Here is a 144,179-nt window from a genome sequence, read left to right on the forward strand (position 1 = left end):
TCTCACCTATCTAGTCTATGGACTCACTTTATGTTACTGGCAGTAAAAACACTTGATGAATTAAAGTAAATGATGTAATGAGTTTAGACTGGTAATTCTTGTGAATTTCTCATATGTATAACTGTAGTGAAATGTGAAGTAAATGCCCTATGCCAGTCTGTGATAAAACCAGATAACTATTCCAAGTGTGAAATGTTGACTGTTTTCAAAAGAATTAGGATATTTGTTATTTTCTTACAAAGATGTAGTTGTAACAAATGATGAACTAAGGATAGATACAGATATGAACATGAATAGCTGAAGCCCAACAAATTCATGTCTAGAGTTGCTAGCTCTTTGGCCAAAAATGTGTGCTAAAACTTTGTGTCATGCCTCACTATTTATTTTCTCTTAGTGTGGACCTCTCAGAAGTCTTACCTGTTCCTTTAATTGGAATTGATACTGAAGAGTGAGTATAAAACCAATATGACAACAAACATGTATATATATTAAATACATATGTGTTTCTAGACAGTTGAATAAAATATAAGATGAAATATACATAGCAGACAGAAATCTCAAACAAAAGAAACTACATTTTAGATATTTTTCCATTAGAAAATATCAGGTTTTCTGTTTTTGAGTCCATAGTGAATTGAAACAATGGAGAGAATCCTGTTTACATAAATGAAAAAGGAACAGAGGATAATGAGCAGCAGAACCATGGGCATAAAAGACCAATATTGTACTTGTGTCCCTTATAATGCAGAACCCTGTCACTATATGAAGCTAGTGTCCAAAATGTCATTATGTCTATCTGTGGCACTATGCAAGCTGGTTCTCATCCCAAGTCTGTAACACACTGAAAAGAGACCCTATGTCAGGGCTGACTATGTGTTAGAGAAAAATAGGTACTTTTTGTTTGTTTCTTTCTGTTTTTCACGTTTTCTTTTTTAAAATTTCCATATGATTTTTAAAATAAGGTAGATACTTATGATGCTGATCATGAGTGGGCACAAGAACCAGAGAATGAGGAACTTAAATAGGGTAGAAGGGATTTGTAATTAGAAAAAACAGTGCATTTATGGGGAAAACACAAAAAGCTAACACTCTACTTTTGTTTAATAGCAAACACAGAACATAAATGTTTAGTAGTTTTATATTTGCCAGCTCAAATATGTCTTTGCCAACCTATAACACCCATTTCTATGGGAAAATGGTTCACGAGTTTCAGAATAACTGTTTTATCTGGGAATAAAAAGACACTAGGGGGGCTGGGAAGGTGGCTCAGTGGTAGAGTGCTTGCCTTGCATGCCTGAGGCCCTGGGTTCGATTCCCCAGCACCACATAAGCAATAAGAAAAATGCAGGAAGTGGTGCTATGGCTCAAGTGGTAGAGCGCTAGCCTTGAGCTGAGGAGCTGAGGGACAACACCCAGGCCCCATGACCCAACCCCCCCCCAAAAAAAAACACTAGGGAGTGGGAGCACTTGCATGGCCCCTTGCTCCAACAGTCACTCTGAAGATTTTCTCAGTGCATGAATGGAGGACACTGCAGTGGTCCTCCATGATGAATGAGTCTCTAGTTACTTGTACTCTGCTATCAACAATGATTTTGGAAACTTGGAGGTTTTGATTTGCTGTGATGAAGATCATGAATGGTTGACCAGCATTCCTTTCACTAAGTGAGTTGAAGGCCAGACCCTTTGGTGGCTCACTGAGTAATGTGGTTCTCTTCCCCTTTGGAGAGTATCTTGCACCCTTCCTCTTGTCCAACCCACTGAACTGGAAATCCACTCATTCCTGGATTCAGGTGATGCTTAATGTCAGTATTTTATGCCTAAGTGTGTTACTTTTTATTAAGTGTGTTTCTTTAATGATCTAAAACTGTAGTGCTCTTTTTTTCCAAATAAAGTATGAGAAGAGAATAGAAGATATAGTAAAAAAATAAAAAAGTTAAAGTCCATTTTATTTAAAATTAATATTTAAAAATTATATTTATGATCTTCAGAATAATTTAAACCAGAATGTGAATCTAGGAAGTCACATGATATCTGACTATATGTATTTTTAATTCCTATAGGGATCGCCCATATGAATTGTGTGAAAGAAGGTAAGATAGAAATTAACCCTTTATAAATATGGATAGGGGTTCCAGCTGCCCATTGACCCGCACTCCGCCCTGCAGCAGGGCCGGGACCCTAGTGGCTAATGTCAGAAGAAAGTGACTCTCTGAGAACCAGCCCGTCTGTGGCACGGTTCTCCAAGAATGAGCTGCCGCCACCGGCTGAGCCTCCTGGCTACGTATGCTCACTGACTGAAGAGCTGGTCCTCAAAGCTCTGGAGGAGCTGCAGGAGAAGCCTGAGTGGAGACTCTGGGATGTCCAGGCCCTTCACAACATGGTGCGAAAGGAGTACCCCAACCTGAGCACATCCCTGGATGACACTTTCCTCTGGGCCTGCAGCTCTGCAGCTGCTGGTCAAAGACCACAGCTGCAGGCGAAGCTGGCCTGAGATCTTCAGTAACCTGAGGCTGTTGGCCCTCAAAGATGTCCTCGGCTCTGGGTTCCTCACGGTGCTGCCCCTCACGGACCCCAGGGGCTGCCACTCCTCTGAGGCCAAGGCCTTAGTCTTGCTCTCTGTAATTAATTGGCAGCATGGAAGAACCATAGGAGAGTACCCTAGGCGAGCCCATCCTGGTGGTTGAGCCTTTGGTCACGTGATTATTTCAGGGGAAGACATGGAAAGTGTTCCCATCGATTCCCAAACTCTCAGCTTGCAATTATTGATCTGGAAGCTGTCTCTGCTTCTCATGTAGCTCAGAAACAAGGAAAGTGGGGACCAAAGTGACTGGTCTTCCCAGGAGAAAAACCACCAGATTGGCCAGTCAGCATTATTCTTATGCAACCATTTGGCCAAATCCACAATGTGGCCAAATGTGAGGCACTGGGATTTTGTCTTTCCCGTGAACCTTAGCTGCAGACTTGTGTTGCTTGAGATCCAGGCCCCAGTTGGCCATCACTAGGCCTGGAAAGCGCCTTCACTGAGTGGGAACACCAGAACCCAAGCAGCACTTCCTAGCCAGATTTGGAAAGCCAGAGACTTCAAAGCACTCTGGGCGTTCCTTTTTTTGGATCTTGCATAGAAACTCCCATCCGCTGGGCGCTGGTGGCTCATGCCTATAATCATAGCCACTCAGGAGGCTGGGATCTGAGGATCATGGTTCAAAGCCAGCCCGGGCAGGAAAGTCCATGAAACTCTTATCTCCAATAAAAACCACAAGAAAACCAGAAGTGGTGCTGTAGCTCAAGTAGTAGAACACTAGCCTTGAGCTGAAGAGCTAAGGGACAGCACTCAGGCCCAGAGTTCAAGCCCCACGGCCGACCAAAAGAAAAAAAGAAACGCCCACCCCCACCTCATCACCAAATCCGTAAAGCCTTAGCCTTGGTTCTCAATGGAATCATACAGGATCCTAGAAGTGTATGATTTTGTTCCATGCAATAGACTGATTCTAGGCCTATAGAATTGGGATCTAGGAATCAGAGACCTGCACCTCAGGTGTGAGACTGTGGACAATTCATGAGCTTCTTTTGGCAGCTAAAGTTCTGGTATTGGTGTTAAGCTATCGTTAGGTTTTCTGCCTAGAGAGATGTCTAGATAAAGTGTCTAGGTCCTGATATTTTGTGATATATACACAGGCCTTTCCATGAAGAAGTGTCACTACTTGGTCTTGCTCTTAAAGAAACTGATGTGTATATTCCTGGGGGGTAAAATATGGATAGGTAAATATATAGGTAGAAGTTTATGCCTATTATAGACACACATATGTATATATGTATGTATTGTTACGTATTTATGTATAGTCACATGGACACATACGTATTCACCCACATGTGCCTGAAACTGAACGCTTGGACATAATGCCACAAATAGCAAGCAATGACTGGTGGTATGTGTGATGCAGTGTGTCAGAACATGAAAGACCTTGAGTTCAAACAGCAGTACCACTAGTAAAATTAAGGATATGTCTATCAGGAAGGTTCTGCTTGTCACACGTGTCTTTAATGCCAGCTGTGTGGGAATTGGACACTGGGGGTAATCTCAGCCATCCTGCAAACAGTTACTGAGACCCTCATCTGAACCAGTAAGGCTGACATATGAACTCACTGGTACATTACCTCTCCGACCCCTCTTCTAGCATCATAAGAATCAGATTGTTGTTTGAAGTCACTTCCCAGCCTAAAAGGAAGACCTTATCTGAAAACATATCTAAAGCACTCAAGGACTTTGGACCATAGCTCAGGTGGTACAGCGCTTGTCTAGCAAGCAGGCAGGATGTCTTGTCATCTGAATGCAGTGCCAGCTAATGGAAAAGTGTGGAACAGGATTGGAATTTGAACAACTTTGGGATTACAGTGAATGTTTGAAAGTCTTTTTAGATGTTTTCTCTAAGATCTTTGGATGTTTTCTGAATTTTGATCAAATGGAGTACGGAAGGAAATTATTAAGAGGCTATCCCTTAGGACATACCAGGATTTCTATTGGAGAGTTATTTCTATTTGATTGGACCAAAATAGGGGATCCTGTTGGGATCATAGAGGAGGAACTGGCAGATATGGAGCAGTACAACCTGAGTATCACATACTAGAGATGATGCACGTGTCCCTTGTTATCCAGGGCTATGTCATTATGTGAGACTGGTGTCTCAAACCCTTATTAATATCAAACTCTGCCAAGGGAAACCCTACACACTTCATCCAGAGTGCCTGCTTCACTCCTATAATTGTTTCATTTTGTGACAGACTTTTAGGATTGTAAATGTAAAAAGTGTATGCATAGACTTATGCAACAGGGAACCTACTTAGATGTAGAAGGGATTTTTACGTAGGCAGTAGAGTTGAACTGAAACTAAAACTATAACAATGATACTCTTCTTTAATATATTTGTGAAATATAGAATAACAAGTTTGAGGGCTGGGAATGTAGCTTAATGGTAGAGTGGTCCTGGGTTCAATTCCTTGGTACCACATAAACAAAAAATAAGCTAAGCAAAAAAATGTTTTTAAAAATTGCTTTTTAAAAACAAGCTTGAATTATAATATTTCCCAAGAATAATATGTGCTACAAAAACTAAACTCTGTTTAAAAATAGTAAACTTTCAAAAAGGTGAATTCCACTAGTGTATATAAGCAGCAGAACAACTGGAAACAGAATGTGAAGCATAGCAATCATGTGATGTCTGACTGTATTTACTTTTAAATCCCATAGTTCATCATCTGAATGGGCATTTGAGCGCTCAGCACTGAGCAAAAGGTGAGAGATAAATGAGTCCATAAAATAGACATGCAGTGAAACAGATGGATGGATAGATTTCCAAAATACCAATGTACTATGTGGGTATATATAGGCACATAAACATACACTTATAAAACATATCTATGAAATCTGGCTCAAAAAACAACACACTGAGAATGGTGAAGATAAACATGGGAAGTGGATGGTGAGATGAATTGCAGTACAGAATGTCCTTGTGTTTTTAATGCTCCCCTTGTGGCCTCTGGTTGTACCATTGTATCATTTTGCTCCATTTGTGTAGATATATAACATGTTATATGATTTTGGTTTAGCTTTTTGAAATGTATTTTCCTTTTAGGTGACATGCAGTAAGCGCCCATAAGAGTTTAACACATTGAGTATACTAAGTGTGGTGATCAAACTGCATAATTGGCATTTCTATGACCTTAGTTTTGTATTATTGCTTTGGGACAGAATGTTCTATATTATTTTCATTTGCTATTTTGAAATTTTTGTAATTATGATTTCTAATGTAGATATCCTTCTTTGCTTTTGGAGGTTATTCCTTCTGTTCAGAAACACATCTCTCTCTACTAACCTCCCTCTCCATTCTCTTCACACACCCTGGTCATGCCGTGACTGTTATTCCATATTGAATTTCTTTGAGATAAAGATAAACATGTGTGTGCGGCTGGAAAGGTGGCTCAGAGGTAAAGCACTTGTCTTGAATGCATGATTCCTCAGCACCACATAAGTGGAAAAAATGTGTGTGTGCTTGTGAAACTATATTTTCATTGGTTTGAAATAGTTTGTAATTTTTTAAATTAATTCTTGTGGGGTTTTTTGCCAGTCCTAGGGCTTGAACTCAAGGCCTGAGCACTGTCCCTGAGATTCCTTTGCTCAAAGCCAGCACTCTACCACTTGAGCCACAGTGCCACTTCTGGCTTTTTGTGTGTATATGTGGTACTGGGGAATTGAACCCAGGGCTTCATGCATGCTAGGCAAGCACTCTATCACTAAGCCACATTCCCAGCCCTCCCTCTTTATTAATTCTTTATCAGTCCTTTGGTTGATCAAGTGAGTAGTATGTACCTTGTATGTCCTTGTGTAATTTCTAAAGTGTTTTTTCCTACTTTTATTTTATTGGTGAATAAGATACGGAGAATAATTTCAACTTTTAGAACTTTATTTGAAACTGATTTGTAGTATAAAATACCCTCTATTCTGGTGAATGCTCCAATACAAAGAGGAAGGCATGTTCTAAAGTGCTATACCAATGATTTACTATTCAACCAATCAGATTATGGAGGTCTTCCCTTTAGGTGAAATGTTTTAAGTGGCTCTTAGACCAATTTAGTTTGGAGTATACTCTTATGTTTTGTGATTGACTTATTGTCTGATCCTTCCTGGTTAACAATGGATATTGATTCTCCCAACTTTGATTGCATTTGAGTCTATATCCCCTTTTACATTGAACAATGTTGGTTTTACGTAATAGCATTGTCCTGCAGTGAATACCTGTATATTTACAATTGTTATTATTTCCCATTGACAGTTTTTGGATAATGTGCTGTCTTTCTTTGTGTCATTATCCAGATTTTATATAGAATCTATTTTTTTTCTCATATTGCAAGGTAACTCTGATTGCTTCTGACTTGCTTTTGCAGAGAAAATACTCTTTCCTTGCTTCAATTTCAGTCTTTCTAAGTCTTTAGTGGCCAAGTGAGTGTCTACTAGGAAGTATATCATTGGGCCAAGGGTTTTTTAAATTTAATCCACTAGACAGTCTCCAGTTGAAATAAGATTAGGTCCTGAGTATTCAGGAAAGACATACTTCTTACATTGTTGTAAGTTTTTTTCCTCTGTTTTTGTTTTTGTTTTTGTTTTTTTTTTGTCAGTGGTGGGTCTTGAACTCTAGGCCTGGGAGCTGTCCCTTGAGCTCCTTAGCTCAAGGCTGGCACTCTACTACTTGAGCCACAGCCCTGCTTCCTCCTCTGTTTTTTTTAATGTGTCTTTGTCCCATTTACTTGTTTGTCTTTATGGTTTTATTATTGTGTGCATTGATTAGATCTGAATCTTTTTTTTTTTTTGTTTTTCTGGTTTATATACTCACCCTAAAAGACTGGCAGCAATAATACTTGAATGAAAGTCAATGATGGAGTGATCTTAGAATTGATCATACCTGTGAAGTTTTTTATATGTATAACTGCAGTGAAATGTGAAATAAACGCTCATACCAGTCAATGGTAATACTATAAAACTATTCCAAGTGTGAATTGTTTACTGATTTTCTAAGGTATCAGGATATATGTTATTATAAGGATCCAACTGTAATAAATGAACTAAGTATAGATGCAGATATGAACATGAGTAGACAAATCCCAAATGGTCATGCCTAGAGTCACTAGTTCTTTGGCATATAACGTATGCTAAAACTCTATGTTGTGTCTCACTATTTTCTCTTAGTGTGGACCTCTCAGAAGTCTTACCTGTTCCTCTCCTCGGAATTGTCGATGATGAGTGAGTACATAACCAATATAACAAATAAACATATATTCAATGCATACATGTTTCTAGACAGATAGAATATGAGATGGAACATACATACATAAAACAAACCAGACAAATCTCAAACAAAAGGAACTGTGGCTGAGTGCTGATGGCTCATGCCTGTAATTTTAGCTGTAGGGAGGCTGAGATCTGAGGATCATGATTCAGCCTGGGCAGGAAAGTCCATGAGAATCTTATCTCCAATTAATCTCCAGAAAACTGGAAGTGCAGCCATGGCTCAAAGTGGAATAACACTAGCCTTGAGCAAAAGAGCTCAGGGACAGCACCCAGGCCCTAAGATCTAGCCCCTCAATCACCACCACTGCCACCAACAACAAAAAGAAACTGTGGTGCAGGCCTAAGATCTCAGCTGCTAGGAACATGATTAGGAAGATCATGGTCTAGTGCCAGAACTATCTGAACAGGTAACCCTATGGAAAACATCCGTAGACCAGCACCAAAAAATTGGGCCATTATGTTATGGTAGAGCAGCTGTCTGGAAGACAAGGAACCTATATTTTAACTACAGTAAGCCCCACCCCCCAAAGATGATGAAAGAATGAGAGTAAGGGATGAAAAGGAGGGAGGTAGGAAGGAAGGAATGAGATAAAAAATGAAAGGAGGGAGAAAGAGAAAACCAACTCAGACTACAGCAAAAGGAAAAAGAGTTTGAGATTTATTAAATGATCCTCAGAAGTCCCTTGATAATACACAGTATCTTTGACAATATGTCTAAATGTATTCACTGAGATATTTGTGACTTTCTGTTATCTTAAAATATACATCATAAGTATGCTTCTTTTACAACAGTCATTTTAGTAACATATTCCTTTGGAAACTAGCATTTTTTTACTTTTGGGTTGTTGTGCATTGGACCAAAGGAGAGAAAATTCTGCTTACAGAAAAGAAAAAGTAACAGATATAGAGGATAGTGAGCCACAGAACCATGTCCATAAAAGATCAAGATCAGAGCTGGGAAGGTGGCTCAGTGGTAGAGTGCTTGCCTTGCATGCATGAGGCCCTGGATTTGATTCCTCAGCACCACATAAGCAGAAAAAGCCAGAAATGGTGCTGTGGCTCAAGTGGTAGAACGCTAGCCTTGAGCCAAAGAGCTGAGGGAAGGCGCCCAGACCCAGAGTTCAGGCCCACAACTGACAAAAAAGGAAAAAAAATCAAGATCGTGCATTTGTCCCTGTCACTATGTGACACAGAACCCTGTCACTATATGAAGCTAGTGTCTAAAATGTTATTATTGACACTGTGCAAGGCTGGTTTTTATCACAAATCTGAAAAGAGTCCCTACATCAGGCCTGACTATGTGTTAGGGCAGGATAGATATTTATAATGTTGGACATAAGAAGTGGGCACAAGGACTGGAGAATAAGGAACTTAAATAGGGTAGAAGGTATTTGTAATTAGAACACACAGTGAACTTATGGGGAAAACACAAAAAGTTAACACTAGTTTTATTTAGGAGCAAACACAGAACATAAATGTTTAGTAGTTTTGTATTTTCCCAGACCAAATATGTCCATCCCCAAGCTATAACATTCATTTCTATTGGATGGTGGTTCACAAGTTTTAGAATAACTGATTTTCTGGGAAATAAAAATGCACTAGTGAGTGGGAGCACATGAAAGCCTCCTTGCTCCAACAGTCACTCTGAAGAATTTCCCAACGCATGAATGATGGACACTACAGTTGTCTTTCAGATAAATGAATAAATATCTAGTTACTCACACTCTTTTATCTACAATGACTTTGAAAAGTTGGGGGTTTGCTAAGAGGAAGATCATGGTTGATCAGCATTCCTGTCCCTAAGTGAGTTGAAGCTCGAACCCTTTGGTGGCTCGCTGAATACTGTTGTTCTCATTGCCTTTGGAGATTATCTTGTATTTGTCCTCTTGTCCAACCCACTGAGCTGGAAATCCACTCAGACCTAGATTCAGGTGATGCTTATTGGCAGTGTTTTATGGCTAAGTGTGTTTCTTTAATGATCTAAAAATGTAGTGGCATCTTTATTCCAAATAATGGCTGAAAAGAAAATGAAAGGTTTGGGTAAAAAACAAAATTAAAGTCCACTTGTGCATGATCTTCAGAGTAATTAAGACTGGAATGTGAATTCTAGGAAGTCATATGATATTTAATGATACGTATTTTTAATTCCCATAGACCTTGTCCATATGAATTGTGTTCAGTACCAGATTCTGAAAGGTGAGATACAAATAAGCCCATAAAATTCATGTATAGACAAGTTTATATGTAGAAGTTTATGCCAATTATATCTTTGTATATATTTGAATATGTGTATATGTACAGACACATGAATACATGTGCTTATACATTGTGCCTAGAACTGAACAGTCAAACACAAAAGAAATAGTAAGCAAGGACTGTGGCATGTGTGTTGCAGAGTGTATCAAAACATGAAAGACCCTGTGTTCAAATAGCAGTACCACTAGTAAAATTAAGGACATGTAGCTGGGCACCAGTGGCTCACGCCTGTAATCCTAGCTACTCAAGAGGGTGAGATCTGAGGATCATGGTTCAAAGCCAGCATGGGCAGGGAAGTCCATGAAACTCTTATCTCCAATAACCACTACAAAACCAGAAGTGGTGGTATGGCTCAAGCGGTAGAGTGCTTGCCTTGAGCTGAAGAGCACAGGGAAAAAGCCCAGGCCCAGAGTTCAAGCCCCAAGGCAGACAAAAAAAAGGGGGGGGGGACATGTCTTATCAGGAAGGTTTTGTTGTCACACATACCTTTAATGCCAGCTGTGTGGGAATTGGCACCTGAGAGTTATCTCATTTACAAGCTATCCTGCAAGCAATTATCGAAACCCTCATCTGAAACAGTGAGTCTGACATATGAGCTCACTGGTATATTACCCTCCCTTCTAGCATCATAGGAATCAGATTGTTGTTTGAAGTCACTTTCCAGCCTAAGAGGAAGACCTTTTCTGAAAACATATCTAGAGTGCTTATATATAAGCAAGCAGGCAGGAAGCCCTGTCATCCAACTGCAGTACCAGCTAATGGAAAAAGGGAAGACTGAAATTTGTAAAGTTATCCTCTGGAGAACCTTGGGATTACACTGAGTCTTTGGAGGTTTATTTAGATGTCCCCACTGAGAGATTTTTGATAATTTCTATATTTTGATCAAGTGACGTCTGACAGGAAAATGCCTTTAGAAGTAATCTGTTGTAGTCAGTCCTTTTTGTTACTCTTAATAATAGGCAGTCCTTTAGGAAATAACCAGGTTCTCTATTTGAGAGTCTCTAACGGATTGGACCATAGGACTCAATCCTGTTTGGATCAGAGATTAGGAGGTGGTAGATATGAAGCAATACACCCTGAGCATCATATACCAGAAATGATGTATGTGTTCCCTCATTATTTAAAACTCTTGTCAGTATGTAAGGCTGATGTCCCAAACCCTTGTTAATGTAGAGTTCTGCCAATTGGGAGGGTGGCTCTCATCTCAAACCCAGCAAAAATTTGTCAGAGCCTTTACTTCAGGCTTATTGTTTCTTAACCTGATGTTAAGAAAAGGACAGACTTAATGATGATGAATGTAAGAAGCTGCTATAAAAACCTGAATCAGAATATTAGATAAAGTAGAAAGGATTTATACCTAAACAAATAAAATAAAAACAAAAGCTTATACTAGACTTTTGTTTGTAAACTCCTGAACACAAAATTTATTTGCTTAATAGATTACCAGACCAAATGTGTTCATTCCAAATCTAATTTTTATGGGAAGAATGAATCACAGAATTTTCAACAGTAGTGATTTATGTAGTAGGTTAATTTAAACCATAATGTGAAGTCTAGCAGTCACATGATGGTCTGACAATATGGTTTTTTAAAAATCATATAACATTATTCCAGATGAATTTTCCATATTGCCAATAAAAGGTGAACTGTAAATGAGACCATAATAGACATTGACAAAAATGTGTCTATTGATATAAATTTATGGTATAAACATGTATGGCACATATGCACAGATAAATACACATACATTTGTGTTAGGTTATTTCTATATAAACATGTGGAATCTTGCACACTCATAATCTCACACACCAAGAAAAGTGGAGATCAGATTTGAGATAATTGCAATATAGAACGTCATTGTTGTTTCAGCATACTTGTTGGTATACCTTTGCACCTTTTGAGTCTAGTTTGAAATAACTGCAGTATAGAATGTCATTGTTGTTTCAGCATACTTGTAACATGAGGTATACCTTTGCACCTTTTAAGTCTACTTGAATAGAAATGTAGCACACTAAAGTGGAAAAGTTCTCTGGTGTAATTTTACAGAATGTTTTCTTTTTAATCCAGACATTAAGTAGATTTATTTATGCATGTAGGTAGTATGCATTTATGGTAGTAGGGCTTGAACTCTGGGCCTATAACTTTTTTGCTCAAGGCTAGTGCTCTACTACTTGAGCCACAACTCCATTTCTGGCTTTTTGGAGTATACTTAAAGACCAGAGTCTCAAGGACTTTCCTACCTGGGCTGCCTTTGAACTGTAATCCTTAGATCTCAGCCTGCTGAGGAGCTAGGATTTATTATAGGCATGAGCCACAAGTGTCATGAAAGTGGATAAATTTATAGGATATATTGTGATTGGTTTAACATGTGCATACTAATTGTTATGATCAGACAGGCATTTCTCTAAGATCTTTGTTATACATAGGTGGTTTGTGGTAGAAACATTCAAAGTAATCTTCACTTGTTATTTGGAAACATTCAGTTACTCTCCAACAAGTTCTAATACTATGCTCTATAGAACATTAGAGTTACTCTTGTGTGACCTCTGGTCTCTACTTATTTATCCATCCCCACTCTACTTCCCTATACATAACCCCTAACCTGTCACTGCTCTTCTCTCTTGTAGTTTTTGGAGATCAACTTGAGCTACCACATCAAAATCAGTGTATTTTCCAACATTATATTGAAACTTTGAATTTCCTTATTGATTTTTTTTGGTCAGTTATGGGGCTTGAACTCTGGGCCTGGGCAATGTCCCTGTATTTGTCAGCTCAAGATGAATACTCTACCACTTGGAGCCACAGCACTACTTCTGGCTTTTTTCCGGTTTTCTAATGATTAATTGGAGCTAAGAGTCTCACAGACTTTCCATTCCCGGACTGGCTTTGAACTGCAAAACTCAGACCTCAGCCTCCTGAGTAGCTAGAATTACAGGCCTGAGCCATGGGCACCTGGCCTTTATTGATTTCTTTATCAATCCTCTGATTTTCAAATGACTGTTAGCTAATTTGCATGGTTTTTTAAAAATAATTTTGAATGCTCTTTTTTTGTCGGTCGTGGGGCTTGAACTCTGGGCCTGGGTGCTGTCCCTGTGCTCTTCAGCTCAAGGCGAGCACTCTACCGCTTGAGCCATAGCACCACTTCTGGTTTTCTAGTGGTTTATTGGAGATGAGTCTCACAGACTTTCCTGCCCAGGCTGGCTTTGAACCGTAATCCTCAGATCTCAGCCTCCTGAGTAGCTAGGATTACAGGCATGAGCCACCAGCACCTGGCTTGAATAATCTTTCTTTGGTAGGAACAGATAATGATGCTTCTAACTTCTTGTGGTCAAGACTATATCTCCTTGTAGGTTTAATGATATTGCCTTGTAGGTTTAATGATGTTGGTTTAATAGAAGCACATTGTCCTGTATTATGTAACTGTATCTTTACAAATATTATTTTTCTTTATTTCACATATTCTCATAATTTTCTGTCCTTCTCTATGTTTTTTCCAGTGTTTGCTGCAGTCTAATTTTTCTTACATTAAAAGCTGCTCAACCTTGTTTTGTTTTATTGTTTGCCAGAAATATATTCTTACATTCCTCTCTTCCATACTAGTTTTATAAATCAGTCCTTACTATTGAAATAAATATTTAATAGGCAGCATATCATTGGGTCAGGGTTTTTTTAATTTAATCGTTTAAGGCAATTGAGCAGGCTAATCCAATATACCATAAGGTTCTGATTGATCAGGAAAAAAAAAACATATTGCTCACAGTCTCTTCTCTTTCTTTCATTTATCCTTGTTCCTTTCTTCTTGTTTATTTTTGTGATCTGCTGGCTGCCACTATAGATCAAGAATGATTCTCTTGTCTTTTGTATCCCTGGTCTACAAACTTACCCTATATGACTGGTAGTAAAGACACAATGAGTGACAGTAAGGAAGTGATTGAAAGACTTGATAATCATTTGTATCTGTGTAATTCCAGTACCTACAACCTAAATTTCAACTTGAAATAAAGGTCCCCATGTAAAGGTTCAATTCTAATAAACCAATGAATGAACTTCATCTTTACCTGTCCTCTGATTTTAACTACTCCTATGTAAAGCATCTTAGGAAATGACAGTTTCATGTGGGTTTTTTAAATTAACCTGTTCAGATTTAAAAGTTGTGCTGGTTATGTGTTATGCCTGAGTATATATTCTGATCATTCCTTATCCTGAAAGAATTGGCAGTAGCACCTACTGTGGGATCTAGTATTGAAATATGGGTTAAAATCCAAGAATATTCTAAGTATACCTGTAAATACTTACATATATATATATATACATATCCTCACATACATATTTCTAAAGACATAATGAGAAAAATACCCACCTACACACATACACATATAGCAAAATGTTAAACAAGAGTGGTGGAGCAGTGTAGCACAAACATGAGACCCTGGCTAATAGGAGATATGGGTAGGAATATCATGGACTGATACCCATACCTGGTCAAAACAAGAAGCCCTATCCAAAATATATCTAAGCACAAAAGGAGTGAAGTTTTGCCTCAAACCTAAAAACTGTGCTAGAAAGGGGACAGCCATTGTTCACACTCCGATACTGACACTAGAAATAAATAAATAAATAAAAGAAAAACAAAAAAAGAGAAAAAGAAAAACAAGTAGAGAGAGGGGGAAAATGGAGATGTGTGTTGTCTCTTGGAAATTTCTCGGGCCTTTGACACCACATCTAATTTTTTGCTCTGAGAAATCTGTGATTAACTTTCTTCCTCCTATAGAACAAATAGAGTAAGAGAGAAACAGGTCTAGGGAGTATGTTGGTTACTCTTTGTAGCAACCTTTTACAAATGGAGTTAACTAAAGAATAGAATCCTTTTGGGAGCAAAGAAATAATATTGGATAAAGAGTAGTAGAGCCCTAAACACAAAAGGTCAAAGATCACACATAAAGAATCCTTTATTCAGGACTATGTCATCTTGTGAAACTGGGTAGCCTAAGCCTTGTTTATGAGGAGTTCTGCTACCACAAGAGGCTGGTTCTCAAATCAAACACATTTTCCATTTTTAGAATTCTTTTTTTTTTTTTTTTTTGTCGGTCGTGGGTCTTGAACTCTGGGCCTGGGCGCTGTCCCTCAGCTCTTTAGCTCAAGGCGAGCGCTCTACCACTTGAGCTACAGCGCCACTTCTGGTTTTCTGGTGGTTTATTGGAGATAGGAGTCTCACGGTCTCTCCTGCCCGGGCTGGCTTTGAACCGCAATCCTCAGATCTCAGCCTCCTGAGTAGCTAGGATTACAGGCATGAGCCACCATTGCCCGGCCCATTTTTAGAATTCCTGAGTCAGGCCTTTAGTGCCTTGATCTTGTGGGATGGCATAAAGACTCTTAGGATGGTGATCTTCAGGAGCTGTTGCTTAAAAATAATTCAAAAGGGATTTGTACTTAGACAACACATTCAAATTGAGGAAATAAATCACAGAAGACTAGCATTATTTTCATTTAGCTGTAAAAGACTTTAAAAGATTTTTTTCCTAGACAGAATAAATCCATTAGAAATCTATAAAATTTGACATCTGTAAAAGAAATGATGAATAAACTTTTAAATAACTGATTTACGTGAGAATAAAGTTTCGTTTTTAATTAATTTCATTGTCAAAGTACATATACAGAGGGTTACACTTACATATGCAAGGTAGTGAGTGCATTTCTTGTCAAACTTGTTACCCCTCCCTCACTTTTTTCCTACTTTTCCCTCCCTTCAGAATCCCCCCCCCCTCAGTTGTACAGTTCATTTCCAACATATTGTCTTGTGAGTAGTGCTGTTGCATTGGTTCACCCTTTGTCCTTTGTCTCACCATTTTGTTATTCCCCTTCCCTTCCCTAATTCAGATAAACTCATATACAATACCCAGAGTACCAAAATCAAATACAGTGACAGCAGGAGATAAACCACAGAGAAAAAAACACAAAAGAAAAAGGAAATAACATAGTACATTAAAAACAAGAAGAAGACAAACCTCTTGTTGCCATATCTTAGAATTTATTCACTTAGCATCATCTTATTGGTCTTATGTACATAGCTATTGAGCCTATTAAAGCTTCTATATTTTATAAGCTGCAGAATAATTTGACCTAGAATATTAAGTATTAAAAGTCCCATGATATCTGACTACATGTATGCTTACATTCTATAGGGTGATTTCATGTGACTATTTATCAGTATACGAAGAAGAAATCAATGATGGAAGGTGAGATAAAATGAGTCTATGATGTATATAATTATATAGATATGTATTTATGTTCATAGATACAATGTAAAGTTAGAATTGAAACTTTATATACAAATAGTCCATATACTTGTGTCTGTAAAAATAGTAATGGTTCACATTCAGAAACAGTAATAGACCTGCATAGGGGCATTTATTAAAAATTTATTTTCAAGTACCATGGCAATACAGGATCTTTGACACTGTGCTTAAATCCAAAAAGATCTGAATATAACTTCTTTCTGAATATCACTTCTTCTGAATATTTCTTCTTTAGATTAAATCAAGTAAGAAAGGAACAGGTCATGAGACATATGTTTCTTCTATATTTAGTAACAATCCTAAGAAAATACAAACTTTCCTTTTAATGAGTCTGTTATAGAAAGGACCAGAGGACAAAAGTGTTTGGTTTGGAGCAAAACATGTAGATATGGAGCAAACAGAGGATCAACCATTAGATATTATGCATGTGTTCTTCATTACCCAGAGTTTTGTCACTATGTGAAGCTGGTACCCAAATCCTCAGTATGCAGAGGTCTGCCACCATGAAAGGCTGGCTTTCAACCCACACCTGCTACACATTTTTCAGGGCCCCTGCCCCAGGTCTGGAGTCTGTTTAAATTGTATAAGAGAAGGAAAGGTATTTATGATGTTGGACATAAGGAATAACAGGTTCTGGAACTTAACTATCCAGAACTTAGATAGTATAGATGTGTACCTGTACAATACAATGGAATTGAGGGAAGCAACACAGTAAGTGTAGACTCTGCTTTAATTTGGATGTAAACACCTGAATAGAAAGGTAGAGTTATTAAGAAGTTAGCTGACCAAATGTGTCCATTCCAAATCCCTACAACTCACTTCTGTGAAAATGGTTGACAAGTTTCAGAGTAATTGATTTGTATGAAACAAAGGTTCCAATAGTTTCTATGCTATATAATCATTTGAATCAGAGTTTGCAGTCTAGGAAGTCATGTGATATCTTACTATGTGCATTTAAAAATCCTACGCCCTTCTACCTATGCATTTTCAACAATACCTGGTGATGGGTCTACCAGTGGAATGTGAGCTATAAATAAGCCCACATTCTATATGGAAAGCTGAGAAGTTGAGATGGGGTGGAATGCAATTGGGCAGTCCAGATAGAAAAGTTCACTAGATCCATTCTCAATGAATGCACTGCAGTATGTGTTTGTTGTACAAGCTTTAAAATTATAAGCTTTAAAATGATAAACTACTATGTAGAATATACTTTTGTCTTTTGAATCGTGGTGGAAAGAACAAGCCGTGGAGGAAGTCTTCTTGCTCCTGATGATTGTTAGTTGAATAGTAATTATAACTAATTGGAACCCAAACTGACATGGTTTCTTTCTATATTCCTTCTAATCCTTTAGCAAGCTATCAACAAAAGCCAAGGAAATTCATCCAAGCGAAGCAACAATTAAAACATAAGATAGAAATTAAAAATGCTGTGTGTGTCTGTGTGAGTGTGTGTGTGTGTGTGTGTGTGTGTGCACGTGCAAGTAGACAATCAAATCACTGCAGTGGCATCCATGTAAACAGATTTCCCTTGATAATATTCTTAATATCTTCTCATGATGTACTCTTGTACTTTGATGTCTTTTAATTTAAAATATGTAGCATGAGCAAGCTTCTGGGTCCAATCAAAACCACAAAGAAGGAGAAGGGAAAAGGGAAAAGAAAAGCGAAGATAGGAAGGAAGGAAGAAAAGGTAGAAGGTGTGGAGGAAGGAGAAGCAGGAAGAAGAGAAGAAGGGGGAAGGATGAAAGAGGGAAAGCATTATTATTGAGGGAGTCTTCTTATTCCTAGAGTTTGTCACTCTTAGTTACTGGATGTGGTCTTTCCTGGAGATACCAAGGGGGATTTTTTTTTAATTTAAAAAATTGTCCTTAGTTAGCTATACAAAGGAGTCTCAATTTAGTTAGTTTATTTGGAGCCAGTAGGGTATAGAAGAAAACAGGAAACAAAGCCTTTAACAGAAAACAATGAAGCTAAGAATCCTAGAAGTCTTCCTTCCCCAGCCTCAGTGCTGGAACCATGTGAAGTGGGTGCCCCAAGTCTAATCCCTTCAGCAGACTGGATGGAGTTCCTGGCTCACAACTGTGGTCTCTTGAACCGATGAGGGCAGAAAGGACAGTACTCAAGGTGAAGGCGAGAAAGGTGAGGGATTTAAGAATCAGGAATCTGGATGGATCAGGGGAACTGTACCTACAAACCGCAGCTGATTGAAAAGACAAATCAAAATCTTGCCACTAGGCCAGGCGCTGGTGGCTCACGCCTGTAATCCTAGCTACTCAGGAGGCTGAGATCTGAGGATGGCGGTTTAAAGCCAGCCCGGGCAGGAGAGACTGTGAGACTCCTATCTCCAATAAACCACCAGAAAACCGGAAGTGGCGCTGTAGCTCAAGTGGTAGAGCGCTCTCCTTGAGCTGAAGAGCTGAGGGACAGCGCCCAGGCCCAGAGTTCAAGCCCCACGACCGACAAAAAAAAAAAAAAAATCTTGCCACTGTCCTTTGATTCCATTGTGAGCAGTGCAGCATAAGGATTTACAGTTAATTCTTTTCATTAAAAATAAAAAGATTTAAGCCAGGTGCTGAAGGCTCCTGCCTATAATCCAAGCTATTCAGGAGGCTGAGATGTGAGGACTGCAGTTCAAAGTCAGCCCTGGTTGGAAAGTCCATGAGATTCTTATCTCAAATTAACTAGCAAAATGCCAGAAGTGGAGTGGTAGAGTTCAGGCCTTGATCTAAAAACTCAGGGACAGTGACCAGTTACTGAACTCAAGCACGAGAACTAGTAATGAGTGAAATAAATGAATGAATGAATTTTCATCTCTGTGAGGAACAAAGCTACAGCCATTCCAGTTACTGATGCTTATTAGCTGTACATAAATTGTATCTAATTTTAACCTTAAAGTTAAGAATAAATCTTGTAGTATCTGACTTTATGTTTTTGAAATTTTTTAGAACTTCTTCTTAGGAGTTCATATCAGTGTCTGATGGTGCAGCTGCCAGCACAGATAAGACAAACATAAAGGACTATCAATTTTGAATTATAGACATACTTATTTATTATTTATGTACATATTCACATAAACATAGCACAATGAATTGGCCCCTACATGTTCATACAGATTTCTCTTTCTGTCACTGTTTTTCTCCTTCTGTGTCTCACTCACAATTTAGTGGTGCTCAGTTTGAATTTGGGGTGGTAGGTAAGAGGTCTACCATTGAGCCATGCCTTCAGCATATTTTACTTTAGGGATAAGGTCTTTTTTTTGCATGTACCACTAGGCCTGCCTTATTGGATAAGATGGGATCTCAGAGACTGTTTGCCCTGTCTGGCTATAAATCATAATCTTTCTGCCTCCTGAGTAACTCTAAACATGGATTTGAGCCTGAATTTGAGCATGAATTTGAGCCTCCTTCCTTTTTTTTTTTTGAGACAGATTATCACCATGTAGTCATGCTGCTCTGTCAAACCTCCAACCCCAGTCTTCTGAATCCAAGGATTATAGACATCCCAGCTTTTACTCATTACATTTTGACAAGATTAAAATGACTATTCTAGAATATATGATATGCTGGTGTCCAAATGACAGGGTTACATATCGAGTTTTAAATATCATTCCGTTTTGAGGATAGAAAGAGTATTTAAAAGATGTACTTCACTCATAACCTGACATATGGACTTGAATCTTCTTGGTACACTACTTAACAAAAAAGATCAATTGACTTATAATAAGAATAGTTATAAATTACAAAGTCACATGGCTAAAAAAATTTATATCTGGAAACTGAAGTTAAATTTGAAATGTCAAATGAAAATACTGACACTGCTTTTAAATTCACTGGTAAAAGTCATGAAACTTTTATAGAAGCTAATCTTCATTAAAACATACAAGCTAAACAACTGATTTTGATATAAGTTAAGGCCAACATGCACATGAGCTGTGCAGAAATTGTAGCTCATTTGAATAGAATTTGATTAGTCTTATGGTGTCTGAGTATGTTTTTAAATGCTTTAAATGCTTTTTAATGTTTTTTAAAAAGTATTTTTAAATGCCTTCCTTATATGAATATTTATGTAGCAGTACCCTGTGACAGACTCCTTGACCAGACATGATACAAGTGTTTTATATATACACACATGTGACATGTGTATACAAATACCCACATACATACCTCAGTGTATGAGCCTATATACATATTCACAGATAAAAGAGACTAAAATGTAGAAATTTCTAAAATGTAGAAAGTTACCCAAAAAGGGCAAAACATGTTTGACCATTGTTTCTAGGTGGACATTATATGGGATAAGAATGACATGTGCCAACAAACTGAAGTTGAACTTTAATAAACTTCAATAGAGAATAGAGAGAGAGGGGGGAAGGGGAAGAAACAAGAGAGAAAAGAAAGTATAACTTTCTAGCAAAGACAAAACACACTAAAAGTGAAAAGATAGAAAAAGGTTTTCTAAGAAATGGAAATTAACCAGATGTAAATGTACTCATATCTGGCAAAGAAAATTTCAAAAATTATGAGATAACAGTCATTTCATATTGACAAAGGATACCATCAAGAGGATATAAAAAAGATCAGTGCACCCAATTTCATACAATGAGCACTACTGTATATAGAAGCATGGATAGACCTCTTAATTATCTCGACCCCTGCAAAAAAATCAACAAGGAAACTTCATAATTAACTGACAACATGGAGCAAATGGAAGCAGACATCTGCAGTTACAGATTAAATATCAACCCAAGAAGCTTTCTCCAAAGTAAATAATATTTTAGGGCACAGAGGCAGTATTACTTTCTTTTTTCTTTCTTTTCTTCTCTCTATTACTGTATGGTAACTATATAAAGGAAGGCTTAACACATATAAGCAAAGGTTATATTCCTGTTTGTATCATGCCAGAATGGAACTAAACTAGAAATAGGCATCAAGATAAACTACAGAAAATGTTGAAATGCATGGAGATTGACCAAAATATTTTTGATTGATTTGTGGGTTATTGAAGAATTAAGATTCATCTATAAAATATGGTTACCCTTTACATTTAGGTTCAGTAGGAAAGAACTGAACTCTAGTCATTGTTTAATGACATGTTAAATTTCTTATTTTAAATTCAATTTTTAAAGGTCAACAAATTTCTAAGATAAAGTATAGCTAATTAGAACTAAAAATGAAGTCTATAAAATCATACAGTTTCTGACTATATGCTTTGTTTCTATCTTTCAGCATACTCTCATCTGATTCCACAATGGAATCTATGGAAGAAGACAGAAGTAAATGGTGAGTAAATATACATGTGCTTTCACACACACACACACACACACACACACACACAGGTGCATTTATATGTATATGTACATATATGTGTTTAAATATATACATATTTACACATGCATGAAAGCATATTTACAGAAAAAACAGATTGAGAATTCATTAGCAGTATTGGTGACAATGATACTATTTTTCTAAGGTCCTTTTGTTGTAATATCCATAGGTACCTTTCTATCTTAGTTGTCTGGAGAAAAAAAATTTCATAAGAATGCTTTTTACTCCTAAACTGTGATAGTAGCCAAAAATTCTAAGAGAGTATGGTAATATCTGTATGAGGCAAGAGAGGAGGGAATTGTGTGTAACACCTGTGGGCAGGAAAAGTAGCACCCTCAGCAGAAATAATGGAGTTAATAGACCTGGCATCTGTCTCTCACCCACCAAAGCTCTGCCACCATGTGAGGCTGGTATCCCAAATGCAAACCCAGTATAATGGTGAATAGAGTCCCAGTCCTCCCCGCCATCCCCCCATCCAAGGCAGGGAAAAGACACCCATGAAGTGTGGAAAGTACAGGGTGGTGGAAGGACTTGTGAATGAGGAAATTCAAGAGGGAAAGGCTGATGGATACCTATACACTCAAGTTGAATTTCAAAATAAATTTAATCCAAAATGCTGTTACACATATTAGCCAGCTGCAGCAATAAAAAGTTGAACTTCAATTTTGATTCTTGATGCTGTTACAGTAGCACTTCAGAGGAGGCTTAAGATTATCTACACATCATAGGAGACTTAATTGTAGATAAAAGTTGTATACTACTTTGTAAATAGCTACTCAATGTACAAGTTTTTAGAGTTCAACCCCTTAGAAAATATAGAGTAATTGTATGTATTTTAAACAAAACATCTCTAAGTATTGTTATTTTTTATCCTAAACACTGACCTGAACAAAATGACCTCAGTAGTCTTTAACTCCTATGAGAGATTGGTGTATCTCATCTGGCAAAGAGTATATTATCAGAGACTACTGACTGATACATGTAAACACACACACACACACACACACATATATATATATATATATATATATATATAGTATATAAATTAATACTTATGACATATAAAGTTTATGTATATGTACATATAGAGAGAGAAAGAGAAAGTGATTTTCACAATTAAGTCTTGGAAATAACCATGGGAAAAGGAGTTTTCTGGATAAAGAGTCTAAAATTCTTTCTTAAAAATTTTATACTTCAGATTTAAGGAATTTTTATTGTTCAGATCATTTCTCATGTCACTCTTCCATGTAACAAACTTCTAATGATATATTTTTGCCCTTGTTGGCAACTAAACAGTCCAAAATAGATGCTGCCACACACACACACACACACACTCTCTCTCTCTCTCTCTCTCTCTCTCTCTCTCTCTCTCTCTCTCTCTCTCTCTCTCTCTCTCTCTCTCTCTCTCTCTCTCTCTCTCTGAGTAAATCAGTCTGATGTTGGAGGAAGAGAAGGAGCCATTGATGGATCGCTTGTCTTAGAAAAACAGGGCCATTACTGAGGCAAAAAGCAGAACTATGGAAAGATACCAAACGTATGGAGGTTATATACACCAGTGACTAATTGTACAAACCAGTACAACAAATCTACTCACAAATAGTTTTTGTAATTTAAAATTTGAAAAACATCATAGACAGTAATTTTAATACAAAAATTTTAATAGAAAAATTAGAATGTTATTCTCAATAGTAGCCTTTCCTCATTTTTCCTAGACATCTTTGGATTCAGTTCTGTGAATTTTTGTTTGTGAGCAATTTTTACTTTCTTTTAAGTAATCTTATCTGGGAAACTTCCTAGTGCACTGATTCGATAGTTTTGTATGTGAACACTAACTAGCATGTGAACACTAACTATATTCTGAAAAATCACTAAACTGCAGATAGGCTGAAGAGACTTTTGCTTCTCACTACATTGGTTATTTAACCACTTACCAACTTGTGTCAGTGTTATAGAGAAGGTTTGTACAGTATTGGAGAATAGAAAAAGCTATTAATTATATGCATTGCTTTTGAATCCTGCTACTTTGCTGAAAGTCTTTATCACATCTAAGAAGTTTTTCTTGCTGGAATCTTTCTGGTCTTTTAGATATTGGATTCCAACATCTGTATAGGAATAATTAGATTTCCTCTATTCTGTTGGTATCCCTTCTTTTCTTTATCTTCCCTTACTACACTGGATAAGATAAGGAGCATTATTGTAAATGAGGACGGAAATAGGGACACCTCTGCCTCATTCCTGACAGTAGAAGAAATGGTTTCATTTTTTTCCGATTTCATACAATGTTAGCTACAGGCTTTTCACAGATAGTCTTTATTGTTTTGAGATGTATTCTTTCTATTCCTAGTTCTTTCAGGACTTCTATCATAAAAGTGATGTTAATTTTTGAGAAAAGCATTTTCTGCATCTGTTGAGATGGTTATGCGATTTTTGTCCATTCTCTTTATATTAACTTATTTGCATAATTTGAGCCATCTTTACATCGCTGAAATGAAAAAGTCAATGATCATAGTAGTGTATGACAATTTTATGTTGTTGAATTTGGTTTGTAAGTATTTTATTGAGAATATATGTGGCTACACTCATCAGGGACATTGGCCTGTAACTTTTTTCTTGTGTCTTTACTTAGTTTTGGTATCTGATGATATTGTCTCATAGAATGAGCTTGGTAGCATTCTTTCCCTTTCTAGATAGTTTAAGAAACATTAAAATTAGTTCTTTAAAGCTCTGAGAAAACTCAGTAGTGAATCTGTTTGGTCCTGGACTGTCTTTCTTGTCAGACTCTGTTACAGTTTTAATTTCATAGCTTATTACAGATCTGTTTAGGTGTTTTGTATCCTATTGATTTTAATAGGCCATATGCATTTACAATTTACCTGGGTTCTTTTTTTTTTGCAGATTTTTCAGTTTATTAGAATATAGAGAATATAGATTCTTATGTTTTCTCTGAAGCTTATTTTTGGTGGTTGTTAGGCTTGACTAACGTTGCCAATCCTGTTTATGTTTAAATGACCCTACTGTTCATTTTATTGAGTCTTTATATTGTTCTTTTGGTGTTAATTTTATTAATTCTTTCCTGATACTTATTATTTCTTTCCACCTATTTTGTTTGGTATCCCATCTTGAATTTCAAGAGCTTGAGATGCATCATTAAGTTATTTTTTGAGATTTCTCTTGAGTTTTTTCAATGTAACTATTCAAAACTGTGAACTTCCTTTTTAGCACTGTCTTTGCTCTACCCTAAAGGTTGTAGTAAACTTTGTTCACTTTTATTTGATTTAAGAAATGTTGTGGGCTGGGAAGAGCGCAGGTACATGGCTCAAATGCTTTGAGTTGCTACATGTTGAAGTAGCTGTCTGTTGCTTCCAAATAGGAACATAACTTTTTCTGTCTACAAGGCTAATAAGTCACAATCTTTATCCTGTAAACTGTACAGACAGCTTTATATAGGCGCTCTTTAACAATAACCAGAAGAGAGACTGGAGGGGCCAGAGCTACCTCCAAGTCTCTCCTCTGTGCCTCCATGAGCCTGTCACATATGGTTCTGTATTGTCACCCTGTTCATATTTATTATAACACTTCTTTGTTTCCCAGAGACTCAACTGGTGTGTGCGATCAGAGAGGGCTTATAGTGAGGGACTAGAATTCCTGGGGGAGATAATTCACCTCTTGGGCCACCTTGGTCCCTGATCCATCACCTTAGCATGCGAAGCCAGGATAACGATAGTAGGAAATAGGCAGTAGGCAGTAGGAGAGAGGAGATGTAGGGGAAGTAGGCAGTAGAGAGAAGATGTAGGGAAGATTAGAATTGGAAATTCCCTGTATCTCAAGTTAACAGTATTCTTCCATGAGCAGCTTTGCCACTGCCTCTGTTCTTCTCATTTCACAGTCTTGGGCACAGGCTATAAGGGCATTGTCTTGGAGTTTGTTCCACTCGGAGTGGAATTTTGATCCCTTGTTGGAAGCCTCAGCAGGGTAATGGTGCATTGTTTCCAGCTATGTGATAAAATAGTCATTACTTCCCAGTCATTATACAGGCTCTCCCTCTTTGGATTAATGGGAAAAGCCCAGTCTTTAGGGTGTTTTGATTTGAAATAGGTTTTACTAGAACATCTTACCTGTAAGGTTCACTTGCAACCCTAAGTGGAAACCTTTACATACTAGACATCGGTCTCAAGAGATGACGATTAAAAGACAAAGACCCATTGACTGCCCATGTCCATCTCTGATGTCTCTGATTTCATTGCTGTGGGGAACAGGTCTGGCTAAGGTATGATGACAATTTGTTCATGGAAGAACTGACATCTGAAAGCAGCTCCCTTCTACCACATGTACACTAGTTGAGGCTTCAAGTCTAATTCTACCATAGTGTCAGAGTTAGAACTGTATGCCCAAGGGAAATATTATTGTTTTCTACATATATTTTGGCTATGAAAGTGAAAACACATGAAAAAGCAATGTTAAGATTTCAGGTATTAGTAAAAACATCATTTTGTTATAAAACTGCTCAAGAATTTCCTTTTAAATGGATAATTACATCTAAATTGATTCTTATAGAGGCCTTTGCTTTTCAGTTAAACTCATCTGTGTTAGAGAAACAATATGTGATTGATTTCATTTTTATTAATTTTTACAACAGTGATCCCAAGAAGATTTTACGTTTCATTATGACATCCCTACCTTTTCGGTATGTGAGATTCTAGAAATACAAGCAATGAAATAATGTGTATGTCATTTAGTATCAATATTTGTAATGGCAATGCATCTGAAAAAGTCAAAATGGAACAAAAAGAATTTTCACTGTCAAGGTGTTGCAAAATACTCCATTTGTTTCTTCTTAATAGAATCTTATTTTGAAAAATTGGCTTAAGGTAGACATTTAAACTTGCAAAATAGTGACATTTGTCTAAGTAATAGTATATTGACACACATTTTCTATTTATGCAAATAAAAATAATAAAGTAGGCATTAAAGGTTTTGAAAGCATGGAGTGCATTCTATCAAGCACCTTATACACGTAAATTACTCAATTCTGGAGACGTGTTACTTAGGCTACTTCTCTACATGAGAGAATGGTTTATACTATGACTCATAGTAAACTTTAATAATATTTTTTTTTTTGGTCAGTCGTGGGGCTTGAACTCTGGGCCTGGGCGCTGTCCCTCAGCTCTTCAGCTCAAGGCGAGCGCTCTACCACTTGAGCTACAGCGCCACTTCCGCTTTTCTGGTGGTTTATTGGAGATAGGAGTCTCAAGGTCTTTCCTGCCCGGGCTGGCTTTGAACTGGGATCCTCAGATCTCAGCCTCCTGAGTAGCTAGGATTACAGGCGTGAGCCACCAGCGCCCGGCTTTAATAATATTTTGAGTTACAATGTAACAAAATACTTCAAAATCTATTCAATTTATCTTTATAAAAGAAAAATCTTTCCAGTCAAAGTGGACCTGGTGTTTTAGTAGTATTGGGGCCCTTGTGCTTGCTGCGCAGGCACACCCAGCTTGTGTTCTGATGTACCTACATAATTGGTTTGGTGGGAATGTCATTCACTTCTGTTGGATAAAAATGGAGTCATATTTTGAGATTCTACTACACTATAATTTTTCCTACCACTGACATTTTCATATCTGATGAAAGGCTTTAATGAATGTTTTACTAAGAAGAAAAACCCTCATTGTCTTTATTTCAGAATTCTTGGAATTTTGCTGTTTTTAATTGACCTAGTTTTCACGGTTGTAGATATTTTAGTTCCTCAGAGCGAAGATTATATTCCATTCCAATACAGAGTGACATCATTAGGAATTAGCCTATTTTTCCTTATTGAAGTTCTCCTTCAAATATACGTAGACGGGTAAGTTTTATTCTTTTTTTGAGCCTAAGTCCACATTGTGCTGTTATGAGAAGTGTGCTAAGCTCCTGAGCCAACTAGCTCAAGCCCTTTTTTTCTTTAATCATGTACATTAAACTCCTCTTAAACTCTCTATTAAACAACTTGCTTTACCTCTACAAAAAAAGGGGGGAGCCTAAGATAATGAGCATGTCAACACAACCAGATGTGTAACTCTTCATCAAAATAATTCTTGAAGCCAGGCACGGGTGGCTCATGCCTGTAAACCTAGGACTCAGGAGGCTGAGATCTGAGATTCACAGTTCAAAGCCAGCCCAGGCAGAAAACCAATAAATCACTAGAAAACCAAAGTGCTTCTGTGGCTCAAGCAGTAGAGTGCTCACCTTGAGCTGAAGAGTGCAGGGACAGCACTCAAGCCCAGAGTTCAAGCCCCATCACCTACCAATAATAATAATAATAATTCTTGAAGTTATGGGCCACAGATAAAGGTCAGTCCAAACCCAATTTTTCATTGACTGGCTTAAATTACTTTTATATTACAGCTGACACTCCCACAATGTATTCTTAGAATACATCCACTGCTTACAGGGATTTCAGAAAAGGGCTTGGCAGAGTATGGGAAGGGATGGGAAGGGGAAACAAAGAGGCGGCAACAATGCTTGAAAAGAAAAGTACTCATTATCTTGCTCATATAATTGTAACTCCTCTGTACAATAATATATATAATAAAATATATATATATAATAAAAAATATATATATAATAAAATATATATGTAATAAAAAAAGAAGTAAAAAATAGAAAAGGGCTAGGCAATTAATGTGTTGACATATATGCTAAGAAGAGGAACATGTATGTGAAGTCTAAATATTAGTACTTTGATTATGACTTGAATCTCAACTAAGATTTGATGGTATGGGCTGGGAAGGTGGCTCAGTGGTAGAGCACTTGCCTTGCATACATGAGACCCTGGGTTTGATTCCTCAGCACCACATAAGCAAAAAAGAAAAAAGCCAGAAGTGGCGCTGTGGCTCAAGTGGTAGAGCACTAGCCTTGAGCTGAAGAGCCGAGGGACAGCGCCCAGGCCCAGAGTTCAAGCCCCACAACTGGACCCCCCCCCAAAAAAAAAAAAGATTGGTGGTATATGAAATACTAGATACTAGCTCATAAATAGTCATTCTTTCAAATGGTCATTCAAACAAAAAGTTTTGATGAGGTCTGGAGGTGATGTGAGGAATGCTTATCTCATTAGTGAAATGTGGTAGGAAGAAAGTGATATTTTTTCCTTTTCATCTTGCTGGTTTTCTGAGAAGGTGGGTGGGTCAGACAAGCCTTTCAGCTGGGCTGCTATGGGAGTCAGGGACTGGATCTCCTGGCCTCCCTTTCTCCAGAGCACTTCAGGCAGTTTGTGTTCTTTCCTGAACACTTTTTATCCTCCTTCTTTTGAGCTTAGGAGAGTTTACTGCTAGGTTAGTGAGAGCCTGAAAAAGGTTTTCCTTTCCCAAAAGCCTAGTCCTCACCTCTGCAGAAGCCAATGTTGGAAAGGAGCATGTGGTGGATAGAAGTCTGTCTTTGTCCCAGGAAGGAATCAGCAGCCCCTTGGGATTCCAGTGTGGGTTCAAAATAGCACTTCCTACCCCTGTCATAAGCTCCTCGTACATTCTTAGTCCATTTCTCTAAGGATGTGACCTACTGAGCTGCTTGTTTAAGAGCTATACACTACCACTTTTCTTCTCCCATCTACATTGGAGAAGGCAGTGCATGCCTCTTGCCAAGCAGTTTGGTTATATCTCTTATTTACTAAGTTTAAATTGCTGTCTTAATCTGCAAATATGTAATTTTGCACATGTGATAGATACAAATATTAAATAGTAAAGTTAATAAAATTTGTTTAAATTAGTTCTAAAGTTAATTTAATATATAGTAAGTGTAAATTTACTACTTGAGAACTTTCCTTAATACTGTATTTTCCCCTAGTCTAGTCTAGACAATGCATTTTAAATAATCCATTAAAGTACAATTTCAAATAACTTGTGCTCCTCTTGAAGGTAATCATTTTTATTATCTTTTACAGGAAAAAGCATTATTTTCTGATACGTTTAACATCTTAGACACACTGATCGTTGGTGTCACTTTCTGCACTGATATTACATATATGTTTCTGGATTTAAAAATTTTTAAAGACATGTCACGGTATGAAATATGACCTATCTGTAGTTTTCTTTTATCCATTCTTTTATTTTTTTCATATTCTATGGCTTGAATCTTGTATAGTGAACTGATGCTGTTTAGTTTATGTACCAAATAAGCTTTTCGAAGATAAAATATTTAGGAATGGTGACATGGGTTGATTAATAAAGTGCTTATTTAGCAAGTACAAAGACCTAAGTTCAAATCCCAGTACCACAAAAAAAGAAGAAAGAAAAAATGAAAATATTGTTACATTCTCATATCTTGAACACTACAAAATGATGGCCTTTAAGGCCAGTAAAAAGTATATATATTTACATACCCTTACTTGGATACAGGAAATGGAACATCTAATGAAGAAATTTTAATTTTGTAATATTTTGAACTTCTCCCTAAATCTCCATTTGAAGTCCTACCAATCTAGGTTTTTTCCTATAATCATAACAGTATTGAGCCTGTGTAAAGTCTGAGTGACTCCAGTCATAATTCTCTAAAAAAAACCAGCAAATAGAAACCAAGAAAGTGACATGCACTACAACCCAGTGGAAAAATTTTGCAATGTCATTTTGGTTGAAATGGAGAATGTTAAGGCAAAGTTAAAGCAGTAAAGGATTAGAAAGTATAATGTGTTTGAAGGCTTTGTGTCTCTCTATCTCTGTCTATATCTCTATCTCCAAATGAATGTAGATGCTAGGGGCTTTTAGGTGCATTTATTAGAAGTCAAATAAGTAGATTCTTCCTTACCTTCATTTCCCAGGGCTTCAGTTTGGTTCCCAAGTAAATGTATAATGTGGTAGACTTTTGGAGCTTGAAAATCACCCTAGTCAATATAGTCCTCCAATAGGCAATCTTACCCTCACTTGAGAACTTGCTATCATGCAAGAAAACACCTCAGGCTCCCCCTAGACTTGCAACTTGTGTTTAACAACTTCGTCCAGATGACTTGTTTTTACATATCTACACCAGCAGTTCTCTGCTATGGTGTTTCTGATGGGAGGAGAATCACTAGCCAGTAAGTTTGGGAGGTAGTCTAGTCTGTTGCCTGCCTGATAAGCCCATAGTGGATATAGTGAACCTCTGTTACCAAAAAGAGTAACACCCATGGACAAAACCCTGTTCATTTGGGGAGCAAATGAAAAGTACTGCCCTGAAACCAAAATGTTTAGTCTACCGATTCTAATAAACTTATATTTCTCAACCTTATCATTATTGACATTTTAGATTAGATAATTATTTACTGGGGCAAGGTGGAAGGAAGGAACATTCTAAAATTCTCTCAGAATACCCATTCTTTGTGGGGTGTCTAGAAGCATTTCTAGTCTCCATCACTAGATCTGACTGTGACATCCAAAAGTATATCCACATGTTACCAAATACCTTCTGGGGTTAGGGGTATAGCTGACAGATAGAACATTAGTGCAGCATGCACAAGGCCCTGGGGTTGAAGATTTAGTATACCCACTATACATTTTAATATCCACACTGATAAATTATTTTATTTTTGAACCAAAAAGGATATTTTCAAATTTATCTCAAATTTATCTATAAATTTAGAGTGATAGCAATCTTGCGACCTCTGCAGCTCATCACGCTTTTAAGACTGCTTCATCTAGTAAATCAGAGGAGACACCTTGAAGAAGATACTAGAAGAAGGCTGGTAAGTGGATAAAGCATGTTTTATCGTACCATGAAATACTTGCAGGAGTTGTAGATAGCAATATAAATTCTTTGTGTTTGATTTATATTTATAATATTTATTTATTTACTATATATATTTTCTTTTTTCAACTCCCAGATCTCAGGAGATACAGAAAGATACAGCAAGGATAGACTTACCCTAAACTTGACCTACATTACTGGTTTGTGAAACTTAACTGTTGATTTACTATATTAATTACAGTTCTGGGTTTTGACACTAACCTTAATTTCACATTTTCCTGGTGGGTAATATTCTTTTTGGTTTTTCCAAACCAAAGTATGTGTATCTAAGTCACATTGATTTGTTTTTGTTTTGTTTCTTTTTTGTGGTACTGGGAATGAACTCAGACCCTCGTGCTTGTTAGGGACGTGCTCTACCATTTGAGCCACACCACTAGCCCCTTTTTGTTGGCTATTTTCAAGATAGGATCTTGCTTTACGCCCCAGCTGTCCTGGGCTACAGTTCTGCTACTTGTGCTTACCCACGTCACTGGGGATGATGGGGGTATACCACTGCATTAAGCCATGAATTGAGATGAAGTCTTGCCATGGTCCCCTAACCTATGCCACCTAGGTTCCCTAGGTTCCCTAGCTAGGTTCCCAAGGTTGAGCTACCATGCCCAGCTTTTCTTTTTCTCTTTCTACTTATCTATCTTATTTGCTTTCTTCCTTTTTAATTATTTCTCCTTACTACCTCCCCTTCTTTCTTTTCTTCTTTCCTCCTCCTCCCTTCCTTCTCTTTCCTCTGTCCCTCCATCCTACTTCTGCTTTTTATCTCCCTTTCTCTCTCTCTGTCTTGCTTGCTTGCTTGCTTGCTTTTTCCTTGCTTTCTTGCTTACTCTCCCACCATAATCTTTGAAAGTACTCTATCTGTGATGGCATATGCTGTATGTTAGGTTAACATATGGATAGATTACCTTTGGTAATCTCATATTTCAAATGAAGACTTGTTGGCTGGGATGGATTTTTCAGGTGGCTCCATTGGAATTTCATTTAGACTTAATTTGGTTTGGGTAAATATCTCAAGGATCCAAGAAAGACCTTTTATCTTCCTAAAACCTAGAGAATGAGGTCACTACTCTGTAGGTTTCAAGTTTTCTGAGCCAAGAGGACTAGAAAGCACTAAGCACCAATTAAACCCTAAAGAACACCATGCCAGTTTAACTAGTATTCCGTTGCATAATTATTATTATTTTTTTGTCTGTTGTGGGTCTTGAACTTGGCCCTAAGCTCTTCAGCTCAAAGCTAGCTCTCTAACACTTGAGCCACAGTGCCACTTCCAGCTTTTTCTGCTTATGTGGTGCTGATGAATTGAACCTAGGGCCTCATGCCTACAAGGTAAACACTCTACCACTGAGCCATCTTCTCAGCCATTCTATTGCATAATTTAATATATTATCTTGGTTATCCTAGCAATGTATCACTATTCCTGTCAGTTTCTATATCTAGTTCTGTTCTCTTTCTGAAAAAAATTTGGTTATATGTAGAATACTTTTTATATATTTCCCATCTGTGATGACAGTTATAACATAATCATTTTGACTTTCAGAGCGTATTATGTCCATATAATTTCCTGCGTCTCTACAACAGTCACTCTATAGGAACTCCATAGAGGTAAGCATATTCATATAACCAGCAATAATTTGTCACTGCACACTGTAGACTCAAGCTTCAGATTGACCTAGAGAGGCAGTATTCACAGATTTATTCTTTCAGGTGAAAAATCTTAATAGCATGGTACCAACTTGCTTGTGTTTGTGACAGACTACTCCAAAAGTTACTTGATTTGTAACAGCTACCATTTATTTAGCTCAAGATGCTGTGGTTTGTAAATTTGGGTTGGGGTTAATGGAGTGGGCCAAATGATTAGTACAGGATTCGCTACCTTATTGGGGCTCATCTGGGCATCTCTGAGCAGCTACTGGGTCATCTGAGGAATAGAAACTGCCCATCTGGTGACAGAGTGTGACCATTGTAGATTCTTGGTAGAGTTGAACTTGTTCTACATGCTTTAAATCCCCTTTCTTTGTTGTTGTTTTTTAATGTACTATGTGATTTTTTTTGTTTCCTTTATATGTTCTTCTGCCTATGGTGTATCCCCTGTTGTCTCTGTACTTGATTTTGGTACCCTGCATCTTGTATATACATTTGTGTAATTTGGGGGGAGGGGAAAGGGAATAACAAAACACTGAAATAAGGACACGGGATGACCCATTGCAATAATAATACCCACAAGACAGGATATTGGAAATAAACTTTACCAGTAAATCTGGGGGGGGGGGGCTGAGTGTGGAGTGAGGGAGATGGGAGAAGGAAGGGATGGTGGGAAAACAACAAGGGAGTGGGTAACAATGCTCAACAAGAAATGTACTGGGGCTGGAAAGGTGGCTCAGTGGTAGAGTGCTCGCCTTGCATGCCTGAGGCCCTGGGTTCGATTCCTCAGCACCACATAAACAGAAAAAAAGCTGAAAGTAGCAGTGCGGATCAAGTGGTAGAGTGCTAGCCTTGAGCTGAAGAGCTGAGGGACAGCACCCAGGCTCAGATTTCAGGCCCCACGACTTAACCCCCCCCCCAAAAAAAAGAAATGTACTCATTGCCTTACTCATGTAACTCTAACCACTTCGTACAGCATCTTTACAATAAAAAAATAAATCCCCTTTCAGCTAATTTAGATGAGAAGTATTTGAAATGTTCAAAAAATATAGCAGTGAAACATATACAATTGAACAAAAGCAGAAAAATCAAATCCTTAATGTCATTGTTTATGGACATTAAGAGAAATGTAAAAGTGATTTTTTTCTTTAAAAAAAAAAAATCCCTGAGGGAGGCACCAGCAGCTCACCCCTGTAATCTCCGGAGGATGAGAACTAAAGATCACGGTTCAAAGCCGGCCTGGGCAGAAAAGTCTGAGAGACTCTTTCTTTTTTTTTAATTTTTTATTGTGAAAATACCATACAGACGGATACAATTACATGGACAAGGTAATGAGTACATTTCTTATCAAGCATTGTTGCCTCCTCCTTTGTTTCCCCTTCCCATCCCTTCCCATCTCCCACCACCCCCCCAAGTTGTAAAGTTCCTTTTTCGACATAATGACTTGTACATCTCATTGTTGCAATGGATCCACCTGTATCCCTATTTAAATGATTTTATTGTTCTTATGAAGGTGATAAACAGAGGAAAATACAGTTACATAAGTGAGATAAAGAGTACATTTCTTTTTAAGAATGTCACCCCTTCTTTCACTTTCTCTCCCAGTTTTTCCTTTCCATCCCTACCCACAAGTTGTACAGTTCATTTTCAACATAGTGTTTGATGTTCTGCTACATTTGTTCACTCTTTGTCCTTCCATTTCTGTGCTCTCCCTGCCCTTCCAAAGACAAATGAACAAAGAAACAAGACAAAAAAATAAATAATGCAATAACGAAGAAAAAAACCTCATCAATTTCCTGGAGTTCATTTTGATAAATACTATTTTATTGATCAGAGGCACATAAGCATTTCACCCCCAAGAGTATCCTCCATTGGTCGCATTGTGTGTAACTGCCTGGAGTACTCCCAGTGTATTTTAGATCTAGCTTCTACATATGAGAGAAAAAAATATGCTGTTTGTCTCTTTGGCTTGATGTACCTAACTTAACATGATTGTTCTTGGTCCATCCATTTCCCTACAAAGGACATATTATTCTTTCTAATAGCTATGTAAAATTCCATTGTGCTTAGTTACCACATTTTTTTGATCCACTCATTTATTGTAGGGGCCGTTTCCATAACTTGGCTATTATGAATAGTGCTACAATGAACATTGATGTGCAAATGTTTTTATGATATCCTGGTTTGTGATGTTCTGGGTCACTTAAATTTCTTATTTGTGAATTTTGATCTTAGCTTTCTAAATCCATCTTAGTTCTATTTTGTTCAAGTTATCCCTTGAAACTTGGATGCATATTTATTTTTCTTGCCTCCTGTTCTGTGCAGTGTTCAGCTTTTTGACTTATTACTCTTTCCCTTGAGCACTTGATGCTTTAGTTTTCTTCTTCTTAATTTCAAGCCAGCAAACACGCTCTCGTGCTAGGAAACCAATATCTTAATTTTATGACAGTCACTTTCCTATTATACCAAGGTGTGTGTGTATGTATTTTACTGGATAAGTTGGCTCAAAATTCTGTTAGCTTAGAACAGTTTTAAATACTAATTATTGTTTCCTATTTTTAAAGTTATGGTTATGTATATATAAGCATACATATACCCATATATATGTATATATATTCATTTCTAAACAAGGAAACATAGGTCAGCTAAAAAGTCTCCATATTACTATTAGCGATTTAAAATGTTATCTTTTTCTATGTTGCATGACACAATTATATTTTTTATACTTGTTTATCTACATAGAGCATAGGGGAACTAATAGTCAAATAACTGTTTTAAAAACACCTATTCTGATATACCCACCATATGTTCCTTACTGTTAATTATTTACTTCAAAAAGACTTACTTAAGGTAGTTGACCAATTAATTTCTTTCTTAGATAACCATAAACAATGTATATTTACAGCACTAAGCATGTGGATTTATATGTAGTAAATTTATAGTGTTTAAAAAAATTAAACAATGTGTATTTTGGAGGCTATTTAAAAACTATCAGGAGGTTCCATTTCCTGCATGTTCCCTAGAAGGGACCAGAAAGAGACAAGTAAATAAAAATGAATAGCATTTTAGATTACTCCTACTAACTCCAGGGTTGTTCATGTGTTATGTTGGATATGTAAGATGTGTGTCTGTCTTTTTTAGGAGGTCATACGCTTCCTGGACACCAAACACTCTGATCATTATTTAGTGTGCAACCTTTGCAGTATGTATATGACTTAATATTTTTGCTACTGTAGATAGAAAATGTATATGAAAGTGATCCTCTTTTTTTTTTTTTTTTTTTTTTTTGTCGGTCATGGGGCCTGAACTCTGGGCCTGGGCGCTGTCCCTCAGCTCCTTAGCTCAAGACTAGTGCTCTGCCACTTGAGCCACAGCACCACTTCCAGCTTTTTCTGTTTATGTGGTGCCAGGGAATTGAACCCAGGGCCTCATGCATGCTAAGCAAGCACTCTACCACTGAGCCACAGTCCCAGCCCTAAATGATCCCTTTTTATGCTTCATTTAATTGTAAATATTTAGTGATGGGAAGTTAGATCAGAAATCCTTATTTCATGCTGGTCCTGTTTGGTAGGAAAAGTTAGCTCTGTAGCACAAAGCTCCCTATGAGGGAGGTAGGCCAGTGAGACCAGAGAGGCAGAGTTATCAAGGCAGGGTTCAGGGAAGGTCTGCTTGTGCTCTTAGGCTCAGAGAAGTTGGTCTTTCATGCCAGATTGTACTGAAGACAAGTCAGCAGGTATGTTCTCTGACCCACGGGAAGAACAAAAAGAAACCTGTAGAAAACAGTTTCCCATTGTGTCGTTCTTGATTTTGTTTTCTCTTGTCTATACATTAAATGACCATTTCCCAGGGACTGAGCATTTTAGACCTCTGCTCCATGGTACACATGTGTGATGATAGGATGAGTAGTCTGCTAGCAGGTTAAAAGTGGGGTGTAGGAAACAACAAATTGATTTTAGATTACCAGAGGTGAACAAACCACTTATCCTAGAATCCTTCCCTAAAATCCTTCACCTCTCCATTGCCTCTCTGGTCCACTGACATGCCTGCTTCCCTCTTACGTGGAGCTTGAACTCTGGGCCTGGGCGCTGTCCCTCAGCTCTTCAACTTAAGGCAAGCACTTCTGCCACTTGAGCCACAGCACCACTTTCAGTTTCTGGTGGTCAATTGGAGATAAGAGTCTTGCAGGTGTTTCTGCCTGGAGCTGGCTTTGAACTGCGATCCTCAGATCTCAGCCTCCTGAGTTTCTAGGATTACAGGCGTGAGCACCAGTGCCCTGCCCTCTTGGGAAACTTTGTGCTGTTGATCTTAAGAATAGTTTTAAAGCAACAGAAGCTTCCCAGAAAGCTCCTTTTGCAGAAAAATGGGAATTACCAACAGAAAATTTCAGCTTTATTGGGCGTAGAGATATGACATGTATATTATTTCTTGTAGGCGAGGAGTCTTTTGACCTGCAGCACACTCATGACCGAATGCGCTGGATTAAGATCGAAGATCCCTTTGTCCCTACCCTTGAGTAAGTTTTGTGCCACACTGTCAGAAGAGTACTAAATTCATTGGGCTTGAATATTTGGAACTATTTTTTAATCAACTATACTTCTATGTGAAATCAGGGAGATGATTTTGTTATCCAAAGAAGTCAATGACTGGTTGGCCATGGATGCTCAGAATGTCATTGTGATTCACTGTAAAGGAGGCAAAGGTAATAATGCTTTTCTTTCTGTTCCCTTTTTCCAAAGCTGATCAAAAATAAATATCAAAGGACTAGCAGAGGATTCATGCTGCTATTCAGCAGTACTAATGTTGCTAACATTTTAAATATTGGTTTTAAGGCTTAAGGAAAGAAGGAGAAAAAGGAAATAGAGAAGGGAAAGGATGAAGAAAGGGAAAAAATCATGAAGGAACGAGCTAACGAAGGTTGAGCGTATCTTTCTCCAATTACTGATGATTTAGGTTTCTTCATTTTTGATTTTCCAGTTTATGTGTCAAAATGTAAAGGGTATTTAACTTCAGAATGTTAGAGCACTTTTCTTTTATTTCAGGATATTTTTTCCTTTTTAACTGATAAAAATGTACATATTTATATAATATACAACATGATAGTTTTATATTGGTATACATTGGTGGAATAGCTAAATCAAGTTACTTAAAAAGTACATTACCTTACCAACTTGTACTTTCTCATGTGCTTTTAACTTGCTCTTCCCTAATGACTAGTGACATTGAGCATTGTTTCATGGCCATTGTTTATTGTCCACTTGCACATTGTCTTTTGAGAAATGTCTTTCCAAGTCCTTTGTCCCACCCTTAACCCTTTTTGATCCTTGGGGATTTTGAGGTGAATTTTGTTTGTTTTGTTGGCATTACTATAGTTTGAGCCCAGAGCCTCACACTTCCTAGTGCCCTCTACCACTTGAGCCACACATACTACTTTTCCTCTTTTTGCTTTAGTATAATAACTATACACATTAGTATAATAACTATACACTATATAATAATTATCACATAGGGACTCACTTTTCTGGTTACCTATAGGCAGGCCTATACTGTGATCTTCCTACTTTATATTTTTCCACATACATGGGATAATGAACACACACTGCGGTGCTCAACTTTTTACTTGAGATGAAGTCTTGCCACATTCTTCCTCATTGCTAGTTTGCTAGTTCCTGAACAGCTAGGATTACAGTGTGAGACACCATGCTTGGCTTTCTGATTTGTTTTGTTTTTTGAGATAGTCTTCCTAGGTAGCCCAGGCTAGTCTCAAACTTGTGATCCTCCTGCCTCAGCTTCCCGGGTGCTGCAATTATAGACATGGCAACCCCACATATCTCTTTGCCCATTTTTAGAAAAGGTGAATTTATTTTCTTGCTATTGTGTTAAGTTTCCTAAATCTTTTTGGATATTCTGTAGGTCATGTTTTTACTCCGTTGATTATAAACTTCCTTATGCAGGAGCATTTTGCTTTTATCCCATGTGTTTATTTTTTGCTTTTATTGCCTCTCCTTTTCAATGTATGTGCAAAAACAAATTGACTCAGACCAGTATTACAAAGTACAGTTTCACAGTATTTTCTTCTAGTAGCTTTGGAGTTGCAAGTCTAATGTTTAAGTCTCTAATCATTTGGAGTTGTTGTGTATTTGGTGATTAAGATATGGTCCAATTTCATATTTGTGCTCATGTATTTTCACTTGTTCCAGTATCATTTATTTCTCATTATGTGGTTTTGACACCTTTCTCCAAGATCAGTTAATCCAAGATTTATGAATTTATTTCCTGGCTGTCATTGGTCTACATTTCTTTTTGTTCCAGTAGAATTTAAGAGTATTCTTAAACTTTGTGATAAACTTTTAAGGATGGAACCCAGCAGAGATTTTTTTTAAATTACACTGGAATCTTTAGAGCATGAAGAAATGAAGTTGATTTGGCAAGGAGTAAATAATTGTATTCTACTTATTATTTGTTAATTGGTAATATTTTAAATTAAGCCAATTTAAGGGCCTATAGATTTTCTTTCATTTAGCTTTGGGCTTGGAATGATTGTCTCCTGCATATTTTACAACTTTTGATAAAAATAAACAATTACATTTTGGTGGGCTATAAACCAGACTTTCTCATTGGATTTTAAATGTAACAGTAAAAATGGTCATATACTTCAGTAGAGTCAAGTTATTGCCCATTAGTTAACAAGCAGGTTTGAGTTCATAGGTAGAAATATTTTGAATCTGGCAATTTACAAGCCCATGGCAAATGAAACTAATGCTATGGCTTGGATCTTTTTTTTTTTTTTTTTTTTTGTCAGCCATGGGGCTTGAACTCAGGGATTGGGCACTATCCCTCAGCTCTTCAGCTCAAGATGAGCACTCTACCGCTTGAGCCACAGCACCATTTCCAGTTTTCTAGTGCTTTATTGGGAGATAAGAGTCTCATAGACTTTCCTGCCCGGGCTGGTTTTGAACCACGATCCTCAGATCTCAGCCTCCTGAGTAGCTAGGATTACAGGTGTGAGCCACCACTGGCTTGGATCTTGAATGTCTCTAAAAGGCTTGTGCATTAAAGTTTGGCCCTCAGCCCATGGAACTGATGGAATTTTTAGAAGATGGGGCCTAAAAGAATAAAAATTGTTTTAGATATTTTTAAAAACATGAATGGATTTTGACTTCTATGAGAATCTTTACCTGAGTCTTTGAGATGATAATCTTATTTTCCATTTTATTAGTGTAATTAGTTGCATTAATTACCAAGTGATAAAGCAACTTGTCTTTCTAAACACAGTATCATTATACTATATTAACTTGATCAATTGCTGGATTCCTGTTGTTTAGGATTTTTTAATCCAAGGCATAAGTAAGATTGGCTATAATTTTTCCTTTCTAATAATAATCTTTTTCAGTTCCAACTTCATAAAAGCACATCAGTTACTTTTACTTTTTATATTCTAGGTGAATCTGCATAAATTAGCATTACTCTTTCCCTAACTATGTGAAAATTCACTAGTGAAGTTATCTTGTAATTTGAAGTTAAACTTGTAAGAGTTACAAAGTAGATCTATGTTTAGTTTTGTTTTGTTTTGTCGGTCGTGGGGCTTGAACTCTGGGCCTGGGGGCTGTTCCTCAGCTCTTCAGCTCAAGGCGAGCGCTCTACCACTTGAGCTACAGCGCCACTTCCGGTTTTCTGGTGGTTTATTGGAGATAGGAGTCTCACAGTCTTTCCTGCCCGGGCTGGCTTTGAACCGCGATTCTCAGATGTCAGCCTCCTGAGTAGCTAGGATTACAGGCATGAGCCACCGGCGCCCAGCTATGTTTAGTTTTTTGAAGAAGGTCCATATTGATTTCCATAGTGGATGTCCTACTTTATACCCCACCAACACTATATGAGGGTTCCTTCTCACCCCTCTCTTGCATCCTTGTCAGCCTTTGTGTTGTTTTCTTTTTTCTTTTCTTTTTTATATATTTTTTATTGTAAAGATACTACATAGGGGTTATAGTTACATGAGTAAGATAATGAGTACATTTCCTATTGAGCAGTTACCCCCCCACACTTTGTTTTTACCCCGACCATCCCTTTGTGTTGTTTTCTTATGATTGCCAATCTGCTTTGGTGTGGTGCAATTTTGTGTACATTTTATTTGTATTTTCTTTATTGCTAAGGAAGTTGAACATTTCTTCATATATCTATTAGCCATTTGTATTTCTTGTTTTGAGAACAGTTTGAGTCTGTCAACATGACAGACATCTCACTTGGCATCAAGATTTTTTTTTATTTGACTGTGGAAGTCTCAGCCAGACACTGGTGACTCATAATTATAATTGTTGCTAATCTGGAAGCTGACAATTGATGATCATGTTCAGCAGCTGTCCAGTCCAGAGATTCTTGTATGTACCCAACAAAAAGCTGGAAGTAGAGATATGGCTCAAGTGGTAAAGTACCCTCTAAAAGCAGAAGAAGCCAAGAGAGATCTTGAGTTCTAACCCCAGTACACACACACACACACACACACACACACACACACACACACACACACACACACACACACAATCTCTTAAACTTGTAGAAACTCAGTTTTTTATTCCTAATGCTAAGGTATCTTTCTCACAAGCATGTAAAGATTCATTATGAGTCAATAAATAAATGTTAGTTTCTATCTTGTGTCTATTTATCTTTGTTATGTCAAATGACCAAATATTATATAAATCTGAAAATGTCAAGCTGAACAGAATTTTAATTTTTCTGAAGACTAAGTTGAGTGTTTCAGGAAGATTCCATCTATTATGCAGCTAAATTCAATTCAAGCAAGACCACTATAAAATATTGGAGGAAAGCTCCTAGTAAGAAAAATCTAGGGCTGGGAAGGTGGCTCAGTGGTAGAGCGCTTGCCTTGCATGCCTGAGGCCCAGGGTTCGATTCCTCAGCACCACATAAGCAAAAAGAAAAAAGCCGGAAGTGGCACTGTGGCTCAAGTGGTAGAGCCCTAGCCTTAAGCTGAAGAGCTGAGGGACAGCACCCAGGCCCAGAGTTCAGGCCCACTACCGGACCCCCCCCAAAAAAAGAAAAAGAAAAATCTAGATTTCTCTGACCAATTGGAAATGACAGGTTGTTAATGATACAGCAGGCATTTCCAGCTGGGTGAACTCATCATTGTCTGAGAGGTTTAGTGATGATTGCACTTGCCAAATGATTGCATTTGCCAAATGATTATGCTTCCCTTCAGCACTCAGTTCCAGTGTGCTATGGATCAGGCTAAGGAGGAGATGGTCTTGGTGTCATCGATTGAAAGTCATCGTGTGGATGAGTCACACATAACTGTGTGTCAAGAGGCAGTAATAATGGAGAGTCTGATTTTCTAAACTGTGCATTGAATGCCTAAGTCACAAAGCCCCTTTGGCGCTAGGCCTTCCACCAGTAAGAATGGTTTCTTTGAGGAAAGAGGTTTCCATTGCCAGCTTTCAGATAAAATGCCGCAAAATAAGGGCTGCAAGGAGGTTTTTTTTTTAAGCTGGGTTTTTGTTCCTCAAATCCTTCCAATGAAGCCCTGGTTCTCAGTTCTCTTCCCCTTCCCCCCCCCTCCCCCGTGGCCCCGATCAAGATGGAAGCCCATGGGAGAAGGGTCCGCGTATGGCGGCCCTCCCCCGGCCCAGACCTGAATTGGGACGGGGGGGGGGGGGAGGGGGGGAGACGGGGGGGAGGGCTGAGCGGAAGGCACTGTGAGGCAGTGTGAGAGATTGGCATGGAGAGCAGATCGGCGTGGAGAGCAGGCGCGGGCGGGCATCGCCTTTGCCCAGGCCTGCTTCACACACCTGGATCCAGGGTGGTTCGCAGCTTGGGAAGGAGGGAGGCCCTTGTGCGCTGGGCATGTGGAGTCGCAGGGCCAGTGGAGCCAGGCCGCTCGCTGTCTATCTTTTTACTTGAACCCAGAGGCTTAGTGAAGGGATAGGCATGCTGTGTGGCTTTGGGACAGCCGGACGCCGGGTTAGACAGAGCCATGCCCAGCCCCTCTCCTGGCTTGCACTGTTGGTGGATCAGGCTGGGGGGGAAGAAATGTTTTTCTTAACGGTCTCTTTTGTTTGGATATTTTTTTTCTTTTTCTTTTGGTGGTTCAACTGCTGTTTGTGTGTTAGGACCAAACAGTTGCCAAAAAACCTCACAAGCAAGCAAAAAAATAAATATTAACAGTCAACAACAGCAACAAAAAAGAGTTTGTGATAAAATGTTACATTGTAGTTATTAATGTCCTTAGCTTTGATCTCATGTATAAAGTAAAACTAAAACATATAAATATATATTGGCTGTCAAAAAAGGTCTCTTGAAATAACTTGCATTCTTTTTTTAATTCTTCCATTTATTTATTTATTATGCTTTTGTTTTTGAATATTTTTATTATCTTTAAGTAGCTGTACAAAGGAATTGCCATTCAACAAAGCAGTTTATAAATACAGTGCTTCTTGATGATTGTCATCTCTTTCAATATTCTTACCCACCCCTCCCAACCTTCCCCTTCCCTCACTTTTCTTAGGTTTTAGGTTATGTGTTGAATTTTTCCCCCCATTTAATAAAACACTAACTTCTTTTCTAGGGAGAACAGAGACAATGATTTACACTTGCCTTATTGCAACTGGAATGTTTTTAACCACGAAGGTAAGAAAGTTGTTACTATCTCTGTTGAATTTTTTGGTTCTGAAACATTCCTTGTAGAAAGTTCTTAGATCATGGTGCTTAAGTGAAAAATCTGGATTTGTGCTGCCTTGTTTAATATGCAGTTAGTAACTGGCCTGTGTCCTTGTTCTGAGCCAGGACTATGGTGAGAGCAATGAGGCACAAATTGAAGGGAATACCAAAATTCACAAAATCTAAGATATACAGTGGTGGTGGTGGTCATGGGGCTTGAACTCTGGGCCTGGGCACTGACCCTGAGCTGAGCTCTTCAGCTCAAGGCAAGTGCTCTACCACTTGAGCCACAGTGCCACTTTTAGTTTTCTGGTAGTTTAGAGATGAGTTTCACTGACTTTACTGCCTGGAATGGCTTTGAACTGCAATCCTCACATCGCAGCCTCCTGAGTAGCTAGGATTACAGGCGTGAGCTACCAGCACCCGCATTTTTAAAGTACATGTTTATTATCCCCAAGTAGTTGTACAAAAGAGTTTTCAATCAACAAAGCAGTTTATGACCACAAAGCATCTTGATCAGTATCACCCTTTCACCATTATCCTCATCCTTCCCAACCCCCCTTTCTCTCAATTTACTTAATTTTGTAAGATATGCATTGAGTTTTTAACTGTATAATACAATACTTAAAAAATAGGAATCAAGGAAAAGGTGAGCATTGGTGACTCACTGTAATCTTAGCTATTTGGGAGTCTGAGAAGAGGAGGGTTGTGGCTTGGACAAAATAGGTCATGAGACCAGTTCTCAAGTCACAGTGGGTACAGTGGCATGCACCTTTTTTCACCCATGCTATGTGAGAAGTTGAGAATGAGAGGATCACATATCCAAGCCAGCCTGGGCAGAAAAATCCACAAGACTCCAGCTCCACAGAGGGAAGCCAGACATGATGGTGAAGACCTGTCATCTCATGATGATGGAGAAACCTGTAGTAGGCAGATTATGGCTCAGGTGCATGCCTGAATGGAAAGCAAGCACTGATCCTAAATTGACCAGCAAAAAGAAAGGGTTGAGAGCATGATTTAGCAGAATCATAGCAGCCTAGCAAGCATGAGAGTTCAAAACCCAGCATTAGAGTCCAATTTCTTGTGTGTGTGTGTGTGTGTGTGTGTGTGTGTGTGTGTGTGTGTGTGTGTGTGTGTGTGTGTGTGTGTGTGTGTGTGTGTAGTGGGGTTTGAACTCAGGACTTCTGCTTGCTAGGCAGGGGCGCTCTCACTGAGCCATATCTCCAGCTCCAGCCCTTTTCTACACTGGCTGTTTTGAGACAGGGTCTCACTAACCGCTGGCCAAGTTCTTGGCCATGCTTATTTTAGGCTTTCTGTCCTAGCTGAGACAACAGGTATGTGCCACTATGTCCTGCCACCATGCCTAGCTTCTTTTGAGTTAGGAGTCTAGAAGACATTTTTCTAAGGCTGGCCTCAAGCCATGATCCTCCAGTCTTTAGCCTTCTAAGCAGGAGGATTGCAGGTGTGGGCACTAGCATGTAGCAGATGTCCATAGGGGCAGAATGAAGGTAAAGCCAGTGAAGCAAAGTTATACAAAAGCAAAATAACCTTGGTTGGGTGTGGTAGTGCAGGCTGTGATCCCAACACTGAAGAGGCAGAGACAGGAAAGAATCAGGAGTAGAGTTCAGGCTGGTCTACACAAAAAGAAAACAAAACCCTCAGTAATCAGATGCTTTTTGTAACCTCCCCAATACTGTGACTTCTTCTTTCCTCAGAATAAGATCAAAGTTAGGCAAGTTTTCCAAAGGACTTTAACTATCCTTTGAATTGCTAAATCAATAAAAGTTACTGCTTTCCAACTCAGAACAAAGTTGGTCCTCTATTTTTTTTTATTATCCCTGATAGCCAATTTCTGGGGGATGTGTGGCCTTGGGAAATTTCTGCAGAGACACAGTGGGTAGCTGTACCTTATAAAGTAGCACACAGTCTTATGACATGATCTTGCCAGGAAGTTTCCACCTGCAGGATATACCCCGAACCCAGCTCCACTGACTTCTGGGCCTACAGTCTAGAGAAGAGAAGGCTTAGGTTTTGCACCATGTCCAGTTCTGTAGTCCCACCCTTCTGCTTTCCTAACTTGAGTGTCACAGGTTTGTTTCCCATGGTCCCTGGGGACGGTGGGCAACACCATATCTGCCCACAGGCAGGGCTGATTGGACCAATACCTGGAGCAAGGGCCTGAGATAAGAAAAAAGAAAATGAGTGCTCTAGGACAATGCTTTCCAAACTGTAGCCAGTGAGTTATAAAATCAACTTACTAGATTGTGACCCACATTTTTAATAGGAATGAATGGAGCAGCATAGAAAATATGAAAAGGGAATTATTGGGTTTCTTTGGCTTATTTGTGGTGTGTATGTGTGTGTGTGTGTGTGTGTGTGTGTGTGTGTGTGTGTGTGTGTGTCCTAGGTTTAGTACTGTGGATCATAGTTCCAAAAACACGATGTCTGCCCAATGCTGCAGGCTGTGTTCCCCATGGCTGCTGTACTGCAGGTCACTTGGTTGTCTTTTGACTTTTCTTCTCATTTGTAACATGGAAGGTAAGAAGAAGTGTTGGATCAGGTGATTTCTAATGGCATTCCAGCTCTAAAGTCCCATGTCTGTGAGCCTTAAACAAGACAAGTGGTTTTGTTCGTCTTGTTTTGAGTAGCTCTGCCCAAAGACTGCTGATGTGAAGGTAAACTGTGGTTGTATTTTCCCTTTTCTGTAGGAAACTATTGATCCATCTGGAGAACAAAGATTTGATATGACTTACAGGAATGTCTTTCAAAAGATTGCAATTCCATCACAAGTAAGTGTTCTCTTTTGAAAGGGGGTTTTTTGTTTGGTTTTGTTTTTGTGGGAAGTGGTTAGTTGCACCATTAATTTGGTTGCATTTGAAACCCTTCTCTAACACTCAGGTGGCAGCACTTGTGCCTTGTAGCAGTTTCCTGATCCCTTCCAACTCCCAAACCCTTGACTCTGGGCTGCCTGGGTTGGCTTCTCCCGAGAGAATCCCACTTTCCATTTGACATCTCCTCTCCCTAGCAGGAAGGCCAATGCCTAAGGTTTTCCTGGCTCCTGGAGATTCTCTCAAATTGACTGGCTGTTGATTTCTCTGGAAAGAGGAATTGCTCTTTCACAAACTGCTGCTAAGACAATGAGCAACCCTCCTCCCCCCCTATCAAAGTTGTAAAGTTCATTTTCAACATACGACTTGTACGTCTCATTGTTGCAGTGGGTCCACCTGTATCCCTATTTAAAGGATTTGTTTTTTCCCTTCCCCTCCACAAATTATAACAACATCAAATACAATGAAAGCAGGGGTTATACCATGGGGGAGGGACATACAAAGCAACAAAGAAATAATCTTATAAATGTGTTAGAAACAATCGCATGAAAGAAAAAACATTTGAATACATATCTTAGGGTCCATTTCCCTAACATCAACTTAACTGACCTTTTCTGCATGACTCAGACATATACTAGTTATTGCAAATAAGGGAAACCATGGGACCTATGTTTCTTTGGGCCTGGCTTACTTCACTTAATATAATTTTTTCCAAGTCTTTCCATTTCCTAACAAATGGGGCAATGTCATTCTTTCTGATGGAGGTATAGAATTCCACTGTGTATATATACCACATTTTCTTTTTTTTCTTTTTTTGGGGGGGGGTCTGTTCGTGGGGCCTGAACTCTGGGCCTGGGCACTGTCCCTCAGCTCTTCAGCTCAAGGCTAGCATTCTACAACTTGAGCCACAACACCACTTCCGGCTTTTTTCTTTTTGCTTATGTGGTGCTGAGGAATCGAACCCAGGGCCTCATGCATGCAAGGCAAGCGCTCTACCATTGAGCCACCTTCCCAGCATTTACTTGATCCATTCATCTACTGAGAGGCATCTGGGTTGGTTCCATATCTTAGCTATGGTTAAAAAAAAAAAAAAAAAGGCTGCAATAAACATAGTCGTGCTGGTAGCTTTAGTGTGGTCTTGTTTGTGAACATTTGGGTAAATGCCCAAAAGTTGGATTGCTGGGTCATAGGGGAGCTCTATGTGGAGTCCTTTGAGGAACCTCCATACTACTTTCCAAAGTGGTTGAACAAGTTTACACTCCCACCAGCAATGCAGTAAGGTTCCCTTCTATCCACATCCCCTCCAGCATCTGTTGTTTAGAGTTCTTGATTATAGCCATTCTAACTGGTGGTATCTCAATGTTTGAGGGAGAGTTTTACTTCATCTTTCCCTATTTGGATCCCTTTTATGTTTGCATCTTGTCTTATTGCTGTAGCTAGCCATTCTAATACTAGATTGAAGAGAAGTGAAGAGAGTGGACATCCTTGTCTCGTTCCTGAGGTAGAGGAAATGGCTTTAGTTTTTCACCATTAAGTATAATGCTGGCTGTAGGTTTGTCATATACAGCTTTTATTGTATTGAAGAATGTTCCATGGATTCCTAATTTTTCCAGGACCTCATCATAAAGGGGTGTTGGATCTTGTCAAATGCTTTTTCTGCATCTATTGAGATAACCATGTGGTTCTTATCCTTGCTCCTGTTGATGTAATGAATTATATTGATTTGTGTATATTGACCAGCTTTACATCCCTGAAATGAATCCTGTTTGATCGTGGTCTATGATTTTTTTGGATGAATTGTTGAAGTTGATTGACCAGAATTTTGTTGAGAAGTTTTGCATCTATGTTCATCAAAGAAATGGGTCTATAGTTCTCTTTCTTTGATGAGTCTGCCTGGTTTTGGGATGAGGGTTATGATGGCTTCATAGAATGAGTTTGGTAGTCAACTTTTTCTTTCAACTTCATTGAAGTGTTGGAGGAGTATTGGTGTAAGCTCTGCTTTGAAGGCCTTGTAGAATTCCACTGTAAATCATCTGGTCCTGGGCTTTTCTTAGATGGGAGGTCTCTTATTGCTGTTTCTATTTCAATGCTTGATATGGGCCTGTTAAGATAGTTTAACTCATCTTGGTTTAGTTTTGGCATGTCAGTATTTGCTAGGAAAAGGTCCATTTCTGCCAAGTTCTCAAACATACTAGCGTAAAGTTTTGAGAAGTATTCCCTTATAATGTTCTGAATCTTGGTTGTTTCTGTGGTGATGTTTCCATTCTCATCTCTGAGTTTATTTATTTGGGTGTGTTCTCTTCTTTTTCTGATAAGATTTGCTAAGGGTCTGTCAATTTTGTTAATTTTTTCAAAGAACCAACTCTTTGTTTTGTTGATTCTTTCTATGTTTTTTTTTGGATTCTAATTCATTTAATTCTGATTTAATTTTAATTATTTCTTTCCTTCTACTGGATTGGGGTTTATCTTGCTGCTCTTTTTCAAGGAGGCTCAGATGTCTCATTAAATTGTTGATTTCAGATCTCTCCAATTTGTTGATGTAGGAACTCAGAGCTATCAACTTGCCCCTGAGTACTGCCTTTGCTGTATCCTAGAGGAGCTGGTAATTTGTGTGTTCATTTTTGTTAAATATCATGAACATTTGAATTTCCTTTCTAATCTCTTCCATGATCCACTGGTGATTCAGCAGTGTGTTGTTAAGCCTCCATGTGTTACAGGATTTTTTTTGGTGGCTTTTGGTGTTGAGTTCTAATTTTATTCCCTTGTGGTCTGTGAGAATGCAAGATACAACTTCAATGTTTCTGAATTTGGACAAGTTTGCTGTGTGGCCTAAAACACACATGAGTCTTTTAAGAGCACATTTCATATCCAAACCCAAGCATACAAAGATGGAATCATCTAGTATATTCCTCAGTCTTCATCTCAACCCATACATAATCATTCTTTCCCTCCCCACTCCCCTCAAACCCTGGATGCCCTTTCCTACTCTTTCTTTCCTAAGCCAGGATTGCTTTGAAAGGAATTCCAGTCATCAGATTCTTCTATCTCATTAGTATTTTGGGATGACACCCAACATGTGCACTCTTAAAAAAAAAGAAAGAAAGAAAGAAAAAGAAAAAGAAGAACATCTATCCAAGCCCTGGGAGCTCACATCTGTAATCATAGATAGTCAGAAGGCTGAGACCAGAGGATTGGGGTTTGAAGCCAGACAGGGCAAGTCTGTGAGACTCTTATCTCCAATTAAGCACCAAACATCTGGGATTGGAACTGTGACTCAATTGGTAGAGCACTAGCCTTGAGCAAAAAGAAAACAAAACAACTGCTGGTTGCCAGTGGCAGTAATCCTAGCTACTCAGGAGGGTAAGACTTGAGGATTACATATAAGAGCCAGCCCAGGCAGGAAATTCTGTGACACTTTTATCTCCAATTAAACACCAAAAACCAATATGTGGAGCTGTGTATCAAATGGTACTATTGACCACAAGAGCTCAAAGACAGTTCCCGGGGCCAGCATTACCCCCCACCAAAAAACTCCACCAAAAATCCCCACCTGATATTATTGACTATACCCCAAAATATTATATTTCAATAATATTAGTTTCTAATTAGTGTGTAATTTCCCATAATTGTCTAAAATCTCCTTTTACTTTAGTTCTTTTCAATCAAGTACTAAAGACTATATATTTCAGTCATTACCACAACTCTTCAGTTAAAGTTCATTGGTTTCTCACTTCTTTTCTTATTTCTCATAATTTTTACTGAAGAAACCAAAGTGTTTATCTCAGAGAGTTTATATTCCAAATTTGGGTAGATCATCTAAGGGCTTCCTATTCCTTATCTTGCTTAATCTTGTCAACAACTCTGAATGGGCACTTTGTGTAAATCGGGAAGTTGAAGTTTAGAGAAATTAATGTTTTGAAACAAGCACCCAAATCCAGATGTGTTGGCATCCCAGCCCATCACTTCCTATGCATGCAGTGCCTTGTCTGTGTTTCTCTTCAGACTGTGTGGCAGCCAGTGGGGGATTCCTAGCTGTGGACGTGGCTGTGAAAGCCAAGTTTTCTTTCAGAGAAATACTGGAGTTGAAGAGCAGCTCGGCCTTATAGCACAAGACTGTATAACTACTGGTCTCCAGATTGAACAGCTTTATCCACAGATAGGTTTTCCCTTTGTCCACTGTTTGTCACCACACCCACACCCACACACAAATTAGGTACTCGTAGAAGGCTAAACATAACACATGAACTTAGCAAAGTCCATTTCTAATCATGCCATTTCCATGCTCACATCCACAATGCCTTCCTGCTGTAACCAACTAAATGCTCTAAGCTGAACCCCTGAGGTCTTCTACAATGTGATGTTTCCAGTCCTTTCTCCCACTCTGCGCATTTATACATCCTATACTTGACCACATTTAAGAGGTTTGCTGTTTCCCAGCATGTCAACACTTCATACTCCCCAAGTCTTTGTTCACATGGGCCCCTCCCCAGCCCGAAGTAGTGTCCCACCATTTCAGACCTTACAGCCCTTTGAGGGTTTGTTAGGAACTATGACATTTATTCTGTGGCTATTTCAAGTGCAATGTATGAGGATGTGGTGGCAGGAGCCAAGGGGGATGTTCCCTGGGTCTCCTGTGGAGGTCTGCAGACATCTCCCCTTCCTCACTCCTGCAGTCTTGCGGTTTCCCTGACTTCAGTCCATACCTGGCATACCATGGATGATGACAGCTCTGCTGATTTGTTGGGAAAACAAGGCAGGGCAGAGAGGCTGCAGGACCCAGTCACCTCTGCTAGGTCCTTCTTACACACTGCCACATTCTGCCCTTCTTTGTGGCCCTTCCTCTTGCCACCTGAGACTTAAGAACTTTCAGGTGCCTTCCTCACTACTGCCCTTCCCTTTTTGCCCATACTGGACTTGAACTCAAGGACCTGGTGCTCAGTAGGCTTTCCCTGCTTAAAACTGACACTCTACCAGTTGAGCCAAACCTCTAGCCCAACTTTTTGCTGATTCATTGGAGATAGATTCTCCAGACTTTTCAGTCCCACTGGCTCAGCCTCTGCCTCAGCCTCCTGAGTAGCTAGGATTACAGATATGGGCCACAGGTACCCAGCACACTGCTTGTACTAATTGGAGATGTGATAGTTAATGTTGTCAGCCCTTCCCATTTGGCTCAGTGCCAGAACTCTTCAGTTCTTCAGAGAGAGGTCCCAGGAAAGCCCCTGTGAGCAACTTTCCCTAGAGAAGGAATGTGAGACTTAGAGAATTCCAGGGTTTCCTTACAAAAACAAATTTGGGAAAAGGACAGATGAAGAAACTCTAGCTCTTAGAGACAGCCAGAAATGACATATAATTATCTACTGCACCTAGTGGAGGTCTCTTTCTCCCCTGATGAAGAACCATCCATTAAACCACAGTCCTTCCTTTAACTCATTACAGCAGCTTCTGCCATAGCAGTATTAGCCCCTGAGTTGTCCTTAGTTGTCATTAGCAAGCCATAGGCAGGACTTACTTCTTCCATGTTCCTCCCTGCAGGTCTGAGGTCAGTGCTTTTTCCCATGGTAGATAATTAGTCATGAGGTAAATACATAAGAATATTAAAGAATAGTAATTATATAATGGAACACAATAAACGTTTGCTTAATTTCTTCCTGCTCTTAAGCTGAAAAAGAGAGATTAGGATACTGACTCTAAACTTTGCATTCTCACTAAAATTGGGACTTCTGTTGCTTTACAGCATCGTTATGTGGAATATTTCAAAATTGTAAAAAATGTGTTTCACGGGAATTTACCACCAAAGAGAAAGATTAAAATTGAAAGAATTGTAGTCCATTCGCTTTACGGTAAGTGCTTTGGAATTGAAGGATGGGACCTGAGGACGAGTGCTCCCATTCTTTGAGAGGGTTTTGCTCGCGGTTATGTATATAGATCATCATAACTCCTAGCTGTCTTAAGTTTCCCCACACATGAACTCCTCTCTGGAGCTACCCACTGGGCAGGCGATTCATAGCCATGATAGCAAGTCTTAGATGTCTCTGTCTTCCTTTGCCCATCTCTACTTGAGGGGAGAGCTCCCTCCTCTTGCCTTCTGTTCTCATGGCTACCAATCTCAGCTCAGGGTAGGCCTTTCAGGGTTGGAGCCTTTAGAGGTGAACCATGAACCATTGACACTGCTTCTTTCCCAGACCCATTTCTCCTTCATGCTCCTCTCAGCAGCAGTGTCCCTGTATCACTTTCTCATCTAGTCCTTTTTTCCTCATCTCACCAATCTTTCTTTTCCCTCTTCCCTCCTCCTCTAAGCATCACATCCCCAGCACCTGCCTTAAATACCTGATCACAAATGCTTTAGTTACTGCCAAACAACCAAGCATCCTGACCAGGGCAGGCCTTTGCCAGTATTCAGCATGGGTAGTCAGCAAAAGAGAGAAGTAGCAAACAAAAAAAAAAAAATGAAGCTGGGTGTTGGTAAGGCTCACACCTAAAATGCTAGCTACTCTTGAGGATGTGCTCTAGAGAATCAGTTTGAAGCCAGCCCAGGCAGAGACTCACAGAGTCTCCATCTGCAACATAACCAGAGAATATAGGGTTGGAGTTCAAACTATTGTGCCAGGAAAGAAAAAAGCTGAACACAGTTTTGAAACATAGAAATAGGTATTTCAGGGACTGGGAAGGTGGCTCAGTAGTAGAGCACTTGCCTTGCATGCATGAGGCCCTGGGTTCGATTCCTCAGCACCACATAAGCAAAAAGAAAAAAGCCGCAAGTGGCACTGTGGCTCAAGTGGTTGAGCGCTAGCCTTGAGCTGAAGAGCTGAGGGACAGCACCCAGGCCCAGAGTTCAGGCCCCAGGACTGGACCAAAAAAAAAAAAAAAGAAAGAAAGAAAAAAAAAAAGGAAATAGGTATTACAGAGAAGCTTCCTAAAAGGCAGCTCAACCCTCCCCCCCGCCCCCCCCCCCCCGGCCACACACACACATGAATCTCCATGAAGATGGAAGGGTAGGAGAAAGTCATGTTTTACCAGAGTCCCTTATCTACTACCAAGATGCTGCCTACTTCCAAAGAAATGAGACTGTCTGTGTTAGGCTTCTTATCCTTGCTGGGATGATAGGCACATATGATCATGTCCACAGTTTTCCCTCTGGGCTAGCTCATACTGTGGTCCTCTCAATCTCAACCTCCCAAGCAGCCAGGACTATAGGCATAAGCTGCCAGTACCTAGCTACTCTAGTTGTTTTTGAGGTAGGGTCCTGCTTTTTGCCAAACTGGCCTAGAAAACTGGTAAGAGAGGTTATTTCTTTGGGGCAGAAGATCTACACAGGTAGAAGAAAAAGAGTGAGACAAAAAAATTTCACTTTATTTTTCTTTCTTATTTTTAAATGATGAAATACATTTATATGACTTGAAGTTGTTTAAATGTGAGAAAAATCAAGGGCTTAAGCCAACAAAAGTTCTCATCATGTAATAGGAATTTTAGTTCTACTTTTAATTAACTGTCAGTAGGCATCAGTAGAGCGAAGCTGTGCAACTGGAATGGCACAGAGGGAAGTGCAGCACGAAGCCGTGCTTCCTTATCAGAATTATTCTCATAGTGGTGGATAAACAGAACTAACAGAAATCAAAGGAAAACAAAACAAGAAGAGTGATCAAGCATGGTTCAGTGACTTTTTTGTTATGGTAAAATAGGCAAGGTGAAAGGAAAGCAGTTAATTATGGGCTCTGAAACCAGGTCTTTGAGGAAATGCTAAGGGCAGTGGGGCCATTTGAAGGGAGAAAAAGGCATAGGTCACACACTGATGGCTCACGCTGGTCATCTTAGTTACCTAGGAGGCCGAGATCTGAGGATTGTGGTTCGAAGCCTTCAAAGTCCTTGAGACCCTTATCCACAATTAACCAGCAAACAGTCAGAAGTGAAAGTGTGGCTCAAGTGATATTTAGTGCCAGCTTTGAGTCAAAAAGCCAAGAGAAAGCATAAGGCCCTGAACTTAAGCCCATTTAAGTAAGTCAGGTCTACAAACAATGCAAGCATATTTTCTCTTATTCATAAATAGACAAGTTATATGCAAGTACAGACAAACATATTAACTGATGTAAGGCATTTTTGTGGGAGAATTCAAATGGCATAATTTCTTAGAAAAACAAATTCACAGTCCAACAGGATGAATACCAGGAAACTGGTACTTGGAAAGTATGAAGGAGGAAGGCAGACAAATGAAAAGAGGTGGAGCAGAGGAGTGTCATCATAATACTTATGACATATCCTGTGAAACTAGGAAAATTGAAGGGAGGGTGGCTTGGGAAGGATGGGGAGAATGATGAAAAGGGTGCATCTTCCATGAAGATGCATTGCACTGGTTAAATGGTACAATGACTTAAAGATAATAAAATATGATTTAAAAAAGAAAGAATAGGGCATTAGACCATTTGCCTGAAATGTACAAACAAGAATGTTTGGGTATGGCTATCCTATATTTTCATAGAGATTGATTTAGGAATTGAATTTAAAGTAGGGCAAGAGGAATTTAGACTGTTATCATTGAAGTCTAAAGAAAGCATCGCATTAGCAAGAAGCTTTGGTCACCATTTGTTTTCTTTTTTTCTGGAAAGATGAAGCTGTAAGAATTAGTCTTGAAGAAGCTAAATGTATTACATATAGGTTTGTTCTCTTGCTCTCTGATCTTATAAACTCTGCTTTAGGCGACAGAAGCTGGTTTTCAAGGACAAAATCCATGCAGAATGAAATGATGAAATATTGCGATTGTTAGCTGGCACTGTTTTCTCTTTTTAGTCTCTCATGATAACTGGCAAGACATTTTGCTCTGTGCTCTAACATATGTGTCTTTTTACTTTTATTGAGGGGTCGGACGAGGAGATGCAACAGATCTAAAAATAGACATCATAATGCAGTGTAAGACTGTGTTTACTTGCACATCAGAAACCTGCATGGTGAGTAAAAGCATTTGAAGTGAGACTTCTGGTACTTGTTTCTAGTTCACAGTCCAGCTGGCATGTTGCCCTCCCCAAACCATCACTCACCACACAGGCGTGTGTTGCCCTCTGGTGGCCAGCGTGGTGCTTGCTTAGTTCACATGCAAATCAAAGCTAGGTTCCAAAGAGTCCTTGTAAGACATTTCCCCAAGTATGCTACAGTTCACTGTTCCTTTGTGTTCACTTGCCCACACATGCTAAGAATGTTCCCAGGAATCAATGGAGGTTTCAAATTTCCATATCTGGTCAGTATTTGCTATATTATTTTCATCTTGGTCTTGTTTTTTGGTCATCTGTTGTATAACACTGATCTTGGAGTTTAGTGTTCTTGACCAAGATCACCTTGGCACTTGTGAAGTGTAGAATTCAGGAAATGTGGAATTGGCACTGAAGCTGTCCACTCCACAGTGCCCTCAGTGACACTAACTCAGATGTTCCATGGGGAGCAGCTGTAAGGGGAGACAATATTGAACTGTAATAAAGAAATGCTGAAGACTGTAGACCTTTTCTGGAAAAGAAAATAAGCAAGTTGCCTTTATGATCAAAAGTAAACTTTTAAAATTCCTTCCCAGGTTCTTAGAAGTTACACACACACACACACACACACACACACACACACACACACACACACACACACACACACACACACACACACACACACACACACACACAATTCCTTCCCAGGTTCTTAGAAGTTACACACACACACGCACGCACGCACACATACACACACACACACACAATCCAAGCCTCCTGAGTAGCTAGGATTACAGGCATGGGCCTTTGGTGCCCAGCTTCATAGATACTTTTTAAAATTTTTATTCCTTTGTGTTTGGATTCACTTTGCTGAGAGCATTCACCCAAACCCCATCCTTGATTTTTTTGTTCTTATCTATGAGAAGACTCTGGTTTGGGTCACGTTCACCATTGCCCTTCTGTAAAGTAGCATGGGTTCTTTCAGTGAGTGAACAGATATTCAGGAGCCCTTGCTGTGTGGACAATGTCAGAGCTGCCACATGGGCATTTCCCACACCCACTGTCTAAACACATTTAATCAATCCTGATTTATCAAATAAGCTTTTCCTATGCTGCTTAAATGCAACCAGTGTTCTCCAAGTCAGACTTTACCATTTGAAATTGTTTTTAATTCTTTTTTGTCTTAGCCTCTAAATCACATTAATCACCAGCTCCTATGGAAGATGCTTTGAAGTTTCACTTCACTTTTCATGTTCCCACTACTGCTACCTAGTCCAGGACCTTATTTGCTCATTTCTAGATTTGTACAATAGTCTGCTTCCTTTGTATTTCTCTGTATAAAATTCAACATATGGATGTGTGCAGAATGTACCCTGAAATAGTGCTCTCATTGTGAGCAGAAGACACAGTGTGCCTGGCCAGAGCCAGTACCCATCTTTGGCTCAAATTCTTATCTATAAAATAGACCACTTCTCAAGTGTTGTGAGATTAAGGTAATACATCTGAAGTTACTCTATAAACTGTAAATTACTAAATCAGTGTTACAGGTGATAATTATCCAACCACATTGTTACATAGGACATGCCCCCAGCGATTCTTAGCAACATTTTCATTCTTGTTTTCCTGGCTCTTAAGATCTCAAGACACAACAACCCTAGCAAAGCTGAGCTATTCCCATCAATAACTTGACCTAGAGACTCCCAATAAAGGAGGACGTGTCACCTCCCTGGCTCTAGGAACACAAGTCTAATTTCTATTCATGTTTCTGCAGGTCTCTCACACCTGTACTACTCCAATGACCAACTCAAGTTCTACTTCCTTGGGGAAGTTTTCCTATTCAACCTCTCTACTAGAAACTCCCCACTCCAAACACACACTACATAATTGGACACTCAATCTTGTTTGTGCAACTTGAAAATAATATATTATTGTCCTATTGTTCTTTATATAAAAATTCCTGAAGTCATTGAAAAAAATGTGAGGGTTTTTTTTCTTTTGCCCGTGATGCCTATCATTCCTCATTATAGTATGAAGGTGAATCAATACCAAAGAAATACTTAGACTCATTTCAAAGTTGTTAATCCCCCAAACTAGAACTATTTTTTATCGCTCCATTCACTGGAATAGGGCATCGATCTCACCAGCAACATAAGATTTTTTGACAAACATAATTAGTTATTCATTGCTTTTTGAATGCCAATGTAAACTTTAAAATTGAGTTTTATAATGCATTTTAAAGAAAAAAAATCAGATGATTCACATTGAACTGTAGTGTTTATTGGTTTAAACTCCAGTAGAAAAACAATTACTTTGCTTCTCAACAGTGCCCTATTGTAACCCTCAAATATGTAGAGGTCATGTAAAGAATAGTAAATACAACTTCAGAAAACAATACTATATTGTCCCATGGCATTTGTAGGGGACTGATTCCAGAACACCTTCCATAGATGCTCAAGTCCATATATAAAATAGCAGTTATTAACACATCCTGTGTACTTTAAAACATCTCTAGATTACTTACCATCCCTAAACAAACATGAGTATTACATAACAGCTGTTTACTGTATTCTGTAGGGAATAATGCTAAGAAAATTAATATACATGTTCAGTACAAGCACAATATTTTGTATATACTTAATCTGCAATTCCTTGAATCCACTGATTAAAAGAACTCAGGAAACAAGGAATACTATTCTAATTTGGTAAAGAGAAATTACTAAGTTACTGGAATTAAAATAATAAAACAGAGGCATAAAGTGTTCCCTTTTAACTAGACACTGTTTACCATTATCCAACAAGTGTTTGGAATAACACTTATATATGTATTGACTATACAACAGCAATGTATTTTAAAGATATTCAAAGAATTTGCAACTTATGGGAGCTTTGAAAACCAGAATTTATTAGTCCATGAAAATAATATAATAAAAAGTTTCCTACCTTCTTATAAAACAAAATAGTACTATTATATATGAAATGACTGGGCTATGAAACTGGATGCCTAGGTGCAGGAAAATGAATACTTACCACCAGCTACATTCATAGTTCCTAATTCCATGTGTTTATTTCACAGTTATTGCATGATCTCAAAAGGAATATGGCCATATTTCTTCTGTCAGATTGCCCAGAATTGTGTGATGATATAAAAATCAAGTTTTTTTCACCTGTGAGTAATCAAGAACCCTGTGTGATTGCTCTTGTCTACCCTGTATGATTGCTCTTGTCTTTTGACTGATTTGGGGTCAAGATTTCCTTTGCTGCAGTTCCCAGCAAGAGAAAGGCTAGATAGCAATTCATGTCCAGGGAAAGGGAGGAAAACACTTATCAAAACTATCACAAATTTTTACACATTCAAAATGTTTTGGCTTACTTGTTCCCCTAAATTCTATGCAATTTACATATGTTAGTTTTCAAGTAAGAAAACTAATAAAACAAGGATGCTAAAAAGGTTTATTTTACACTGTTGAGCAGTATTGACAATTTTGAATCTTCTAAACACATTGCCATCAATGTGTTTACACATTTTCAATAACTGAGGAGATTTTACTTTCCTCTGAGTTGATACAAGCTATAATTATCTATTAACTTAGGATCATTACTGTTACAGTCATGAATGTATAATTTCTATTGATCAGTTGTACAGTGAATTTCAGTGGCTCAGTAGTTGTATTTTTCTATTAACTCATCCATCACCACTACCAACAAGAAACTTTAATTTCATTCTCTGTGCCTTCCTTCATCACCTGCTTACTCACTGCTGAAGAAGTATCTATGAGCTATTGAGATGGTTAATGTTGAAGCAAATGACCTGGGCAATCGTTATATTGGAAGTTTGCCCTTGAATAACGGATCTACTCTTGAATTCTTGCTCAGCAAGTGGTCTGTAAGCAGAAACAGTGGTTTCTGAACTGGCTCCAGGGACCTTGGTATTAGCTGCTTTTAGTGATGATTATCAAGAATCTAGAGTGAAGGTATATTTTTTTTAATTCAGGAAATTCTTTGCTTACCAGTTTTCATTTGGGGGCAGTACTGGGGTTTGAAGTCAGGGCCTCATGTTTTGTTTGGTTTGCTTGCTTGTCTGGATCTCTACCAATTGAGCTACACCTCCAGTCCTGATTTTTGCTGGTCATTTTGGAAATGGAATCTGACTTTTCTGCCCAAGCTGTTTTTGGTCCTCCAGAGCTCAGCCTCCTGAGTAGCTCTAGTCATCACCAATATGGGTTGATAATTATTCAAAATAGATATGTTATATTTCTTAAAGCTTGGTCTCAAGGACCATCTCTGGGGAGCGACTGTAAATTCTAGCTTTCCTCTGATGGGGCTCCAAGTGAGATGACTGTGGATGCCATACAGTGTATCTTTCACAGGATGATTGTTTACCCTGACATGCAGCCTAATGCCTCAGTGCCCCACTGGTGACAGGTGTCCTTCTCAGAGGAAACCTGTTTTTACTGGCAGATGCCTGGAGGCTCTTGTCTGACTTGTTATTTTTAGTTTCTTCCTACCAACGTAGATACTGCAGGAAAGCCCTGAGAGCAGACACAGGCTTGTGCACGCTGCTCAGATCAGGTACCAACCAGGCAGCACAACAAAACACAGAGATTAAGAGAAGCAGGTTATAACAGAGAGAGGCGAGGGCAGCACCAGCCTCAGCTAGTGGAAAGAGGGGAGTCATTTAGGAGAAACTGATGCCCAACCAGTGTCACAGACACAGGGAGACCTGAGGAGCAAGTAGCCTTTGCGCTGGGCCCAGGGTGTTACCTGAGCAGGTTTCCCATGGGGGGCTCCATTGTGGTCCCAGGAGTTGTGCTGTAACCCAGGTAGTCACAGTGACTTACCTACACAGGTCCCCTGGAACATGGGGTGCATGGGGTAAGGGGATGGTATCTGCTGTCACATAGGAAGAGGGGTGCATGAAACAGATACCTAGATCAGGCCACTGAGGAACTGGGAAGGGACAGAGACTGGAAACTGGAGTGGCTGTGCCCTGCTCCTGTTATGCCAGTCTAATGTACACTCAAAATGAATGCAGAGGCTACCGCAATGAGTAAGAACTCATCACCGTATGTTTGGGTGCAAAGAGGCTAGGTCTTTAGTTAATTTAGTTGATTTAGTTGCAAATAAGATCAAAAGATCAGTATCTATATTTATCATGGACTAAACATTTTTCAAGTGGAATTGATGTCATATAGTAATTCTATGTTTTGGGCTTTTTTGTTTTTTTGTTTTTGTTTTCATTTTTTGATGGTCATGCGTTTGAACTCTAGGCCTGGGCACTGTCCCTCTGCTCTTCAGCTCAAGTCTAGCACTCTACCATTTGAGCCACAGCACCACTTCCCATTTTCTGAGTGGTTTATTGGACATAAGAGTCTCACGGACTTTGCTGCCTGGGTTGGCTTTGAACAGCAGATCTCAGCCTCCTGAGTAGCTAGCATTACAGGTGTGAGCCACCGACTCCTAGCTAATTCCCAGCTAATTAATTAATTAATTTAAATTAATTAATTTAATTAATTTAAATTCTTTGTTTTAATGTAAATTACCAAATCCTTTTCCACCGTGGCTTCACCATTTTACATTTGCACCAACAAGGCCTGAGGGACTCTGGTGGACTGTGGTTTGCTGATTTCTGATGGCGATCCTACTGGATGTGACATCAGGACTCAGTCTTCATGTGTGCTTTGTGCTTGTAGGCCTTTTCGATACATTCTCTGGAGAAATGTTTGTTTTATCTGCTTTTTTCAGGTTTTTGTTTTTGTTTTTGTTTTTGTTTGTCCGGTAGTGGGGCTTGAACTCTGGGCCTGGGCGCTGTCCCTCAGCTCTTCAGCTCAAGGCTAGCGTTCTACCACTCGAGCCACAGAGCCACTTCCGGCTTTTTTCTTTTTGCTTATGTGGTGCTGAGGAATCGAACCCAGGGCCTCAGGCATGCAGGCAAGCGCTCTACCACTGAGCCACCTTCCCAGCCCAGGCTTTTGTTTCTTAATTGAAAGAGGTCTTCTGGATACAACACCGTCATCAGATACATGATTTGCATATATTTTCCTTCATTCTGTGGCTTAGTTTTTCACTTTGTTGCTACGCTTTTTTGTTGGTGGTGGTGGTAGTCATGGAACTAGAACTCAGGGCCAGGGTCTATCCCTGAGCAATTGTGATCAAGTTAGTGCTCTACCACTTTGAGCCACAGTGCCACTTCTGGTTTTCTGGTGGTTTAATTGGAGATAAATGTCTCATAAACTTTCCTGCCCAGGCTGGCTTTGAACTCCAATCCTCAGACCTCAGCCTCGTGAGTAGCTAGGATTACAGGCATAAACCACCAGCACTTGGCTGCTAATGCTCTTTTATGAAATCCAATTTAACAGATTTTTCTATTTTACTGCACTAAGCTTGACCCTTTGCAGTTTAATTGAAACAGTGTTCTCCTAAAGTCCTTGAGTACTTTGTATAGAAGGCTGCAGCTGATAAATACATAAAGAAATAAGGGAGTAATTTTAATCTCTTGGGATCATTAGTTCTTGGTATCCATTTTATTATGAAAATAACCTTTTTCTTTAACCCTATGTTTTTAGAACCTGCCGAAATGGTACCAGCGCTGTGCTTTCTTTTTATGCTTCCACACCTCCTTGGTCAAGAATAATCGGTAAGGATATGATGTAATCCAATAGAAACAGCTTCATCTTCCATGTCTGTGTATAAACTACAGTGGCAGGTCTTTTTGCCCACTGTCCTAAGTACATTTACCACAAATACAAAGAACCCCTTGAGCAACCATTTCAAAACCCCAGTCATGGGATGGTGTGTAAGTTAAAATGCAGTTACTCAGATCTTAGTAATGACCAGTTCCTCCCAGGGAAGTTATATTTGCTCAGTTCCTGGAATATGGCTGGTCCTGAGGGGGTGTGGATGTACTGTGGTAATACTGAAGGAAGGTGTGATCCATCCAGGGAGGCTTTAGCTGACCTCAAACTTACATTGGCCCATTTACATCTAGGACAGAAATGGCAAGGCCCGATAAGTATTAATTAGTCTGAAAACCATTAATTTTATAGACTCCCATTTTAAAAAGTTTTTCTAAGAACTGAGCTTCTAAAAACAAGTTCATTGTTCTTAAGAACCTACTACCATATCTAGAAACACATTCCTGATCCTACAAGTTCTCCACTTTTTAGGAGTATTTTTCCTGAGGGTGAAAACTACTCAAGACCAGAGTTGAAGAGATTGTCTTTGTGTCATTGTGTGCGTGCGTGTGTGTGTGTGTGTGTGTGTGTGTGTGTGTGTGTGTGTGTGTGTGTGTGTGTGTGTGTGTGTGTGTATTTGTTATATCCAATGTTAATCTTCTCTTCAAGTCTGAACTGAGCTTAATACCTCCAGTCTAGTAAGACAGCACCAAGAAAACACCAGTTCTACACACTTGTGATTCACACACAATTTGGTTTGGGAAAGAGTAAACTATTTAATGACAAAATGTTCACCAAGTTTTCTAGATGTATATAAACAAACTTTGACTCATGAGCAAAATTCTTAACAAAGGCATGGCTTGGGGCAAGGAGCCTTTACTCATTGCTCCTTCTCCAAGTGGTTGTTGTAAAGCACAGCTTTGTCCTTTATGTCATCAGGGTCACATGAGAGATGGTGGGGATGCTTTATCCTCATTTCATAGACATTTCTGTAGGAATTGGTATCGTTTCATGCCTTGCTTTTGTAAAGCTCCTTTAAGAGTTATGAGGTTGTTATTTAGACAAATACACAGCTTTGTCACTTGAGAGAGATATAGACAGAATTAGATCTAAAATACACTGGGATATGGTAAGTTATCAGGATTCTAGATACTTACACACAGTGAGACCAAAAGAAGATACTCCTAGGATAGAAATACAAAGACACAATGCCTACATGCCTCTTCATATTTATATAAAACTGTATGTGTGTGTGTGTGTGTGTGAGAGAGAGAGAGAGAGAGAGAGAGAGAGCGCTAGCACTTCAGGATATAGAAATAAGAGCTCTCTTTTTTAAAAAAATTAATTTTTGATGATTCTTTCTTGGTTTTGTATGGTGTATTCACATCTATACCTCAAGGAGGGAGTGGGAAGAGTATAGAACTTGAGGGATAAAGGGTGAAAAAGGGCAGCAGTGGAGCTCACTGGACACAGATGAAGGTGAATTATACAACTTGTGGGTGGAGAGAGAGGAAGGGACTGGGAGAGAATGAGGGAACAGAGACATTGTACCAAAAGGAAATGTAATCATTACCTGATTCCTGTAATTGTAATCCTTCTGTACATTACCTTTATAATAACAATAAAGTAAATTAATGTAAAAAAAAACAAAAGAAATAAGAGATACAGACAGGCACTGGTGTCTCACTGGCCTCTGATCCTAGCTACATAGGAGGCTGAGATCTGAGGATCCCAGTTTGAAGCCAGCCCAGGCAGAAAAGTCTGTGAGACTCTTCAATTAGCCAGTGAAATAGCCTGATGTGATAGATTTAGCTTAGCAGAAAAGGCTAAGTGATATCACAAGACCCTTATTGACACAAAAGAAACAAAACAGTATTTTATTACTGAGTTTTGTTACATACCTAATATATTTATGGGTAATTTCTGCCAATTATAGACATTTTCATAGTTTGTTCAAACTGGATGTAACTAATTCCCTTGGAAGCATGTTGGGACCAATGTGTTTGCATCTGAAAATTAAGGTATCTATGTCACCTCCAAGAGGTGGAATTAGCCAAGTAAGGAAAGCAAATGGAGCTTACTTTCTGGTTGCAGGAACAAGTCTCTTTCTAAACAAGAGTGTTGTATTGTATGACTTTTCTGTTAGCCCTAAAATAAAAGGTAATGGCTTTTCTTCCTATCCTTAGGCTTTACCTAACACGTAATGAACTGGATAATCTTCAAAAACAAAGAATATGTAGGTTTTATCCCACTGATTTTGCTGTAGAGATCTACTTTGAAGAGTAGTTACATAAAATATTCTATTTTGTGTCATGTCAAAACCAGCTTTACAATGTCGGTGTGGGGGGGGAGGGGGGTATAATTGGGTGGGGGGAGGGGGGAGGCGGGGAAGGGAGGTGAAGTGTAAACAAAGGAGGAGGCTGCAATGCTTGGTAAGAAATGTATGCATTATCCTGCCCATGTAATTGTAGCCCCTCTGTACAGTATGTTCTCAAATAAAATAAAATAAAATTTAAAAAAAATATATTCTATTTTGGCACACTATCTGAGGCACCACACCACCCATGTCTAAATTCATGATACTTTATATTTCTGTATATATTAACCAAAAACCCATTAAAAAAAATAAAAAAAATAAATTTTATATAAAAGTATCATTAATGATTTTGTTTTGTTTTGTTTTGGTGTGGTATGCTAGCATTAGGGCTTGATCTCTGCATCTTACTCCTGGCTGATGCTCTACCACTTGAACCATACTTCTACTTCCAGATTTCTGATGGTTAATTGGAATAAGAGGCTTGTGGATTTGTCTGCCCTGGATGGCATTGAACTCAATCATCTAGATCTTAGCCTCCTGAGTGGCTAGGATTATAGGTGTGAGTCAGCAAGGCCCAGCTTCACTGATGTCTTCTTGAAAGCATATACTTCACATAGTCTCCCTCTTGTATTTAATTTGAGAACACAGAATACAGAAGAGCAGTGGGGATCACATGAAAGAACTCTGACATAGCTTAAAGATATCTAAAAATTGTAATCCTACCAATACCTATGGACTCGCATGTTTTTACACAAGTGGTTTAACATTTGCCATTTCTGATATCAGAAAACAAATTGCTTGATTCACAAACTATTCCTATGTCAGACTGTCAGGAAAGTTTTAAAGCTAAAGGGGAGAGATGTTTTACAACTTACCCCTCACCTCAATACCACACATGACACAAGAGGCTTATATAACAAACCATCTTTGATTACAGACACACAGACGAGAGAGGACAAAAGGACTTTGAGAAACAATTATAAATCTCATTAACTTCTGCTTTTGTGTAACATCAAAAATGAATACTCTAGAGTTCTTAATTGAAAATTCACTACCTTTGCTCATAACCAACTTCACCTAAGCCTTGGTAACACTGAGAAGGGAAAGACATCTTTCCAAACACTGGCTAACCCCATGAACACACAGTCATCATTACTTTCTCGTTAGTACAGATTGGTACTTTAAGTACCTTACTTACTGCCACACTATTTTAAGGCCATGATTGCCTTCAAAAAGAATTCTATTTTAACATGACTGGAATGATGTCCTTACTTGAATGGTTTTGCTTTTATTAGCATTGCTTCACAGGGCCACCTTCTAAGAACCAAGTCACTAGGTGATTACAATCATTGTGCAAATATCAGGATGTGTTTCCACAAATGGCCACAGCTATGGTGTCACTAGGCAATAAAATCTCACAGGACCACCATCATGCATGGTTTTTCACTGACAGAAACATCATGCAGGCAAGGCTGACTCAATTCTCAAGCCCCTACAATGCAGAAAACACACTCTACAAAGAATTCATAAAGATAAGGGAAGTATTTGGGGCAGACCATTCCAATTTAGCAACCTTATAATCAGCACATTGACCACTTGGAGCACAATGGTCAGAGAAGTCTGCCAATTGCCAATGTGGACTTTTGTAATGGAAATATGGATGCCAAAGTGACACAGACAGGAGCTCAGAGCCCTGTGGGATGGAAGATGGGCACGAACCAGCAGCCTGAAAATACATCAGGCAGCCTACATCTCTCTGTCCCTTGGTCTCCCCACCACCAATATCCAGAAAAAGGGTTCCAGCAGCCAGTAGAGCAACCACATAAAGGCTTTTCCTTCCTCGCCCTGAATCTGACTCCTCTAAAGGAGAATGCTCTCAAGACCCTTCCACTGTATTACTCCCTTTAATCCCAGTAACAGAATTGTGCTGTGGCTCAACATTTAAAATTCGAGCAGCAGTAATCCAGTCAGACAACGAGGCAAGCTTAAGCAACCAGGCAGTAGAATAGCTGGTTTAGTAAAGTCTTTTTCAATACTAGTGATAAGGGAAGCAATCTCTCATTTTTAAAAACCTTTTAGAAATAAGTTGAGGTTTCTCTCCATGTCAAGACTCATCCAAATTTCTGACAGTTACAAGTTGCCGCATTTTTTTTTCTGGTTTGCACACTTAAACAAAACTTTTGTTTGTTTGTGGATTGGCAGAAAGCCATGGAAATAGCCATACCACAAAGAGCACTGGGGAGGCTCAGGCTGACAGGTCTGGATTGGCTTTCTGCTGGAACTCCATAGAGCAATCAGAATAAGCAATGGACAATGGTCTGCTGTTCGTGGATCCTCTGCTTTACAAGATCTGCCAGGGCTTGGTTGGGTGGCTGGGCCGAAGGCCTGGACTTGGTCAGTGTTCCATATCTGTTGGTGCTTACCTACCCAGGCTGTGTGAAGCATGCAATGAGTAAAAAGGCACTTTAAGCACTAATGCCAGAGTGAAGGATTTTCCTGGTGGCCCTGCTGAAGTTTTTCCATGGCCTTGGTTTATGCCCTACCCAGCCCAGAGAGCCCCAGTGTTCTAGAAACATTGAGACGGGTCAAGTAGGATTGTAAAGTGGCAATACTTCCCAATGTGGGATCAACTGAAACATGAAACAATAAAAACATGATAGAACATGAGTTAAAATCCAAGAACATTCTAAATATGTAAGTATGATATATATTACATATATGTAGCATATATATAATATATACATCACATATCACATACCATATCATACATATATCATTATATATATACATATATCCATATTTATAAAGGCAGAATGAAAGAAATACCCCAGCCCTGCACAAACATACAGTAAAATGTTAAAAGAAGTAAAGCAATGTGGCACAGACATGAGATCCCAGCTACTAGGAGATATGCCAGACCTGGTCAACACAGGAAACTCTATCCAAAATATATCTAAGCACTAAAGAAATGAGGTTTTGTCTCAAAACTAAGAAACTTGCTAGAAGCAGTCCAACCACTGCTCAAAAACCAATACTGTCACAAGAAAGAGAAAAAAAGAAAAAGAGATGCAGATGTGTGATGGCCCTCAGGAGTTCCTTGAGCCTTTGACATTGTATCTAAATTTTTTCACTGAAAGATCTGTGATAACTTCCTTCTTTCCATTGAACAGAGTAAGAGAAGAACAGGTTAGGAGCAGTATGCTTTTTCTAGGCAGAATGCTGGTTACTCTTCATGACAACTTTGTATAAATGGAGTCAAAGAATAGAATTCTTTTTGAAGCAAGGAAGTAATATATAAAGAATAGTAGAGCTCCCGTATTCTCACAATAAAAAAAATTAAAAAAAAACAAAAGAATAGTAGAGCTCTAAACACAAAAGATCAAAGCACATGAGTTTGTTGTTTTTTTAACCAGTACTGGGGCTTGAATTCAGGGCCTGTCCATGAGCTTCTTTTCCTCAAGGCTACTATCTACCACTTGGCTATAGCACCATTTCCAGCTTAACATATGTCATAGGTTCAGATATATGGTTTTTTGAAGATAAGCGTCTCACTGACATTCCTACCCCAGCTAGCTTTGGACCATGATCCTCAGATCTCAGCTGCCTGAGTAGCTAGGATTATAGGTGTGAGCCACCAACACCTGATTATGAGTTCTTTATCCAGAGCTATGTCACGTCATCTTTTGAGGCTAGTGGCTTGTTATATGGAGCTCTGCTAGTTCTCAACTCAAACCCATCATCTATTGTTTAGAGCCTGAGTCAGGCCTGTAGTTTCTAAACTTGTGGGATGATGAGCTTCAGGAGCAGTTGCTGAAAAATAGTGTAGAATGGATTTGTACTTAATACAATTGAATTGGGGGGAAAAAAACACAAAAAGCTAGCATTGTTTTTGTTTAAATACCTAAAAAGAAAGACGGGGTGATTAAACTTTTTCCCAGACAAAGTAAGTCTATTATAAATCTATAAAACTGACATCTATTAAAAGTGATGCATAAACTTTCAAATAACTGATTTACATGAGAATAAAGTTTCTACAGTTTATAAGCTGCAGAGTATTTTGAACTAGAATACCGTGTGAAGTATTTCAAGTCCTGTGATGTCTGACCACATGCATAAATTCTATAGTGTGATTCCATGTAAATTTTCATCAGTATACAAAGAGCTGATGAAAAGTAAATAAAATGATTCCATGATATATAGATAGATAGATAGATAGATAGATAGATAGATAGATAGATAGATAGATAGATAGATAGATGTTTATCATGAAGATGATGGAGAGTTTGAGGCTAGCCTGAGCTAGCCTGTGTAAAAAAATATTAGAAATTAATTAATTTGTAGTACTGGAGATGGAAATCTGTGCCTTGTGCCTCCTACACAATGTTCAACCACTGAGCTACAAAGTATTATTAGCATTTTAGAAAGTATAGTCTTAAAATGGAGACCAAGTCTGCCAACTTTATGAGTTAATCCTAAGTAGGCAAATTCTGTTGACTGGAAAGAGTAGGTGGGAATATGATCTATTGCCATAGATTCTTAAAAGAAGACTGGATTGTTAGAGAAGCGTACTGTCACTCTTGAAAATAAGTCTTCTCAAAAGATGACTGTTCCTGGTTGAGGGGTGACTTTCTGTGAGCGAATACCCTTTTCAAATCAGCTGTAGAAAATCAAGAAAAATTAATCCATGCTGGTGATCACATTGGTGTCATAAAATTATTAAGTACATATATTACTTATATTCTGGGAATACACAAATTGAAAATAAAAGTATGGGGGGGTGAGAAATGGGAAGGGGAAACAAAGGAGGAGGCAACAATGCTTGATGATAAATGTACTCATTATCTTGCCCATGTAATTGTAACCCCTCTGTACAGTATTTTCACATTAAAAAAAGTATTCTCATTACTGCTTCTCATTGCCAAATAATAAAGTAACTTCCTTCAAAACAAAACAAAACAACTCTGGGATTACTCTTTTGTCAAGAGCCGTTGGAAGCGTGGTAAGTTTCCCAGGCAGTCACTGCAGAGCAGCTTGGCCTTCTGAGTAGATTTCCAGGCATAACTTCTTGCTGGGGTGTCACTCTTCCTTCCCAGGCCTGGGTCTCAACACACCATCCAGCATGCAAGAACAACTTCATGTCAGGAAACGCCACTTCAGACACAGGGGGACTCATTTCAGCCACTCAGGCTGGAATCGCAAAACAGTGCTTAAGGTAAAGAAACATGCACTTTATTTTCCTTCAAATTCTCAACCATTTCAAATAGCCCAAACACAAATTTTCAACCTATATTGATTCTAAATAATTCTTAGGAGCCCAGTGTGGTGGTACATGCTTGTAATCCCAGCACTAGGAGGGCCACGGCCAGAGGATAAAGATTTGGAGGTTAGCCTGAGCAGCACAGCAAGACTTTATCTCTAAAAAAAAAGAAAGAAAAGTATGAGGTAACTTTGGAATAAAGTATCAATAACCCTTTAAAACCTAGATTCACTCAGTGGAGGGCTGATGGCTCCTGCCTGTAATCCTGGCTGCTCAAGAAGCTGAAACATGAGGACCTGGATAGTAAATCTGAATCCTCAATATCTCTGCCCCACAGGTCCATCTCTCCTCTCTATGGACGATAAGTAGGGGCACTTTGTCTCTTCTAGCCTAATTATAATGACACCCAGCCCACCAAATTTGCACACATTATTTGCTGTATACCGTTGAGTGGATGAGAGAATCCAGTCTTACTTGTTTGTCTGTGTTTTTGATGCCAGTACTGGGACTTGACCATAAGGGCCTCAAGCAACATCATTGGCTTATTCAAGGCTTGGGCTCTAATACTTGAGCCATACTTCCACTTTCAGCTTTTTACTTGTTAATGGAAAAATGTCATATTTGTTTTCCTAGGCTGGCTTTGAACCTCAGTCCTCATATCTCAGCTTCCTGAAAGTCTGTGAGACTCTTCTCTCTAATTAACCACCAAAAGGCTAGAGGTGGAGCTGTGGGTCAAATGGTAGAGCACTAGCCTTAAGAAAGAAAAAAAAAGAGTGACATTGCAATGAGCCGACTATCTTTTCTACAAGATGAATTTCTCTAGGGCTTATACTTGGGAGCCCAATTTCTGGGTCATGCATGAACAAGGTCATACCCAAATTCAGCTTTACAATGGTAGTCTCTAACTCAAATGTTCAGCCCCACCAGACAAATACAAAGATTCCTCAAACTCCACATCCTCACTAGCACTTGGCACTGGCATATTTTAGTTGTGTAAAAAGTGATTTTAAGGGCTGGGAAGGTAGCTCAGTGGTAGAGCGCTTGCCTTGCATGCCTGAGGCCCTGGGTTTGATTCCTTAGCACCACGTAACAAAAAGAAAAAAGCCGGAAGTGGCACTGTGGCTCAAGTGGTTGAGCTCTAGCCTTGAGCTGAAGAGCTGAGGGATAGTGCCCAGGCCCAGAGTTGAGGCCCACGACTGGACCCCCCCCCAAAAAAGTGATTTTAATGTGTATTTCTCTATTAGTAGGATTATCTTTCCCTGTGTCTATCAAACTCGGACATTTGAATTTCTGATGCTGTGAAATGCCAGTGACTACTATTCTCCAGTAACTGTTTTCCTTATTAGCCTGTAGGACTTCTTACATGTTCTGGAGCTAAGTTACTTCACTGCTGTGTGCAGAAAATCTGCCCTTCCTGTATGGTGCTGGTCTTTTCATTGGCTTTATACTTTCTCTTGTAGAAGAGAAGTCCTTAACAGGAATGTATTCTAATTTCTTAGTTTTTTTCTTTTATAGCCAGCAGATAGCCAGCAGAAATTTCTGTCATTAACTTAATCTGTATTTTCTTTCAATACTTGAAAATTTTTTCTTTCTATACTTAATTCATATGAGACTGATTTTTTAAATATCATGAGAAGTAAGAATTGGTTATTATCAGGCATACTCCAGTTTCCAGCACTACATAGTCAATAGTCTTGTCTGTTTCAGCCTCATGTACTGTGCTTGACCCTCTCTAGTGGGGATGCTATGCATCCTATAACTCATGATCTAGGCCTCATATTAAAGACTGGACTAGCAACACTGGCTTTATTCATTCCATGATGTTTTCTTTTGTGTTGAGATAGAGTCTCATGATGGAGCCTAGGCTAAACTCTCAATCAACCTGCCTCTGCCTCCTGAGTTCTGGAATTACAAGCATGAACTGCTGGGCTTGGCCTCATTTTCTCAAAAGCATCTTGTCCTTAGACATTTTATACTTCACGACTCTTGAACAGGAAGTCCTGTTTGATGGCTCTCTTTACTCTTACTCATGACTTTTGGTTTTTGTTGTTGTTTTATTGACTTTTCAATTATAAACTCAGACCTTACACTTGTCTTTTCCTCCTGATAAAATATCCCTTTACTTCTTTGAGTGGGAGTCTTCTAGCTTCCTCCAAGGACCCCAGTTTCATGGAGGAGTCTCAAGTTCAGTTTACCTACCTTTCAGCAGCCCCCACACTTACTTTCAAAGTCCCAGATTCTAGGGGATTTTGTCCTCAAGCTAACTCTGGCTTAGTGTTTTTGTACTGCTACTAGTCTGATGTTAACAAAATGTCTCCTTTTTTTTCTGAGTATGGATGCCTGGATATTTCTATTTTCTTGAAGCTCCAGTGGCTCTGAAAAGAATGTTCCCCCAGGACAGTTGGTCTTCATCTCTTCATTTTGTTCTTGCTACCAGCACTGAGAGGAAAGGAGGCAGCAATTCCCTAACAAGCTGGAGAGAAAGGTGTGGCCAAAAGCTGTCCTCACTCTAGCAGTAAAGCTGGGGTTCAGCCTTCACCTATTTGATTCTCTGTCTACTTCTCAGCAGAATAAAACCACATCTTGGTTGAGTATATGTAGGTGAAATGAGCAGACCAGACAAATCCATAGAAAATAAGATTAGAGGTTACCTGGGGCTGGGGTAGATGCAATAGAGAATGACTAAAATGGGTATGAGGCTTCTTTGTGAGATAATGAAAACATTCTAAATTAGGTTGGGGTAATGCTTTTAGAGATCTGGAGAGGCTAATAGCCAATGAATTCTGTACTTTAAACAGTTGATTTAAGCTAGGTGCTGGTGGCTCCTGCCCGCAATCCTAGCTGCTCCAGAAGCTGAGGATGGTGGTTTGAAGCCAGCCTAGCCAGGAAAGTCTGTGAGACTCTTTATCTCCAATTAATCACAAAAAAGGCAGAAGTGGAACGGTGGTTTAAGTGGTAGAGCCCAGCACCCAGGCCTTGAGTTTAAGACTCAGGACAGGCGAACCCACATACAAAAAGGTTAATTTATTATACATGAATTATACTTCAATAAAGCTGTTTACTTGAAAAGGAGATAAGTATATTATTTGATATAAAACTCTTGTTCAAAAATGCATTAAAAACACAAACTTAGCTTAGTGAACTGTCACAAAGCAAACATACACTCACCCCCTCTACATCAACAAATGAAACATGGTCAGCAAAGCAGCAGCTGTCCTCTGATGCCTTCCTTGGAGTCTCAGAACTTTAACCCAGGCATGGCTTCCTGTCTTTCCTTAGAGAGCTAGGAAGGATCAAGGCTGAGTGCATGCCCTCTGTTGACTGTAAGTGGACAAATGTCTTCTATTCCACGGTTCTCCAAATGGTATCTTTTGATGAGCAGTTCTTTGATGAGTAGTTCTTTCTGTAGTCTTTTCTCTAACAACCAGAACATTATAATTTTTCTCCTCAAGCACTGTCAGGTCCATATGTTTTCCTTTATTTCCTGATACATTTTTAAAAAGAAAATTCAGTGGAGACATATTGCTCCAGATTACAAATAATAAATAAGTCTACGATCTGAATAATGATAATTCAGAACACAAATGATCAAGACATTTTACATTTTCAGAGGTATTTCTAGTTCTTGATTTTTCAGGTTCTTGATTTTTCATTTTTTGAATCAGGAAAATTTTTACTTAGAACACAGTTTTAACAGCAACTATTTTCAAGTTATATTATATTGTTAACCAAATATTGTTATAATTCTTATATAGCATAAATGTTCAAAACTATGTATCTAAACAAGGGTAAGATAATAGATTAAAAACAGTTATGTTAACATAAATAACACAATAAGTAATCCACTTATTGTAAATATGATGATTCTTAGTTACAGAATATTCAATAAATAGATCATTATCTGACCACTTGGGAAAACATAACATTACTAAGGAACAAAGATTTCAGAAACAACTGCCCAATAAATAAGTGGGCTAAAAACTTAAAGAGAAACTTCTCTGAAGAGGGAAGAAAGATGGCCAATAGACACATGAAGAAATGCTCAACCTCCCTAGCCATAAAAGAAATGCAAATCAAAACAACATTGAGATAACACCAGTTAGAATGGCTATAATCAAGAACTCTAATAACAACAGATACTGGAGGGGATGTGGACAGAAGGAACCCTAGTGCATTGTTGTTCAACCACTTTGGAAAGCAGTATGGAGGTTCCTCAGAAGACTCCACATAGAGCTCCCCTATGACCCAGCAATACCACTTTTGGGCATTTACCCAAATGATCACAAACAAGACCATACTAAAGCTACCAGCACAACTATGTTTATTGCAGCATTATTTACCATAGCTAAGATATGGAACCAACCCAGATGCTCCTCAGTAGATGAATGGATCAAGAAAATATACACAATGGAATTCTATGCCTCTATCAGAAAGAATGACATTGCCCCATTTGTTAGGAAATGGAAAGACTTAGAAAAAATTATATGAAGTGAAGTAAGCCAGGCCCAAAGAAACATAGGTCCCATGGTTTCCCTTATTTGCAATAACTAGTATATGTCTGAGATAAGCAAAAATAGTCAGGTAAGTTGATGTTAAGCAAAATGAACCCCAAGTTAAGGACTCAAGTTTTTTTCTTTCTTGCTATTGTGTCTAACATATAAGATATTTCTTTGTTCCTTTGTATGTCCCTCCCCCATGGTAACCTCTGTTTTCACTGTATTTGATCTTGGTATAATTTGTGGAGGGGAAGGGAAAAAGCAAATCATTTAAATAGGGATACAGGTGGACCCCATTGCACCAATGAGAAGTACAAGTCATTATGTAGAAAACAAACTTTACAACTTTGGTGCGGGGGTGGGGGGAGAGGATTGGGTTGGGGGGGAGGATGGGAAGGAATGGGAAAGGGAAACAAAGGAGGAGGCTACAATGCTTGATAAGAAATGTACTCATCCCAGCGGGTGCCGCCAAGGTCCCAGTGGCACAGGGGACTGCCTGCAGATCACCCGCACAGAAGCCGCCTGAGGCACCGGTGTCAGACCCGCAGATAGCAATGACCCAGAGGGGGCCGCCAGGGTCCCAGTGGCACAGGGAGCTGCCTGCAGATCGCCCGCACAGAAGCCGCCTGAGGCACCAGACCCGCCGATCAATACGACCCTGCGGGGGCTGCCCAGGTCCCAGAGGCACAGGGGGCTGCCTGCAGATCACTCACACAGAAGCCCTCTGAGGCACTTGTGTCAGACCCTCAGATCTCGACGACCCGGCGGGGGCTGCCGGTGTCCAGAGGCATAGGGGGCTGCCTGCAGATCACCCACATAGAAGCCGCCTGAGGCACCGGTATCAGACCTGCCGATTGTGATGACCCAGCGGGGGCCGCCGGGGTCCCAGAGGCACAGGGGGCTGCCTGCAGATCACCCGCACAGAATCCGCCTGAGAGAGGACACTGTGGACACAATAGCTTCGATAGAGGCAGAGACAGAAAAGAATCACACAGAGCCACCACCACCCAGCCCAGCCTGCAACCACCCCAACTGAACTCGGATTTCAACAGCAACTGACCACCTACAACACACAGAAACAACTAGCTCCAGGGTGAGTACCCCACAGGGGACAGTGTATCCCTCAAGGGAGACCAGAGCTGGAGGGAATCCCCAGACCCTGACCCAGACTCCCTACCCCAACTCCCGGACCACAGGCCCCACTAAAACTGGGAACTGTTCGAGAGCTCCACCAGCCCTTGGAGCACACTCCACTGGCCAGGCTAGAGCAAGAGCGCCCCTGGAAGGGAGCTTAAATGCCCAAGCCAGGAACAGTGCCCCTGGGTCAAGAAAACCAACAGTAGAAGAAATTTGAACTGTGTACCCCAGGCTGCATAACCTTGGTGGTATACACAGCAGCACAGGCCCAACGAGCATGCTCCAGGCAGGGGCCGGAACCAGGCCCGGGGATCCGGTGCCTGAACAACACAACCAACTCCTCCCAAATGAAGTCAAAAGCTGAGCATACGCCTCAGCAGAGGGGAGAAAAACAGGGAACTGCACCCCCTGGGAAGCATGCCTGTGACAACAAAAGACCTGGAGCAAGAAAAGCCCAAACCCCACCAAAACCCCACCCATATACTCTAGGCTGGGAATTGGGCAACACAGGCTGCCAGCACCTGTTAGTAAGCAGGAGCTCAGGCTGATAAGGCGGCTCAGCAGTAGAGTGATAGTCTTGGATGCATGAGGCCCTGGATCTGATATCTCAGCATTACAAAAGCAAAAAGGGTCAGAAGAGGTGCTGTGGCTCAAATGGTAGGGTGCCAGCCTTGAGCTGAAGAGCTTAGGGACAGCACCCAAACCTACAGTTCAAGCCCACAACCAGCCAAAAACAAACAAGCAAAAACACATCAGGAGCCCATGGCAGACTCCAGCATCTGGGAGAGTGCATCCAGAGCATCTGATCTTGCCAAGAGCACCCGTAGGAGCAAACACAAGCAGTCTAGACTGCTCAACCCTTCAAAAGGTGAGAATTGCCAGCGATCTACAGCAGAGAGCCCATCTACAGCAGAGAGCCAAGAATCCTAAGTAGGTCAGACCAGCAGCTGGAAGTAGGCTCCCAACAGAACCCAGATCAGGCACAGACTCTCTCTACCAATACAGAATCAGCAACCAAGCAAAGACAGACACACCAAAACAAAATTACAGATTAGTCTACTGAACCCCCACGCAAAAATCACAGAGAAAAATTACAAGGTTTACCACCACCCAGGACAGCAAGCTATCCCCAATAGCCAGCAGCCACGCAGGGGAGAGCCCCAGTGGGAGCAAAGCAGGAATGGAAGACAAAAGCTACATCCAAGGGTTGCTGGAGGCAATGACTCAAGAAATAAAGTGAGAAATTGATCAGAAATTGAAAGAGCACAAGGATGAACTATCAAAAGAGATACAGGATATCAAAAAGGTGATGCATGCAAAAATAGAAGCTGCACAAACCTCAGCAAGAAGTGAGATAAATGCCAAATTAGAGGTAATACCTACTGATCTCACCTCATTAAGAGATGAGATCAGTACTTTGAGAACCAACATCGAATCCATAAAGGGGTCCATTTCCTCCATGCAAACCACAATAGAAGCCACAGTCAACAGAGTGAACAAAATGGAAGGTAGAGTGTCAGATACAGAAGACAGAATACACCAACTGGACCAAAAAGTGACAGATATGGAAAAATCACTCAAATTAAGCCAAAGGGAAATTCAAGAGCAAGCAGATAATGCCAAGAAAATTAACTTTTGTATAATTGGAGTGGACGAAGGTGAGGAATTTCAGAGCAAGATAATCGGTGAAAAATTTCCCCACCTCAAAAAAGAACATCTTACCTACATAACAGAAGCATATAGAACACCCAACAAGCAAGATCCCAGGAGAAACACTTCTAGACACATTATAGTAAAAATTATAGATCTGAATAATAAGGAAACAATCCTGCATGCAGCAAAAATGAAGAAGGAGATACAGTACAATGGGAAAAAAAATTAGAATCACTGCAGATCTCTCCACACAAACAATGAACGCAATAAAGGCCTGGGAAAGCACCATATGAGCCCTGAGAGCCAATAAATGCCAACCCAGACTGATATACCCAGCAAAGCTAGCATTCACATTCGATGGAGAACTGAAAATTTTTAATAGCAAAGAAAACATTAAGCCAGCATTACAAAGAATTCTAAGAGGGGGGACACAACCTGAAGAAAGCAACCAGGAACTGGGACCTGCCCCAAACAGTCATTACTCAAAGTCTAACTGAGCAAGCACAGGAGGAAAGGAAAGAAGAAAAACTTAGGAAAACAGAATGACAGGGACAACAATGAATCTCTCTATACTTTCTCTTAATATGAATGGGCTTAATTCGCCAATTGAAAGAAAAGGAACTGCAGACTGGATCAGAAAACAAGACCCATCCTTCAGGAGACCCACCTCTCAGCCAAACATACAAACAAACTCAGAGTGAAGGGTTGGAAAAGGATCTACCAATCAAATACCCCCAGTAAGAAAGCAGGTGTAGCTATCCTGATATCTGACAAAATAAACTTTTCATTAAAATCAGTACAGAAAGACATGGACGGACACTACATATTAATACAGGGAACAATCCAAGAGGAGGATATTACCATCATCAACCTATATGCCCAAAATATTGGTGCACCCAGATATGTTAAACAAACGCTCTCAAACTTACAGAATAAAATAGATCTCAATACGATAATACTAGGAGACTTTAACACACCACTCTCACCAAAGGACAGGTCTACCAACCAGAGGATTGGCAAAGAAGCTACCGAATTAAGTGAGGCCGTACTTCAAGAGGAATTAACTGACATCTACCGAGTATTTCACCCTAAAACAACACAGTACACATTCTTCTCAGCAGCTCATGGAACTTTCTCCAAAATAGACCATATCATAGTTCATGCAAGGAACTTAAGCAAATACAAAGGGATCGACATAATCCCCTGTATCCTATCTGACCACAGTGGAATCAAGCTAGTTCTCAATAACAAAGCATACCGCAGAAATTTTTCTAATACATGGAAATTGAACAGCAATGCCTGGGTAACGGAAGAGATCAGAGAAGAAATAAAACATTTTCTACAACTCAATGAAAATTAAAACACCTCACAAAGAAACTTGTGGGACACAGCAAAAGCAGTCCTGAGGGGCAAATTTATTGCCCTCAGTGCCCACATCAAGAGAATGGAGACAGACCAAATAAATAATCTCATGTTGCAATTAAAACAGCTAGAAAAACAAGAAAAAATGTAACTTTAGGTACTAGATGAAGCCAGATAACCAAATTAAGAGCAGAGATTAACCAATTAGAAAATCAGAAAATTATAGCCAAAATAAACCAAACAAAAAGCTGGTTCTTTGAAAAAATAAACAAAATTGATGGCCCGTTGGCAAGATTAATTTAAAAAAAAGAGAGGAAACCCATATTAACAGGATTAGGGATGGTGGGAAAAATCACAACACGTACCCAAGATATCCAAACAATTCTAACGGATTACTTTCAAAAGTTATACTCTCTAAAGGAAGAAAATCTGGCAGAAATGGATGCATTTTTAGAGAAATACAAGTTGCCCAAACTAAGCAAAGAAGAAGTAAACCAATTAAATAAGCCAATATCCTACAACGAGATACAGGAAGCTATCAAAAGTCTTCCAACAAAAAAAAAGCCCAGGACCAGATGGATTCACAGCAGAATTCTATAAGACCTTTAAAGAACTAATACCCATACTCCAAGCTCTTCAGAGAAACAGAGAAGGAGGGAGCTATCCCAAACTCATTCTACGAAGCCAATATCACACTCATCCCCAAACCAGGCAAAGACCCTACCAAAAAGAATTACAGGCCAATTTCCTTGATGAACACACATGCAAAGATCCTTAACAAGATTCTAGCTAACAGAATCCAGAAACACATAAAAAAAAATATACACTATGACCAGGTAGGCTTCATCCCAGAGACGCAGGGATGGTTTAACATATGTAATCAATAAACATAAACCAACACATCAACAGATCCAAGGGCAAGAACCACATGATTATCTCCATTGATGCAGAAAAGGCTTTTGATAAGATACAACATTCATTCATGTTAAATGCTCTGGAGAAAATAGGAATAGAAGGAAGATTTCCTTAAAACAATAAAAGCCATATACGAAAGACCAATAGCCAATATTATACTTAATGGGGAAAAACTACAACCAATTCTCCTAAAATCAGGAACAAGGCAAGAATGCCCACTGTCTCCACTCCTCTTCAATATAGTCCTGGAACACTTAGCCAGGGCAATAAAGCAAGAAAAAGACATTAAAGGAATCCGCATGGGGAAGGAAAAAGTTAAACTATCCCTTTATTCAGACAACATGATACTATACCTTCACGATCCCAAAACCTCCATCCCCAAACTCTTAGAAATCATAAATCACTTCAGCAAAGTAGCAGGATACAAAATAAACCCACAAAAATCAGTTGCCTTCCTGTACACAGACAATATACAAGAAGAGAGGGAAATAAAGGGAGCAACCCAATTCACAATAACCTCCTAAAAAATATAATATTTAGGAATTAACCTAACCAAAGATGTAAAAGAACTATTTAATGAAAACTATAAAAAGTTAAAGAAAGAAATTGCAGAAGACACTAGGAAATGGAAAGACCTCCCATGCTCTTGGATAGCCCGACTTAATATAGTAAAGATGGTAATACTTCCAAAATTAATATACAAATTCAATGCAATGCCTATTAAAATCCCAGTGACGTACATCATTGAAATACATAAAACAGTCCAAAAATTCATATGGAACAACAAAAGACCTAGAATAGCCAAAACAATTCTAGGGGATAAAGACAATATGGGAGGGCTATCCATGCCGAACTTCAAACTCTACTACAGAGCTATAATAACAAAGACAGCATAGTCCTGGCACAAAAACAGACCCGAAGAACAATGGAACAGAATAGAAGATCCAGAAATAAATCCACAGGCCTACAGCCAGCTGATATTTGACAAAGGAGCCAAAGACATACAATGGAAGAAACACAGCCTCTTCAACCACTGGTGCTAGGAAAACTGGGCGGCCACATGCAGAAAACTAAAACTGGACCCCAGCCTATCACCATGCACCAACATCAACTCAAAATGGATTAAAGACCTTAACATTAAACCTGAATCTCTGAAACTACTGCAGGACAGAGTAGAAGAAACACTTGAACTAATAGGCACAGGAAGGAACTTCTTGAACAGAGTCCCAGGGTCACAACAAATTGGAGACTCGACAAATGGGACTACCTTAAAATAAAAAGCTTCTGCGCAGCAAAATCTATTGCAGCCAAGCTAGAAAGACACCAACTAATTGGGAAAAAATATTTACCAGCAATATATCAGACAAGGGGTTAACAACCTGAATATACAGGGAACTCAAGAAACTAATCCCTCCCAAACCTAACAAACCAATTACTAAATGGCCAAGGGAACTAAAGAGAGACTTCTCAAATGAAGAAATAAAAATGGCAAAGAAACACATGAGGAAATGTTCATCATCCCTGGTGGTCAAGGAAATGCAAATAAAGACAACCCTGAGATACCACCTTACCCCAGTCAGAATGTCCCACATCCACAAATCAGCCAACGACAAATACTGGAGGGGATGTGGAGAAAGAGGAACCCTATTGCACTGCTGGTGGGAATGTACACTTATACAACCACTTTGGAAAGCAGTCTGGAGGGGGCTTAGAAAGCTAAAGATTGACCTCCCTTATGACCCAGTCATACCACTTCTAGGCATCTACCCTGAACAAGAGGAACCAATATACAAGGACACATGCACCTCCATGTTTATTGCAGCACTGTTCACAATAGCTAGGATATGGAAACAACCCAGATGCCCCACCACAGATGAATGGATACAAAAATTGTGGTATCTATACACAATGGAATATTATGCAGCCATTAGAAATGACAAAATAATGGCATTTGCTGGGAAATGGATGGAGCTAGAAGGAATCATGTTGAGCGAGGTAAGCCAAGAGCAAAGAGACAAACGGTACATGGTCTCCCTGATAAGTGGATGCTAAATCCAAAATGTTAGGTGATACGACAAAACAAACAGGACTTAAGAAACAAAGAACTCCCACTCATCTGGTCGAACCACTACTAAATATCCCCAGGCTGCTGATCACATGTATGGTGTCTATGTGTACACTGTTATATATTGCAGACTGTGATAGACAATTTGCTCCAGGAAAGTTAGAATGAACTTGTGACTTTAAATGAGCATCATTATTCCACAATACTGTGAAATTCGGGAAATTATGTAATCACTTAATCACAATCAAAAAAAAAAAAAACCTCGGGGAAGGTAGGGAGGGAAGGGATGGTAGGCGGAAAACAATGGAGGGGGTAACAATGCTCAATAGGAAGTGTACTCATTACCTCACTCATGTAACTGTAACCCTCTGTATAGTATCTTTACAATAAAATAAAAAAAGAAAAAAGAAAAAAAGAAATGTACTCATTATCTTACCCATGTAATTGTAACCCCTCTGTACAGTATTTTCACAATAAAAAAATAATAATAAAGATGTTATGTCAAAAATGAACTTTACAACTTTGGGAGGGGGCGGGGATGGGAAGGGATGGGAAGGGGAAACAAAGAAGGAGGCAACAATACTTGATAAGAAATACACTCATTACCTTGCCCATGTAATTGTAACCCCTCTGTATGGTATTTTCACAATAAAAAAAAAGATTTAGAGATAATCTACATAGATATATACAGAGATAGAGATAAATACATATTTGTTATTATTTTGTTCTAGATCCATCCATACTAAGTAAATCATTTTCCCTTTCTTATACCCAGGAAGCTTTTGTGTAAATAAGAGTATTGTTGTTTACTGCTTTGTACAAACTAAATTTATAAATTCAGTTCCTGCTTTTAAACATCAAAACAGTTTTTTAATAGTATAGCAAGTGTATTCATATTACCAAGGGCCTAATAATGCTACACTGAATGATCCTAATGGTACCACTGATCACAACATCTAGTATCAGAATCAAACTCTTGGAGAAAGAAAGGATCTTCAAGAGCCCTTACTTTCACCTTGTATGTAAGAAAGTGGAGACTAGCAAAGGGCAGTACCTCATATTACCCAGTAACTAAAGGCAGTGATGGAATCAGAACCTCGGCTGGCCAGGCTCGGCATCACAGAATTCTTGCACAGCAGATTCTTCTGCAGGTGCTACTGAGTTACATAATTTCTAGAGGAAGCCTCATTATTAAAGAACGAAACTGTAGCCAACATTACCATGCCTTTTCATATAATATCATATAGGCTAATGTTTATATACCATATCATTTATAGAATGTAACTATTGTGTGTGTGTGTGTGTGTGTGTGTGTGTGTGTGTGTGTGTGTGTGTGTGTGTGTATGCCTGGTGTACTATTCTATCTCAACCACTCAGAAAGAAAATAGGGGAGTTGGAGGAAGATGGTGGAGGAGAAGCTGGAGGCTAAACAAGCTCTCGCATAGAAAGCAGTTTTAGTGTTTTAGTGAACAGTCATAGGCCAGAGAATTACACCAAGTGTGCCATCAGAGTACAGAGAGTTTGGCCAGAGAGGGAAAATCCAGGCAAGGAGAAAGATTTGAGCACTTGCCAGTAGTCACGGCTGCGCAGCTGTGACGGCTGCAGCGGCAGCAGCGGCCATAGCAGCCATACCTACAACACAGAGAGTCTGGGACAAAGGCACCAGATGCAGTGGGTGAGCAGATTCTACTCAACACCAGCAAGAACTGACAAGGAGCAGATATCTTCATCCTGCAGATCGCAGACCAGAGACAACGACCCAGGAACTAACACTCCAGCATGAGTAGAAGCCTGACATCCTCACTCCTTCTCAGGGAGCAGAGGAGGGAAGGCCACCCCCCCCCACACTGGACATCTCCATCTTTGATACTGACAAAGGCCCAGCTGAGCAGCTAGCTCCAACTCAGGCCTTGGGAAAAAAAAAAAAAAAGAATCATTTAGCAGGTCACAGGAACCTGACCTGACCTGCCAGGCTCAGCTCCACCCAGGGGAAAGTCACCCCAGCAGGCAGAGAAGGCTCTGTCCCTGGAGGAGTGACTTTCTTCACTAGGTAAACAGAGCAGGCTGCCCTCCTTACAGCAGCCTAGACAATCAATTGAAATTCAGTAAACATAAACCCTGAGAATGGCTCCAGGCTGGGCTCTGTGAGTATCTCAGAAGCTAGCCACTCAGGGAAAAGCTACTATTTGCTGAAAGGCCTCAACTCTACCCAGAACCTAGCCTCATCACACCATCTCCAAACTAGATGAAACAGCCATCTCCCTCTTTTGTGATACTCAAAGCAGATCTTCTTCCCACTGAACTAGCCTGGGGCCAGGATCACAAAATCCTGGGTAATGCAGAGCATTTTTCAGCCTGCTCAAACAAACTGACTTTTTAACCAAGCCACAGGAAAACCAAACACCACAAACAGACCAGAGACTCCACCAAGAGACTGGTTATGGACACAAGGGAGCCGGATCTTCCCATCTACCCCCTCCCCCCCACCAAAAAAAAATCAAAGAACACTTTTTTTGTACCTTTTTTTTAATTTTTAATTAAAAAAATTGTTTTCTATTAATCTTTTTCCTCTCATAATTTTTATTTGAGGTGTATATGTGTTTGTGTGCTTTTTTTAAATTTCTACTGACCTTTTGGTCCTTTTTTTCTTTCTCATTCTATTCATTTTCTTCTCTTTCATTCTTTTTTGCATGACTTAATTGCTGTTCTGCTCATCCTCAGATATATACACGTGGTCGATTATTAGACCTTATCCCCCATTGTGTACACACTTAATCCAGAAATTTATTACTCAATTCAAAACCTCTTAGGCTTAAATTTTTTAATAGCAGTATTATCTCTTTATACCTATATAATTTTTTAAGAATTTTTATTTTTTAGTTTTTCATGTCTCCTTTCTATCCCTCCCCTCCTTTCATCCTATCTTTCTTCTCTCAATATCACGTTTAAACTTAGATAATTTTTAAGTTTCACTTATTAAATTTAAATTTTTGTTTTTCCATCTTTTCTTGTCTCTTTTCTCTTCCTCACTCCTATCATTCTGTCCAATCCATTTCCCTCTTTGAGATTAGGCCTTGGTTAATTTCACTCTCCTTTTACCTCTCCACATCCCTTTAATCCCATTTTCCCCCATATTTCTCCCTAAACCTAATAATTTCTGGTTTGCCAAATTCTTCTTTGCTGTTCTTAGCCCATTAATCCATAGTTGTTTGATGTTGAATAGATTGTATCTGTTGAACTAGATTGTCTCTGCAGGCTTTTGACTGTGCAACTACAGTACTTTGGTTGATGATTGCCTTAAAATGGTGTTCTAGCACAAAATTGGTGTTACTTTCATACCAAATGGGCAGAACAAGCCAGAAAAACACAAGAAAAATAGCAACTCGGGTATCTCAACTCCCACTCATGATAATCAGGTGACAGAACAGATAATGAATAATCCAGAGGAGAGTTCCCAGAAAGCTCTACAAACACTACTGGTAAACATGGTGAATGAAAAGATTGAAAATCTGCAAAGGACTCAGTGTGAGCATGATAGGGAGAGAGAGAAGGCAAACCAAAGATCAATACAGGAATCTCATGAGCATGAGGAAGCTACTCAAAGATTGATACAGGAATTGCGTGAGCAGGTTGAGAAAAGTCGAAGAGAAAGTCAGGAATTGGAAGAGCAGTCTGAGAACAGACAAAGAAAGTCAGGAATTTCATGAGCAGTATAAGAACAGTCAAAGAAAATTGCAGGAATGGCGTGAACGTGAGGAAGCTAATCAAAGAGTAATACAGGAATTGCAAGAGTGGTATGAGAATGGACAAAGATCAATAGAGGCATTCATGGAATCCATAAACAGACAGCTGAAAGAATTCTGGGAGACCACAAAGGAAATGTTGAATGGAACCCGACAAATGGAATGGGAGACCAAGGAAACCATAATCAATCAACTAATGGATTTGAGAATAAACACTGAACACCAAATTAAGGAAGTAAAGAAGTTCATACAAGATATAAAACAAAGCTCCAACAAAGAATTGGAGGCCATCGAAGTCGACCAATTAGAAGGAAAAGATATTTTAAAAATGAAATAGAAAGACTTGACAGTAGGTTACACCATGCAGAAGATTGAATCTCAGGGATTGAAGACAGCCTAGATATTATAGAGAAAGAACATACAATTATCCAAGACAAATCCAAGAAATATGATAGATGTATTCAACATTTGGAAGACACCATCAGAAGGCCTAATCTGAGGATAATGGGTGTAGAGGAGCACCTAGGGACAGAAGTTAATGGTCTAGGAAATTGTTTAACAGGATCCTAGCAGAGAACTTCCCAAACATGCAAAAAGATAGGCCTATTCAGATACAAGAAGGTTTGAGAACGCCAAATAGACCACAACAGGACATCCCACCATCACATTATAATCCACACAGGATCAATTCAGAACAAGGAAAAGATCCTTAAAGTTGTCATTGAGGAAAGATCAATCACCTATAAAGGGAAACCAATTAGAGTCACCTCAGATTTCTCAGCAGAGACAATTAAAGCAAGAAGAGCCTGGAATGATGTATGCCATGCCCTAAAAACAAACAACTATCAACCAAGAATACTGTACCCAGCTAAACTCTCCTTCATAACTGAAGGCCAAATGAAAACCTTCCATAGCAAAGAAAAATTGAAGCAATACATCTCCACAAACCAGCCCTACAAAAAATTCTTAAAGATGTCCTACACATAGAAAACCAACCAGACCAATAAAGGCCAAGAAACAGCACCCAAACTGAAAATCCAAGAACCATAGGAAGAACCCAGTTGTCGCAGCCCCCAAGAAGGTGGATAACATGGCAGGAACTCCCAAACACCTCTCAGTCCTCTCTCTCAACATTAACAGACTTAACTCTCCAATTAAGTGACACAGACTGTCTAGTTGGATTAAAAAGCAAGATCCTTCTATCTTCTGCTTTCAGGAGTCACACCTTGCCCATAAAAAAAAACAAAACACATTTTGAAAGTGAAAGACTGGGACAAAATCTACCAAGCAAATGGCCCCCACAAACAAGTGGGAGTTGCAATCCTAATGTCAGATAAAATAGACTTCAAATTAAAATTAGTGAGAAGAGATAAAGAAGGTTGCTACATACTAATAAAGGGATATCTCCTTCAGGAGGATATTACAAATCTAAATATCTTTTCACCAAACAACGGAGCACCCAAATTTATCCAAGAAACACTACTTTCCCTCAAATCTGACATAGATCCAAAGACATTAATTGTTGGAAAATTTAACACACCACTATCCCCAGTAGATAGATCAACTTGGCAAAAACTCAACAGAGAAACAGCAGATCTAAACAAAAATATAGATCAACAAGATTGAACAGACAACTACCAAATATTTAACCCAGCAGCATCAGAATACACGTTTTTCTCAGCAACACATGGAACATTTTCCAAAATAGACCACATTTTAGGTCACAAAGCAAACTTGTCCAAATTGACAAACATTGAAGTTATACCTTGCATTCTCTCAGACCACAAGGGAATAAAATTAGAACTCAACATCAAAAGCCACCAAAGAAAGTCCTGTAACACATGGAGGCTGAACAACGCGCTGCTGAATCACCAGTGGGTCATGGAAGAGATTAGAAAGTAAATTCAAATGTTCAAGATATTCAACAAGAATGAGCACACAAATTACCAGCTCCTCTGGGACACACCAAAAGCAGTACTCAGAGGCAAGTTTACTACATCAACAAATTGGAGAGATCTGAAACCAACAACTTAATGAGACATCTGAACCTCCTTGAAACAGAGCAGCAAAATAAACCCCAATCCAGCAGATGGAAAGAAATATTTAAAATTAAATCAGAACTAAACAAATTAGAATCCAAAAAAAAAAAAAAGAATCAACAAAACAAAGAGTTGGTTCTTGGAAAAAATTACCAAAATTGACAGACCCTTAGCAAATCTTATCAGAAAAAGAAGAGAACACACCCAAATAAATAAACTCAGAGATAAGAATAAAAACATAACCACAGAAACAGCCAAGATTCAGAACATTATAAGGGAATACTTCTCAAAGCTTTATACTAGTACGTTTGAGAACTTGGCAGAAATGGACCTTTTCCTAGCAAATATCGATATGCCGAAACTAAATAAACCATCTTGACAGGCCCATATCAAGCATTGAAATAGAAACAGCAATAAGAGACCTCCCATCTAAGAAAAGCCCAGGACCAGATGGCTTTACAGTGGAATTCTACAAGGCCTTAAAAGCAGAGCTCACACCAATACTCCTCCAACTCTTCAATGAAATTGAAAGAGAAAGTTCACTACCGAACACATTCTATGAAGCAATCATAACCCTCATCCCAAAACCAGGCAGACTTATCAAAGAAAGAGAACTATAGACCCATTTCTTTGATGAACATTGATGCAAAACTTCTCAACAAAATTTTGGCCAATCGACTTCAACAATTCATCCAAAAGATCATACACCACAATCAAACAGGATTCACTTCAGGGATGCAAAGCTGATTCAATATACACAAATCAACTAATATAATTCATCACATCAACAAGAGCAAGGATAAGAACCACATGGTTATCTCAATAGATGCAGAAAAAGCATTTGACAAGACCCAACACCCCTTTATGATGAAGGTTCTGGAAAAATTAGGAATCCATGGAACATTCCTCAATAAAATAAAGGCTGTATATGACAAACCTACAGCAAGCACTATACTTAGTGGTGAAAAATAAAGCCATTTCCTCTTAACTCAGGAATAAGACAAGGATGTCCACTTTCTCCACTTCTCTTCAATTTAGTATTAGAGTGCCCAGCTACAGCAATAAGACAAGATGCAAACATAAAAGGGATCCAAATAGGGAAAGATGAAGTAAAACTCTCCCTCTTTGCAGACGACATGATTTTGTATTTAAAGAATCCCACGGACTCCATGCCCAAATTACTCAAGCTGATTCAAAACTTTTGGTAAAGTAGCAGGGTACAAAATTAACCCTCAAAAATCAATGGCTTTTGGGGGCTGGGAAAGTGGCTCAGTGGTAGAGGGCTTGCCTTGCATGCCTGAGACCCTGAGTTCGATTTCTCAGCACCACATAGGCAAAAAGAAAAAAGCCAGAAGTTGCTCTGTGGCTCAAGTGATAGAGAGCTCACCTTGAGCTGAAGAGCTGAGGGACAGCGCCCAAGCCCAGAGTTCAGGCCCCACGACCAGACCCCCCACTAAAAAAATCAATGGCTTCTGTATGCCAACAATGAGAAAAGTGTGGCTGAAATCAGGAAAGCAACCCCATACATAATAGCCCCACAAAAAATAAAATACCTAGGAATTAACTTAACCAAAAAAGTGAAGGACCTCTATGATGAAAACTTTAAAAACCTGAAAAAGGAAATCAAAACAGAACTTAGAAAGTGGAAAAACCTTCCATGCTCCTATAGCCATCTTCAATAAAGGAGCTAAAAAAAAAATAGAATGGAAGAAAGACAGCCTCTTCAGTAAACGGTGCTGGCAAAATTGGTGATGTTAGGAAATGAACCTTAAGATATGTATTCAAATTTTTTTTTGTCTTTCATGCGATTGTTTCTAACACATTTATAAGATGATTTCTTTGTTGCTTTGTATGTCCCTCCCCGACAGTATAACCCCTGCTTTCACTGTATTTGATGTCGGTATAATTTGTGGAGGGGAAGGGGAAAAACAAATCGTTTAAATAGGAATACAGGAGGACCCATTGCAACAATGAGATGTACAAGTCGTTATGTCGAAAACGAACTTTACAACTTTGGCCCTAGGTCAACACCGAGAGAGAACTTATAAGAGGTTGGAAGTTACATGAGAAAAAAAAATTAAAGGGACATGTTTGAAGCACATCAAATCACTAAAACCTATTAGCTTGGACAGAGAAAATGAAAACTAGAAAAATGTGGATTTATTTAAGATTGCTTATAGCCCACCCACAGAAAACCAGTGCAGGAGACCTGGAAGGACTGGTGCTGATTCAGAGAGTGGGGACCAGTGGCTCACACCTGTAATCCAAGCTACTCACCATTCAAAGCCAGCCCAGGCAGGAAAGTCCGTGAGAATCTTTATATCCACTAAAAACCACTAGAAAATCAGAAGTGGCTCTGTGGCTCAAGTGGTAGAGCACTAGCCTTGAGCTGAAGAGTGCAGGGAGGGACAGCACCCAAGCCCTGAGTTCAAGCCCCACGACTGACAAAAAACAAAAACAAAAAACAAAAAACAAAAAAAACTCAGTGCTCAGAACCAGCACGGAGACCCCTCCCCCATCCCTCAGCCATGGGCTGGTGTGCAGCCCATCCCATGGTGCCAACCTGAACAGCATCAACACAGAGGCAAAGACAGAGGAGAAACATGCAGAGCCACCATGACCCAGCCCAGCCCAAAAGCATCTCAACTGAACTCTGATTGTAGCAGCAACCAGTGACCTACATCACACAGAAACAACGATTAGCTCCAGGGTGAGTACACCGCAAGGGACAGCGTATCCCTCAAGGGAGACCAGAGCTGGTGGGAACCCCCAGATCTTGACCCAGACCCCTACCCCAACACCTGGATTACAGGACCCACTTAAACTGGGAACCGTTTGAGAGCTCCACCAGCCCATGGAGCACATCCAGTTAGCCAGGCTAGATCAAGAGCGCCCCTGGAAGGGAACTTAAATACCCAAGCCAGGAACAATGCTCCTGGGTCACAACAGCCAACAGTGGAAGAAACTTGAACTGTGTACTCCAGGCTGCGTAACCCAGGTGGGATACACAGCAGCACATGTCCAGCTGGCGTGCCCCAGGCCGGGGACTGGAAGCCAGGACCAGGCCTTGGGATCCGGTGCCTGAGCAACACAACAAACCCCTCCCAAATGAAGTCAGAAACTGAGCATACACCTCAGCAGAGGGGGAGGGGGGGAGAAGGAACTGAACCCCCTGGGAATCACACCTGGGACAGCAAAAGACCTGGGTGTCCAAGGCAAGAGAACCAGAAGCCCAAACCCCACCAGAACTTGATCCATATATGCTAGGCCGGGAATTGGACAACTCAGGCCACCAACACCTGATGATAGTCAGGAGCTCAGGCTGGTAAGGTGGCTCAGCAGTAGAGTGCTTGCCTTGTGTGCATGAGGCCCTCAGCACCACATAAGTGGAAAGAGCCAGAAGTGGCACTGTGGCTCAAATGGTAGGGTTCCAGCCTTGAGCTGAAGAGCTGAGGGACAGCACCCAGGCCCAGAGTTCAGGCCCATCATCAACCACAAAAAAATAAACAAAATCAGAAGCCCATAGCAGAGTACATTCAGCACACCCAATCTTGCCAAGAGCACCTGTAGGAGTAAACAGGAGCAGTCTAGGCCACTCAGTCCTTCTAAAGGTGGGAACTGCCAGTGATCTACAGCAGACAGCAAGAGTCCTATGTGGGTCAGACCAGCAGCTGGAGGTTGGCCCCCAACAGAACCAAGACCAGGTACAGACTCTCTCCGCCAACCCAGAAATAGCAATCAAGCAAAGACAGACACCTATTGACCAAAACAAAATTTCAGATTAGTCTCCAATAATCCCTGAATCCCCATACGAAAATCACAGAGAAAAATTACAAGGTTTATCAAAACTCAGGATAGGAAGCTACCCCAAAAGCCAGCAGCCACCCAGGGTAGAACCCCAGTGGAAGCAAAGCAAGAATGGAAGACAAAAGCTACATCCAAGAGATGCTGGAGGTAATGATTCAAGAATTAAAGTGAGAAATATATCAGGAATTTAAGGAACACAGGGACAAACTATCAAAAGAGATGCAGGATTTCAAACAGGAGATGCATGCAAAAATAGAGGCAGTACACACATCACTGAGAGGTGAAATTAGTACAAAAATAGAGGCAGTACACACCTCACTAAGAGGTGACCGATTAGTACTTTGAGAACCAACATCAAATCCATAAATGAGTCCATTTCCTCCATGCAAACCACAATGGAAGCCATAGTTAACAGGGTGAACAAAATGGAATGTAAAGTGTCAGATACAGAAGACAGAATACACCAGCTGGACCAAAAAGTCACAGATATGGAAAATTCACTTAAATTATATTAAAGGGAAATCCAAGAGCAAACAGTGCCAAGAAATTTAACCTTCATATAATTGGGGTGGACAAACGTGAGGAATATCAAAGCAAGGGAATGCAACACCTATTCAGCAAGATTATCAATGAAAATTTCCCCTATCTTAAAAGAGAACATCTTACCTACATAACAGAAGCATATAGAACACCTAACAAGCAGGATCCCAGGAAAAACACTTCTAGGCACATTATAGTAAAAATTATAGATCTGAATAATAAGGAAACAATCTTGCATGCAGCAAAAATGAAGAAGGAGCTATACTACAATGGGGAAAAAATTAGAATCACTGCAGATCTCTCCACACAGACACTGAATGAAAGAAAGGCCTGGGAAAGTACAATCCGAGCCCTGAGAACTAATAAATGCCAGCCCATACTGATATACCCAGCAAAGCTAGCATTCACATTCGATGGAGAAACAAAAATTTTTAATAGTAAAGAAAAACTAAATGAATTAATAAACAATAAGCCAGCATTACAAAGAATACTAAGAGGGGGAACACAACCTGGAGAAAGCAACCAGGAACGGGGACCCACACCAAATAGGTATTAATAGAAGTCTAACTCAGTAAGCACAGGAAGAAAGGAAAGAAGAAAAGCTTAGGAAAACAGGGAATGACAGGAACTACAATGCATCTCTCTATAATAACCTTAAATATTAACGGACATAATTCACCCATCAAAAGAAAAAGAACTGCAGACTGCATCAGAAAACATGACCCATCCATCTGTTGCCTTCAGGAGACCCACCTCTCAGTCAAACATACAAACAAACTCAGAGTGAAGGGTTGGAAAAAGGATTTACCAATCAAATGCCCCCAGTAAGAAAGCAGGAGTAGCTATCCTGATATCTGATAAAATGAACTTTTCATTAAAATCAATACAAAAAGACAAGGATGGACACTACATATTAATACAGGGAACAATCCAAGAGGAGGATATTACCATTATCAACTTATATTCCCCAAACATTGGAGCACCCAAATATGTTAAGCAAATACTCTCAAACTTACAGAATAAAATAGATCCAAATACAATAATACTAGGAGACTTTAATACCCACTCTCACAAAAGTATAGGTCTACCAACCAGAGAATTGGCAAAGAAGCTACCAAATTAAGTGAGGCCATACTTCAAGCGGAACTGACATCTACCGAGTATTTCACTCTAAAACAACACAGTACACGTTCTCAGCAGCTCATAGAACTTTCTCCAAAATAGACCATATCATAGTTCATTCAAAGACCTTAAGCAAATACAAAGGGATCGACATAATCCCCTGTATCCTATCTGACCACAGTAGAATCAAGCTAGTTCTCAGTAACAAAATATAGCGCAGAAATTACTCAAATACATAGAAATTGAACAGTACACTTATAAGCAACACCTGGGTAACAGAAGAAATTAAAGAAGAAATTAAGATTACAATTCAATGAAAATGAAGACACATAACAAAAAGCTCATGGGACACAGCAAAAGCAGTCCTGAGGGGCAAATTTATCGCCCTCAGTGCCCACATCAAGAAACAGCCCAAGTAAGTAATCTCATGTTGCAATTAGAACAGCTAGAAAAACATGAAAAAATGGAACCTAAAATTACTAGATGGAGCCAGATAATCAAATTAAGAGCAGAAATTAATGAAATAGAGAAGCAGGAAAATTATAAATAAAATTAAGAAAAAAAAAGCTGGTTCTTTGAAAAAAATAAATAAATTGATGGACCTTTGGCAAGATTAATTAAGAAAGGAGAGAAAACCCAAATTAACAAGATCAGGGATGCCATAGGAAAAATCACAACAAATACCTAAGACAGCCAAACAATTATAAAGAACTATTTTCAAAAGTTATACTCTCTAGGGGCTGGGAAGGTGGCTCAGTGGTAAAGTACTTGCCTTGCATGCCTGAGGCCCTGGGTTTGATTCCTCAGCACCACATAAGAAAAAAAAAGAAAAAAGCCGGAAGTGGCGCTGAGGCTCAAGTGGTAGAGCGCTAGCCTTGAGCTGAAGAGCTGAGGGACAGCGCACAGGCCCTGAGTTCAGGCCCCATGACTGGACCCCCGCCCCCCCCCAAAAAAAGTTATACTCTCTAAAGAAAGAAAACCTAGCAGAAATGGATGCATTTTTAGAGAAATACAAGTTGCCCAAACTGAGCAAAGAATAAATAAATCAATTAAATACGTCAATATCTTACAATGAGATACAGGAAACAATCAGAAGTTAGGGAAATGAACCTTAAGATATGTCTTCTGACAAGGAAAAGCCCAGGTCCAGATGGACTCACAATGGATTCTATAAGACCTTTAAAGAACTAATACCCATACTCCTCAAGCTCTTCAGAGAAGTAAAAAAAGAGAGAGCTATCCCAAACTCATTCTACAATGCCAATATCACACTCATCCCTAAACCAGGCAAAGACCCAACCAAAAAAGAGAACTACAGACCAATCTCCTTGATGAACACAGATGCAAAGATCTTTAACAAAATTCTAGCTAACAGAATCCAGAAACACATAAAAAAAAATCATACACTATTGTAGCGACCGTCTACTCGACCAGCGAGGAAAAACGACCACCACACCAGGAGTCTTCTCAGATCACGCTTTATTGGAGAGCCTTTTAGTTGTAGGAGAGCTTGGGCGCGAGAGCGCGTGCACCCGAAACACAGCCGCTTATATAGGAGAATCAGAACGCGGGTCTTTCTATTGTTGGTCGCCTGCCTTTCACCGTCACCAGGTGTCATGGGATTGGCTGGGGGCTCTACCTGGCTCGTGCACGCGCACAGCCCAGGCGTCCCACCAAGCACCGTCTGGGGTGGAAACCTCAAAGCTGCAAGGGAGTGGGCGGAGTCTCGCCTCGGCTCCCTACACACTATGATTCATCCCAGAGATGCAGGGATGGTTGAACATACGTAATCAATAAATATAAACCAACACACCAACAGATCCAAGGGCAAGAACCACATGATTATCTCCATTGATGCAGAAAAGGCTTTTGATAAGATACAACATTCATTCATGTTAAATGCTCTGGAGAAAATAGGAATAGAAGGAAGATTCCTTAAAACAATAAAAGCCATATATGAAAGACCAATAGCCAATATTATACTTAATGGGGAAAAACTACAACCAATTCTCCTAAAATCAGGAACAAGGCAAGAATGCCCACTGTCTCCACTCCTCTTCAATATAGTCCTGGAACACTTAGCCCGGGCAATAAAACAAGAAAAAGACATTAAAGGAATCCGCATAGGGAAGGAAAAAGTTAAACTATCCCTTTTTACAGACGACATACTATACTTTCATGATCCCCAAAACTCCATCCCCAAACGCTTAGAAATTTAAACCACTTCGACAAAGTAGCAGGATACAAAATCAACCCACAAAAATCAGTCGCCTTCCTGTACACTGAAAACATACAAGCAGAGAGGGAAATAAAGGAAGCAAAACCATTCACAATAACCCCCCAAAAAGTAAAATATTTAGGAATTAACCAAACCAAAGATGTAAAAGAATTATTTAATGAAAACAATAAAAACTTAAAAGAAAGAATTTACAGAGAACACCAGGAAATGGAAAGACCTTCCATGCTCTTGGATAGGCAGACTTAATATAGTGAAAATGGCCATACTGCCAAAATTAATATACAAATTCAGTGCAATTCCTATTAAAATCCCAATGACATACATTTCTGAAATACAGAAAACAGTCCAAAAATTCATATGGAACAACAAAAGACCTAGAATAGCCAATTCTAGGCAAAAAAGACAACATGGGAGGGTTCTCGATGCCAGACTTCAAACTCTACTATAGAGCCATAATAACAAAGACAGCATGGTACTAGCACAAAAACAGACCCGAAGACCAATGGAATAGAATAGAAGTTCCAGAAATAAAACCACAAGCCTACAGTCAGCTGATATTTGACAAAGGAGCCAAAGACATACAGTGGAAGAAACACAGCCTCTTCAACTACTGATGCTGGGAAAACTGGGAGGATACATGCAGAAAACTAAAGTGGACCCCAGCCTATCACCATGCACCAACATCAACTCAAAATGGATTAAAGACCTTAACATCAAACCTGAATCTCTGAAACTACTGCAGGATAAAGTAGGAGAGACACTTGAATTTACAGGCACAGGCAAGAACTTCCTGAAAAGTCCCAGGGTCACAACAAATTGGAGAGAGACTCGACAAATGGGACTATTAAAATAAAAAGTTTCTGCACAGCTAAAGCTATAGCAACCAAGCTAGAAAGACAACCCGCTAACTGGGAAAAAATATTTACCAGCAATATATCAGACAATATATCCAGTATATACAGGGAACTCAAGAAACTAATCCCTCCCAAACCTAACAAACCAACTACTAAATGGGCAAGGGAACTGAAGAGAGACTTCTCAGAAGAAGAGATAAAAATGGCAAAGAAACACATGAGGAAATGTTCACCATCCCTGGTTGTAAAGGAAATGCAAATAAAGACAACCCTGAGATACCACCTTACCCCAGTCAGAATGGCCCACATCCTCAAGTCAGCCAACGACAAATGCTGGAGGGGATGTGGAGAGAGGAACCCTATTGCACTGCTGGTGGGAATGTACACTCATACAACCACTTTGGAAAACAATCTGGTGGGTCCTCAGAAAGCTAAATATGGAGCTCCCTTGACCCAGCCATACCACTTCTAGGCATCTATCCTGAACAACAAGAACCAGTATACAAGGTCATGTGCACCTCCATATTTATTGCAGCACTGTTCACAGCCAAGATATGGAAACAACCCAGATGTCCCACCACAGATGAAAGGACCCAAAAACTGTGGTATCTATACACAATGGAATATTATGCAGCCATTAGAAAGGACAAAATAATATCATTTGCAGGGAAATGGATGGAACTAGAAGGAATCATGTTGATTGAGGTAAGTCAAGAGCAAATAGACAAACGGCCCATGGTCTCCTGATAAGTAGAAGTTAAATCCAATATGTAAGGTGATAGGACAAAGTTAACAAGCCTTAAGAAACAAAGGACTTTCACTCATCTGGTCAAATCACTACTAAATAACCCCATGCTGCTGATATATATGTGCACACCAGAGGGAAATCAGGAGGATGACACAGAACTAGAGGGAATCAGGGAAAAACATACAACAGTGGGACCCATTAGCTGCACTGGACATTGATCAAAACAAACTAAGCAACTCAATGGCAGCAATGGGAGAGAGGGAATGAGTGGGAAAGAAGGAACAGCTGATGCTATGCAAAACAAAACAAATGTACATATCACCCAATGCAGAAGAAATAATTGTATTGTCAAAGCTCATAGAATTCATAAATGTTATAGACCACAATAGACAATTTACTCCATGAAAGTTAGAATGTATTTGTGACTTTAACTAAGCATCACTATCTCACAATACTGTGAAATTTGTGAAATTATGTAATCACTTAATCACAATAAAGAATATGAAAAAAAAACAAAGAAAGAAAGAAAATTTCAGCCCATGCTAAGGAGCCCTACAGTTTCTCCTATTCCTTCCTGTAATGTTTTCAGAGTGTCTGTTTTGACTTCGAGATCTTTGATCAATTTGGAGTTGATTCTGGTGCAGGGTGATATATAAGGATCTAGCTTTAGTTTTCTGCATGTGATTAACCAATTTTGCCAGCACCAGACAGCCAGAGGCTCTTTCTTCCATTCTATTTTTTTAGCTCCCTTGTCAAGGATTAGGTGGCTATAGGTCTGTGGGTTCATTTCTAGGTCTTCAGTTCTATTCCGTTGGTCCTGAGGTCTGTTCTTGTGCCAGTACCAAGCTGTTTGGATTACTATGGCTTTGTAGTAGAGTTGAAACTTGAAATTGATACTCCTCCAGCACTGTTCTTTCTGCTAAGGATTGTTTTTGCTATTCAGGGTCTTTTATTGTTCCATATGAATTTGTGGGTTGTTTCTTCTATTTCATTGAAGAATGAGGTTGGAATATTGATAGGTATTGCATTGAATTTGTAGATAGCCTTTGGAAGTATTGCCATTTTCATGATATTAATCCTTCCAATCCAGGAGCATTGGAGGTTTTTCCACTTCCTACATTCTGCTTCAATTTCCTTTTTCAGGTTTTTAAAGGTTTCTTCATAGAGGTCCTTCACTTCTTTGGTTAAATTAATTCCTACGTATTTTATTTTTTGTGGGACTATTACAAAAGGAGTTGCTTTCCTGATTTCAGCCATGCTCTTTTCATTGTTGGCTTACAGAAAAACCATTGATTTTTGAGGGTAATTTTATATCCTTCTCCTTTCCCAAAATTTCGAATTAGTTCAAGTAACTTGGGAGTGGAGTCCGTGGAATTCTTTAAATACAAGATCATGTCATCTGCAAAGAGGGAGAGTTTTACTTCAGCTTTCCCTATTTGGATCCCCTTTATGTTTGCATCTTGTCTTATTGCTGTAGCTAGACATTCTAATACTAAATTGAAGAGAAGTGGAGAGAGTTGACATCTTGTCTCATTCCTGAGTTTAGAGGAAATTGCTTTACTTTTCACCAGTAAGTATAATACTGGCTGTAGGTTTGTCATACACAACCTTTATTACATTGAGGAATGTTCCCATGGATTCCTAGTTTTTCCAGAGCTTTTATCATGGGCCTTGTCAAATGCTTTTTATAAATCTATTGAGATAACCATATGGTTCTTATCCTTGCTCTTGTTGATGTGATGAATTATGTTAATTGATTTACATATATTGAACCAGCTTTGTATCCCTGAGATGAATCCTGTTTGATCATGCTGTATGACTTTTTTGATGAGTTGTTGAAGTTGAGTGGCCAAAATTTTGTTGAGAAGTTTTGTATCGATTTTCTTCAAAGAAATGGGTCTATAGTTCTCTTTCTTTGATGAGTCCCTGCCTGGTTTTCAGATGAAGGTTATGATGGCTTCATAGAAAGAGTTCAGTAGTGAACTTTCTCTTTCAATTTCATTGAAGAGTTGGAGGAGTATTGGTGTGAGTTCTGCTTTGAAAGCCTTATAGAATTCAGCTGTAAATCCATGTGGTCCTGGATTTTTCTTGGGTGGGAGGTCTCTTATTGCTGGTTCTATTTTGATGCTCGATATGGGTTTGTTAAGTTGGTTTAACTCATCTTGGTTTAGTTTGGGCATGTCAATATTTGCTAGAAATATGTCCATTTCTCCCAGATTCTCAAACTTATTTGCATAAAGGTTTGAGAAGTATCCCCTTAAAATATTCTGAATCTTGGTTGCTTGTGTGGTGATGTTTCCATTCTCATCTCTGACTTTGTTTATTTGGGTATGTTCTCTTTTTTTCTGATAAGCTTTGCTAAGGGTCTGTCAATTTTGTTCATTTTTTTTCAAAGAACAAACTGTTTTGTTGATTCTTTCTATGTTGTTTTTTACTCTAATTCAACCTGTTTAGTTCTATACACAAAGTAAGGCCTTCTATGTATGTAAACATAATAGTCACAGGAATTCTCTTAGGTTAATCTACTTTCCAATACTCTTTCAGTAAAACTTTTTCTAATATCAGCAATTCTCCCAAATATACATATATATAATTTCTTTTCTTATTTTCATCTAGATTTCTAAGCTATTCCTTACATAATCTTTGTTCAAATCCTTTTCTTCCTCTTACACTCTGAAACAAGGTCTCTAGTCCCTTTCTACTACACATACTTCTCCTCTAAACTGTTCTTACCCCTCTACTACTATTATATCCAATTTTCCTTCTTAATTTAAACTTATATACCCTTCTCTTCTCCATTTTCTTCAGTCCATTGATCCCTAATGGTTAATATATGAGTCAACTTGCAGTTGGTTCCATTTTGACTGAGTACAAGAGACCCATCTTGTTAACTGTAAGGTGCAGACTATTTAACAGCCAAACCCAGATCATCTCACAAGTTACAACTATATATAATCTCCACCCTGGAACTACAACATCCCTCTCCAAGCAAAGAAAAAGAGGGCTAAATAGGGAAACACCTACCCATAATTTTGAAACCCTAAGTTCTATACATCTACATGATACTGGGTTTGCTCCTGCCCTAAAAAACTGTCTTATTGTTGTATTGGAGTGGCTCTTGTCTTCAAATAGGTAGAACTGCAAAAACATAGCCAATCAACTAACCCCCAACTCCATCCCCACATAAACAAGCTATAGAGCAGTCCTAAAATGACCTAGAGTATAATGCTCAAGATATAAGCATAACTGGTAAGTCTGCTGAACAAAAAGTTTATTTGTATTTTCTTTATGGCTAAGGAAGTTGACTATTTCTTCATGTATATATTCAGCCATTTGTATTTCTTCTTCTGAGAACTGTCCAAGACTCAATATGACAGACTTCTCACTTGGCATTAAAATAGTTTGTATTTGACTGTGTGAAAGGCTCAGCCAAGCACTGGTGGTCAATGCTTATAACTGTAGCTACTTAAGAAGCTGAGAATTGAGGATCATGATTCAGAGACAACCCAGGCAGAAAAATTCATGAGACTCTTGTCTCTAATCAGCAGATAGCTGGAAATGGAGGTGTGACCCAAGTGGTAGAGCACCCTGCTTGATCAGAAGCAGCCAAGAGAGATCATGAGTTCAAGTTCCAGTATCAGCGCACACACACACACACACACACACACACACACACACACACACACACACACACACACACACACACTCCCCACAGAATCTCTTAAACTTGTAGAACCTCTGGTTTTTCTTCCTAATGCCAAGATATTATCCTCACAGACTTGTAAAGAGTATATGAGATCTGTAAGTCAGTGGATAAAGGTTAGTTGTTATCTCAAGTGTCTGTTATTTAATATTAGAATTACATCAAATAATTGAAGATTATATAAATCTGAAAATATCAAAGTGAACAGAATAAGTTTTAATTTCATGAAAACTAAGTTGTGTGTTTCAGGAAGAGTCCATGAAGTTGAGTGATGATATCTATTATTACAGCTAAATTCAATACAAGCAAGACCACTATAAAATATTGGGGGAAAGCTTTTAGTTAAAAAAAAAATCTATGGGGCTGGGAAGGTGGCTCAGTGGTAGAGTGCTTGCCTTGCATGCATGAGGCCCTGGGTTTGATTCCTCAGCACCACATAAACAGAAAAAGCTAGAAGTGGTGCTTTGGCTCAAGTGGTAGGGCACTAGCCTTAAGCTGAAGAGCTGAGGGACAGTGCTCAGGCCCAGAGTTCAGGCCCCATGACCGACAAAAAACAAAAAACAAACAAACAAAAAAATCTATGATTCTGTGTCTTTGTTTGTCTGGCCAATTTGGAAATGACAGGTTGTTGATGATACAATAGGACGGACATTTCCATCTGGGAGAACTCATCATTGTCTAATTTGAGAGGTTTAGTGATGAATGCTTGCCAAATGATTGCACAATGATTACTGTGTGCTTCATGGTTTCCTGTTTCACCTGGCTGAGGGGAGAGGACACTTACTGATCCTGAAGCTGTACTTATTCACAGCATTGGCATGGGAATGTGCCCCATGTTAGTGTATCTATAATTGCTAAAAGAACTTTTCACAACTTTCCTTCCCATGGGAAAATATCATACTTGCAGAAACCCAGATTTGTCCTGCAGAATTGACACGTTTGCAGTCAGTGAAGCTGAGAGAAGCAATAGCCAGTCGCCTCATCTAGCAGGAAGCTTGTGTTCATCAAAGCTAGTGGTGCCATTCACTTCCATGGTGGAAGTACTTGGTTAGAATAGCACTTTCAGACATGGGTGGCAAAGTTCAATGAGTGATTCATTTGAAAGCTCTTAGAGAATAGATCAGAAAATGTTGTAATTCTTAGGTAAATGGGTGCATTTAGAATTATATAAAAGCAGCTAATTCAAAATCTACAGAAGGTTGAAGAAAGGGCAATATTTTTCAAATCTAAATTTATATGTCAGAACTAAAATATAAATTGGAATGCAATATAAAAGACTTGGAGGATGAAGTTATTTGAAGTGGGAAGTCAAGGGTGTGCTTTAAAGCACTATGAGAGAGAGTGAGAGAGACAGAGAGAGAAAAGAGAATATAGGCAGGCAAGCCAAGATATAAATTAGCAAGAACAGAAAAAGACTCAGATTTATAGACTCTGTGGAATAGGAACATAAATATTGATTATATTGCTGTTCTCTCTACATTCTTTATTTTTGAACGATTTTCTAATACAATTGCAATAACTAGTACAGTTAAGTAGAGATGATAAATGCTAGTGTTTTGAGTTTCTACTTGGGTTTGAACTCAGTACCTCACAACTGCTTAGCCAGTACTCTGCCACTTAAGCCATATGGCCTGCCTTGTTTTGCTTCAATGATTTTTTTTCAGATAAGGTCTCATACTTTTTCCTGAGCTGGCTTCAAACTGTAATCCTGTTCTATGTCTCTCACATAATGAGAGTCATGGATATGAACCCCCATGCCCACCTTGTTGGTTGAGAATGAGATTTTGCTAACTTGGCCTGAGCTGGCCTGGAACCACAATCTGCCTGATCTCTGCCACCAGAGTAGCTGGGATTACAGATGTGAACCACCATGCCTGGCCCTGGTTTATCTTTTTGTTATGTTAGTTAAAATAAGGTCTTTCTATTTCTCAATTGAAAATGTTGACATAGGCGCATTCAAGATGAAAGTGAACTGATACCCAATGCACACTTTGAGTATTTTGAGTGTATTTTTATACTGGAGTAAAGGTTTCTTGAGCTAGTTTCTTTTCAAGGGCGAACAGGAACAATGATTTGTGCCTGCCTTATTGCAACTGAGTGTTTTCAACTGCCCAGGTAGGAAAGATGTTACTGCACTCTGCCTTATATTTATTGAGTTTTTTTTGGGTTCTGAAACATTCCTGGTAAAATGTTAAGAAAATGGTTAGATCATGGTGCTTAAGTGAAAGCCTGTACTTGTGCTGCTTTGTTTAATGTGCGATTAGTAACTGGCCTAGTGTCCTTGTTCTGAGCCAGGACTATGGTGAGAACAATGAAGCACAAATCAAAGGGAATGGCAAATTCAGAATATCTAAGATATAAGCAGCATTTTTTTTTTGGGGGGGGGGTCCAGTCATGGGCCTGAACTCTAGGCCTGAGTGCTGTCCCTCAGCTCTTCAGCTCAAGGCTAGTACTCTACCACCTGAGCCATAGCACCACTTCCGGCTTTTTTTTTTCTGGTTATGTGGTGCTAAGGAATTGAACTCAGGGCCTCATGCATGCAAGGCAAGCGCTCTACCACTGAGCCACCTTCCCAGCCCCATAAGCAGCATTTTTAAAGTAAGTTTGTATTATCTTGAAGTAGTTGCACAAAGGAGTTGCCATTCAACCAAGCAGTTTGTGAATAGAATACATCTTGATCAATGTTGCCTTTTCAACATTCTCCTACATCCCTCCTAAACCCACCTGTTCCCACAATTTAATTAATTTTGTAGGATATGCATTGAATTTTATGACTCTGTAATGCAATACTTAAAAAATAGCAATCAAGGAAAAGATGGGCATTGGTGACTCACACCTCTGATCTCAGCTACTTAGGAGTCTGTGAAGAGGAGGATTGTGGTACAAGGATTGTCTGGACAGAGTACGGCATGAGACACCTTTTCAAGTGACAGCTGGGTACCATGGTGAGCACCTATCATCGCATGCTATGTGAGAAGTTGAGAATGAGAGGATCACATATCCAGGACAGCCTGGACAGAGAAGGCCACAAAACTCCAGCTCCACAAAGGGAAACCTAACATGATGGTGAGAACCAGTCATCCCCGTAATGGTGGAGAAACCTGTGTGGCTCAGGTGCATGCCTGAATGGAAAGCAAGCACTGATCCTAAAATTAACCAGTTAACCTTTACAACGTAGGTGCGGGGGGGGGGGAGAGGAGAAGGATTGGGATTGGGGGGAGGTGGGAGGCTGGGAAGGGATGTGAAGGGTAAACAAAGGAGGAGGCTGCAATGCTTGGTAAGAAATGTACGCATTATCCTGCCCACATAATTGTAACTCCTCTGTACAGTATGTTCACAAATAAAATTAAATTAAATTAAAAAAAATTAACCAGTTAAAAAAGGAGGTGGGGTTGAGAGCATGGTTTAGCAGAATCATAGCAGCCTAGCAAGCATGAGACTAGAGTTCAAAACCCAGCACTTCCTAAAAGTCCAATGTCAGCTTGTGTGTGTGTCTGCGTGTGTGTGTCTGTGTGTGTGTCTGTATGTGTGTGTGTCTGTGTGTGTGTGTCTGTGTGTGTGTCTGTGTGTGTGTCTGTGTGTGTGCGTGTGTGTGTGTGTGTGTCTGTGTGTGTGTGTCTCTGTATGTGTGTGTGTATGTTGTACTGGGGTTTGAACTCAACACCTCCTGCTCTCTCACTGCCTCCATCCCCTTTCTACACTGACTATTTTTGACATAGAGTCTCCCTAACCACCAGCCACACTCTTGGCCATGCTAATTTTAGGTGTGTGCCACCATGTCCTGGCTCTGTTGAGATAGGAGTATAGAAGATAGTTTTCCAAGGCTGGCCTCAAGCCATGATCCTCCAGTCTTCAATCTTCCAAGTAGAGAGGATTGCAGGTGTAGGCACTAGCATCTGGCAGATGTCACCATTTTAAATAAAGAGAGGAGCCCATAGGGGCAGAATGAAGGTAAACTGGTGAAGCCACGTTATGAAAATGCGAAACGAACTATGGGTGGGTGTGGGGTGCAGGCAGTGAGCCCAGCACTGAGGAGGCAGAGGCAGGGAAAAAATCACAATTAGAGTTCAGGCTGATCTACACAAGGAGAAAACAAGCACTCAGTAATCAAATGCTTCTGTAATCTCCCCAATAGTGTGACTTCTTTCTTCCTCAGAAAAAGATCAAGATTAACTACACCAGTTTTCCAAAGGGCTTTGACCATCCTTTCAATTGCTGTTGATCAAAGTCAGTCCTCTATTTTATTATCCCTGAGAACCTATCTCTCAGGGATATGTGGCCTTTGGAAATTTCTACAGAGACCCAGTGGGCTGCTAGCCCCTGTAAAGTGGGTCCAGTCCTATTACCATGGTCTTGCATGGAAATTGCCACCTGCAGGATGGACCCCAACAGCTCCACTCACCTCTTGGCCTAAGTCTAGAGAAGAGAAGGCTTGGGTTTTGCACCATGTCCATCTCTGGAGTGCTACCCTTCTGTTTTCCTAACTCGAGTCACACGATTTTCTTTCCATGGTTCCCTGTGGACAACACCTTCTTTGTCCTCAGGATGGGCTGGCTGGGCAAATATCTGGAGCCCAAGGGCCTGGGATAAAGAGGAAAAAAGAAAGTGAATGCTCTAGGAGAGTGATTTCCAAATTATAAAATCAACTTACTAGATTGTCACCAGCATTTTTAATGGAAAGGAATAGAGCAGGATAGAAAATATGAAAAATATTGGGTTTCTTTGGCTTGTTTTGTTGTGTGTGTGTCTGTCTGTTTGTGTCTGTGTGTCTGTGTGTGTGTCTGTGTCTGTGTGTCTGTGTGTCTGTGTGTCCTAGGTTTAGTACTGTGGATCATAGTTCCGAAAACTGCTGCAGGCTGTGTTCCCCATGGCTGCTGTACTGCAGGTCGCTTGGTTGTCTTCAGCCTTTTCATTTGTAAAATGGAAGGTAGGAAGAAGAGTTGGACCAGGTGATTTCTAATCTTCCTCCAGCTCTAATGTTAGTTCCATGTCTTTATGAGTCTTCACCTAAACACGTCCTTGACATAGCTTTATTTGTTTTGTTATTTTGAGTAGTAGCTCTGCCCAAAACTTGATGATGTGAAGGTGCACTGTTCCTTTTTCTGCAAAAGTTTGGCACAGTTTGGAAACTGAAGAAATGATAAGAGGCTAGGCCAAAACTTTCAAGGGGTAGAAACCCCCTCACAAGTAAGTTTTCTCTTTAGAAAGGGAGTTGTTTGTTTGATTTTGGTTTTATGGAGAGTGGTTATTAACATATTTAATTTGGTTGCATTTGAAGCCCTTCTCTAACCATCAGGTGGCAGCACTTGTGCCTTGTAATAGTTTCTTAATCCCTTCCAAGTCCCAAAATCATGCCTCTGGAGCTACCTGGGCAGGCATCTCCCCAGAGAATCCAAATTCCCCCTTCCCAGCAGGAAGGTCCAATGTCTAAGGATTTCCTGGCTCCTGAAGATTCTCTCAAATCTACAGGCATTTGATTTCTCTGGGAAAAGAGATTGATCTTTCACAAACCCCTGCTAAGACAAGGAGCAATTCAACTTCTGTAGAACATCACAAGAATTGTTTCTTGATGAACCCTCCCCATATCCCTAAACTCCCACCCCGTGTGGGAAAGAGGAAAACAAGAGAGGAGGAAAAATGGGAGAGACAAGAAATTTAAAATGAAGGTAGACAAAGAGAGAAAGAAAGAGAACATAAAAGAATAAAAGAGCCGGGTGCTGGTCACTCACACCTGTAATCCTAGCTACTCAGGAGGCTGAGATCTGTGTTTCAAAGCCATGCCAGGCAGGAAAGTTAGTGAGACTCTTATCTCCAATAAACCCCCAGAAAACCAGAAGTGCACTGAGGCTCAAGTGGTAGAGCTCTAGCCTTGAGCTGAAGAGCTGAGGGACTGCACCCAGCACCAGAGTTCAAGCCCCAGGCCCAACAAAAAAAGAAGAAGGAGAAGGAGGAAGAGGAGGGGAGGAGGAGGAGGGGGGGGAGGAGGAGGAGGAGGAGGAGGAGGAGGAGGAGGAGGAGGAGGAGGAGGAGGAGGAGGAGGAGGAGGAGGAGGAGGAGGAGGAGGAGAAAATAAGTATCTTAACTCCCATCATAGTCAACACTATCACAGGTTTTTGATTTCCCATTCTATATTTGTAACTTTCACGTGAACTCTACATTATTATCCTAGTTTTTCCTTGCAAATGTTTTATTATGAAAACATAAAATTTTCCAATATATTGGATTAGACTGTTGGTCTCTGTGACAAATATCTCATGAAAGAACTTAAAGAGGACAGAATTATTTTGGCTTACACTTGATCACATTGCTTTGGGCCTGAGGCGAGATTAAAAACTCATGTCAAGGAGGGTGTAGTGGAGCAGGGCTGCTCACCTCAAGGTGGCCAAGAAGCAAAGAGAAGCAGGAAGTGGCAGGAACAAGGTCCATCCTTGCCAGTGACTTCCTTTCTTCAACAAGGCCCCACCTCCTACTAATGCTGTAAACTTATGAAGCTCTGAATGGATTGGTCTATGGATGAACTCAGAAGCCTCATGAGACAATTACTTCCCAAAGCCTTGCCTTTGAACATTGGAACATTTTGGACCTAGCCTTTCACACATGAGCCTTTTAAGAGCACATTCCATATCCAAACTCAAGCATACAAAGATGGAATCATACAGTGTATTTCTCAGTCTTCATCTCAACCCACAACCAATCATGCTTCATTCCTTCTCTCCCCACTTTCCTCAAATGCTGGATGCCCCTTCCTAACCAAGATTGCTTTGAAGGAAATTCCAGTCATCAGATTCTTTTATCTCACAAGTAGTTTGCAATGACACCAAATATGCACTCTTACCAAAACACACACACACACACACACACACACACACACACAACCAGACCTGGTGGCTCACATATGTAATCGTAGCTTGTCAGGAGGCTGAGACCTGAGGATGGGGTTCAAAGCCAGCCAGGGCAAGAAAGTCTGTGAGACTCTTATCTCCAATTAAGCACCAAAACATCCAGGGTTAGAACTGACTCCAGTGGCAGAGCACTAGCCTTGAGCAAACACAAAACAAAACAACTGCTGGTTGCCAGTGACTTATACTGTCATCATAACTACTTAGGTGGATGAGACCTGAGAATCACAGTTCAAAGCCTGTGATATCGCCAATTAACCACCAAAAAGCCAGACATGGAGCTGTGGATCAAATGTTCAGAGACTAGAGTTGAGCACAAAAGCTCAAGGCTAGGACACAGGTCCAGAATTCAAGGCCCAGGACCAGCACACACATACCCCATTGATAATATTAATTATATTCAAAAACATTTTATTTTAATACCTGTATAGTATCAATTAGTAATTAATATGTAACTCTCCACAAGGGTCTGAAGTTCACTTTCAGTTTAGTTTATTTCAATTAAGTACTAAACAAGACTATGTATTTCATTGATTACTATAACTCTTCAGTTAAAGATTATTGGTTTCTCACTTCTTATTTTTCATAATTCATTTACTGAAGAAACCGAGGTATTTACCTCATAGATTTCACATCCCAAACTGTACTAAATCTTCTAAGGACTTCCTATTCATTATCCTGCTTAATCTTGTCAACTCTGACTGGGCACTTTGATGTAAATCAGGAAGTTGAGTTTAGAGAAATTAATGTTTTGAAACAAGCACTCAAATCTAGATGTGTTCGCATCCCAGCCCATCATTTCCCATGCTGTGTGCAGTGCCTTGTCTGCATTTCCCTTCAGACCATGTGGCAGTGAGTGGGGGATTCCTAGCTGTGGATGTGGCTGTGAATGCCTATTTTCTTTAAAGGAAGTGATGGAGTCGAACAGCAACTTGGCCTTGTAACAGAACATTGTATAAGTACAGGTCTCCAGACTGAGCAACAAAATTGCAGCCTTATCCACAGATGGGTTTTCCCTTTGTCCACCCTTTGTCACCCCATCCACACCCACACACAAACAAGGTACATGTAGAATGCTAAACATAACACATGAACTTAGCAAAGTCCATTACTAACCATGCAATTTCTATGCTCAAATCCACAAGGGCTTCCTGCTGCAACCAACTAAGTGTTCTGAGCTGAACCCCTGAGGTCTTCTACGATGTGATGTTTCCAGTCCTTTCTCCCACTCTGTGCATTTATACATCCTGCAGTCAATCCCATTTAGGAGGTTTGCTTTTTCCAAGCATGCCAACACTTCATACTCCCCAAGTCTTTGTTCACATGGGCCGCTTTTCCTGCAGTCCCTTTCCCTTCCTGGTTCGAAGTAGTCTCCCACCATTTCAGGCCTTACAGCCCTTTGAGGGTTTGCGAGGAACTATGACATTTATTCTGTGGCTATTTCAAGTGCAATCTATGTATCCCCTTAAAGGCAAGGCCCTGTCCTGGCAATCTTGCCAACGTTGGCATCCCGATGTGCTTTGCCACTGGCATAGTATCTTCCTTGTTTGGATGAGCATTATCTATGTGTCAGATTAATTTGCACAGAAACCCCTGTTGCTTTCCGCTCCATCAGGGGAAGGAAGTGTGAAAGCAGCAGCAGCTCAAGAGCTCTTCTGTGCAGAAATGGAGAATCTGATGGCAGGAGGCAAGGGGTTGTGTCTCCCTGCGTCTCCTGTGCAGGTCTGCAGACATCTTCCCTTCCTCACTTCTGCAGTTCTGCAGTTTTCCTGACTTCAGTCCAGACCTGGCACACCATGGGCGACGGCTCTGCTGATTCACTGGGAAAGGAAGGCAGGGTAGAGGCTGCAGGACCAAGTCCCTTCTGCTGGGAGGTCCTTCTTACACACTGCCACATTCTGCCCTTCCTTGTGGCCACTCCCCTTGTCACCTGAGACTTAAGAACTTTCCGGAGCCTTTCTCACCACTGCCCTTTCCTTTTATTGGCAGTAGTGGGGCTTGAACTGAGCGACCTTGTGCTCAGGAGGCTTTCCCTGCTTATCACTGGCACTCTACCACTTGAGCCACACCTCTAGCCCAACTTTTTGCTAATTAATTGGGGATGGAGTCTCCAGACTTTTCAGTCTCCTTGGCCTCAGACTCAGCCTCCTGAGTATCTAGGATTACAGATATGGGTCACTGGAACCCAGCACACTGCTTGTGTTAAGTGGAGAGGTGATATTTGGATCAGTGCCAGAACTCTTCAGTTTCCCCAGAGGTCCCAGGAAAGCCCTTGTGAGCAACTTTCCATAGAGAAGGAATGTGAGACTTAGAGAATTCCAGCATTTCCTTACAAAAACAAATTTGGAAAAAGGGCAGATGAAGAAACTCTAGCTCTTAGAGACACCCCAAAATGATATATAATTATCTACTGCTGCTAGTGGAGATCTCTTTCTTCCATGATGAGGAACCATCCACCATACCGCAGTCCTTCCTCTAACTCATTACAGCAGCTACTACCAAAGCATTTTTATCCCCGTAGTTGTCCTTTCAGTCATAAGCAAGACATCGGCAAGACTTGCTCCTTCCATGTTCCTCCCTGCAGGTCTCAGGTCAGCGCTTTTTCCCATGGTAGATAATTAGTCATTAGGCAAATACATAAGAATTTTAATTATGTAATGGAACACTATGTTTGCTTATTTTTTTACTGCTTTTATCAAGTTAAAAAAGATTAGTATACTGACTTTAAACCTTTAAACCTATTAAAATCAAGGCTTCTGTTGCTTTACAGAGTTGGTATGTTGAGTACTTTTAGATTGAAAAATGTGTTTCACTGGAATTTACTAGCTCAAAGAAGTCTCAAAAATCACAAAGATTGTAATTTATTCAATTTAAGGCAAGTGCTGTAGAATTGAGGGACAGGACCTGAGGACAAGTGTTCCCACTCTTTGAGAAGGCTTTGCTCACAGTTATGTACAGGTGATCACAATTCCTAGCCATCTAAATTGCCCTGCACATGAACTCCTCTCTGGAGCTGCCCACTGGGCAGGCAATGTGTAGCCATGTCAGCAACTCTTAGGTGTCTCTCTTCTTCCTTTGCCCATTTCCACTTGAGGGTAGGGCTCCATCCCCTTGCTTTCTGTTCTCATGGCTCTCTGTCTCAGCTCAGTCTAGGCCTTTCAGGGTTGGAGCCTTTAGAGGTGAGGAGACCCATGAACCCTTGACACTGCTTGTTTCCCAGACCCATTTCTCCTTCATGGCTCCTCTCAGCAGCAGTGTCCCCATATCATTTTTCTCATCTAGTCCTTTTTTTCCTAATCTAACCAATCTTTCTTTTCCCTCTTCCCTCCTCCTCTAGGCATCACATCCCCAGCACTGCCTTAAACACCTGATCACAGATGCTTTATTTGCTGCCCATATAACTGAGTCCCCTGACAGGATAGGCCTTATACTAGCATTCAGCATGGGTGGTCAGCAGAAAAGAGAAATCAGTGCATAGATTTTAAAAAGCCAACTCCAAGCTGGGTGTTGGTAAGGCTCACACCTAAAATCCTAGCTAGTCAGGAGGCTGAGCTCTGGAGAATCAGTTTGAAGCCAGCCCAGGCAGAAAAATCTGAGTCTCCGTGTGCAACATAACCAGAGACTGTAGGGTTGGAGGCATGACTCAAGTGATGAGTGCCAGTGAAGCAAGCTGAGCAAGCTCAAGGCTCTGAGTTCAAATTCTGGTACCAGGAAAGAAAAAAGTTGAACACCGTTTTGGAACACAGGAGTATTTGGAACACAGGAGATACTATAGAGAAGCTTCCTAAAGGGCAGCTTAGACCCCTGCACTCCCCATACACACCTGAACCTTCATATCAGAGAAACTGGTGTTTTACCAGAGTCCCTTAGCTGCTACCAAGATGCTGCCTACTTCCAAAGAAATACGACTGCCTGTGTTTGGCTTCTCATCCTTGCTGGGATGATAGGCACCCATGACCATGTCCACAGTTTTCCCTCTGGGCTAGCTCACACTGTGATCCTCTCAATCTCAACCTCTCAAGCAGCTAGGACTAGAGGCATAAGCCACCAATACCTAGCTGCTCTAGTTGTTTTTGGGGGTAGGGTCCTACTTTTTGCCAGTCTAGCCTAGAAAACTGTGAGAGATTATATCTTTAGGGCTGAGGATCTACACGGGCAGAAGAAAAAATGTGAAGATAGGAAATTTTCACTTCGTTTTTCCTTCTTTTTAAATGATGACATACATTTATGTGACTTAAAATTTGTTGAATTGTGGGGAAAATCAAGGGCTTAGGCCAACGTTGTCATGCAATAAGAATTTGATTTAGGCTGGGAATGTGGCTTTGTCTTACAGTGCTTGCCTAGCATGCATGAAGCCCTGGGTTCGACTCCTCAGTACCACATACATGGAAAAAGTTAAAAGTGGCACTGTAACTCAAGTGGTAAAGTGCTAGCCATGAGTAAAAGAAACTCAGGGACAGTGCACAAGCCCTGAGTTCAAGCCCCAGGACTGGCCAAATAATAATTTAGAGTTCCTGGCTAGAGCATGGTAAGGGAAGGATTGTGACCTGCCCTGCTTCCCCAGATCCCTTGGGGCCTTTTGACCCCAGGCCTGAGGCTGAGCGGACGGCCCTGGGGACCTGACCATAGGCAACCTTTGTCCTGTAGACAAGGGGGCAGCCAGCAATCCGCATCCCTGCACCCCGCCACAATGACTTGATGGCAAGGATAGTCTCAAGGAGCCTGGGTTCCACCTTGTTGGGCCCAGAAGAAGGCCTCATCCTGCTGCCTAGGATGCAGCATTCCTGGGTGGTGGTGGGCATGGCACAGCAAGGTGAGAAGCATGGAGGAGGTTTTCACAGACTGGAGGAGGAGACCACAGGTGGCCTTGGAAGCTAGCCAGCATTTTAGGCTATGGAGCCCGCTGATCCTGGGTCTGGCTTGACTTCCATGTCCCACAGGGGAAACCTCCTACTGCAGCAAAGACAGACCAAGGCCCTAAGGGTCCTGAAAGGTGAGCAGAGCCTGGAGGACTGCAGGTGTAATGGTTGGTGGCTTGGGAGGTTGGGTTGATGCCAGCGGAGAAACAGAAGTGATGACATAGGTGCCCACCAGAAGTTCCCAAAGATTTTCTGGCTGCTTGTAGGCCTGTGCATATAATATGAAGGAGCATCTGTCAGGAGAGGAACTGGACAATCCACATAAACCAAAAGCATGGAATACTTACCCCTCTGATTTTGCCACAGAACTCTACCTTGAGCAAGTATTTTGATGCAACATAATCTAGACTTACAGTGCAGAGCACTCTGAGACACTGGTGGCCAAACCCTTGCTGATTTATATTGTGTGCATATTCTTGAGAAACTCATTAAATAAATTATGTATATATATTCGAAGTAATTTCTTTTGGAGGGGATATTTTCATTATCTTTATGTAGTTGTACAAAGGAGTTGCCATTCACTGAAGCAATTAATATGGTGCATCCTGATTAATGTCAGCCCTTCAACGTTCTTATCCACCCCTCCCTACCCACTCCTCTTAATTCTAGGTAATATATTGCAATTTAACAACGCAGTTTACATGTGTGATGCATCTTGATCTGTGTCACTAAAATCTTTCCCCCCGCTTTGACCCATCTTGTATTTCTCATTTCTCTTGTGTTTTTGTTTGTGCTAGCACTGGGGCTTGAACTCTGGACCTCATTCCAAGCTGGTGCTCTACCATTTGAGCCATGCTTGCATTTGCTGGTTAATTGGAAATAAGAGACTTGAGGACCTGTCTGTCCTGGCTGGCTTTGAGTCTCCAACCTCCAGATGTCAGCCTCCTGAATAGCTAGGATTATAGGCATCAGTCAGCAGTGCCCAGCTTCATGGATGTCTCTCTTGAAAGCATATACTTCACACACTATGTGAACACAGAATACAGAGTAACAGTGGGGACCCATGGAAGCACTATGAAATAGCTTAAAACTTCAATCTAAAAATTGTGATCTTACTAATACCCGCATATATACTCCCATGTTTTTACACAAGTGTTTTTCTTTGCTCTGTTTTACATTTACCATTTCTGATATCAGAAGACAGATTGCTTGACTGACAACTATTCATACATCAGATTGGCAGGAAGTTTTAAAGCCAGAGGGGAGAGAGATTTTATACTCTTACCCCTCACCTTGACAGCACTCGTGACACAAGAGGCACTTATGACAAACCATCTTTGATTATAGACAGACAAAGGAGGACAAAAGGATTTTGAGAAATAAGAATTAATCTCAGGGGCTGGGAAGGAAGGTGGTGCAGTGGTAGAGTGCTTGCCTTGCATGCATGAGGCCCTGAGTTCTATTCCTCAGCACCACATAAGCAGAAAAAGCCGAAAGTGGCGCTGTGGCTCAAGTGGTAGAGTGCTAGCCTTGAGCTGAAGAGCTGAGGGACAGCGCCCAGGCCCAGAGATCAGGCCCCACAACTGACGCCCCCCCCCACAAAAAAGGGGGGATTAATCTCAATAACTTCTGCTTTTGTGTAACATCAAAGATGAGTTCAACGAAATAGTATCTAGATTTCCTATTTGAAAATCCACCACCTCTGCTCACAACCAACTTCACCTAGGCCTTGGGAACACTGTGAAAGAAAGACACATTTATAAACACTGGCTAAACCTGTGGACACACACAGTCATCATCACTTTCTCTTTAGTACAGATTGAAGTACCTTCACTGGCACACTATTTTAAGGCCATGATTGCCCTCAAAAAAGTTCTGTTTTGGCACTTGGCTACAGCAAGACTGCCTTTGCAACATTACTATTGAAAAATGCTTGTTGCAGTTAAAGCCATCACCTTGAGCATGGCTGATTGTTGGTACTCGTATGGTACTAAAACAAAACTCACTGTAGCCTCGTGTTAGGTAAATAATGATAGAGCACTCAGACATCCTTCAACAAAATATTATAAACAAGTTATATTTTTGTCTGGAATACAGCTCTGAAATGGTACCAATTATAACCAAAGAGTGAAACTGAAACAGATTAAGCAAATAAAATAAAAGCAAAAATTCTGACAGGCTTCCCATCCTCACTTGCACTGCTTAAGATAATTAAATCTTTTTTTTTGGGGGGGAAGGGGGTTCTGGTCGTGGGGCCTGAACTCTGGGCCAGGGCACTGTCCCTCAGCTCTTCAGCTCAAGGCTAGTGTTCTACCACTTGAGCCACAGCGCCACTTCCGGCTTTTTTCGTTTTGCTTATGTGGTGCTGGGGAATCGAACCCAGGGCCACATGCATGCAAGGCAAGCGCTCTACCACTGAGCCACCTTCCCAGCCCCAGATAATTAAATCTTTACTGCACGGCCTGTGAAAAGACCTATCGCCAACAGGACTAACGGATTAGCTTCCAGGCACTGAGCAAAGAGACCAAGGACACTCAGTCATTTCTTCCCCGTGGGAGGCCAGTTCTATTTTCTGCCTTTGTCTCAATCCTGGCCTGTTTGGATGAACCACTACTCTGTAGCTATAGAACATTCAGCATGAAGAGAAAATTAAAGTATAAAAATGGTTTTCATCGGGTACCAGTGGCTCATCCTGTAATCCTAGCTATTCAGGTGGTTGACATCTAAAGATAGCCATTTGAAGCCAGTCTGGGCATCAAAGTCCATGACACTCTTTATCTCCAATTCCTCCCCAAAAACCTGGAAGTAGGTAGAGCTGTGGCTCAAGTGGTAAAGTGGTAACCTTGAGCAAAAAAGCTTGGGGACAGAGCCCAGGCTCTTAGATTAAGCTCCAGGACCAGCATACGAAGGAAGGAAGGAAGGAAGGAAGGAAGGAAGGAAGGAAGGAAGGAAGGAAGGAAGGAAGGAAGGAAGAAAGGAAGGAAGGAAGGGGAAGGAAGGGAGGAAGGAGGGAGGGAGGAAGGGTGTGAAGGAAGGAAGGAAGTTGGTATTCTCAAAAGAACATCTCTGGCTAGAGAACAAAGCACACCCAACATCCTCTTCTCTCCAGGGTGGCGACAGCATGCTTCCCTTACCCTGCTATTCCTGGCACTGTGGCAAAGGGTTGCCAGATCCTGGGTGATAAAAGCAAGCTTGAGACTGGAGATTTTCCCCATTCTTACATTCTAACACAGACAGACACAGCAAGGACATAGTAACATGGTCGGCACACTTGCTTTGGCTTCCCAGGCAGCATTAAGAACGCATATTACTGAGAGCATGCTACTGGTCTTGGAGCACCACAGAGCAATGAGGCTAAGTTTCTCAGTGAGAATGACCTCTTTTTTAAAAAAAATTTTTTTTTAATTTTGTTGTAAAGATTCTGTACAGAGAAGTTACAGTTACATGAGTAACGTAATGAGCACATTTCTTGTCGACCATTGTTACCCCCAAGAATGGCCTCCTCTACCACATGGCTGAAGAACTGCCCACCCCAGGTCCATGAGGATCAGAAGGACCATGGGGTTTGTTTGCTTTGTTTCCTTTTTATGTGGAACATACATAATCAGCTCGCTTGATAAAACTGCATTTTTTGTGTTCTAATGCTCTATAAAGTCATATCTCCTCTACAGGCACCATTAAAATTCATGAGCAACCTGTCACACTAACAAAGAAGGCTCCAGCACTGAAGTGAGGCTTCTTCAAGAACTTGTGGATTCAGAGGCAAACTTTAGAATGGGTCAGTCGAGACTCCACAGCCTCTACTCATTGGGGAGTATAAGCTCTCAGCCCTTCCTGGCTCTGTTGGAGAAGACTTTCACCCACTGAGTTCTACCACTCAATCACTAAACACAAAGACAAGGCTTCTCTTAGCTTTGGCATTCTCTGTTTCCTGGATCCGCTTCAGACTGGTGGCAGGATGGTCTAAAGGAAATCACAGCGTTCAAAGGCCCAAAGAACACCCCGGAATCCACCTGGATCCAGATGGCTGGAGACCACATGGGTCTTTCTCAAAGCACCGCCCATCTATTCCCAGTTCCTCTTCTTCAATTAGTAGCCCAGGGCAGGGAAGCTCTTTGGGAAGCTGGTGAGGGCCATGCTGCTTTCCAAAGGTCAGCAAAACTGGACCACACTCTGCAGTCCAGTCAAGACTGCAGACTACATTCAGAACCCTTCTAGAAAATGAATGGCACTATTTTAAGAGTACTGCATCTGGGCAAAAATGTAGGATGCCTACCCTAAAATTTCATCAAGAATCTAGAAGCCATACAAATGTGCAGATACAGTCTCTTAAAAATCTAGATATTTTAGTTCTCAAGTTCCATTATAAAATCTTTAACTTCTTAGTACACAGGTTCAGGACACTTAAAAAAACAAAAAATACACTTACATCTAAAACAGATGCTGTAATCACTTATAACTACTTTTGTGAAAAATGGTCACCTGTGGGGTTTCTGCTATTTCTATTTGCAATGAAACACTGAGCAAATGGTGTTTCTGTCAGTACATAACTACACAAACTGCATGTGTACATTATGTAGCTTTATGCAGAAATCACACCTTAGCAGAAGTATATTTGACCTTTCAAGTTAAGTGTATAATTTCATCAAGGACAACAAAAGTAGCAAGTTTTCTCTTGTAGTACAATCATGGGCACAAGTTATATTATGTAAAATAGAGGCTCTGCCATAAAGTTTTAAGATGTAGGGTACAAGAAGGGAGGTGATGAGCAAAATCTTCCATAAATGAAATTAATTAGACATTGTTACCATACTCCATGAAACCCTGAATGAACAGTAGTTCTTAAATGCCTGTGCTTGGATCCAGAACCCACCAGGACACTTCAGTAGGCTTCCAACTGGCTCATCATCAACTTCCTGCTGTATTCATAGGCCAAAAATAGTGAACCATTGGCAGGGAATGCTCGAATCATAGTAGGTTTCAATCCAGAATATAAGGCTGTTATTCCTAGGAGACAAAATGGTGATCAAAGACTGTGACAATCCCCTTCTTAGGGATAGTCATATGCTATAAAACCCAACAAGTGAAGAAAGAATTTATTTCCAGGTATCCCTAAGGAAAATAGTCAAAACAAGACAAGGATCAGGCTTTCTCACAAAGGTGGTTCATGCTAGGGGCAAAACAGATTATTTCCATGCCTGGCTAACTCCTGGGAAATGGATGGCGCAACACGAAGGCCTGCTATGGCCAAAAGGAGGTAACTGGAGCCATAGGTGACAGCAAGAGCACCAACAGTGAAGGCTTTGAGGATGATTGGATAAGGGAAGCATGTGTACTTTATAAAACTATAAAGTGTCATGCAAACTTAAGGAAGTTGAGGTTACTAGTATTAAATAGAGTTTGTGTGCTATAGGGGACATGAATTAAACAATTCATGTGTGTGTCTGTGTCTGTGTATGCCAATACTAAGGCTTGAACCCAGGGCCTGGTTGCTATCCCTGAGCTTTTGTGCTCAAAGCTAGCATTCTATCAACTACAGTTCCACTTTCAGCCCTTTGCTAGTTAATTGGACATAGTCTCTTGAGCTTTCCTGCCCAGGCTGGCTTTGAACTACACTCCTCAGATATCAGCCTCTTAAGTAGCTAGGATTACAGGTGTGAACCACCAGTGCTCAACTTAACCCAAGTTTTAAAATATATAATGGTTGCTAGAACAGGTTTTCACAGATTCCATGGAGTTGGTTACTATACAAGTTAACACTTAAAGTCATTATTCTCCTGCCTAACTCTAAAAGTTGCCCCCAAGTCACTTCAGAAGCTGCTTGCTTATTTCTGACTTCAGAAATGTCATCACTAAGGATGTTGTATTTCTGTAAAGCCCTTATTCATCCTCTTACACATCATCTTTGCATAGATCTATACTAACTTCAAACCATAGGAAGACCACATCCTCAACAATCCTTTTAGGCTATTTAGAACAAAAGATCATGCCAGGCCCCTGCCTTGGTATTAGGGGTTAGTTGACAGGACAACAACAAAAGAACCAATTAACTGGGTGTACCTAATCTGTTTCTGCACTCAGCACAACTCACCTTCGGTTTTCAAAACACTAAGAAAGGTTCCAACAAACCCTGCCTGCTTTCCAGACATGGAAAGGACTTGAATTCTAGATTTGATACAATCCACTGGGTAGACAGCAAGCCATAGGCAAATTCCACCAATTCCGCCACTTAGCATCAAAGGCACAGGGCCTAGAGGAGAAAAATAGCAAATAAGAGTTGATCTTCAGTGTCATTTTCAGAGATCAGTGGAGCAGTGGTACAGGCAGAGAACAGTAATGCTGGAGGATACAATTCTTTAAGAAAACTCTTGGAGGACACAAGGTTCCATGTGGTCATTGGGTCTGTCCTTGGCCTCACTAGGACAGGAAACCTTAGCAAGGCTTGTGTTAGGCTGGGGTCACAAGTAGTGTGGCCACACCTCTGGTCCTATCCTCAGTGGGGGCTGGCCCACCTAGAACAGCAGGTCTCATCGATGGGCGATGAGAAGACAGGCCTCTGCAGCCAAGTCCATGTATTTTTTAACTTTCTCACCCTTATTTTCATATTTGATTTTGCTTTGTTTTGGGGAGCTGGTCCTGGGGCTTGAACTCAGGACCTGGGCACTGTTCCTTGCGATTTTTTTTTTCTCTCAAGGCTAGCACTCTACCACTTGAGCCACAGAGCCACTTGTAGCTTTTTTTTTCTGAGTAGTTAATGAAGATAAGAGTCCCAAAGACTTTCATGCTGGCTTTGGACTGTAATCCTCAGATCTCAGCCTCTTGAGTAGCTAGGATTACAAGTGTCAGCAACAAATACCCAACTCCTCTTGTGACTGTATCTTAATACCCAACAACTCCATTTTTTTTTTCATTTAAGAAAGTATCTTGGGCTGGGAAGGTGGCTCAGTGGTAGAGCGCTTGCCTTGCATGCATGAGGCCCTGGGTTCGATTCCTCAGCACCACATAAGCAAAAAAGAAAAAAACTGGAAGTGGCGCTGTGGCTCAAATGGAAGAGCGCTAGCCTTGAGCTGAAGAGCTGAGGGACAGTGTCCAGGCCCAGAGTTCAGGCCCCACGACCGGACAAAAGATAACCAAAAAAACAAAAAAAAAGAAAGTATTTTACTAAATACATTAGTTTAGTGTAGGAGCCTGACTAACCACAGTTTATATTAATTCACTGAAATGAGATGCTTAAGAAAAACCAACTCACAAATGCAGCAGATACTCACTAGACACTATGTTGTAAACAAACTGTACAACTTGTAGGTGGGAATGGAGGGAAAAACTGGGAGACAGCAAGGGAAGCTGTGACATTGTCCAAAAAGAAACATATCTTTACTTATTGTAACTGTAACCTCTCTGTACAGCACCTTTATAACAATATAAATCGTTTAAAAAGAAAAACATGTTAATTTTTGACACATAGTGTCAAGCACACAGTTGTGCCCAGCAGTTTAATAGGATAAGTTAGAACTCTTCACTGTGCTCTTCACTGCTACCAAGACATTGCCAAGCTTGATTTGATTAGTGGGAGGTGTGTGTGTGTGTGTGTGTGTGTGTGTGTGTGTGCGTGCGTGCGTGCGTGCGTGCGTGCGTGTGTGTGTGTACACACTGAGGCTTGAACTCAAGGCCTTCACTTCTGCTTGGCGTTTTTGCTCATGGTTAAGGTGTTAGTGGGAGGTGTGTGTGTGTGTACACACTGGGGCTTGAACTCAAGGCCTTCACTTCTGCTTGGCGTTTTTGCTCATGGTTAAGGTGTTAGTGGGAGGTGTGTGTGTGTGTACACACTGGGGCTTGAACTCAAGGCCTTCACTTCTGCTTGGCTTTTTTGCTCATGGTTAAGGTGTTACCATTTGATCCATGCCTCCAGTTCCACTACCAAGATTCATTTACAGGCTTTTTCAATCATCATACTGATTTCCACATGGAGAAAATAATCTCTGCATTTATTCTTCCTTAAAAGAACACACTGTTGAAACAGTCTGGGAGACACTGATTCAGTTCCTGTCCTGAGGAAAGTCATGCCCCTTAGGAGAGGGTCCTCGTAGTCACCTACTGTTGGGAAGGCTTCTGGCATCAAAAGCCTTCGTGGGGATCACAAAGGCGTGCACAGATCAGATGACTGCAGAAACCACACCCCCAGGAAGCAGAGATCATCAGACCAAAATTCTGTCAATGCACACATAGTTACCTAATTCATCTTTTGATCTTCCCGATGCAAAACCTGACCGGCTTAGTTCATAACCACCAAAGAAGAAGAAATAGCCTGGTACTTCTCGAAGTAGAGTGCTTGAAAGGCCATGGTAGAAGCCCAAGGGACCATCTTTCTTAAGGATGCTCTTCACCACAGACCAAACTGTACTGGGAGGGACACCGTGAGAAAGAGTTAGGACAGGCAAGCCCTAAGCCGACAAAAATGAGCACAACCAAACATCTTCTTTCTGAGAGCTAGCTCCCAAGAGCTCCATCAGACATTCCCTGTTGGCCAGACCCATCCACTACTTCCTTTCCTTGTGCAACGTGCAAAAGTAATCTACCTTGCACAGTTAGTCTGCCATCCACACACATCTTCTGTACACTGTTATACCCCAAGCACAAAAGCAATACTTCTTTTTTGTTTGTTTGTTTGGTCCAGTTGTGGGGCCTGACTCTGGGCCTGGGTGCTGTCCCTCAGCTCTTCAGCTCAAGGCTAGCGCTCTACCACTTGAGCCACAGCGCCACTTCTGGCTTTTTCTGCTTATGTGGTGCTGAGGAATCAAACCCAGGGCCTCAGGCATGCAAGACAAGTGCTCTACCACTGAGCCACCTTCCCAGCCCCGCAATACTTCTTTACAAGGTATTCATCTGCCTAAATACACTGGACATAATCATTAACTATCTTTAAATTATTGTAAACAATTTTCAGGGCACATGAGGATAGTCTTTTCATTGCTATTGATTTTCTGCTACTTAATCTGGGTACTGGTTATATTCATGACTTTACTTCATGGATGTTTATAGAACCCAGAATACATGCATGTATTTACACTACTGTGTGCTATAGTTCAACAACAGAAAGTTCTCAAGCCTTACAGGCTTGAGCTTCCAGACAAGAAATAATAGATTCAAGTTGGTTGGAATGAACTGAAAGCTGAAGAAAATAGGGCACTGAAAGGAGCAGACAGATCGCTGAAATTGGTCAACCTGCCAACAGAAATAATGAGTGTGTGCAGAGCCTGAGCCCTTTGTGGTACATTTGGAGGGCTGCAGAGGATGGGAAGGCTCTATTAGGATCTCAAGGATTAGCATGAACACTCATGTGAAACCTGAGAATGGGCATTCACAGTCCAAATCAGAACAAAAGCAAGCTCAGCTCTCAGATCTGGTTCAAAGCTGCTTGCTAGGTCCCCTCCCAAATATGGATGAAGATCAAGCCTTTTGCACCCGAGACAAAAGCAAATTATTCAGCTTCTAGTTTCGCCATTTCTTCCTAAGGCCTCCTACAGGGTGGGTGGTGGGATCAATACTTTCAGGAAACTATCCTCTGACGATTAGGGGAAAGTATACTGGAAAACAGCATTTGGGAGTAGATAAACCCAATTTTGACAACACTATATAAAATGAAACATCACTCCATACACTGAGGCAAGAGAGACCAAGCATCAGGGCCTCAACATTCAGTGCTTACTTCTGGCTTTTGGCTATCTTTCCCGATGTCTCCATCTCAAACATGGTCTGGAGCCGGCACTTCACGAGTTCTGTAGGGCAGAGCACCAAGGCAGCAAAGGCAGAGGCAAAGGACCCGGCGGCCGCATTCTGCAGATCACTGAAAGCAGAGAAGACAGATGGCCATCAGGTCCCTCCTGCAGCTCTCATCTTATAGGAAGGGAGACTTGCACATGTTGTCCCATCCAGAGATCCATGACTCTGTGAGATGACAATATCCCAGTCTCCACATGAGGACAGGATGCTTAGAGATGCCATAAATAACATGCTAAACTCACACAGCTACTTAGTGGTAGTGCTAGAAGTCAAACCCAGGTCTGCCCTATAACTATCCATGTTGAGTTTGTTCATATGTGTGTGTGTGTGTGTTGTGTTTATCAGTGCTAACACCAGAGCCCAGGCTCTTGTGCATGCTGGCCAGGAGTTCTAGCACACAGCCATAAACTAGAGGCTTATTCCTGCTCCCAAACTCATATATTGAAAAGCTTCAGTTCTTGTGTGATATAGTTGGAGAACAGGTCCTTGAGAGCCAATCAGGGCTTAGATTAGGTCATAAGCGTGGGAGAGTCATCGTGGGATTTGTGTCCTTATAAGAAGGGACCAGAAGCCAGGCACTGGTGGCTTACACCTGTAATTCTAGCTACTCAGGAGGCTGAGATCTGAGGATTTCATGGTTCAAAGCCAGCCCAGGCAGGAAAGTCCATGAGACTCTTATCTCCGATAAACCACTAGAAAACCAGAAGTGGCACTATGGCTCAAGCGGTAGAGCACTAGCCTTGAGCTAAAGAGCTGAGGGACAGCACCCAGGCCCAGAGTTCAAACCCCATGACTAACCAGGAGGACATAGTCCAAGGCATGTCTATAAAACCAGAAGCAAGCCTTTGCCAGACATCAAGTCTGTGAATATCTTGATTTTAGACTCCCCAGCCTTGAGAATTATGAGAAATGATTGTTACTCAAGCTGCCCAATTTTTAGTATTTTGTTTTAACAGTGATGCATGAAGCCAAAAGACCACAGAAAACACATGGAGGGGGAAAATACTACCCGTAGTCCCATTACCCAAAACATTGCTAACACTTCAGTGTATATGCCACTAAACCATAAATAAAGTTCTGAGGCTATCCCTTCCTACCCAAATCCAAGGTGATGTAAACCAACCCAATGATGAAAGCCCAGTATCAATTTAACTAGAATTTTTTACACTGCAAAAAGACTTTTTAATTCAGTGGACAGCCTCCTGCTATGGCTTGAGTGTGTCTCCAAAAGGCCCACAGGCTGGAGGTCCAACCTGCACTGTGAAGCAACGAGGCTGGGACCTTCGCGGGAGGGGGTGGTACCATGGAAGGTGGTTGCATGGCTGGGAGCACTGACACCCTCAGAAGGGATTCATTTGGCTCTCACAGGATTCTAGTTAGTCCTCACATGATTTTTATCAACAGAGCTAGCCTCGTCTCTGAATCTCTGACTTTCTGTCATGCCATGTAATCTTTCCCTCTCATACACTCACCAGGACACCATACACCACGTCCTGATGACAGAGCTTGCCACACTCTCAAATCTCAAGAACTGAGAGCCAAGTAAAGCTCTTTTCTTTATACATTACCCTGAACACCCAGATCTCCTCTTATAATAACATAAAATAGAGGAAAACAGCTCGCCACAAAGGAAGCAAGAGAGGGGAGAGTGGGGCCTCAGAGGTGGGTAGAGCCAGTACACCTCTGCACACGCAGTGGTTTTACATGGAAGAGCCAAGCTAGCAATCGGAAGGAGATCCTAACAGGATAAATGCACACAAATAACAAAACCAGAAGCATTCTCCTCCTCTCATACGGCCTATAACACCATCTACATACACCAGCAGCAGGGTTGTGAAACTAGAATCTAGTATGAGTTCAAGAAAAAGGAGGAAATGTCTGAACAGTTCTTGAATCAGTGTTACCTGCAGCTCTGCTAGCACTAGAAGGTAGGAAAGTTTGAATTGGTTCCCCTGCTAACCCATTAAGCATTAGCCTCCTGCTGTTTCAGAAACCCTCCCAGATGGCCAAAAGCCCTGAGAATCCTTAATAATGTTTCTCCAAACAGCAAGCAAAAATACAAACCAACCTACCACACTCAATGCCCTGAAGTTTTGCCAGGGTGAATGTTCATGTGAAATCAAAGCTTGCCTAAAGGGCAGATCTGAGTTCTGATTTCCTGAGGTCTTGCCTTTGCCTCATACCTGCAAGTGATTGCAGATGGTGTGGGAGCTGCTGTGGACACACTGGGTGTCAGAAGTGCTGGCTGGGAGTGGGGCTTGCTTTTAGGAGGTGGCCACTGCTTGCGGTGGAGACTTCCGCACACCTCAGAGTCAAGATCAGACAAAGGAGAGCCAGCCAGGGACACAAGTGTCTATGACACACAGGCTTCAGGTGTAGAGAAACTTGTGTGCTGCTCAATCCACTCCTTCCTCCTCACATCTCTCCTTAGCTTGATTGTGAAAAAAACAACAAAGCTTAAAATGGTTTTTGCTGTCTTTCCGGCCTGCAAATCCGTCTTTGATGTTACTCTGGGACGCTGTCAAGCTGCTGACAGGTAACCATCAGTTGGGGTCATTATGAAGCATTTGCCAAGTTTTCTGGAACAAAGGCGCCAGTCAATAAATGTGGGAGTAGATCCAGTCTCCAATGCCTGGTGGCTCAGGTGTCTGAACACACACAGGACACCTTATTAGAGTGCAGGAATAGCGCCAAGTCAGATTGGCCATGGACTTTATCTTTCTAACAAATACTTTCACCTACCAGTGTAGAAAGGAGGCACATGGGCCTTGTGAGTCCTATGTGTTGTCTAAGTGTATAGAACTGGAACTGAAAGCGCACAGATATAGGATGGGTTTTGTAAGAGTCCACTGTATGATCGATCTGCTCAACAAAAAGCATGACCTGAATGCTCTGGCTGCGTAAGACCCTACCCGGTCAGAAATCATGCTCAAACCAGGAACAGGCAAATATTTACAATGTGACTGCAGACGTCCACAGCAGGCTCTTGCAGTAGATCCCTTCTCAGTGCTTCATGAGTTACAGAGCCCTGACTTGACCTAACAAAGGAGACTGGTGGGAGGGGCTCAGAACACATGGGCTAAGTCCCCATCTGTAAGGCAAGACAGCTTGGTCAAGACTCGAGGTACCACTTTCCCAATAGTTACAGGCAACTGCTATTCTTTGGCTGAGGACAGGAAAGGTGTCCAAGCTCAGAGAAGATTCTAGCATTGTGTTAGACTATGCCAAACAGGCTGGTGTCCTTATGGGAGAACTTAGCTGGAAGATCTCTTGAGACCTAAATGTCATTTGTTCTATTTGAAATAAACATCTTCAGTGCCCCAGAGGAGAGACACAATAAATCATTCCCGAACCTTTCTCACAGACCCTGGCTCATGCTTCTGGAGACAGTCTGGGGAAAAGGAGCTGGAAGGCTTTGTGTCGTTCATTCATTCATCTTCTACCAGAAGTCCAGAAGTGCGCTGTTCTCACCCTGGTCTCCGCAGGGGGGTGGGCAGGGCGGGGGGAATAGGGGAACAGGGAGGCCCTTCCCTCACAGCTTTATCCCCATCAGAAGGCAAAATCACAGTCTTGTCCCATGGCCGGGGGCAGGGTGGGGGTGCAGCCTTGTTCCATGGGATGTGTAGGGTTCTTCCCCCAGAACCTCACACAGGTGCCCATCCCAATCCCTGGCTTCTCTCCTGTGTACTTCACCAGGAGGCTGAGGGAGAACAAGAATCCAGGCCCCTCAGGCAGAATGTCCCCCCTGAGCTGGAGAGAAGGCTGAGGCTACTTATCACTCTGCGTCTGTTCAGTCTCCCCTGTGACGCACTGTGGTCTCCCGTCTTCTCTCCTGGTTTGCCCCCACTTCTGCCTCTGCTTCATGTCTCCCTCTTGCCCACTCTGTGTTGGAGGCTGTATGTAGGATCAGTGCTCAGTCTTCCTCTCTCCTCCACCATCTCCTAGGACCATCCCATCCATTAAAGCCAAGTTCCATCAATCATGAAAGAATCGTGGTCTATGAAAAGGGCCTGGTTGACCCCCCCCTAGCATCACCAGAAAACATGTCTGTCCACAAGGAACCATCCTTAATCTGATGGGTTACAAGTTGCATTGGCCTTCCAATTCCTATTGGGACAACCAACAAGACTGCCTTTTGCAGGCACAGAGCAGATGTATTCATTGTAAATCATTTCAAATAAATTGATGTTACTAGAGCTGTGGTTTATGCAGTCGAATGTCAGCTTTGAGAACAAAAAAAGAAAACAGGGGCTGAGAATGTAGCTTAGGGGTAGAGTGCTTACCTAGCATGCATGAAACCCTGGGTTCAACTCCTTAGTACCACATACACAGAAAAAAGCCAGAAGTAGCACTGTGGCTTAAGTCGTAGAGTAAAAGAAGCTCAGAGACAGTGCCCTGAGTTTCAAGCCCCAGGACTGGAAAAAAAAGAAAGGAAGAGAAGAGAAGAGGAGAGAAGAGGAGAGGAGAGGGGAGGGGAGAGGAGGGGAGGGGAGGAAGGAAGAGGGGAGGGGAGGAGAGGCAAGGCGGGGAGGAAAAACAAAAGAACAAAACAACAAAAAACCAGTGTGCGGCCCTGAGTTCTAGCCCCAATACTAGAACATAAAAAAAAAAAAATCAGTGTTCAAAGGAAGATGGCTATCCATCCCAATGGTTTCCAAATTCTCTATATACATGGCATAATAAATACCTTAAGGAAGACCACACAAATATTGGAGCGAAACTCAGTCCCAGTTTCCAACCCTTGCTCATGTTTCATGTTTTCTCTTCAAATCCACTTGGCCCAGGCAACTTCTTCCAACACTCTGAATTTTAATAATGGAGGGGAGCCTAAAATGCTTCCACAATTTTAGTCCAGCACTTATGTGCATATGAAAAGCATGCTTGCCAGGGGCCAGTGGGGTTGAGATCTGAAGATCTCAGTTTGAAGCCAGCCCAGGCAGGAAAAATCCATCTGACTCTCTCTTTTTTTTTTTTTTGGCCATTCATAGGGCCTAAACTCTGGGCCTGGGCGCTGTCCCTCAGCTCTTCAGCTCAAGGCTAGCACTCTACCACTTGAGCCATAGCACCACTTCTGGCTTTTTCTGCTTATGTAGTGCTGAGGAATTGGTCCCAGGGCCTCATGCATTCGAAGCAAGCAATCTACCACTGAGCCACCTTCCCAGCCCCCCATCAGACTCTTATCTGGAAGTAGAGCTGTAGCTCAAACTGTGGTGTGTTAGCCTTGAGCACAAAAGCTCAAGGACAGTGTCTAGGCCCCAGAGTTCAAGCCCTAGGACCAGAAGGAAGAAAGCAAGAAAGCAAAAGTGTATGTGTGTATGTGTGTGTGTGTGTGTGTGAGAGAGAGAGAGAGAGAGAGAGAGAGAGAGAGAGAGAGAGAGAGAGAGAGAAGTAAGCAAGCATCTTTTTGAAGAGATGGAACTATTCAGTGGCTCCTTTTGATGGTGGGCAGTGGTCAGGCCTCCTTTGCTCAATGCATGAATAGTGTGTGACATCAGAATCACAGAGACAGTTGTTTGGAAAAAGGAAACTTTCTTCCCAGTATGTGTCATTAAAACTGTGACCATGCAGGAGCACTAGTTTAAAAACAAAACCAACAACAGAACACCAGTGCCCAACTCACCTCAGCTTCGCCTGCCTGTCCAATCCAACCACTTTCCGCACCACCTGCTGGCAGAAGCCATAGCACATGAAGAGCACCGAGTTCTCGGCTATGTTGGCGATCAGCGCCGGGCTGGTGCCCTTGTAGAAACCACGGAGGCCCACCTGGGAGTAGGTCTTCAGGCAGCAGTCAGTGAGGCCCCGATACAGGTCAGGGAACGTCTGCATCTTCACCTTCATTGTGTCAAAGGGCTGTCCGGTCAGTACACATGCTGTTCCCCCTGGAAGCAGGACAATTCTGAAGCATGAGTCTGCAGCTTTCTCGTGATCCATGGGCATGAAGGACATGTGGCCAGTCCCAGAGGCTTATCTTTTTCCCTTCTTTCTGGCTACTTTTCTCCCCAAACCTTCTAGCTGATTCCAGTAAATAACTTCCTACTGTGCCCAGTCCTAGAAGCTCCCATTTGCAGGGAGGACCTGTGTTCTACAGTCCCAGCCTCAGGCTACCAAGGGGTGGCAATCCCAGGGACCATGAGGTCCTAGGCAGGGGATGTACCTTGGAACCTCTGTCTCTCCTCCATGCCCACCTCATAGGGTAGCACTAAAGTTAGCAGTGGCAGGACTTGGCACACGCCTCCCACCCAAGTGGTTACAACCGTGTGGCTAATGTCTGGGAGTGACAGGAGCCACACACAGGGTGAGGGAGAAACTCCCTGACCTCATGCCTGCTCACCTGGCCTGCAATCAGAAAAGCAACTGTGGTTCAGGCACCAGGTAAAGGGAGGGGCCTGGCTACTTCATCCCACAGAGAACAGAGCTGACCCCTGCCGGAAACCTCTTTAACTTGAACGCTTAACGGTTAATATTCTGCAGCATTCAGAGCTGGTCAGACTAAGATTTACTCAACAGGATTGAGAAGTACCTACAATGAGCAGAATAAACCCTTCCTTCCTTAAGTAGGTTTGCTCAAGTATTTGTCACAGTGACAGAAAGTCCAACTAACACAGTAGCATTCAGATTGTTAATCTTCAACACAAGCAACAAATCAAATCACAAAGCACTGAAGCCATCTGTCAGCAGGGGCATCATGAGTAGAAGAAAGGATAGCTCACAGGGCGGTCAGACGGGGGAACTTCAAAATACCCAACCAATAACAGCCCAGCTCAAAGGGGCAGTGGAACATACAGTTCTTAAGACAGTCCCGTCACAAAGTTTTTGAAAGCCAGGCACTGGTGGCCAATTCCTGCAATCCTAGCTACTCAGGAGGCTGAGATCTAAGGATTACAGTTTGACGCCAGCTCAGGCAGAAGAGTCCATGATACTCTAAAGAGTGCCATCCTTGCACAAAAAAGCTAAGGGACAGCGCCCAAGCTCTGAGTTCAAGCCCCATTTATGGGCACACACACACCCAAAAGGATTTTTTTTTAGTTGTTTTCCATTTAGACATTTAAGAGGATAAGTTTCAATGACTCAAAATACCCCATCTCCCAACTATGGGACCTAAGAAGGCACAGTACACAGTGGCCAGATAGCTGCTCTGCTACAACACTGGAATTGTTAAACTACTGGCTCTTAAAGTACTACCCAGACTTGTTTCAGGTCATTCACTTTTGAGGATCCCTGATATCTCGTTTCAATAACTACCCAACTATCTGCTTTAAATTCCCCTTTTTAGCTTCCCAGGATCCTGTCCTAGAACTTCTGCAGCAACCAGACAGGGACAATGACAACTTCTTGGCACTTTGGAAGACGTAAACTGGATAGAAAAACCTGCCTGGCAGGAGATCTTTGTTTAAATTTTAAAACACACTCCCCTCCCCGCCAACACACACACCAAAAAAAAAAAAAAAAGACACAGTTCCAAAGCCAGACACCAGTGCTCACATCTGTAATTCTAGCGACTTAGGAGGCTGAGATCTGAGAATCACAGTTCAAAACCAGCTTGGGCAAGAAAGTCCGTGAGACTCTCATCTCCAAAGAAAAAGCCAGAAGTGGCATTGTGGCTCAAGCACTAGAGTGCTAACCTTGAGCACAAAGAGGCTCAGGGACAGTGGCCAGGCCCTAAGTTCAAGCCTCAGGACCGATCCCACCCTCCCCTCCCCCCCAAAAAAGTAGGACTGCTGCTTCCTTTTTTAGGTCATCCACACTAGGATGAAAGCCCTTTGTCACTAGTGAGGAATGAGTTGCTATGCCTGCCAGGAGCTTGTCCTAGGCAGGGGCAAATCTGTGTTGCTGAGCTCAGGAAAGAAATACCTTCCCCAGAGGCTGCAGGAATACAAAGTATCAATATGTAGAAGGTCTGAAACATGGTATTACCATTGTTAAATATATATATACCAGGCTTAACTCAAGGTAAATATGTTACAATTTACATTTAAAACGGATTTTACTTATGATATACAAATACCTGAATGAATAGAAACAGAAAAAGGTATAAGCCTTATAAGTTGATCACAACAGATAGATCTTCCACTGACAGAAGGACATAAAATGCCCCAAGTTGGAAATCTCTTCCGTGTTATAAGCACTCCTACTACAGAGATGAGAATTGTACCCAGAACATTCCCCAGACGCTACTAGGAAGCCAGAGGAGGGTGGGAAATTGTGCCATTCTCCCAGTGTCCTCAAGGGTAGCAATGGGGAAGGGGAGAGATGGTTCCCAGGGTGCCTGGGGAATTACAGTTCTCCTCCATAAAGTGTAGGGGTCTGCCCAAAAGGTACATAGTCGACTAGAGCCCTCTGGGTGCAACGTAGCCAGCTGTCAGGCCTGCTCACTGGTCTGGAACAGCTGCCTATGGTCTCTAATCTGGAGAGCTATGCTTCCCTGGGATCTTTATAGTATCCGAAATATGCTGTCTGAAGCTTTCTCACTAGCCTACTTTGGCCAACCTTTGGTTCATGGAAAAAACTTTGCTCTTCTCTGAACAAGGATTTTTTTTTTTAATACAACTGGGCAAAGGACAGTTTGAGAGATGGTGCCCACCCTTCTTCCCCTACTCCCCCCTCCCCCATCACACTTGGTTTGCTGAGCCAGGAAGTACCATTTGGATAAGAGAGCATTGAGCAACAAACACACCCTTTGCCCCTGAGGTAAAAGAAGACTCTAATAAAACAAAATGACATGGGAGACAACCCAGTTTTGCCCCATACTCAACTTCCCACTGTGCCTGCATCTTAAAAGTGATCATTCTAAACTGTTGGCTGCACGTGGCTAGTGCTGGCTTCAGTCTGCCCTTGGGCTCAGGCTCTAAAGGTCAGCCTGAGTAGCTCAGTAAGTCCCAACAAGATCTATTACCTCTTCTTTTCTTTTCTGACTGTAAGACAAGTGGAGGATCAGTCTTCCTTCTAAAGGGGACCCTCTTTCCTTCCCAGCACCACTAAAGGCAGGGCTACTAAGAGGTGGCCCACTGTTATTTTTTTTGTTTTGTTTTGTTTTGTTTTGTTTGGGGGGGGGGGGGTCCGGTCGTGGGGCCTGAACTCTGGGCCTGGGCACTGTCCCTCAGCAATTCAGCTCAAGGCTAGCGCTCTACCACTTGAGCCACAGTGCCACTTGCGGCTTTTTTCTTTTTGCTTATATGGTGCTGAGGAATTGAACTCAGGGCCTCATGCATGCAAGGCAAGCGCTCTACCACTGAGCCACCTTCCCAGCCCCCCACTGTTATTTTTGTATGACAAAGGATCTGAAGACTGTCAAGTTTAGGGTAGAAGTCCAGTGTCACTGCATATCTTAGCCAGGTGGCAGTAAACATGACTTCATCTCTGAGCCATTTTCCAGTAGTTCTCTTTACCCTGACTGCTGCAAGTTTTAATGTAACAGATATTATTCTACCTATTGTCATGTTCTGAACAATTTCAAATTGCCATTAAGTGGATTCATTCCAAGGGTATGGGGTATCACCTGACAGGACAACAGGAATGCTCTTAAACCACTTTCTTTCAGTCCCACTGAGAAGCCTGAAGAACAAAGAGGGCAGTTTGCTCTGGGATTACCTGCAGCTCCTGCGGTGAGGTCAATGGCAGCTTGGATGGCAGGATTGGACTTCATGGTGCCACTGGCATTTGCGGGAGACAACTTTCTGGAACTCAGGACAGGCACCGATATTCCTGGGAGGAGGCAAGAGCCTATCATTAGCCCAATCTCTACAGCACACATTTTCTGTGCTTGTTGCACAATTACTGCACCTGAATTTCTGGGGACTGAGTAGAAGGCTCCTAAGGAATTGGACTTGGGGTATCAATGTAGCTGAGTGATGTACTGCTCCATAAAAAGTTCACACCCCCCAGCTCAAAAATAAAATCCTTCCCTGAATTTCATTGCTTCAGCCCTCACCGGTAATTTGACAAACCTTTAGGAAAACCTTACAAATGAATACCAGGTAAGAAGGCCACCACAGACATCCCAAACCACAACAGACTAGTTTTTCAGAGCCTGAAAATAGCAGCCTGTGCTGGGAGCCCCATAAGTTTGGAGAAGTGCATGCAAGAAGTCTTGACCCCTGGGGTCAAAACCCCTGCAGAGTCACTCAAACCTATTGAAAGTGCCTGCTCTATGAGCAAAGTGACCACTTCAGTTGGGGGTCCTCACCTACACAAAGTGAATTAGAGAACAGACAAAAACCACACACACACACACACACACACACACACACACACACACACACACACACACACACACACCCCAAACACACACACACACACACACACACACACACACACACACACACACACACACACACACACACACACACACACACACCCAAAAACAAAACACATGGGACTGATATATCATGCATTCTCAGAGCAAGACCCTTCATCCACCCCAGCTTTTCCCAGCAGTAAACAAGCAGGTTCACCAGTGGTCAGGGTACAAAGCCAATTCTGATTCAGCAGGCCTCAGGTGGGACCAGGAAGCTACCAGGCTTAAGTTTCCAAGGTGAGGTTGATAATGCAGGCCCTCCAACCACACTTGAAGCATTAACACCTGGGTCATTAAGTTCTCCATTTGTTTGAGAATCACCTGGGGACACTTTTTCAGTGTTTCCTAGGCTTCTCTCCAGTTGAGTCTTGATTTGGTATTTTTGAGTTGTAGCCCACAGAGTTTGGGAAAGCTATTATAAACTATTCTCTAAAGTTAGACAAAAATCAACTACTGGTGAGACATGAACTTCATAAATACTGAATCGAAAGAAAAATAGGCAATGTTTTAACACATAGGATTAAAATAACCAATTCAGCAACCAATTTTATGCAGTTTTCATTCAAACAATGGAGTGATTTCTAAGTAAATAACAAGGGACAAATTTCATTCCCTATCTTATTGCAAACTTTGGCACAGATCAGAGATGAAGGGCAAGGTCCTTTCAAACACATTGTCCTAAATAGAAAATAATGCTAGCCAAGGTTTTCAGTCACTTTTTGCACTTTGCCAATGAACAAACTCCAAAATGGAGACCAGTTTTTTTTTTCCAAAGGAATGCAACCCGTAGGTGGAAGGAAGGAGGAAAGAGAGGAGGAGGGAGAGAGCAACAGAGAAACAGGGAGACAGAGAGAAACCGAGAGACAGAGAGAGAGAAATTATTAACTTGGCAAGTTTTTAAGTCTTTCAAACCTGTACGTTCAAATGCATACCTAATTCCAGGGTTTACCAAGCTGGCCAAAAAACAAACCCAAAACATTCAACCCTGCATTTTGGCGGGGAGGGGGGAGAGAAAAGGAGGCAAATACACAGACAAGACCATCTAACGTGGGTCCTTAGATAAACCTCTAAGAATGATAAGTATAGAAAACGGCCACAGATACTAAACAGACAAACTCAGAAGTCGTGCAAAATGACACGAGAGCCGGGCATTGCGGTGGCTTGGAAAAGACGCGGGGCTTGCGGGACCCAAGAGCTGGTGGTCAGCATGAATCTAAACCAGTGTGTGCGCTTGCTGTAAGAATGGAGACACTGAATCTCTTCGGCGAGCCGTGGCCTGACTTTTCAAACCACCCCAGGGTCCGACTCGGTGGACACGAACACCACAGCTAAGCCCAATTCCCTCCTCGGTCCTGGGGGAAGCAAATTTCTCAGGTGGTAGAAGCGCAGGCGGCCCATACTTTTCCACTTAGGACAATCGCAGCTGGACGGCGCTGGCCCATCGCCTTGGGAGCCCTTCAGCCGGACGCAGAGATCTGGGGGTGCAATCCTGCCCAAGCAGTCCGACCAGGCGCGACTCCCGGTAGCCGACCAACTCTCCGCCCGCCGTCGCTGCCCGCACGCGACCCTGCCGCCGCCCGCTGCCCGCGCGCCGCCCATTCATAAGCCCGGCCGGGCGCCTGGCCAGGCGCAGGACTCGGGGCAGAGGGCAACGTGGTCCAAAAGGGAGGCTCTGCATGAAGGAGGCCCAGGAGCTCCAGGGGCTCCGGCGAGACCCTGCCAGCGCCATTGGCTGCGCACGGGTCCCCTGGCACGCGTGGTGCCGGTCGTCTCCCGGGCCACCCGGGAAGGTCAGGCCGCCCAGCTCCGGAGCCCGTCCCGCGCCCGTCCTCCCTCCTCGCGCGCGCCCCGCTCACCGCCACGTCGGCGTGGCCGTGCTCTGCACGGGCTGTGCCGCCTGCTCCACGATCCTGGGACTCCGCGGCCCGCGCGGCCCCCTTAACACGGTCAGCCACGGCCGGCCCTCGGCTCCGCCCCGCGGTTCCGGGACGCCCCTCGGGGCGGGGATTGGAGGCGCGAGCCCGCACGGCCCAGCGCACTCCCGGGAAGCGGAAGTCGGCGGGGACCCGCGCGGCCGCGGCGGACCGGAGTTCCTGAGCTGGGGATGCTCGCTAGACCCGTGAGCCCCTGCGCACCGCCTGGACAGGACTCAGCGGTGCCCTGTCGCTACAGGGGCTCCCTGAGGACCCGAGGCTGAGAGGCTGTGGTTTAATGGTAAATTGCAAACGAAGATGATGAAAAATTGGATGAAATATGGTGAAGAACTGGATGAAAAATTAGTGTACACATTGCCAGTTATTATTATTATTATTATTATTATTATTATTAGCAATATTTCTCCCCCAAGGAAATCCACCCCCAGTGACATTCTAGCAAATATCCTGATGAAAACTGCAGATCCAACTCAGCCTCTCCGGTCTCAGTTTCTGATGAATGAAATGTTATCTGGGGTTCTCCGGCGCATTTCTGCAAAGCTGAAAATGTACATCGGAGTGAGTTTTTCTTCTGAGCTAGCCACCTGCTCAACTGGAAGGATCTTTGGATAGATCTTTCGTATAGTACTTAGTCACTACCTTCCCATTGCTTTGATTCAGGCTTTATTGCTTTCTTTTCATTTTCTGCCTTGTCTTCTGTGCGTTTTGGGGGTGGAAACAGAGTCCAACTATGCAGCCCAGGTTGACCTTAGCATCAAATCCTCCCTCCTGAGTGCTGGATTCCCGTTGTGCACCACCACAACCATTTGTGTTTTCTTCCTTGAAACATTGCATTTTAGAAGACTAAAAGGAGCCGGGCGCTGGTGGCTCACGTCTGTAATCCTAGCTACTCAGGAGGCTGAGATCTGAGGGTTGCAGTTAAAAGCCAGCCTGGACAGGACAGAACTACCACAATGAAAGCCCTTTTACATTGAATACATACTAATAAAAAATAAATTGAAGAAATTACACTTCCAAAGAATGACTCAATAGCTGTAGTTCCAGCTACCTGGAGGAGATAGAGTACAGATGGCTGTTCAAAGCCAGCTGGAGAAAAAAAAAAAGTCCAAGAGACTCTGTTAGCAAAATGAGTCCTTTCCCATAGCTTAGTCCATTTCTTGCCCTCTCCACAGCTTGGCATGCTCCCTTCCTAAGCAACACTAGGTCTATGTAGTAAAGGCAGTAAATAATCAACTTCTAACCCCTTTACCTTGGGATGGCACTTCTCTGGGGCAGCTACCACCATATAAGGCAACAAGAGCCCCTTAGAGTGACCTTCAGGTCTGGGCAGCTGCAGGGCCCCTTATCTACTGTTTGGATAGCAGCCATAAATCCTAGTCCGCCATGATGAAGCACCTGGCCCTCCCGTCCACACCAGGGTCTCTACCTCCTAGCCCCTTCTAGCCCCTCCTAAACCTCCTAAGTTATATAGGGCACCCCAGACAATAGCTGGTGCTTCTTCTCATTCCTCCCTTGTGAGGAATCTTGCAGACTCCCTTTCCCAGCAATAAACCTTTCTTTGTTCTCTGTACCTGGATGTCTGCGTGATTCTCTGACAAAGTCTATTAATCTTAATTTTGCTAAGAGACTCATTTTCCAATTGACCAGCAAAACGCAGTACTGAACACCAGGTGCCAGTAGCTCACACCTTAATCTTAGCTACTCAGAAGGCCGAGATTTGAGGATCAAGGTTCAAGGTTAGACCAGACAGGAAAGTCTATGAAACTCTTAGCTCCAATTAACCAGCAAAAGGTGGAAGTGGAACTAGCCCTAAATGGTGCTCAGGAATGATGCCCAGACCCTAGAACTACCCCACCCCCAAAATAAAGTAGAACTCAAGTGGTAGAGCACCAGCCAGCCACCAGATTTTTTTTAGTTTAAGCCTTGAACTGACAATAAAGAAAAAGGTGAAGGAGGAGGAAGAGGAAGAGGAGAAGAACAAAAAGAAAGAATAAGAAAAGGAGGAGGAGGCCGAGCACGGGTGGCTCACGCCTGTAATCCTAGCTACTCAGGAGGCTGAGCTCTGAGGATCACAGGAAAGTCAGTGAAACTCTTTTCTCCAATAAACCACTCAGAAACCTGGAAGTGGGGCTGTGGCTCAAGTGGTAGAGCGCTCGCCTTGAGCTGAAGAGCTGAGGAACAGCACCCAGGACCAGAGTTCAAGCCCCATGACCAACAAAAAAAAAAAAGAAAGAAGGAAAAGGAGGAGGAGAGGGGAGGAGGAGGAGGACAAGAAAGAAAGAGAGAAAGAGAGGAAAGAAAACTAAATTTCCAGCTTGTAGGACATGGCATTGCATTATTGTCCATTCGTCTCTATGATTGTGGGCATGGATCAGTGACTTAATATTTGACATGGCATGTATTAGTGCTTAATGTTGAGAGCAAGAGACCTCCTGGGTCACAGTGGTGGCTATAAAGATATCTATCGGGGAACTCAATAAGCAGGGCAGTCATTGGTATTAGAATTTGAATTTCTGGAACATAATTGAACAGAAACAAGCTATAGAGTTTGGATGGCTTGCCTAAAGTGACTTGTAACAAGCTAGGATATTCCACAGCCTAACAATGCCACTTGCCCCAATGGTTTTGCTGAGGAAAAAGAGACTAAAAGGGAATATCATTAAGGACACACCTGGATCTCCTGTTACTGCTTAGAAAGCACTCTGGACTTCAAGCCTGGAGGCAATGCTGAAGTCCCTATATGACCTTTAGTGAATCACTTAACCTTTTTAAAACTAGCCAAAGGATGACTGCCTTGCTGGCTCCTAGGAAGCTCTGTTGCTGTTGCTCCATAGGGCTGCCAGAGTAATCCATCACCGGATGGTTGGTGGCTGCTCCTCCAGACACTAAGCCACCAGTCCCCAACCTAATGCTTTGTCTTTTCTGCCTTTAATCCCTTCTTCCCCTTCTGTCCTCCATAGGCTATTTTCCATTCTCAACACTCCCAAGCCACACTTGTTTCCTCTCTCCTTCACTTTCCACACCTTCAATTTGCTCTATTAACTAAGAATCAAGATTTTTGCACAAAATGTTAGCTCCTGACCTACAAAGTTACCTTTACAGTACAGACCCTCATTCTTTTATCCTCTGGCTGGCTTGCACACGGAAACCCCCATGCCTAGCACAGTGGGCCTGCAAATGAAGAGCTCAAAAAAAAAAAAAAAAAAAAAAAACACAGGGTGAGAGAAATACAAATACATAGATGATGTTAACATACAGGACCTCAAGCCTAGCACTCACTGGTGGCTCACGCCTGTAATCCTAGCTCCTCAAGAGGCTGTAATCAAAGGATCAAAGTTCAAAGCCAGTTGTAAGGGTAGGAAAGTCTATGAGCTTTTTATCTCTCATTAACCACTAAAGAAAAAAAAAAGCTTGAAGTGGTAGAGGGGGGTAGACAGATGAATAGAAGGGTGCAGGGAGAAAGCAGTCATGAACTTCAATGAATATCCTACAAAATTAAGACAATTGAGGGAAGGGGAGGGGTTGGGAAGGATGGGGTAGAATGATGAAACGAGTGACACTGATCAAGATGTGTTCATAAACTGCTTGGCAAAATGGAAATTCCTTTGAACAACTACTTAAAAACATAATTTTTTTGCAAGTCCAGGGGCTTGAATTCAGGGACTGGACTCTGTCCCTAAGCTTCTTTGTCCTCAAGGCTATTGCTCTACCACTTGAGCCACAGCACCACTTCCAGCTTTTTCTGTTTAGATGTAGTGCTGAGGAATTGAACGCAGGCCTTCATGCATGCAAGGCAAGCACTTTATCATTAAGCCACATTCCCAGCCCAAAAAGATAATTTAAAAAATATATTTTAAGGGGATGGGAAGGTGGCTCAGTGGTAGAGTGCTTGCCTTGCATGCATGAGGCCCTAGGTTCGATTCCTTAGCACCACATAAGAAGAAAAAGCTGGAAGTGGCGCTGTGGCTCAAGTGGTAGAGCGCTAGCCTTGAGCTGAAGAACTGAAGGACAGCACCTGGGCCCAGAGTTCGGGCCCCACGACCAACCGAAAAATAAAATAAAATTAAATTAAATTAAAATTAAAATATATTTTAAATAAAAGTCACGGCAGCTCACTAGCCTTTAGCCACAAAACAAAACAAAAAACCTCAGGCCTAGTGCCCCAAGGTCCTGATATCAAACCACAGGATTGGCACCAAAAGAAAGACACAGAAAAAAATATAGCTCAAAGAACAGACTAGAAAGTCACCTGGTTGACATGAAGTCAAGAAAGTTTCTAAGCAAACTTATTCCAAGGATAAATCTTTAGGAACCCTCACCCCTTAGAAATATAGATCACTGCTGTCAGAATACATGGGTGAACCCAAAGTATTTTGGTTCCAAACAGCAAACACAGCAATGCACGGCCTCTCTGATGCTGGCCCCGCTGGGGATTGTGCAACACCCCCACCCCCCCCACCCCCCCCCCCCACCCGAACATCACAGTAGCCGATCTGGGGTGAGAGCAGGTGTGACGCAGGCAGGAGGGACAGACTGGTCTCATGAAAAAGCAATCCTTTGCAAGGGCAACAGAGTTTCACAATGTGCTGGTTAATGACACCATACAAGAAGTAATTTCACCAAGTGTTAAATGGAGCTACAAATAAAACCTCAAAACATCTTGGACTGAGAACATTAAATATTCTTGTCTGCTGATACAACGTTTGTTAAATAGTACCTCAGGCTTTTTGTTTGTTTTATTCCTTTCCCTTTTTCTCCATCTGAGGATTGAACCCAGGGCTTTGAGCTTGCTTATCAAATGACCTATCATTTGAGCCATGTCCCCAAGACTTGGCTAGAATCAGGTAGAATTTGTATTTGAAATAAATAGATATGCATTTGTATTTTTATCAATCCGTATGGAATAAAAAGAATATTCTTCCAAAGAAATAATAGTTACAGGGCTGGGAATGTGGCTTTGTGGTAGAATATTTGCCTAACATGAATGAAGGTTCAATTTCTTAGTAACATGTAAACAGAAAAAGCCAGCAGTGGTGTTGTGGCTCAAGTGGTAGAGTGCTAGCCTTGAGTAAAAGAAAATCAGGGGGCTGGGAAGGTGGCTCAGTGGTAGAGCACATGCCTTGCATGCCAGAGCCCTGGGTTTGATTCCTCAGCACCACATAAGCAAAAAGAAAAAAGCCAAAAGTGGCGCTGTGGCTCAAGTGGTAGAGCGCTAGCCTTGAGCTGAAGAGCTGAGGGACAGCGCCCAGGCCCAGAGTTCAGGCCCCATGACCAGACCCACAAAAACAAACAAACAAGAAAATCAGGGCCCAAGCCCTGAGTTCAAGCCCCAGAACTGGCCCAAAAAGAAAAGAAAATAAATAATTGTAGGGCTGGGAAGGTGGCTCTGTGGTATAGTGTTTGCCTTGCCTTTATCAGGCCTTGGGTTCAATTCCTCAGCACCACATAAGCAGAAAAAGCTGGAAGTGTCACTAGTTCTTCAGTTCTTCAGCGCTCACTGAGGGACAGCACCCAGGCCCAGAGTTCAGGCTCACAACCAACAAAGAAAGAAAGAAAGAAAGAAAGAAAGAAAGAAAGAAAGAAAGAAAGAAAGAAAGAAAGAAAGAAAGAAAGAAAGAAGGAAAGAAGGAAGGAAGGAAGGAAGGAAGGAAGGAAGGAAGGAAGGAAGGAAGGAAAGAAAGAAAGGAAAGAAAGAAAGAAAGAAAGAAAAGAAAGAAAGAAAGATAACTGCAATGTTTTAAAGGAGGTAAGGGAACTTCTTTCGATTTTCTCTTCCTGTCAGCTATTTTTTGTGTCTTTGTCCTTTTTTTAACTTTTTAAAATTATTATTGTCTTTAAGTAGTTGTACAAAGGAGTTCCCATTCTACAAAACAGTATATGAGTACAAGGTGTCTGATAACATTGTCACCCATCACTCCTAACCCATCCATCCCTTCTCTCACTTTTCTTATCTTTTTTTTTTTTTTGTCGGTCGTGGAGCTTGAACTCTGGGTCTGGGCGCTGTCCCTCAGCTCTTCAGCTCAAAGCGAGCGCTCTACCACTTGAGCTACAGCACCACTTCCGGTTTTCTGGTGGTTTATTGGAGATAGGAGTCTCACGGTCTTTCCTACTCCGGCTGGCTTTGAACCGTGATCCTCAGATCTCAGCTTCCTGAGTAGCTAGGATTACAGGCATGAGCCACCAGTGCCCGGCCTTTTTTTAAAATTGAGATTAGGTGATTACATAAATTTCACATATTTCACAGTATTGTGGAATAGTGATACTTAAAGTCACAAACACATTTTCACCTTCACAAGGCAAATTGCCATTATCATGGTCTATAAAGTTTGTGATTTCTATGAGCTTTGACAATACAGATTATTTCTTCCACATCAGGTGATGTTTACACTTCTTTCCTAGGCTTAGTGTAGGCTGTTCCCTCTTTCCCTCTCATTTCTCCCTTCCCATTGCTGTCTTTGGTTGCTTAGTTCTTTTTCTTCTATGTCCAGTGCAGCTGATGGGCCCCTTTGTTGTATGTTGCTGTTTCCCACTTATTCTGCATGTTTTTTGACAGGGTCTCATTATTTATCCCAGGCTGGCCTTAAACTCTCTATGTAGTCCACAGTAGCTTTGAGCTCACTTTTGTCCAGGATCACAACTGTACCCAGATCACCTTTTCCACAATTCCATTTCTCTTCTGATCTTTTTTATTTACCTATTCCTCTGGGACCCTTAGTATACTAATGAATCTGCACACTGCTTCAGGTCAGTAACAAGCCATCTTTAGCACCTGTCCATGCTAAATCTTTCCTCCATCCTAAATGCTGAAGGGTACAGAAATCTCCATGCAAGTAGAGAAGAAAGACAGAAGTAATTATAATTCTGGATGCATGAACAAGAGGAGAATGGAAAGGGTGATGTGCTAGTAGTCATTATTTAGTCACTGTGACCTGAGGCAATAAACACAAAAGCAGGATTTGTTTTTGCTCAGCACTGTAGAGATCTCCATCAATAATTGGTTTTCTTCATTGTGTCTGAATCTGTAGTGAGTCAGAAAATCATGAGGGGGGAGAGGTATGGGGGGGGCAAAGGTGCTTGCCTCCTGGCAGCCAGGAAACAGGGAAGAAAGAAGGGAGGGACAGAGGATAGGAAGAAAGAAGAAGGGAGAGAGGGAGCAAAGAAAGGAGTGAGGAAAGAAGGAAGGGAGGGAGGGAAAGAGTTGAGAGAGGGACAGTTTCTCCATAGCCTAATGACTTAGCTTCCTCCTGCTAGGCCCTAGCTCCTAGAAGTTCCACCACCTCCCCAGATATGACAAAAGTACATTATATGCATGTATAAAGATGTTGTAATGGGGGCTGGGAAGGTGGCTTAGTGGTAGAGCACTTGCCTTGCATGCATGAGGCCCTGGGTTTGATTCCTCAGCACCACATAAGCAAAAAAGAAAAAAGCTGGAAGTGGTGCTGTGGCTCAAGTGGTAGAGTGCTAGCCTTGAGCTGAAGAGCTGAGGGACAGTGTTTAGGCCCAGAGGTCAGGCCCCATGACCGGACCCAAAAAAAAAAAGAAAGAAAGAAAGAAACAGTGGCCCATGACAAGCCCCATGACAAAAAAAAATGTTGTGATGAAACCCTTTACCGTATATAATTTAATATATGCCAATAAATAAATGTATCTGGGAAAGTTTATAAATTTAAAAATAAAGATTTCTCAGTGGAGATGGCATAGATGAAGATACAGGACAGGACGCTGGGGCCTAGGATGTCTCTACCCAGATCACCCCTGAGGGTGGCTGGCCGACATGCTTAGTAGCTATATTCCGCAGGAGAGCACAGAGGATCAACTGCATTGACAAGGAGGAGGCCTGGTCAGCCAGAGGCGAGATTTTCCTCCCCTTGCTTGGGATAGATTCCTGAATGGGAAAGAAGAAAGACAGACAATTTCAGTCCCTGCTAATAGATACACACTCTTAAAACTGAATGGAGATAATTACTTCTATTGTAAAACATTTGGGAGTTTAAATATGCTTTCACTTGAAATCAAGGAATGTAGAAATCAGAACTTGTGAGGAAACCAAGGATTTAGTGCTCTGACAAAAGCAGCTGATTTTGTGAAGGGTTTCAGGAAGAGGGCGCACTTTCTCTCATCAGGCTGGAAGATCACTTTCTAGAGACTTTTGAAATGTAAGACGGTACGCCCTTAAAGGAGATGATTTGTCAAGGGCAGTAGGAGGAATTACTAGCAAAGGAAGAAAGAAACCAAAATTCATCATCGAGAATATAACACGGACATGGATAGTTTGGGCTGATGTGAAAGTTCACATCCTTGGGTCTTTCCAAAACATTAAAATGGCAATAACCGCCATCTGCAAACTCATCCTGGGAAATCCTCCAATGAAGATTTATGTTAATAGTCAAACCATGGCCAGTAGAACAGAAATCGATTTTGATTTCAAATCAGAGACTTTTTATCTTCTCTTTGGACTTGAAAGAACAAAGGCTTACACTTTGCCAGTGTTCATACCAAACCATGTGGAGGATATTTCAGTTACTTTAAGCCTGGGTCCCTTCCTTCATTCTCAGAAGCATAAATGGAAAGGGAAGGTTTAGTAATATTCACACTCAACAGCTTATAAAAGAAATATCAAAATCTAATACAGTTACAGGTTAAATATAATTGCATATTTCTCACTTTAAGTCATGTGTAGCAGATTTACAGTTTAGAATCCTCCCATTTATAGAAGACTTCTTGCTTACATCTTTCATATGAATTTTTTTTGGGGGGTGCAGTCGTGAGGCCTGAACTCTGGGCCTGGGCGCTGTCCCTCAGCTCTTCAGCTCAAGGCTAGCGCTCTACCACTTGAGCCACAGCACCACTTCCAGCTTTTTTCTTTTTGCTTATGTGGTGCTGAGGAATCAAACCCAGGGCCTCATGCTTGCAAGGCAAGCGCTCTACCACTGAGCCACCTTCCCAGCCCCTTTCATATGAATTTTTAAGCTTACTTAAACATTTATGAACAGTAAATTGTAATGAAAAGAATTATCTCAGAACCCCAAGAGGCATGGCCCTTTTTTAATTCCTGCAATTGGTGAATACTGTAGAATCAGATCATAAGCAGCAGCTCTGGCTATGCAGTTATGAACCAACTAGCAAGAACTGATCTTTGTGCCTGTTTTGTAATTTGTACAATGGAAGACTTGCATCATAATAGTGATATAAGGAAAGTTTTTTTTCAAATAAGTATTTCATGGAAGTACTCATATATTACAAATGTTGGACAATATTTCTCCTCAATAGTAAAGGTGAGGTGGTAAGAAATGTTTCTAACCCAGGAACTGTGTTCTTCAAATGTAGTAGATCCTTTTTAACTAGTGTCTGCCTATTTCAATATAATGTGCTCATTTTTAGAATGGAAGAAATAGTTTATTAAATATGATTTGATGCTACAAACATAAGTAAATAAAAGATTTCCCCCTGTCCCCAATAGATAACACAGGTTGGATTCCTAGCCTTCAACCCATGAGCCTTTGAGGAATACAGAAGATCCAAACTGTGAATGGGTAGATTCCAGAAGGGCATCAGTAAAGGATGAGGAGGAAGCTCTCTGAGGAGGCCCATTAGCAACCTCGTGAAAGGGTGGGGTTTGCACCACAACTGGCCCTTTGTTGAGAGGATGAACTTTGGCACATCACTTAGGCCGCTGATTATAATTGACTAAGGGACTTAATGATTGTTGAAGGTGATCTGGGGCCCTGCAAACAGCTTCCTCAGACAAGGCTCCTGAGCCCCTGACAGAACGTGCTGGTCCAAAGCTGGACACTTTCATCACCAGCTTTGCATGACAAACCATTCCCACTGCCTCGTGTTGCTCCTTTGTAAATGACATCTCAGGGAGCCACAGCTGGAAGAAGTCTATTCCCTGCTGTGTGGAGAAGGCTAGCAAGGTGGGAAATATCTCAGATAGGCAGGGCCTCTTCTATGTTGGGAAATTTCCTGAATATAGATAGAGTGCAAAGCAGCCAACTTTAGATTGGTGGACCTATCAGGTGAAGCCTAGGGCTCAGGCAAAGGCAGGGAGGCATGAAGCCACAATGTTCCCAGGGACCATAGCAGCATGTGTACACTGCAGTGAACCTGGGAGTCTGGGCTACAACAGCAGCACGAACCGCTTGATCAATTTCACTTCCTTGTGGCCGGAAAAGCCAATACTTACTTATGTTCCATTCCATG

At 41.0% G+C, this 144,179-nt stretch overlaps 2 protein-coding genes, 2 long non-coding RNA genes and 1 pseudogene across 9 annotated transcripts; 3 read left to right on the forward strand and 2 right to left on the reverse strand.

Annotated features, from left to right (window-relative positions):
• Positions 1-2,060: 2,060 nt before the first annotated feature.
• LOC138817889 (uncharacterized) lies at positions 2,061-10,034 on the forward strand. The gene is made up of 4 exons (XR_011368932.1): positions 2,061-2,090; positions 5,246-5,290; positions 7,739-7,792; positions 9,995-10,034. It is a non-coding gene; the product is annotated as an uncharacterized lncRNA (long non-coding RNA).
• A 5,374-nt stretch (positions 10,035-15,408) lies between these two features.
• On the reverse strand, positions 15,409-30,611 carry LOC138817891 (uncharacterized). The gene is made up of 3 exons (XR_011368933.1): positions 30,489-30,611; positions 26,251-26,297; positions 15,409-15,497 (listed from the first exon to the last, which is right to left on the reverse strand). It is a non-coding gene; the product is annotated as an uncharacterized lncRNA (long non-coding RNA).
• Positions 21,651-64,545, forward strand: LOC138817888 (phosphatidylinositol 3,4,5-trisphosphate 3-phosphatase TPTE2-like). Of its 5 annotated transcripts, XM_070008657.1 has the most exons (17): positions 21,651-21,671; positions 26,353-26,400; positions 27,397-27,558; positions 29,629-29,747; positions 31,299-31,401; positions 31,540-31,603; positions 32,992-33,056; positions 36,237-36,297; positions 37,527-37,608; positions 37,706-37,794; positions 43,666-43,727; positions 46,466-46,546; positions 52,320-52,425; positions 55,436-55,524; positions 58,616-58,708; positions 62,106-62,176; positions 64,400-64,545. In XM_070008657.1, the coding sequence occupies exons 9-17, from the start codon at positions 37,565-37,567 to the stop codon at positions 64,497-64,499; spliced, it is 735 nt and encodes a 244-aa protein (XP_069864758.1). In that variant the 5' UTR covers positions 21,651-21,671; positions 26,353-26,400; positions 27,397-27,558; positions 29,629-29,747; positions 31,299-31,401; positions 31,540-31,603; positions 32,992-33,056; positions 36,237-36,297; positions 37,527-37,564; the 3' UTR covers positions 64,500-64,545. The 5 variants fall into 5 exon arrangements, with proteins under 5 accessions (XP_069864758.1, XP_069864760.1, XP_069864759.1 ...); XM_070008659.1 differs by lacking the exon at positions 37,706-37,794; XM_070008658.1 differs by lacking the exons at positions 21,651-21,671; positions 26,353-26,400 and having other exon boundaries at positions 27,333-27,558.
• A 50,759-nt stretch (positions 64,546-115,304) lies between these two features.
• Positions 115,305-134,002, reverse strand: LOC138817892 (mitochondrial ornithine transporter 1). Of its 2 annotated transcripts, none has more exons than XM_070008661.1 (7): positions 133,899-134,002; positions 131,337-131,450; positions 127,369-127,627; positions 121,675-121,812; positions 120,199-120,368; positions 118,060-118,218; positions 115,305-116,975 (listed from the first exon to the last, which is right to left on the reverse strand). In XM_070008661.1, the coding sequence occupies exons 2-7, from the start codon at positions 131,389-131,391 to the stop codon at positions 116,851-116,853; spliced, it is 906 nt and encodes a 301-aa protein (XP_069864762.1). In that variant the 5' UTR covers positions 131,392-131,450; positions 133,899-134,002; the 3' UTR covers positions 115,305-116,850. The 2 variants fall into 2 exon arrangements, with proteins under 2 accessions (XP_069864762.1, XP_069864763.1); XM_070008662.1 differs by lacking the exon at positions 133,899-134,002 and adding an exon at positions 133,443-133,526.
• A 271-nt stretch (positions 134,003-134,273) lies between these two features.
• On the forward strand, positions 134,274-142,558 carry LOC138817893 (RNA-binding protein PNO1 pseudogene; annotated as a pseudogene).
• Positions 142,559-144,179: the final 1,621 nt, after the last annotated feature.

Source organism: Dipodomys merriami, unplaced genomic scaffold (genome assembly GCF_024711535.1).
Source record: "Dipodomys merriami isolate MVZ:Mamm:240054 unplaced genomic scaffold, mDipMer1.0.p SCAF_700, whole genome shotgun sequence".
Taxonomy (NCBI): domain Eukaryota; kingdom Metazoa; phylum Chordata; class Mammalia; order Rodentia; family Heteromyidae; genus Dipodomys; species Dipodomys merriami.

What these genes read in the sequence shown, in the direction of transcription:
- LOC138817892 (XM_070008661.1), bottom strand. Translation starts at nt 131,391, where the DNA reads ATGAAGTCCAATCCTGCCATCCAAGCTGCCATTGACCTCACCGCAGGA. An exon ending in CCTCACCGCAGGAGCTGCAG is followed by an intron (nt 127,628 to 131,336) that starts GTAATCCCAGAG and finishes TCCTGCTTCCAG; the next exon opens with GGGGAACAGCATGTGTACTG. An exon ending in AAGATCAAAAGATGAATTAG is followed by an intron (nt 118,219 to 120,198) that starts GTAACTATGTGT and finishes TTTCTCCTCTAG; the next exon opens with GCCCTGTGCCTTTGATGCTA.
- LOC138817888 (XM_070008656.1), top strand. Translation starts at nt 37,502, where the DNA reads ATGACATGTATATTATTTCTTGTAGGCGAGGAGTCTTTTGACCTGCAG. An exon ending in GAATGTTTTTAACCACGAAG is followed by an intron (nt 43,728 to 46,465) that starts GTAAGAAAGTTG and finishes CCTTTTCTGTAG; the next exon opens with GAAACTATTGATCCATCTGG. An exon ending in GCACATCAGAAACCTGCATG is followed by an intron (nt 55,525 to 58,615) that starts GTGAGTAAAAGC and finishes TTTATTTCACAG; the next exon opens with TTATTGCATGATCTCAAAAG.